At 36.4% G+C, this 144,179-nt stretch overlaps 1 protein-coding gene across 1 annotated transcript; it reads left to right on the forward strand.

Moving 5' to 3' along the window:
• The first annotated feature begins 29,714 nt into the window (after positions 1-29,714).
• LOC129402369 (uncharacterized) lies at positions 29,715-94,814 on the forward strand. The gene is given in 7 exon segments (XM_055128703.1): positions 29,715-30,000; positions 32,418-32,477; positions 46,397-46,400; positions 50,419-50,500; positions 70,297-70,776; positions 81,542-81,601; positions 94,233-94,814. Coding segments are annotated over 7 exon segments (1,554 nt in total).
• Positions 94,815-144,179: the final 49,365 nt, after the last annotated feature.

Here is a 144,179-nt window from a genome sequence, read left to right on the forward strand (position 1 = left end):
GGATAGTCAGCTGGAGCCATTCTCTCTTGAGCATTTCCTACTATTTTATACACAACAGGTAGGGCGATTGCCTTGCACGTAGCCAACCCGGGTTTGATTCCTCTGCCCCTCTTGGAGAGCCCAGCAAGCTACCGAGAGTATCTCTCCCGCGAGGCAGAGCCTGGCAAGCTACCCGTGGCATATTTGATATGCCCAAAACAGTAATGACGAGTCTCACGATGGAGATGTTACTGGTGCCCGCTCGAGCAAATCGATGAGCAAAGGGGTGACAGTGATAGTGACAGTGACCTGGAGATTATTCTACTAACTATTCTGAACACTAGTTAATGCACAAAAAGAACACTTCTTTGATATTTCATGAGGTCGTTTTAAAAAGCCACTATTATCTACATATATTTAATAGTTTACTTTTTTTTGAAAGAAGAGCAATTTGAAAGAGAATGCTCTCACAAATTTCCCTCATATTTTCTTGTCATTACTCTTACTAAGATAAGTATTCAAAAGGCATTTTATGAAGTTTTTATTTTTTCATCACTTCCCTTCATTTGTGATCCCATTGATCTTCGATTTGCTCGAGTGGGCGCCAGTAGCGTTGCTATTTGTCCCTGTTGCGTGCTAGTGCAGCCCAATGATATCTGCTTGCTCCATATTTTTTCATAGAAGTAGTAATTCAATATAACTAGATATTATAAATTCCTAGTTCCAAGAATATATTTGAGTTTCAGTTTCTTAAAACTTAAATGAATACATTTTATTAAAGTTTGTATTTTCCTATTATTTTTACTTACAAAAGTAAAAATATATAATAAGCACTATGGTTAGTTATTTATGTTGGAAATAGACCATCTAATACATATTTATATCTATCAACATTTTCAACAAATTTGAGAAACTTTTTTCTTGTATTCTCTGGCCTCCTACTTTCTAAGGGCATCAGATTGTCCTTTTTAAAATACTCTTTTCCTTGGGGCCGGAGAAATAGCATGGCGGGTAGGGCATTTGCCTTGCATGCGGCCGACCCAGGTTCGATCCCCGGCATCCCATATGGTCCCCCAAGCACTGCTAGGAGTAATTCCTGAGTGCAAATCCAGGAGTAACCCCTGAGCATCACTGGGTGTGATCCAAAAAGCAAAAAAAAATAAAAAATAAAAAAATAAAATAAAATACTCTTTTCCAGAGACATTCATTAGTGGTATCTGTGGAGCTAAGAGCCTATTCACCACAAATTCATTCCACAAACCCAACACAACTCAGACACCAAAAGCTCTTCTAAATTAATTTATTTGATGATTCATTTGCTCCTTACTCTTGTTCTCTTTTCTGTCTGTATCTAGTTTTATGCACTATAGATTTTTAATGAGTCCTTTATTTTGCTGGTTTTACTGATAAAATTGTAACTTCCTCGTTTCCTCACATATGCTTTCCATATGACAAGTCTGAGTGTGCTGTCCTTGAAATTGGGGTGAAAGTGTGCCTAGCCATTTAAAATGCATGATATGAGAAAATTAATATTTGGGGTGGCAGGTAGGGCCACACCTGGTGGTGCTCAGGGTCTGCTCCCATTTCTATACTCAGAGGACCATGTGGTGTTTGTCCATAAATAATAAATCTTGGCTATTTTCAAAGCAAATGCCTTAACGCTCTGGTCCTTATATCACTGTCACTGTCACTGTCATCCTGTTGCTCATCGATTTGTTTGAGCAGGCACCAGTAACGTCTCTCATTGTGAGACTTATTGTTACTGTTTTTGGCATATCGAATACGCCACGGGTAGCTTGCCAGGCTCTGCCCTGTGGGCGCGATACTCTCAGTAGCTTGCCAGGCTCTCAGAGAGGGACAGAGGAATCGAACACAGGTCAGCCGCGTGAAAGGCCATCGCTCTACCGCTGTGCTATCGCTCCAGCCCTTATAAGTGACTTTAAAACAAAAACTTAAATGAAACCTTTTCCTTTAGTTGTTTTTTCCCCCATAATTTTCCTGCCTTTTCTTCAAATTTTTCATTTTTGTTTCAGTTTTTCATTATATCATTATCTTATTTCTCTCTCCTTTCTTTCTTCTTTCTCCTGTTCTTTCTTTCCTGCTATTCTAAATTGCCTGCCATGGGATGACCAAAGATAAACCTAGAAGCTCAGAAAGCATTACATCCAGAAACCAGAATTTTGATTCTTTTCCATGTGGGGGGAAGGGTGGCACACTAAGCAATACGTGGGGCTTTCTCCTGGTTCTCTGCTCAGCAATCACTCCTGGTGGGGCTCTGGGGACCATTGGGATGATGGGGCCTCGGATCTAACTCAGGTCAGCAACATGCAAGGCAAACACCCATCTGCTGTACTACTTTTCTGGCCCCTATTTTTTCACTTTCATTCAGGTGCAATTTGTGAACCAGTTCATAGTAATATCTGAATTTTAATCATTGACACTAAACTTCAAGACATCTCCCAATAGTTATTATTGTTTCTTCATCAATAAACTGACAATACATATAGAATATTCTTTAAAGTTATATCTTTGGGAAAGATAAGTTTCTCAATGATTTCATGGCCTAGGTGAAAGAATCCCCCTCCATGGTTCACCGCATCATCGTGGTGAGGGGGTGGCAATGGTGCCAACTGGCAAAGAGTGAACCAACAGGAGCTGCCCAGAGATGTAGGCAGGCGCAGGGCTGGAATCCTTGCATCGACTGTGTCTGTACATGAGCAGCAGGTCCGTGCATAAGGCATGTGGCATGTTTTTCAGCATGCAGGTCATTGCAACATGTCATCTGCATGGCAGAGCCTGGCAAGCTACCTGTGGAGTATTCAATATGCCAAAAACAGTAACAAAAATCGGTCTCATTCCCTTGGCCCTGGAGGAGCCTCCAATATGGCTATGTGAAAAGGAGAGCAAGGAAAGGCTCATAAAATCTCAGGGCCAAACTAGGCTGCCAAAATGAAGGACTAAAATGACTGTCTGCATTTTTAACACATGTATGCTGGCATCGGAAGCATCCATCGAGGACCTGATGGTGCAAGCTCAAAAGATCAAGTACGATGTCATTGGATTAACTGAGATGAGAAGGCATCTATCACATCATGCCATTTTCGACACTGAAGAACTGTTCCTCAGAACATGTGACAGTAGAGGCATTTTTGGTATCCTCGACCTTGTCAAAGCAAACTTGGCCATGAACATTGATTCGTTCAAATACCAAACAATCCGAATCAGAATGTTTATGATTGAATAGATGTGGCTCATTGCCAGCAGTTTCTATCTTCGCTGTCTACGCATCAACATCCAACTGTGATGAAGAGAAAATTGAGAAAGTCTACATGGAACTGGAGAAGTTCTGTAAAGAAGATGATACCTTCTACAAGGTCATCGTTGGTAATTTTAACATCAAGATAGGACCAAGATGGTGACCAAACTCATTGGATTTTCGAGAGAGTTCAAGATGCTGCTCTTGCTAACATTCATAGATTTAAAGAAGGCCTTTGATTCTGTTGAGACTGAAGCAGTCATCAAAGCCCTAGCCAAACAGGGCATTCAAACTCAGTACATTAGGATCCTCCATGAGCTGTATTACAGATTCACCACCAGGATCTCATCATTCTACAAGGAAGTGATCATGGACATAAAGAGAGGGATTCGGCAGGGTGATACCATTTCACTGAAACTCTTCAGTTCCACCCTCAAGAACGTCATGCTACTACTGGAATGGAAAGGAATGGGAGTGATAGATGGTCGACAACTACACCACCTCCGCTTTGCTGATGACATCATTCTCATAACACCAAACATTAGCCAAACAGCACGAATGCTGGCCGACTTCGACCATGAGTGTAGAAAGGTTGGACTGCAGCTGAATCTCATGAAGACAATGTTCATGAGAAACAGAACGTTCCTGACATTCCATTTGCTCTCAACAGAAAAACGTCTCCAAATGCAGCAGTTATGTGTACCTAGGTTGAGAACTCAACATGACCAACGACCTGGCACTTGGGCTATGCAGGAGGAAGAGAGTGGTATGGCACGCCTTCAAGAACATCAAAGAAGTTGTTAAACGGACAAAGAACCTCCAGCTCCAGGCACATATTTTCGACTCCACTGTTCTTCCTGCACTATCAGACGCCTCAGAGACCTGGGTCCTACAAAACCAGGATGCGAACGTTATTCGGGTCTCCCAAGGAGGAATCGAAAGAATTATGTTTGGAGTATCACATTTCACTCAATTGAGAGAAGGAATCCAGAGTTCTGACATCCATTGACGATAATCAAATCGTCAAATAATCAGGATCAGGGACACTGCCTTGTTTGCCAAGGCATCAAAAATCAGATGGGCCGGAAATGTAATGCGATTTGCAGACGACTGCTGGACTAGGGTCTTACCGACTGAATTCTACAGAACGTCAAAAAAAAAAAAATACCTGGCTGCCTACCTACGAGATGGTAGACTTCTTCAGACTTCAGACTTCTTCATCAAGACCCTGAATGAATGGTTTGAGACTCTTTGTGTTCCTGGAGCAAGCAGAAGCCATTGGGCTACACCACTAGCATGTGACAGGGATGAATGGAGACGTTACTGGCACACGGTCGAGCAAATTGATGAGCAATGGGATGACAAGCGGCAAGTGACAAGGTTAAAGAATGTCCCAAAATTGTTTTACTTAGATAAGATACTTAATTTTTGTATGGAATCAACTTGTCAGTCAAATAAAATCATTATTGTATTCTCCTTTGTTTGGGGACATATTAAAAATTTAGTGTAGCATGCACATCTTTCAGGAATGTAGAACCAGAAATAATTAATTGTATACACTTCTTGTGACATAAGAAGACTTGTGCAATGTGCTATACCACTTTTATAAATTGAATGACCAAATTAGATTTTGAAGCAATGAAAATATTTTAATGCAGGCATAATTCAATTTTGATAATTTGAAACTGATTTTGTTTAGCAATTATACAAAACTGAAATTATTATTGTTATTGTATTGTTGTTCTATATGTTGTCTGATGTAGCAACCAACATGTTAGTCATGATAGCAATCTAGTAATTGGTCTACTCAAGTGTTGAGTGGAGTGCTGTGACCATCCCTATGTCAACTATCTATCCTTGTTATTGTGGTGATACTTAAAATAAGCATAACAGCATTGTCCATTCTAGTACACACTGTACTAGTGAAGAAAGTATTGATAAGGTAATATCTTGTATTCCTTTTTAAAAAATGTTTATTTATTATTTTTAATGGATCGATCCCCGTGAGGTACAGTACAGAATTACAAGCTTTCATGGTTACATTTCAGTCATACAATGATCGAGTACCCATCCTTCCACCAGTGCCCATTCTCCACCACCAATGATCCTAGTATGCTTCCCACCTACCCACCCCCACCCCTGCCCCCTTCTGTGATAGGGCATTCCCTTTTGCTCTCTCTCTCTCTCTCTCTCTCTCTCTCTCTCTCTCTCTCCCTCTCACCTATGGGTGTTGTGGTCTTCAATAGAGGTATTAAGTGTCCAACATGTTTGGTCTATAGTCTATTGTCTTCCTTTTAAGTCATTAGCTTACAAGAAGTATTTTGATTTTTTTTTTAATTTGATGGGACTGGGGTGATAGTACAATCAATCAGTAGGGTGTTTGCCTTGCATGCAGCCAACCCAGGCTAAATTCCTAGCACCCTGTATGGTCTCTCAAACCCTTTTATTTTATTCCTGAGTACTGAGCCAGGAATAAGTCCTGAGCACTACCAGCTGCGGCCCCAAAACAAAGCTAAATAATGTGAACACAATTACATTCACTTACTATATAGCTAACATAGTCTAAAATTATTTCAAATTATAAAAAAGCAAAGTTTTTAACCTTCTATCAAAAATTAAAATCAGTGCTTATTATTTCAAAGCTCACTGAATCTAGCCAAGGAGTAAGTATGCACACACAGATACATATATACATATGTGCATACTTATATATTTATAAACTAAACTAAATTTTCTCTTCTCCAGGAGGAAATTATTCATATTCATATGAAAACTATATAGTTATCATAATACATCACTGTCACTGTATCACTGTCATCCCATCACTCATTGATTTGCTCAAGCGGGCACCAGTAACGTCTCCATTGTGAGACTTGTTACTGTTTTGGCATATCAAATATGCCATGGGTAACTTGCCAGGCTCTGCTATGTGGGTGAGATACTCTCGGTAGCTTGCTGGGCTCTCTGAGAGGGGCACAGGAATCAAAATCATGATACATAATTATGTTATATATGTGTATACATCTAATTTTTGAAAAAAAGAGATTTTAATTTACTTGGGGTTGAGGGTATACAAAGATATCACGAGGATCACAAAGAAAAAGTGACACAAGTTATTTGAAAGGTAAAATATAAATTTACTTTAAAAACATTAAAGGCAAGAAAATTCCTGGTAAAGGAATATTGAAAGCATGGTGGCATTTTTTAAAAACATCATGTATTTCTTGACTAATAAGGGGTTCAGTGCTCCTTGCCAAATCGAAGGTTCAGAATACTCTCCTTCCTTCCTTCTCGTCTCCATGATCAGGGCCACACATGCACTTGACTGGTGCTTACACACTTGGTTGTAGCTTGCTAGAAGTAACAAACTTTTTGGTTTCCTTATATTTGTAAATGTTCTTGGCTCAGGTCACATTTTCATTGTGGTATCCACAATGAATGCTCATCAGAGAGCCAGTCACTTATTGAAGTTTTGCTTGCACATCTGTTTTAGTTGTGATGTTCTCCATAGGTCACAGCTTTTCAAGTGGCGTTCTCACTCGTCTGTCAATAGTATGCAGTGTGATTCGAGGCACTGGAGATCACAGACAGCAATATGTCCAGGTTGTGCTTCCTTTGTGGAGGTCAGAAGAGTCTGGGCACTTGGCACTGAACTCTTGGTACCACAATCACAAGGCAAGTCCTTTGCCTATTGAGTCATCTCTGGCCCCTAGTTCAGTGTTCTAATGGTATTATTGTTGGAGAAAAAATGAATAGTTACAAAGCTGTTTATGATCAGGTTTCAGTCATACAATGTTCCAACATCCATCCCTCTACCTGTGTGCATTTCCCACCACCAATGACCTCTCTCTCTCTCTCTCTCTCTCTCTCTCTCTCTCTCTCTCTCTCTCTCCTGGGTATTATGGTTTTCAATAAAGATACTGAGAGGTTATCATGTTTTTTTCCTTTACCTACCTTCAGCACTCAGTTTTTATACAGAATAATCATTTCTAACTATCATTGTCATAACAATCTCTTCTCTATCACAAGTGCCTTCTTTCCCAGCACTTGAGGCAAATTTCCAACTATGGGCCAATCCTCCTAACCCATATTTCTAATGTTTTTGACTATTAGTCTCATAGTACGTTTTTTTTCTGTCCCACAAATGGATGCAATCATTTTGTGTCTGTCCCTCTCCTTGTGACTCGTTTCACTCAGCATGATACTCTCCATGTCTGTCTATTTGTAGACAAATTTTATGACTTCATTTTTTCTGGTGATTTCAGAGTAATTCCATTGTGCAGATGTACCATTGTTTCTTTTGCCAGTCATTTGTTCTTGGGCACTTGAATTGCTTCCAGAGATGCAAAGAACATAGAAGTGCAGATGGCTTTTCTACTGTGTTTTTTTTGGGGGGTGTGGGGGGGTCCCAGGGTATAATCCCAGAAGTGGTGTTGCTGGATTATATGGAAGCTCAATTTCTAGTTTTATGAGGAATGCTCATATCGTTTTTCAAAAGGGCTGTACCAGTCAGTACTCCCATCAACAATGAATGAGAGTCTCTTTTTCCTGCATCTGCACAACACTGTTTGTTCTTGTTCTTTTTATGTGTGCCAGTTTCTGTGGTGTGAGATGATATCTCATTGTTGTTTTGATTTGCATCTCCCTGATGATTAGCGAAGTAGATAGACTTAGAACTTTGTCCCATACATTACATTTTGAAAAATTACATACATAAAAATTAAGGAATTTAAAACAAACACTTGGGCTAATTAAGATTTGGATTGTAATTAATCCAAATCTATAAGGTTAAGATTGTAAAATCATATATATTATAGATGATGAGTTCAAAGGTATTCATTTGCTCAATAGAAAATGTTTACCTAGATCATATGAACCCAACTCCATTTGGAGTAGTTTTACATGGCCACTGTTTAATGCCATATAATGGATTTTTTGCTAAAAACAATATTAGAAATACATGTTACTGTATAGACTTTCATATGTTTTTTCAAAACTGATACTTGTTTTTATTCTATAAGTTGAAAATAGCCTCAAGAACTCTGAACCAGAATTTATTTTGCTTTGGAACTATGTAATTTCCTAAATTAGATGAATTAGTTAAAAGGCTATAAAAATAAAAGCCAAGAAATGCAAAATTTGATAATTCTAAGGTGTGTACCTATATCAATAGGTAAAATTGGAATGCAGAATTGCTCTGGTTGACTTTGGGCTATAAAGCCTAGTTCCTGGCTGCAAGTTTTGAATCTTCCTTAGGTGGTACTAATTTGAGAGTCATTATTTAAAATAATGAAAGTAGAGTAACCATATTATTTCTCTTGTGCCTAGTGAAGTAGGAAGTTTGAAGCTAAAGTTTGTCTCTTTTCATATACACCTGCTTATAAGGAATATCTTGGTATAGTGTTTCTATTCTTCCCTGTTTTTTTCCCTGTAGTTATTTGCTAGTTAGCCTATCCTCATAATGAAAACAGACTTTGCCAAAAGTCTAATAAGCTGGCATTATATACTTCAGTCTATCTTTTGAGTTTTCAATTTCCTGCAAAGAAGCTCAGTTAGTTTTCCCATTAATTGGACGCAATCCCATCTCCACAGAAGTTTCCATAAGTTACACGTTCATGGCAAACAGACTTCTATATATCTCTGATATTCTCTATCCTCCAAACAGAAAATAAAATAATCTGATATATTAATTACATAATTACAATATGAAATTTCTTTTTAAATATAAATGTGTGGAACAAAAATGAATAGTAACTTATCTTTAAAGAACAGATTTTGAGAAAAGTCATTGTCCACAGCAGTTCCTATATCCCAAAATAGCAGATGACACATATAAACTAAAGCTAATTTAAAAATGATGACAAATATATCTATTTAAGACTATGGATTGTGACTTTTAGACAGCTGGAGAAAGATTTACTGGAACAGTTGCTAAATACAGTATCTGTCTTTTCCACATCAACATTACAACAACTGGCAATAACTATGTCCATAAGCAAGATGAACTTAGGAAACTGACAATGTCATATTGCAAAGCTAGATTTGTAAAGGGCTCATAAGTAATGTCATATCAAGTAGATGTCAACCTAAAAATTCATTTGTGTGACAACTAAACTTTGGAATGTTCTAATTCCCTAAAAAACTATAAAATTTTACAATTGGTAATGATCTGAAAGAAAAAAATGATTTTAATGTTTCCATTTGAAAAAATATTTAATATCTGTGTTGTTTAGAAGCTGACATTTGCTAGGTGCCATAATAAGAGGTTCAAGTTTTGCAAAGAGGAGCAGTACATTAAGGTAAAATGTAGATCTTCCATGGTAATAATAAAATAATTTTGTGGAGGGAAGCATCATAACAGAATTTAGGCATTTATTTTACCATTGTCCTTCATTCTATACATGCTGTGATGCTATTGTCCTTGGTGCAGACCCAACGTAACCTACCTAAGTCTTTCTCTCACCTTTATTCTCCTCTCTTAAAATAATTGGTGTATGAATTTAAATTTATACCGCTTTAAGGGAATAACAGGAAAGAACATATATACTTCTCAAGACTCATAGGACAAGTCAGTATTGTATACCAGCAGGTCAGGTATACTTAAAGGACAGTTTACTATTCTTGTATTTCTGCTTATGATATATGTAATATACCATTAATTAAATTTTAATAACTAAAATAAAAGAACTCATGTATCCTCAAATTATATGTATACCAGTCCTTGATGGATATAGCTTCACCCATGAAATGCAGCTATTTGAAAACATATTGTCATATCAATAGCATCTTTGAAATAAGGGTTCTTATCCCTGTGGTTTTGCACATATGTGAATTTAGACTGTAATCAACTGTCCCTATTTGACTGGGACTGACCCTTTGACATTGCAAGTTTTATGTGAGGCATGAAAAATTATCTAGCAAATCAAAAAAGCTGGTCACCTTAAATCATACCATAATGGTCTCAGTAAATTAATATTTATTTAAGCTTATCCAGAGTCCTTCTCTAATGTTTAGTTACTAGTATTACTGGCTTTTAATATATATCACCTTCTATTTTAATCATTTGGGAAAGACTTTATTATTAATGTGGTTCTACTAAATAAAGAAACTAGACATTTAGAATTTAGCTAACTGGCCTGGGTCTTAAAAGCAAGATATATTTCAGTCTCCACATCTCTAAGCACTTTGTACTAGGGCCTCAAAATAAATTGAACAATACATCAGTGTATTTCTTAATGTACCTAATTTTCTTCACTGTCAAAATGAATGAACAAGTATGCCATAGTTACATTGTTAGGATGCAGTACTGTATTTTAATGCTAATTTAGAGCATTTAGCATAAGGAACATTCTATAAGTCTGACCCATAATTAAAATGTTGATATTTGTTTAATACAACTCATTTCAAAATTGTAAGAAACAGTATTTTTTTCAGCTTTCTCCTGGAGAAAGATGGAAATTATTGCTAACACATGTTCTGGGTTTTAAGATAAAATTTAATTCTTTACTTGTTTTAAGATATGGAACTCTACAAGAAAGCATGACATTTCCATATTAGTATTAATTTGTTTTAATTTCAAGTTATTTTCTTTCGATTTTAAATGTTTTATACACATAAACACATAATGCAGTAGTTTTTAATCCTGTACTTCTTAATGTGTTGAATGTGCATTTGTCTGAGTAAACTATAGTTTCTCTCAAGGACAAGGAGTCCATTTTTGTGTTCAGTATCTTATTACCAATATTTGACACAGGAGCTAGTTTTAGTGGAGCACTCAATAAATATTTGTTGAATTAAAGGAAGTTTGAGGAATTGAATAAATGGCCAACTATTTAGAAGCCCTAAATTCACTGAAACAGAAGTAGAAGATATAGTATTCAAGCATTAATAAAAACATGTTTCAGCCATAGAAGAGAAAATTGCACAACTTGTGTTGGCGGGGATATCATTACAAAGGAAACTCATCCACTACTAGTTCCCTAAAGAAAATAGGATAGGTCTTCCATACAATCCAGTGATTCTACTTCTTGGCATTTACCCAAAGAACACAAAGGATTCATTCAAAAGGACATATGCATATTTTTTTTTCATTGCAGCACTTAGAACAATAGCTAGTATATGAAATCAACTCAGGCCTTCTATAACAGATGAGTAAATAATGAAGTTGTGGTATACTATGCAGCTGCAAGGAATGATGAAATCATGTTGCTTGGATGGAACTGGAGGATATCATGTTAAGTGAAGTAAGTCAAGGAAAAGACAAACACAGGATATTCTCACTAATCTATGGTATATTGAATAATATGAGAAAAGAATGGAAATACCCTTGGCCCTAGATTATAGAAATTAGTAAGTCAAGGAAGGAGAGAAATGAAGAGAAGAAGAGGTAGATGGGAGTTAGCAAGGGCAAATGTCAGGGACCTTGGACACATTGGTGGTGCAGAGCTGAGGTATATGTATATATAACTAAACCACAGAGCCAATATTTTGTAAGTATGGGAACCAAATTTTAATAATTAACATAATTGTGTCTGGAGGTGAGAGAGAATATGGGTACATTGGTGGAAGGAAGTTGTCACTTGTGGTAGGATTCGTATTGGAAATTGTATGGCTGAAATTTTAGAATGGACATTGTTGTAAATCATGGTGCCCAAGTATTTTTTTTTTAATGTTAAAAACTTCTTTTATGATTAAAGCTAAGGGCAAAAAACTTACTGAAGTTCTATTTCTATATCTTCCTCTCATTATCACTAAATATATATCATAAATCTTTCCTCTTATACTTGCAAATAGAGAAATAACACAAAATCATATTACATAAAACTAATGTTATTTTATTACTGTAGCAAATATTTTGAACTTTCTATGTGCCAAAAAATTTATTAACTGTACTCTTCAAAAGTTTTAGTTCTCATAACAAGTATATGAAATAGTATTTTGGTCATAGTTTTGTATATGAGGAAATAACCCTTTGAGAGGTTAAACAACTTTATTATAATCTTACTGCCAAGGGGTAATGGAACTAAAATGGTAATATTAATACCATATGCCTTCACACAACACTATACTTCCTTTATCATACTCTTCAAATGTTTTGTAATTGCTGAATTAGTACCTGTATTCTGCATGCTGTATTCCGCATGCTAATTGCTGAATTAGTACCTGTATTCCTCATACCTCCCCACCCCGAGCAGAGCTCCCAGCAGCCGAAGACCACCGGAACCTAGCTACAGCCATGCTGGAGGCCCCTCTCCACATGTTCGGACAGGCCTCATGCATGAACGTACCGGCAGAGGAACCAAGGTGTGTGTAATCCCATCAATGGCCAACATCCAGAGAGAGACTTAAAAGCAAGTTCTCAGAAGCGCGGGGCCCTCGAGATATCTTTAGCCTACTTCTCTCTCTAGGAGAAACTGCAATCTTCTGAGAGTTTCCTGCCCACATGGGACAGCCTTGCAAGCTTCCCATGGTGTATTCATATGCAAAATCCAGTAACAAGCTGGATCTCATTCCCCTGACCCTGAAGAGCCCCCAGTGCAACATTGTTAGGAAGGCCAAGTTGAGATAGACTTCTAAAATCTCAGGGAAAGGACGAAATGAGATGTTACTGAGCCCGCCCGAGAAATCGGTGATTAACGGAATATTGTGATTGTGATTCCGCATGCTATGATGGAAGGGTCTGTGTCTGTCATATTTAGTATTTTATTCTCAGAATCAAATTACATAGCATATTAGCCTGGCAATATTTACCAAATGATGAATTGCTAAATTAAATAAATGCATTTTAAAAACAAGAAAGAAGATTACAAGATTACAACACTTTTTACGAGTTATAACACAGATGTCTAATGCCTAAAATTATTACCCACAATTCACTTTTGTGTTGTTTTGCTTTGGTTTTAGGATCACACCCAGAACAGACCCCTGGCTCTGTCCTCAGGAGTCATTCCTTGCAGGGTTAGGGAGACCATATGGGATTCTGGGGATTTTTCCTGGGTTAACTACCAGACATCCCATATTGGATATGGGATGCTGGGAATCGAACTTGGGTTGGCCGCGTGCAAGGCAAACACCCAGCTGCTGTGCTATCTCTCCATCCCCCTGACCCTGATTTTATTTATTAATTTTGTGGGGTCTCTGTTGAGTATCTCAGAAGCCCAGATACTCGACTCAGCCATGCCGGGGTAGGCCATGGAGTACCGTGCTCGAGCCTGGACCTGGTATGTGCCAACTGGAGGCATTGTTATTAGCATTATTATTAGCATTAGTATTAATTGGATCTCCCTCATAGTGCTGCAGAGCCACACCAATCGTGGAAACCAGATGGTGTCGGGGATCGAACATGGACCCCTCTGCCTATCCAGCAGGTACTCCAGCCCCATGAGGGGTTTCCCAAGCTGTGGATTTTATTGGTTTATGTATTGATGTGAACCAATAAAAGAGCTGGAGCAATAGCATAGTGGGTAGGGCGCTTGCCTTGCATGCAGCAGCCGACCCGGATTCGGTTCCTCTGCCCCTCTCGGAGAGCCCAGCAAACTACCGAGAGTATCTCGCCCGCACGATAGAGCCTGGCAAGCTGCCCATGGCGTATTCGATATGCCAAAAACAGTAACAACAAGTCTCACCATGGAGATGTTACTGGTGCCCGCTCGATCATATCGATAAGCAACGGGAGGACAGTGAGAGTGACAGTAACTACCAGACAAATGCCTTACACTCTATTCTACCTCTCTGGTCCCAATACAACTGACTTTAAAAAGAACTTGCAGTTATACAGTAGACATAATTATACATACACTTGACACCTACATGACATATTTGGATTGCATATTTTGGAGACTAGTCAAGTATTCTTTGTTGTTGGATTTTTGCAAAATCTAGAAATGATAACTGAAATTATAAGTGAATTATTCTTGAGTGATGACTTTTGTATTGGGACATTATTAAATAAACTAGCTTTTTAGAGGATTGTTTTTCCTTATAATCTTTATATTTGTGGGATTCTCTAAAAGTAGATAAAAATAAATAATAGCTTGTATTTATAACCCCTTTTTGTAGCAGGAGTGTACATGATGCTTTATTTAGAGTGAAAAACTAGATGAGGATTAGTAATTCTATTTAGTGGAAATTGATATTCTCAGAAACGTAGTATATTTAATGCTATGAAAATTGACATTGAGCCACTTCGCCGCGCCCGCTGCCCCAGTATGACCGAGGAGGACAAGGGAGCTGCTTTGGACACCAGCAGCCCACTGGACAACTTGCAGTATGTGAACTGAGCGTTTCTGCCAGGCCGCCCGTGCAGGGGCCCGGTATTTCTCTAGGTTTTCCCATCTTATGAGCACCATAAAAGGGTAAAAGATTGTAGCGATAGAATTTCAGGCAGAATTTTCCCTGGACTTTATACAGAAACCCAAAACCGCGTGGCCGGGACCTAATGTCATCTAATCATCAGCAATATGAAATGGTTCCTTAGTAATGGGTTGGACTTTGGGGGGACCAAAAAAGGGTAAAAGTTTGTAGTGACGTGTAATTTCTGGCTATACTTTCCCTGGACTTTATACAGAAACCCAAAACCGCGCAACCGCTGCCGTGGCAGCATGACCTAATATCATCTAATCATCAGCAATATGAAATGGTTCCCTCTTAACGGGTCAGACTTTGGTGGGAAACCCTAACAAGAATAGTAAGTTTTTTGTTGAAATATTGAAGGCAACCAAAGTGGTGGCCATCTCTCTAGATTGAACTAAGCCATACACCCATGCCAGCTGAGAAGAAATATCCTTCTTTCTCGGGAAGAAACACGGCGTGGCGTTAACCATAGTATGATGTCCATTAAGTTGACACGGACCTGGTGGCATGGGAATGGGATACAAGGGAATAAAATATTATGTACATGGAACAGCGGGATGCTGGTGGAATCTTGAGCCGGGGCCGATACCAGCGCACTACTTTTGGTTCCAGAAACTGCAGACTTTCTACCAGACTATCGACTAAGTCAGAGCCCCACGCCAGCTGATGACGGGAAATAACCATCTTTTTCGTCTTTTTTTCCCTTGGTCAGGCAGCGTGGTGAATACTAAACAGGCGTGAACTCGGTGGCGTGGGACGAGGGGGAAAAAAAAAATAGAAAAGTTATGTAACAAACAGCGGGACTTAATATCTACATTCTCAGCAATGGAGAACTATCAAATGCTTCCTTGACAATAGGACTGTCTTTTTCTTTTTTGGGGGAAACTTCAGCAACAATAGCGAGTTATGTGTTGAAACATAGAATGTAACCAAGATAAAGTGTAAATGAAGTGAAACTTATCACTTACAAGGGCGGGGACAGGGTGGGGGGCGGGAGGGGGCGGGAGGTATGCTAGAGTGGTTGGTGATGGAATAGGGGCACTGGTGAAGGGAAGGGTGTTTGAATATTGTATAACTGACATAATCCTGAGAACTATGTAACCCTCTACATGGTGATTCAATAAAATTTATTAAAAAAAAGAAAAAACAAATAAAATTTTTTTTACAAAAACAAACAAACAAAAAAGAAAATTGACATTGAAGTATTATACTTAAAATAGTGGATATGGAAGATTACAGACCAACCAGAGAATTATGGTGGATAGATGAATTTATAGATAAAATAATATTTTATAGATAAATTATATATAATATTTTATTTATAGATAAAATAATATTTTTAAAAAATTTATTTTATTGAATCATCAAGTGGAAAGTTACAAAGTTCTCAGGCTTACATCTCAGTTATACAATGCTCAAACACCCATCCCTTCACCAGTGCCCATATTCCATCACCAATAAAAACAAAAACAAAAACAAAAAAAACAGTATACAGCCCACCCCTCACCCCCCAACCCCTCCCCGTGCGTGAGTGATAATTTCACTTCCTTTTCTCTTTACCTTGATTACATTCCGAATTTCAACACACAACTCACTATTGTTGTTGGAGTTTCAAAACCAACTCATTATTTTTGTTGGAATTTATCCCCCAAGAATACAGCTCTATTAACAAGGAAATATTTGATAATAAGTTTTCCACTGATGAGAATGAAGAGATAATATGTCGCACGGCCGTGGTAGCGGTCACATGGTTTACAATTTCTGTATTACAGTAATTAAGTCCGCGGAGATTTAAGTTGGAAAATGAATCATTTCCCTTCCTGGAGCAGCATGTAGCAAAAGCTTAGTTCACAGTCTCCATACATGGTAGCAAGCACTTGCTGGAACCCCAAATCCTAAAGCTGTCTCTGGTTCCTGCTCGTTCCACATCCACCAGCTAGGCAGAGGCATGGGCATCCAGGTCGAAACTCGGCCGGAGCCAAGCGCCGGCCCCGGCTGGGACTGCCCCAGTATCCCGCAGCTGTTTCAAGTTCAAAGCACATCTTTTTTTTCCAAGCCAAAAGTTCATACCTGCTCAAAGGACCCACAAAATGTCGGACACCACGCCTTCTCCCGGAGGGGAGAAAGACCAAGAAGGAAGGATATTTCCTCCGTTAGCCGGCGTGGGGCAAAAGCTTAGTTCACAGTCTCCATACATGGTTGCAAGCACTTGCTGGAACCCCAAATCCTAAAGCTGTCTCTGGTTCCTGCTCGTTCCACATCCACCGGCTAGGCAGAGGCATGGGCCGATAAAATAATATTTTCTTGATAGTATCAAGAAAATATACACTAAGAAAACACAATAAATAATAAAACTGATCTTATAACTGTTTAAATTTTTTTTAAAGCATAGGTGAAGGTGGCCATATATTTTAAGTGTAAAATAAATACAAATATGTGGTTTTTATTGGAAAGAATACAATTTAGTCAGTGTATTGACAACCTGAATTTTAGACATGTTAGGATCAGCATGAGAGTTAGGAGAACATCTGAAATTATAAGTTTAGGATGCTCATAAGAAATCATGACTAAAAACCAATAGTTGGGGACAATTGCCACCTGTGACATCACTGAGATCACCAACATAGGAAAGTTTGTCAAATGGAAAGAGCTAAAGGACCTTAAGAATATCCACAGAAATGGGAAAGAAAGATCAAGCATAATTAGGGTGTGGTGAGAAAGTTTATTTATTTGGGATTGTAGAAATAAAAGGATGAAAGAGTTTCAAGAAGGATAACAGTTAAACTTGTTTTATGTGACAAAGAAATGAAGAAGATTAAGAAAAGATATTTGAGCAGAAATAAAATAAAATATAATAGAAAATCTCAACAGTAGAACAGTAGAAGTCTAAGACCAAAGCTGTGAGCTCTAGAATAAGATAAACAAAAATTCATTATGAAAGTAGAAAATAGGAAAAATTGAATAAATGAAGGAAACATAAATGACTTATTGCAGAGCATCAAAAGGAATAACATTCCCATTATTAAGGGCTTCAGAGGAGATAAAAGAGAGAAAGGGACAGAATTTGTAATTTAAAACATAACAGAATTTTCTCAGAGGAAGGAAAAAGATACCTATAACTAAAAAGCTCAGAAGTTCAAAACAAAATGAGTACAAACACACCCAAGATACATTGCAGTTAAAAATGATGAAAATTGAAGATACAGATAGAATTTTAAAAGATAAAGACAAAATCACATAGAAGGGAAATGCTAAAGACTTTAACAGATTTAGCAACTAAAATTCTATAAGAAGGGAATGATATTTTATAACCTAAACATTTAGTAGAAGATAAGTCTATGTCAAGAAATGTTATATTTTAATCATTAGATAATGTATGTGTTTCTTATTAGATTTTTAATTTGAAATCTGTTTTGTCTGATATAAATTTGGTCAGACTGCTGCCTCTTTTAGGTTACCATTGTCTTGTCTGACTGTCTTCCAACCTTTTCTTTGAGTTTTTTTATTACTGAGTTCAAGTGTATCTCTATAAGCAGCAGAAAGTTAGGTTTTATTTCCTGATCCATGTGATTATTCTGTGCCTTGTGATTGGTAAGTCTAGGCCATTGACTTGAATAAAATTTCTAGATATAAAATAATTTATTGCCATTTTTCTATATGATTTTCATTGTTTTAGTAGTTCTGTTTATTCTCTAATTTGATCCTTTTTAATTTTACATTTGTATTTTTTGGTGATCAGTTTTTATTCACCTCTTCTTCATCTAGAGTTTTATAGCTTACATTTAATTTTAAATTTAGAGCATCAAGATCTCAAGTATACCCCAATTTTATCCTGTCTCTTCCCTCATTATTTTTTTTAAGTCTTAAAACTTTTGAGTGGGATTTCTTTTCCTTTACTGGAAAATCCTTGAGTAATTTTTATAGGGCCTGTTTAGCAACCATGTATTCCTTTACCTTTGTTCCTTGTCTGGAAACCTTTTCCTTACTGTTCTGAATGTGAATGGACAGCCTTGCTGGATAACACATTCTTATCTATGTCACCAAATATAAATACATAAAAATATATAAAGCAATTTCTAACATGCCTATAGGAGACAGTGACACTAATACAATAGCACATGAGACTTAACAAGTAAGCAAAATATCAAAAATAAAATAACCTCAAATAAGCAGTTAGAAGACCTGGATTCTTCAAAAGTCAAAGACGCATTTTTTTCTGATGCACATTTAACATTCTCAAGGATAAACCACATTCTGGGACACAAAGCAAATGTTATCAGTTATGAAGGTTAACATATTAAGTACCTTTTGGATCAAAATGGAATAATACAAGAACCCACCAAAAATGAATGTTAGAAGAAGTTCAAAGATGTGGAAACTAAACAATATGTCTTGAATAATTATTGGGCTCAGGTAAAACAAAAGATAATAAAGATAAGAGCTATCCAAAAATATGGAACACAGCAAAGCAATACTAAGAGGACAATTCATAGGAATATAGGCTTGTATCAGGAAACAGACAAATTGATGATCTAATCTCAAAATTTAGGTTGAAAAGAAAGCAGAACTTGAAAACCATTCTATACAAGGAAGTGAATCATAAAAATTGAGTGAAAAACAAATGAAGTAGAATTCACAAAGACAATACCAAAGATCAAAGAACTAGCTCTGTAGCTCTGTTTCTTTGATCTTTGGTATTGTCTCTGTGAATTCTATTTCATTTGTCTTTCACTCTATTTTGTTTAGTCTCAACATGTTTGAATACAGTGCTGACAAACCCTTCAGTGAAAGGGAGATAGAAAGACAGACAGACAAAATACATAGGACAAGAAATAGAAGGGGAGAAATTATAATGGATACCATGTAAATAGAAAGTATCATAACAGACTACTAAAAATAACAACAGTCCATTAAATTATAGAACCTAAAAGAAACGAACACATTCTTAGATCATAAACTTCTCAAGACTGAATCAAAAGAAAATAAAAATCCGAAAAAAAGAGCTTCAAGTTGGAAATGAAAAATATTAAACCATCACCATTTTCATAATATTATACTCAGAAAGCCCTAAAACTTCAATATAAAATATTTATAAATAGTAAATTAATATAGTAAAGTATCAGGCTACAAATCAAACACAAAACTGTGTTGCATTATTATATGCAAACAATATGTGAGAGAAAGAAGTCAGAAAAGACAATCCTAATTAAAATATGTTAAAAAATTAAGCACCTATGAATCAACATAGTAAAGGAAGTGAAAGACTTATTCATCAAAGCCACATTGCTATTAAAATAAGTAGAAGAAACAAGGAAGTAGAAAATATTCTGATTATGGATGGGAATAATAAATGTTATTAAAATTACTACTCTACTCAAAGCAGATTCAGTTCAATCTCTATCAAAATTCTAATGCCATTCTTCAAGAACATGAACAAATACTACTACAATGTGCATGGGACCAATGTATTATGGGGATAGGACATTGGCACTATGGTGGTGGGCATATTGTAGCCACTGTTTACCCTTAAAATATATAAATATTTATACTTTTATAAGCTAATATCACCTCAATAAAAAGTTAAAGGAAAGATATTTGAATTTAGACAAAGAAAAATCTTCACATAGACTACTGCTCTGTGGAAAGCAGCCATAAAACATAAAACAGCAGGTAGGTCATTTGCCATGAACCTGGGCTCCATTCCCAGCATCCCATATGGTCCCCTGGGCACCGCCAGGAGTAATTCCTGAGTGCAGAGCCATGAGTAACCCCTGAGCATTGCCAAGTGTGATCCAAAAAGAAAAAAAAAGAAAGAAAGAAAGAAAGAAAGAAGGAAGGAAGGAAGGAAGGAAGGAAGGAAGGAAGGAAAGAAAGAAAGAAAGAAAGAAAGAAAGAAAGAAAGAAAGAAAGAAAGAAAGAAAGAAAGAAAGAAAGAAAGAAAGAAAGAAAGAAAGAAAGAAAAAGGAAGAAAGAAAAGAAAGAAATATTAAGAGGTGAAGGTAAAATTAAGGGAGGTAGCAGTAGACTACATATTTATGGACATTTAAAATAAAAGGAAGGAAAGAAGTATAATGGAGGGAAATGTTGGGGCAATAGGTTAACAAAATGAAATCACTTGATATGGTAAAGAAGAATATAATCTTCCTGAATTCTAAACTACTCTGTCATTAGCAGTCTTGGAATGCTTATTAGCTCTGAGAGGGCATGAGTGTAGTGTTCCATGCATTGTAGTTTCAGTGACTGACAAAGCATAGAGGCTATTATTCATAACTTTAGAAAAAGCACTTCCTGTCACAATGAGAAACTCCCTAGGAAATAGAGATATCGTTATAAGAAATAGAAGTCACAGTGTCTGCTTTTTACAAAAAAAAAATTAACTTGATAACTCAAAACCTTTAATAAAGGTTAACATACAGGCTTTAAACCACCAGACCATTACTGCATTATAGTACATACTGTACTGTATCTTTTACACCATAGTTTCTTCATTTTAAAAACTAAGAGCTTAAAGTTTACGTATTTAAAAAATTAATTTTCAAAATCAATATTTTATGATTCCTTTTTTTCTCAGACTTCATCATCTGTTAAGAAAGGAGGGGTAACCATAAAACACGGCAATGATATAATTGAGAATGAAAGGCTCTCTCTCTCCTTTTTACTCTTTCCATTTACTTTTGCTATATTCTTTCAATTCAAAATTTGTATGTAAGAATTTTGTACATTTTAAATTTGTGAATGCTAAAGCAGTTCTTAACTTGTTATATATTTGAAGCTATCATGTAGTTTCTAGAAACTTTGTATCATTATCAGCCATAATGTCACTTGTGGTAATAATAAACTTAACATTGCAATGTTAATTTCTTTGATTAAAATATCAAAATCAAATATATATTATTAAAATATTTTTCTTGTGTTGGTTATTTTCAGACTTACTGGAAACTGTGCAACAATACTCTTGCCTTCTATAACTTTAAATTGCTAGCATTTAATGGTGCATTTTATAAAAGCTGGAGCACAAATTATAAAATGTTTCAATTCCATTTATCACATATATTTTGAGGGCCATTGCCAGATTTGGAACATATCAAATGAAGTCTTTGTAGTTATCAATAGGAAATATGTATTAACTGAGGAAGAAAAATTTTATATATACATATTTCATATATATGTATAACAGCTCTCATTGCCATGCTCACTATCACTCTTATTTGATCCTAACAACTTTTCTGTAAGGTAAGCAGACATCTTAGTTTCTTGTTTTATAGGTGATAAAATTAAGGATAATAGAGGGTAAGTTACTTGGCTCAGAGGTCAAAATTAGTAAATGAACGAAACCCAAAAGCATCCCTTTCAAAATCTCAAACTCTACAGTATATGCATAGCTGAGTACAAGAAATATTAGAAATTTCAATTAGAATAGGTATACTGGAAGTTAAATGCAGCTGGAATATTCTAGCAAGAAATATTACAAGAAAACAAGTTGGATGACTTACCTAGGAGAGTTGAAATCTTGAATGTAAGAATCTAGGTGTTTTATATGACTCAGAACTAATGGAAGAATTTTGAGCAACGAAAAGAGAAGGTGAGGTCTGTGTTTTAGGAAAAGAGCCTGATGGTTATATCAGGTTGATTAGAGTGAGAAATAGAAGCAAGGATATATACATATCACTGTATCACTGTCATCCTGTTGCTCATCGATTTGCTCGAGCAGGCACTAGTAATGTCTCCATTGTGAGACTTGTTACTGTTTTTGGCATATCAGATACACTGTGGGTAGCTTGTCAGGCTCTGCCATACGAGCAGGATACAGATGGTAGATTGCCGTGCTCTCCAAGAGGAACAGAGGAATCAAACCCGGGTCCGCCATGTGCAAGTCAAATACCCTACCCACTGCGCTAATACTCCAGTCACAATCAATGCAAAAATAAAATTATCTTCTCCCCTATAAAAGTTAAATACAATACTAGATGCATGATATTTTAGTCAAGTAGTCTGCATTGACTTTTCAGATGAAACCAAAATAAGAAATTAATTATACATATCTAACTTATTATAATATATAAGCTTAATTTTAGTGTAGTGAAACAAAGTTACCAAAATATAATTTTTGCCATTTTCATAAAATGTATTAACTTTTTCCCAGCACTTCACCAATGAGTCAAATAGCTATACTCTTGTTTCCATCTGTTTGAATAACAAGCAAAGCTTCAAATTTTCTCACTGACTTTGGCTTGAACTGTACAGGTGTGTTGATGTTTAATATATTAAATATTATCTAATATATACTTTAAATTAATATTTAATATCATTAAATAAATTTAGTGTTTAAGTTTTTGTATATTTATATGTTATATATATTAAGGAGTAATATATACATGTATATATTACTCCTTAATCCCAAAGAGATCAAGAGCAGCCTTGACCAGCAATGAGTTACTGTAATTAGAGAGGAAGGGAGTACTCCAGACCTTCAAGGCCTGTCAACTGTCTATTTACCAGGATACAATCAAGTCTACATGTAGGCCACATGTATTTTCATAGTACCCACTCCCAACTTTCTAAAAAATATCTAATTTGTTAGAACACTTACTGTATAAAGAGGTGACTTAAAGATGATTTCCTGTTCCTGGAATATACCTGATGATCTGAAGCAATTAACTTGCTCAGCAAGCTTTAGTAGAGCCACATTCCTGAGTTTTCCTTCCTGATAGTCTCCTAATCTCTCTCTATACCAGATCAGGATATGAAATAAGCCTGCAGGATGATTTTGTGAATTTCAATCTCATTACAGTTGACTGGTTCCTTCAAACAGTGGTATTTAAGAATCCACATCCTGCCACTCCTATGCAATATAGTACTGGAAGTCCTCACCATGGCAGTTAGACAAGAAAAAGATATCAAGGGCATACAGATAGATAGGAAGAGGTCAAGTTATCACTATTTGCAGATGATATGATACTATACTTGGAAAACCCTAAAGACTCTACCGAAAAGCTCCTAGAAACAGTTGGTCTGTATAGTAAAGTGGCAGGTTACAAAATCAACACCTCAAAGTCTATGGCTTTCTTATACAAATAATGAAAGAGAACAAAGAGACATTAAAAAAATCCCATTTATAATAGCACCTCAGAAAACCTTGATTAAGAATCAGCTTAACCAAAGAGATGAAGGACTTATACAAGGAAAATTACAAAACAATACTCCAAGAAATAAAAGAGGACACTAGGAAATGGATACACATCCCTGCTCATGGATAGGGAGAACTAACATTATCAAAATGGCAATACTGCCCAAAGCACTATACAAATTTAATGTGGTCTGTATCAGGATACCCAGGACATTTTTTCAAAGAAATAGACAAAAAATCTCCTGAAATTCATATGGAACAATAAACCCCCACGAATAGTTAAAGCAATCCTTGGGGAAAAAAAGATGGGTGGCATCACCTTCCCCAATTTCAAACTCTACTACAAAGCAGTAGTAATTAAAACAGCATGGTATTGGGCTAGAAACAGATCTGCAGATCAATGGAACAGAGTTTAATATCCTGTCACAAACACCCAAATATATGGCCACTTAATTTTTTGACAAAGGAGCAAGAAATGTGAAGTGGAACAAGGAATGCCTCTTCAACAAGTGGTTCTGGGAAAACTGCATAGCTACCTGCAAAAAAAATGAACTCTGACCTCTGTCTTATGCCAGGCACAAAAGTTAGATCAAAGTAGATTAAAGACCTCAATATGAGGCATGAATCTATAAGGTACATAGAAGAAAATGTAGGCACAACTCTCCATGACATTGAAGCTAAAAACATCTTTAAGAATGAAACAACACTGACCAAGCAAGTGGAAGCAAACATAAACAAATGGGACTACATCAAACTAAGAAACTTCTTTACTTCAAAAGAAACAGTGGCCAAATACAGAAAGAGCCCACAGAATGGGAAATAATATTTATCCAATACCCATCTGATAAGGGATTAATATCCAGGATATACAAGACACTAGTAGAATTGTATAAGAAAAAACCCTCCAACCCCATCAAAAAAAGAGGAGAAGAAATGGACAGCAGTTTCCTCCAAAAAGATATACAAATGGCCAAAAGGCACATGAAAAAATGCTCTACATCGCTATTCATCAGAGAGATGCAAATCAAAACAACAATGAGATATCATCTCACATCACAGAGACTGGCACATATTCAAAAGAACAAAAGTAACCAGTGCTGGCGTGGATGTGGGGAAAAAGGGACGCTCCTTCACTGTAGGTGGGAATACCAAATGGTCCAGCCTTTCTGGAAAACAATATAAACAGTCCTTCAAAAACTAGAAATTGAGTTTCCATATGACCCCACAATACCACTTCAGGGAATATATCCCGAGGATGCAAAAAAGCACAGTAGAAATGACATCTGTACCTATGTATTCATTGCAGCACTGTTCACAATAGCCAAAATCTGGAAACAACCCTAGTGCCCTAAAACAGATGACTCGTTAAAGAAACTTTGGTACAAATACACAATGGAATACTATGAAGCTGTTGGGAGAGATGAAGTCATGAAATTTGCTTATAAATGGATAGACATGGAGAGTATCATGCTAAGTGAAATGAGTCAGAAAGAGAGGGACAGACATAGGAGGTCTGCACTCATTTGTGGAGTATAGAATAACATCACATGAGGCTGACACCCAAGGTCAGTAGATACAAGGGCCAAAGGGATTGCCCCATAGCTGGAAGACTGCTTCATGAGCGGAGGAGAGAAGGCAGATGGAATAGAGAAGGGATCATTTGGAAAATGATGGCTCGACGAATCAGTCGATATGGAATATGCGTGCTAAAAGTAGATAATGGACCAAACATGATGACCTCTCAGTGTCTATGCTGCAATCCATAATGCCCAAAAGTAGAGAGAGAGTATGGGGAATATTGTCTGCCATGGAGACAGGGGGAGGGTGGGAAAGGGGGAGTATACCGGGGATATTGGTGGTGGGGAATGTGCACTGGTGGAGGAATGGATGTTTGATCATTGTGTGATTATAGCCCAAACATGAAAGCTTGCAACTATCTTCTGGTAATTCAATAAAATTAAAAATAAAAGAATCCACATCCAATTGATATTCTTCATGTAGGTCAATAAAATATCCCAAATAGCATTAAGTTTAATCTAGGGTTTGTAATAGGAATGCACCTCATACTAAGCATAATAATTCCATGTGCCTCCCATACTAAAATCATACTAAAATCTACATCTAAATAGATTATGAACCACAAAATACATTTAAAGTTCCCTTAAATATATGAATCACAATTGCTTAGACCTCCTTAACTGTTTAGATGTAGGAAATTAGCTTTCCAGATAACCCATTCCCAACTATCCTTCCAACTCCTAAGGGTGTACTAACAATGATAGCCTCTCTTCATCTTTTCCCACTATGATCACTTGGTGACCTACTGATGAACTTGTATTTAACTCAAAAGATATACTCACAGTTGGTGACCATCATAGTTACCATCATATGTTTTAAATGGTTCTCTTCTTTGCATTGTCTGAAAAGATGCCACAAAGAACTTTTCCTAATTCTTTACACTTGAGATTGAGCATAAGGTTGAATAAGAAAGAACAGAAATAATAGAAGAGAAATAGGAGAGAAAAAGGTTTAATTTCCCAATAGTTAAATATACCCATACTCAGATATGTGTGCTCCAGCCTTTCCCAGACATACCCTGGCTTCTCAGAAGGCCTCAGGTGAGTTTCAGTAGCTATGGGGCAAATCCATATTGCTACTGTTGAGAATGGAAACTGGGACTAAGAGCATGAATTTCTCTTTTAAGTAGGCGTCTCTCATGAGACATGTAGAACATCAAAGGGCTTCTGATTTTTCTATTGTATGCCACGTATGCCTAACCCTGACAGCTTTCTCAATATACTTACTTCAGAAGTATTTGTCAACCCAGGCTGAGTTTCAGAACTAAGCTAATGTGTTTCAAACTAAAAGGGAATTGAATAGAATTTTCTCCTTCCTTGGTTCCAAAAATAGGTATTAAAATATGTGTAGAACTGAGTATCATAAACTTTTATTTTAGTTTTCTTTTGAAAACAATGATAATCAAATCCTCTATAAGTCATGTTTCTCTCTCTGGTTCTTTCAATATCACGTTTCTTTTTCTGAAAATCTTGTCAACCGGGTTCTCTGCTAAGAACTTAGGTTGATCCACCCATTTAAAACTAGCTGAAAAGAGACCTTAATTCCCTTCTTTCATGGAACTAATAAATTCACAGTTTCCAGAAATGAGGACATAGAACTATTTGAAAGTTTGTTGCTCTTTCTGTGATGGGTGCTAATGGTATAGAACTGAGATCCAGGAAGCTATTAAAAATCAGTAGAGTAAAAGGCTGCTTCCCACCTATCCCCCAAAGGGCAAATGTTCTTTTCTAAAATTTATTTTACTTTCTTTTGGTCATTCCCTAGAAGTGCTTAGGACCCAGCCCTGTTTCTCAGCTCAAGGATCACTCTGAACAGCCTAAGATGGAGTGTGGGAATGGGATACATAGGGTGCTGAGGATGAGACCCAGGTCAGCCACGTAGAAGGCAAGCATCCACGGTACTATCTCTCAGCCCTGTGCAGTGCACTTTCAAGTCTTAAAAGAGATGAAGCTCTATGTCACCCTTATCCCTTGGTTTTGTGGCCAGAGTTGAGTCCCTTGTCCTGAAGGTTATTTTAACACTGATCTGAACACTCATCCAGGTTTGCCATGAGGGATACTCCACTGTATTATGGTTGGGAACCCAAAACTCAAAATGTCCCAGTCGACAGGAACCCTAAGGGCCCAGCTGAACCATAACTGAAGTTCTAATATTGGAGAAGGATTCTAGAGACCCCCAGATATTCCCCATTTGTACCTTGATTGTAAATAGGCCTGTTGTTTCCAAATGAGAAAAAGGGTAAATAAAGCAATATTTCGATTGATACAGAGATATTTATAACTTAACAACTGACAAGACTGTAAAAGTAGAACAGAAACCTTGATATTGATCTATCAATGCAGTGGCTGGTTTTTCTCTTTAAATATCAAAGCTTAAAGGTTTTATGTTTCTCCCCTAGGCAAATGGAACCTAATGATAATATCTGCACTTTCAAAGGATGTTAACCTTTATAAATGGGAAATTATAGAATATAATTCTTCCCTTATTCCATAATTAATTAGCTATTTTTGCTGGTTGAAAATGAATTTAAGTGTTTGGTAGTTGTGCCTTTGATGTATATTATTCTAAATCATTGTCATAAAATATTTTATGAGTGAAATATTGGACTCATAAAGTATCTAGAGGTTGATACCAAAATCTTAAAATTAGGGCCCAAAAGATTAGCACAGAATAAAATTTATATCAAGCTTTGTAAACTTCCATTTTAATCTCTGTGTTCATCATAGCAACTTTAAACAATGCTAAACTGGCTGATATTACCCAAAATATTCCCCAAACTAATACTTTATAACTAAACATAATTTTGCTATAAAACAAAATTTAATAAGTGTGACACTTATATGACAATTCATGTCATTGTCTCATTTGCTAGTTATTAAAAGAAAGCATTGTAAAATAGCATTGACAAATTTCTTGAAACTATAAGGAAAACATAGGAGATTAGGGAGGCAAATAAGAGTTTATATACAATTATTAGTGGTAATCTATAGTGGTTTTCCAGTCTCTTGAAATCTATTAAAATGTTTTTGATACATTCAAAAGATTTCTAGTGAACTACTAATGCAAGCATAATAGTCATGTTGGAAATAGAAATAGGACAGGTAGAGATGATTCTAAAGATATCAAGTTTGCAGATGAACCATTGTTGATATAAATGACAAAACATGGTGAGAAGGGAAAGATTCAGCAAAGGATATGACTAGTCAAGATTTTGTGGGTTTGAGTATGTAGTTTTTATATTTGCTCAAAATCACTTTATATCTATGTCCTCTTCTTAATACATACCCTAATGTCAAGGCTGGTTTATCAGTCATTTAGATTGAAATGTCTAGACTAGGTTGATATTCTCAAGATTCTTCACAGAATGACTCATTTGGGTACGAAACCACATTCATACTAAACAATCACACTTTGGAGTTCAAGGTGACAGTCTGGCATTTCTCGACATTTACTATCTTAAAAGTGAGTAACCACATCTATGGTTGCTATAAATGGTAAATCTGTTACAACAGTCAAGGGAGATGCACAGAATTAAAATGAGTTTGGAACGATATCTTTAGCTGAAACACCTTTCCCACTGATATGACTGGCACTTGTAGTCAAAATAGTGCTGTCTGCTTCTTAAATGATTACATCAAAGTTGAATTTTCGGATTACTTACTCTGAAGCTTTCCATGTAAGTCTTCAAATTTAAATATTTTCCTTTTCTAAAAATGTCTCTAGCATTCAAATATTTTAAAACAGCTAAAATGGAACTACTCTAAAAGGATATTTTAAAACTTAAAGTATTAATTACCTTAAAAATTAATAGAGCTTTTTTTCCTAGTCAAAGTGTCAGTGCATTTTAGAAGGCAAATACTTGGATTAATATCACCATTGTAAACAAGTCTAATATAGAAAATAAACATATATAAAGCTTAAAAAAGCATTTAAATGTTAGAATAGGTTCAATATTTTTACAAACTCAATTAGATCTTCTTTTTTGATGATTCAGAAATAACTTGAATAACTTAATACAGAAAAGTAACTATTATAGTTTCATAACATCAGAAACAAAGAAATATAAGAAGTTTCCAAGAAATTAATCTCATATATACACATATAAACATATGTAACATACATTATATACTATATGCAATTATATATAAAATACATATATACAAAATCACATAAGGGAGAGACATTTTAGTAAAATTAAAGTAGGTTTGTATAACTATATAACACCAGTAGTAAACTCTAAAATAAACCAAGGATCTTAGGTGATTAAAATGTGTCATTGTAGATATATTCTTGATTAAAATGTACCATTCTGGTGATACTGATAATGATGGTAACTATGTATGAGTGAAAAGAGGAGATATATAGGAAATTTCTGTACCTTCTCTTCAGTTATTTTATTTATCCAGTATTTATCCAGCAACCATGAAGACTTTAGTGGTATCTAAGGAATACATACTAAGGAGTTTAAGTGCAGCCCAGGGCCTCAGCACTGCTGACAAGGTACAGAGCTCGGCTGACTATAGAACAAGAAGAAACACAGCAGACTGCTCCCTGCTGGCTAATTTGCTTTGGGAGGAACTAAGCTTTCTTTCTCTGAATGACTGCAAAGCAGTCATACAAGGACTGTCAGAGGTCACATCTGTTTGCTTACAAGGAGAAAGTACTCTTAATGAACTGTCACCCCAAGATAACTCATCTATTGCTATGGGTGAGTGGAACAAACTCTCTTTAGGAATCTACCCTCAGAGTCTATTAATATGGAGAGTATCATTCAGTAAGATACTCACTAGCAAAGCTATCATCACGCTTACAAGAGATGGCAAGATGGCACCTTCCCTGCCAAGCAAACTGCAGCTCCTATTATACCTAATGGATTTCTTGTCCCTTATTATAGTGTTATAAGTATAGGATCATAGAATTGGGATATTTGATGCTCATGTAAACTTTATTTCCATCTCTCTCGAATAATGTTCCACACTTTGGAAGTCTCTCTCTTGGCAGAAGCGGTAATTCAATAGACTGATCACATGCTTTGTATGAAGGAAGCTGGGTTCTATCGCTGGCACAATATGGTCCCCAGAACACCACCATCATTAGCCCTGGGGTGGAAAAAAAGTATATTTGTTGATTTGTTTTTGGGTCACACTCAGCAGTGCTCAGGGCTTACTCCTCACTTTGCGCTCAGGGATTGCTCCATATAGGGCTTGGTGGAAATATATTAGGTGTTGGGGATTGAACCCAGGTTGAATATGGGTTGCCTATTTGCAAGGCAAGCACCCAACTTCCTGTACTCTCTCTAGCTCCCAAATGTCTCTTCTTGATTTCAACTTGTTGCCTCTGAAATTTTTCTCTCTAGGTGAGAGAATTTTCCCAGCCATATATTTTCATTAATACATATTTATCTCAAAGTTTACTTTAAATGTCTTTCAAAAACTTATTGAAAAATTAGTGCTTTGAGCATAAGTTTCTCAAAATGAAAGAAAAAATAAAAATATGTTGGTAGTTATGATTATGACAGTAATAAAATTTGTGCAAGGAATAATAGTGAGGAGAAGCTCTGTTGCCAGGGAATTTTACTTTGTGGAGTCCTGGCTTATTTATGAATTTCCTGGGCCCATCAAATGTGAGAAAGACGATATCAATGAAAAACTTCTAAGCTCTCTTCTACATCAATTCTGTCTTTCCAAATTAAACTTGTTAGAATTTCCTACTTTCAAATGAGATTATGTTCCTATCTTAGGAAGGGATTGTTGAGTGTATTTTTACATTTTTCTCTGCCTGAATGCCTTCTACGTTACTTAATAGAAAATTTATCAAAGAAAACCTAGGTTATTTACTTAGTGAGATGTGATTGTTTGCTGACAAGGTCAGAAATAAAAAATTATTACTTCCTTGTATTTGACTCTTTCTCATGGAATAGAATTGAGCTTTTTGTTGTTCCAAAGCAAGGTTGGTGATATGGGTGAACCAATTCCTTCTACCCCAAATTTGCCCCTGGTAAGTATGGCCTTTATTTCTATGCACAGTTGTACTAACTAAAGGCTATCTTTTATTGCTCATTGCCTAGTCACACTATTCTTTGGGATTTATTTGGGTGAATATGTGGGTGGAGGAGCATCAAATGGGGATCATCAAATCCAGGGGATCTGTGGGATCCCACTGGCCATTCTCAGTCCAAGGGTCTGATTTTGATGCTGCTCAGGCTGAGTGTTGGGGATATTCGGGTCACATGGGTGATGCTGGAGGTCTCCAGGTCCAAACCTAGAAGTGCTCGGGGTCTTTCATGGATGTTCTCAGCATGCTGGAGGACTATGTGAGTTAGTAATCAAATTCAGGTTGGGTTCATAGTACCCTAACTGCTGTACTGTCTTTGGTCCCAACTTTGAGACTCTTTATTGTTTGTTTTGGGGCCTTCCCTTGGCAGTACAAAGGGCTTACTCAAGCCTTGTGCTCAGGATTCACTCCTGGTGCAGTGCAGGGGACCATACGGGTGCTAGGTATCAAACCTAGATAGGATGGCATTCAAAGGTAAGCACCTCACAACTGTACTATTTTTTAACCTCTGGAATTCTCTTTTTTTTTTTCAGATGTCTCAGCATTCTCTGGTGGTGATGTGGGCAAATATTTATTTCTTGAACTCTCTGCTCCATGACTTCCCTGATAGTCGATCCTATTTTCCCAGGGCTCTTGTCCTTTGGCTTGAAGACTTCTCTTTTACCCAGCCTAGACATGTTTATATACCTAAACTTGCTTCTTGCGTCATTTTTCTTTACTTTTCCATTTACTGTTAACTTTTCCCAGGTACCCAGTGTTGTTTTTTAAGTGCTAATATGCTTTTGACATAAGTGTACCTCTTTAGCCCAGTTTTTTGTTGTTGTTGTTCTTTAAATTCCAGGTTGCTACATCACAGACTCTGCTGTCTTCCAGGTTTCTCTACTTCAGCTCACACATACTCACACTCTAAATCTGAGCAGTTCTTTTCTCACTTATTTTTCCCTACATTATACCCTAATCAGGAATTAGGGTACTTCCCAAATAAAAGCATTTTAAAAATGCATAAAAAATCACTTTTATAATTAACAAATATGCTCTTGATTAATTCCTATTTCTGGTTATCAATTTCAGAGACAGCTAAAATGGTCTTACAATTTCATTTGGTATTCTTCCTGCAAGTTCCTGATTACGGTAATTGATTTACATGTTTTTCTAAGCACCAAGCATTTTGCATCTCAATGAGGCTATGATAGAAAATGATTCAATAAATATGGTCTATGGATGAGTTTTGTCTATCTGTGTGTTGACAGTAAACAAAGATCATGGTTGGGTGCTGACACATAAACATTAGTAGGAAGTTTAGATACAAACCAGAGTGTGTGGGAGGGGAAGCTGGTGTGGGGGTTGGTGGTGGAGGGGGTAAATTTTAAGTAACAGACTTTATGTTCGGGATTATTTTACTTAATAGGAATAACTCCAAATTAAACTAGAATAAAAGATAATTGTTGACTACATTGACAGTATTCAACATTTATAAAGACTATCTTGGGTTTTAGGTGTCTTGTGGCTCAGAGGTAAATAACACACCAGCAGATAATGTGACCTACAGGAAGCTTGACTTGGTTCTGTAAATAAGACCTTAAGTGAAAGTTTCAAAGCACAGTTGATCTTTGGTCCATGGAGCATTATAAATTGTTGAGAATCACAGCCCCATCTTTTTCATTTTGTAGATTTTATGTTTTTGTTTTGAGGCCACACCCTACTCTGCTCAAGACTTGCTCTTGGCTCTGCAATCAAGAATCACTTCTGGAAATGTTTCCAAGACCATATGTCATGCCAGGGCTCAAACCCAGGTTGACTGTGTGCAGGGCAAGAGTTTTACCCACTGTATGACAAGAATTTTACTTCTGACTGATCACTGGCAAATGAATACTAAGATCTCACATAGTATTTCTATTTTTTGTTTTACATCTGTGCTTTGAAAACTGCCTTTAGGCTCTGAGTTTATGTGCTTGACTTATGGAAAGTGAGAATGTTAAGCATAAAATGCTAAGAAAATTCTCACCGAACTAGTGCAGCAGTCTTATTTGAAGTTAGCTAAAGGGCATAACACTATAAAAAAGAAAATGAATCACTCATTGACTGTCACCAAAAATGAGGAAATAACTGTAGGCAATAGCTGAAGAGAACGGTCTTTTTGAACTTGAGAAAGTCACTGATTTGGCAATTAGGAAGATCCTGTTTGTCCTGCTAGTTCTGTAGAGCTGTTTACTCTCAAATAATTCCAGTATGTAATGCACAAAGAGAAAATTTTCAATCCATTTGTTCTGAAGATCTAAAATATGATCTTGGTTTGTTGTATAGATCTTGTTATATTATTATTTATGTTTCTATTTGAAATAGATAATATCTCTTTAACATAGTTCTGCAAATAAAATAAATGTATAAGTTAAAGTTTCAAAAATTGTATTTGTTGTTATAATAAAAAGCAAGAAATTTTATCATGATCTATATATTTTTATCTTTAATGTCTTTCTATCAGCAATGTATACAGGCTGGCCTCCAACTTCACTTGTCTTTATTATTATAGTTATTATCTTAGCTATTTAACTTTTATTTGTTGGTAACTCATGGTTTTAGTTTCCATTTCCTCAATGACTAATGATACTTATGATTTTTTCATGTGCTTCTTTATCTTCCAAATATCTCTTTGCAGGCACTTTTTCAAACATGTTGTGATTGTATCATTTTTTTACTCTTAGGCTTTGAAAGCTCCTTATACAAGTTCCTTGTCAAATATGTGATTTTCAAATACTTTATCTCACTACGTAGCTTGCCTATTTATCATCTTAATTATTTTTGATGAATACAAAGACCACATAGTGGCAAGAGGAAAAAGTTTCATGAAAAATTTTGGGATAAATTGATATATGCAAGAAAAAAACCAAATTTGATTCATAACTTACCCTACACATAGAAGTTAACTCAGAATATATCATAGACCTGTTAAATTGAAAACTATAAAATTTCATTATTGATGAGGTAGGGTTGGATGGATTAAGGAGTTATCCTAAGCAGTGCTCAGTGGAGCCTGTGGCCACTACCAGTGGTAACTGGCTAATCAGGCCAGCGGCTAAATGGTGTCCCTTCCTTTGACTAAGAAGTACTGGGGTCCCCAGGACACACCCAGTGCTATACTTGGTGGCGTGCAGCCCCCAAACCTGTAGAAATTGTTGAAAACAACATTTGACAAAGTTCTTTTGACCTGGCATTAGGTAAGGATTTCTTGTTTTAAATTTATTTTAAAATTATTATTAAAACAACATCATTTGCAATAGGTGCTAATATTTGCACTCTTGGCATACATAAGGTATCCCAAACATTCTTCCACTATACTTGTGTCACTTCAAGCCAGTCCCATCCCTCACCACCCACCACCCTGATCTATTGTAACCTCTGATCTATTGTCAGAGTCCAAGGATTTGTTTTCACTGGATGAGATACCAAAAGAATACTCCTTAACAGAAACAAACAAACAAGAAAAAAGTGATGAACTTGACTTCAAGCTAAGTTCTTAAAGGTTTCTCATATATAGACACTCACTAAAAAAATAGAACAAATAAAAATTTGAGAATAGAAGGAATGGGCAAAAGAGCTTATGAACAAGGACTAGGGCAATCTTAGAACAAAATGTCCTGGAAGCCAAATAAATAACTGTGTCAAAGAGGAAAGAGTTATCTGCTGGGTCTCATTATCTGTATTGAAAACCATAATACCTATAAGTAGAGAGAGAGTAAAAGGGAAATTGACTGCCAGCAGGAGTGAAACGGGGTCGGTGGAGGTATACTGGGGACATTGATGGTGGAAAATGTACACTGATGGAGGAATAAGTGTCCAATCATTGTATGTCTGAAACTCAAATATAAAAGTTTTGTAACTGTAGCTAATGGCGATTCAATAAAATTTTTTAAATTAAAAAATTAAAAAAGTTAAGAGTAAAAAATTGTAGTAGTTTCTAATGTCATTATAATGAAGGAAATAATAAAGAGCAAAACTGTGACAAACAACAACAACAATAAACTGGTGGTGCATAACAGGAATAAATGTGTCCAGATTCTAGCAGCATCTATTACAGTTTTCTTCCTAGTCATGAGTCACCATACCACCAACGTGGCAGGAACAGTAGCTGCATTGGCCTATGTTCTGATGAGATGGAATTGGTATCATAGGTTCATAACAGTTACAAGGGACTGAATCTAAGCTTAAGCACTTAAATTTCAGTTACTCTTATGGACATATTTATTCATTTACTCAGACCTTTTCTGTGCCCACGTTGAATATATGCCAACATTGGATATGTACTAGTGATTTAGAATAGGCTTTGTACCTCAACTTTCAGAATGGAATAGATGACAAGCATTAAAACAAAGTGATACTGGGTGGATCCATGATAGTTCATTCCATTTCCTAATAACAATGTGAAGTTAAGTATTGAACTTATAGAATTATGAGGATAAATTTCCCTATTTGGCATATTTGTATTAGTTAGCATCTTGGATGATTATGATGTGGATAAAACTGTTTCCATTCATTCTTCTGTTCTAACTGATATTTGTTCATTCTTCCTCAATTGGAGTTGCTATTCACCTTGATTCCATTACTAGTGCCCATGTATCTCTTCTTTTATAATTTGATTTCTGTTTGGTATGGCAAGCCAAATGTAAATATAAAAATTGTAAATATACAAAGCATGATTAACTGAGATGAATCTGAAACATATGTAGAATGTATGTAATAAAAGTGAATCACATATTTTTCCAGACCCTATCAATTTAAAATCCTATCAATTTGACAATAAAGTTGAGAAATAAAAATACAATTGATCAAAAATGATATATATAATACTTATGCTAATATATCTTCAAATAGATTTGTATTAACTAAAGTTGTATGTTTTTATGCTATGAGTATTTATCACTGATGAAAGATAGTATCACTTAGGGGTTAAAACATAGTCTAGAATGAAAGTGCTTGGTCAACAAGTTTATCCACCTACCAATTGTGTTAACATGAGCAAATAACAGCATTTGGGGGGGCCCTTAAGTTTATTATATCCTCAGAACAACTATTTATACTTATTTTATTATAAAGATCAAATTAATTTATATATTTAGAACATTAGTTTCTTTATTTTTTTGTTTTTTGTTTTTTTTGGTCACACCTGGCAATGCACAGGGGTTACTCCTGGCTCTGCACTCAGGAATCACCCCTGGCGGTGCTCAGAGGACCTTATGGGATGCTGGGAATCGAACCCGGGTCAGCTGCGTGCAAGGAAAACGCCCTACCCGCTGTGCTATCGCTCCAGCCCCAGAACATTAGTTTCTAACACATAGTAAATTTATTCTATCTGGCCTTTTGGAAATGAATTTCAGGTAAACTTTAGAGCATCAGAGCTAGCTCCAATCTTTAAGAACTCACTAAGGAACAAATCAACTGTCTCCAATTGATAACACCCACCAATGGACCCTAAGGTGGAAACTTAGAAAATGTTCTGAAAAAATGCTTTGAAGAAGTGTATAATCAGCACTCTCCATTTTGTCTAGGAATCCCCTAGGACCCCAGACTCTGGACATGCTACCTTTTTCCTTTAACTTTATGGGGTACAACCAGTTATTCTGAGTTACCTCATCCACAGCATTTGGGTTGTATAGAAAACTCTAACAGCTACCTTATCCCCACTGATAGCGCACTCACTTATCTCTACCAGGAAAAAGTGTGCAAACAAGTTCCCAAGCTCTGAGGTTCAAATCCTAGTTAACTACTACCTGTCAAAACTTGACTAGTTTAATTAACCTCTTCATGCCAACTTGTGAAACTACTCAGAATAATAGTATTTGTTCCTCATAAAGTTACCACAGAATAATGCACATAAGGCACTCAGCATGCACAACTAACATCAGCTCTGTTTTTATAACTGATGATTATGTGTTTTCAAAAAGTTTAGATGGAATTATATCAATGGGAATAATCAAATAATCGACTCTGCATTTATAAAGTTAAATAATAAAAAGAAAAAGGGGGAAATTATATCCTAATGGCATTATGCAGTGATGTAATAGGCAGTTTTTCTTTGCTTTTTACATGCCTATATTTTCCTTTGATTGTTGTTATGTGATTTTCACAGACCCTATAACTTTTAGGACCTCATTAGTTATTTGCTGTAACACCTATGTGCATAGATAATATTCAATTTCAATAGTACCAGCTTTGCAACTTTGTAAAACTACCTTTATAGAAATACCTACACAAACATTTAAAAACTAAATGTGCAATGTATATTAGGTAAATTCATTGTTATTCAAGGGAAGTAATTCTACTATTTTTGCACATTTTATCTTCTATGGCTGTATTAAAAATAAATATTAAAATATACTATAAAATTTTTGAGTTGGAAAATGTGAGACAAACTGACATTTCATTTTAATTATAATTATTTGAAAACACACTTTCTCTCTGTTTCTACTCTATATTTAATCTATTTACTCTATTAGAAAGTTGATGAGAGGTAACAGGAGGAAGGCTGTAAACTAAAAAAGACTTCATAATAATCTAGCCCTAAAATTTTCTTAAAACAGCAAATTTTCTCCTCAGAATTTAATTTATCATAACGAGAAGATGTGATTATGTCTAAGGCAAATTTATTTCATAATAAAAATGGCATGAAGATAAAATGATCATGTATTTTTATGTGGTGCAAGTGATGGTAGACACTATTTGAATTTGTTGTCTACAATTTAAAGAAGCAAAATGTTTTATATTAAGTGAGAATAAAGTCCATAATATTTACTTATTAAGAATCAAAGGTCAGGGTTTCTGGTTTGTTTCCTCTACAAGAGTAAAAATAGACTAAGTATGCAAATATTTACAAAAACTCATATAGATTTTTTCCTTAAAGTTTTTTGTGTTTTACTGTCAGGGTTTCTCATTGTAATTTAATCTTAAAAGGAAAAAAATTAAAAACAACCAGTATAGCTTGCACATTAAACCTAGTTCATGATTTTATGGTTCATGTGTAAGCTAGCACAGAGCTCTATAGTGAAGGAGTATGAAAAAAGCTGGAATTTTATAGGTAAAATCAGTAACTATAATCACTATCTTTGCTAGTCAAGACAAAAAATTCTTTTTAGATATTTACAAAGTATTTGTTTTTCACTTATAAATAATGTTGCATCAACAACTTTGTCACATTTACAAATTCTTTTAATATACAATGACTGGAATTCTAAGTGGGAAATAATCAGGTCAGTATAGCTTTCTAGCTAAGGTTAAAAAGAGAGTGTCCAGTTGAAACAAAAGGTAAAAGTCTCTGGACTTTCATAGAGTAGAACTCCCTATATCTTGCCAAATTTGGTTAAATTTTAATTGAAGTATAAATATTGTTTTTCAAGAAAAGTAGAATTAGAACAAAGATTTAAATCAGATGGAAAGTATTATATATAGTTGTGTATATATGGATTATATACATATATATTCATCTCATGCATTCTTTATCCTAATGGTACTATGCAGTGATGTACAGGTAGTTGAAAAGATATCTGTGCTAACAAGATTAGATTCATACCCAATCTTCTGAAAGGTGGGTGAAAGTATGAAGAAATATGAAATAGAAAGTCTGAACACTGCAAAAACTAGAGTTTCTAGCCCATCAAACCTTGTGAACCAAAAGGTGATTATTAGAACATCGAAAACAGAATATCTGCAAAACTAGTTTTTATATGAAACATCTTAGTTACTTTAGCAGAATTGTGTTGAGGTAGTACAAGAAAGGATATGAGTGTGCATAAATGTATTTTTGTTAGAAACAGCAAAATTTGCTAGAGATATGAGATGAACAGTTGAATTTCACACCATCTGACCAATTCTTCCTTTCCCAGACAATAAGACACATTTCCTATCAGTTCCCTCAACTCTCTTACCAATTAGTGGCTTTCTATTAAGTCTAAAGTATAGAGTAAGTTTATTTTATTCTATAAAATAAATCATTTTTTTGAAAAGAATATGTAAAATGGATTTTAGTAAAATTTAAAATAACCATTTTTTCAAAGTCTAAAAATAAAAACTTTATGAATATGAGTCTGCTTGTTGGTATCACTCATTTTACTTCAAAGCCATTGTCAGGTAGTAGCTTTCATTCCTTCTCAAAGGAGCATTAAGTCTTCATAATACTAGATGTCATTAAATAAGAGCATTAGCAGGGTAAGGATCCATGTTCCAAGGAATGAAATACTGGTCACTATTCAACCTCTAAGCATATATATATGAATACTTAGACTGTTATATTTAGGAAACATTTTATTTCTCTTAGTATCTAAGGATATAAAAGATAATGCATTTTTGCATATTAAGTAGCTGGAAAAATGATTTATACAAAATAAAAAATTAAAAAATCTGAAAATACCCCAAATAAAAATGATATATATCAAATTTTGATAAATTGCCAGATATGGTTGATAAAACTTTTTCATCTTAAATGTATTTACTAGAAAATTAGAAAAAATTCAAATAAAGAACAAAATAATCAATCCAGTGTTTGAGAGAAAAATTAGGCCAAAAAAGTGAAGATAAATATAACCATATGGTCCAAAAATAAAGACCAGTTTCTTGAAATATTATATAAAATAGCTAACTTTTGAAAACTTTTAAAACATTAAACATTATACAGAAGATAAAAAAATCACTGAAATTGGCAAAAGAAAACTTAAAAAGAGAAAATGTGATTAGACACCAAATGGCCAGAAAATCAGATTTTCCACATCTTTCCCTTGCAGAGGATTTAGGACTGGATTACTAATGAAACTTCTCAAAGCAGGAAGTTTCTTATTTGAACAAGCTGAGTAGGGACATAAAATATTTAAATTAAATAATACCACATTGTATCCAGCATTTACTATAAAAATAATACAGGGATGATATAATAGGGATTTTTCTTGAGAGTGCAAAAGCGACTCAGCAGTAGAAATCTTTCAAAACAATATACTATATATATATTTCAAGAGAATATATATTAAGAGTAAAAATGAAAAATTCCTCTTAATAAGACTTTACTAGTTAATTTAAAAGAAAATTTAAATAAATGAGGAAAGTATGTTTTACACAATTAAGACTATTTCATACTTTAAAGATGTCTACTCTCATCAAAATACAAATTTAGTATAACACTAATAATAAAAATATTTTTAAAATAGTGTAAAATAATAAGAATGTTTCACAGAAATTTAAAACTTATTTTTAGATCTACAAAGAGAAAAAATTTTAAAATAACCAAGGTGGATCTATAAAAGAAAAACAGGAAGAGGTGACTTTTTCTATTAAACACATTACAGAATTATAGTAATAAAAGTAGTAAGCATTGCGACAGGAACTGATAACTAGGTCAACAAAATAGGCATGTAAAACTAACTGAAAGCATAAATACTTTTTTAATACATGAGAAAAGTGGTATTTTAGATAAACAGAGGCTATACTTCAAATACTATTTATATCAAGATTAGTATACTTATTTAGAAATATATAGATAGTTAATACCTCATATTCATAAGAACAAATTCCAGATAATTATTAATTTTATTATATAGTTAAATGTTATTATAGTAGCGTAAATGCATTATACTAGATTTGATGTTGGAATTAAGACAGTGTTCCTAAATTTAAAAACATTTTAGCAGCAAAACCCTGGAAGTGATTTCAATATTTGTATAGTGGGAACTGGTAGATAATATGGCATAAAAAATAATGCTGCCATCTAAAGAATCATAAAATAAGGTAAAATTTTTTTATAACATGGTAGGTATCTTAGGATACATTTTTATAAAATAGATAAATATAAATTTTATTAAACATTTATTAAATATTTAAATTAAATATTTTATCAAATATTAAACATTATCAATTTAAAAACAAATATACATTTATAAAATAGATAAATTATAAATTTTTATAAAATAGATAAATTTATTTATCTATTCTGTATTTATTGTTACCAATGTATATAATGAAGTCCAGAGCTTTTCACATTAACTTGATACTGGTCTGTGAAAGGAGATGCGAACTCAGAATTATTGGTAAAGATACATTGTCTTATTTATATTTTAGCTTTAATCTGTGCATAGCTAGGTGTGACCCAAAAAGAAAAAAATGTAAAAATAATTGATAGTAATATAATAAGTATTACTTTAAATTTTACAATCTATCTTATAACTTCTTAAGAGAAAAATGCAAATATGAAATGATTAAAATATTATTGAAAATAAAACATCTGATTTACATCTGTTTGAGAAAATGGTTTGTTTGCTAGTTATCACACAATCCTATCCCACGGAGTAAAATGTTTTCATTTGTTCTGCATTTTTCAAAGCAAAATGTTTCTCGCATGTTCTTCTCTCTCAGAAGAGAATATAACATGAAGCTCACTCTAACCATGACACTGGACCCCTTGCCAGGCCATTTTACTCGAGGCGCCTTGGATGAGAGCCCTCCCTGACCCAAGGGATCCAGTCCCCACAACTGAACCGCCACCATGCTCCCGGCCTCCCTCCACATGCTCGGGCTAAGCCTCACCCACAATTGAAGCTATTACTGGACACTTGATAGGATACACCCTACCCATACTCCAAGAGTACTGCATGGGGTTCAAAGTAGGAGGCAACTAATATTAGAGGGAAATATTTCCTTTTACTATATATATATATATATATATATATATACATATATATATATATAAATCCCACTTGGTTTGAAAAATGAATTCTAAAGGATTTCATATTTATAGCAATTTTTAAAAGTCTTTTGTAAAGTAAGCGATACATAAAGTAACTTCTTTAACTTAATGGGAACATCTACCAAAATTCTGCAGATGAGATGTAACTAGAGGTATGTCCACAATACTCAAGAAAAAAAAAACAATTGTTAACTTTGACTAGAGGTCCTAGCTTTTAAAATTAAACAGAAAATACTCAAAATATAAGAAGGCAATCAAAAAACTGTCACAATTGGCAGGCAATACTTAGCAATTATCTGAAAACTACAGTGAGAAAAATGTTAAATACAATAAAGATGTTTAATAAATCTCAGAATGACATCCTATAGCTTTTATTTATATTGGTAAATCAATTCAAAATTAGAATTGAACTAGACTTCAATTTATAGTAGTAATAATAATCACATTTTATAGATATCTAATACCTCATATTAATAAGTATAAATTTCAGATTATTATTATTATTATTTGGTTTTTGGGTCACACCAGTAATGCACAGGGGTGACTCCTGGCTCTGCACTCAGGAATTACCCCTGGCGGTGCTCAGGGGACCATATGGGATGCTGGGAATCGAACCCAGGTCGGTCGCGTGCACTCCAGCTCCATAAATTTCAGATAATTATTAATTTTATTGGACTGGAGCGATAGCACAGTCATAGGATATTTGCCTTGCATGCCGCCGACCCAGGTTTGATTCCTCAGTCCCTCTCGAAGAGCCTGGCAAGCTACTGAGAGTATCCTGCCCACACTGCAGAGCCTGGCAAACTCCCCGTGGCGTATTCGGTATGCCAAAAACAGTAACAACAAGTCTCACAATGGAGACATTACTGGTGCCTGCTGCTTGAGCAAATTGATTAATTAGTTTTATTACAGGCAATCAATCTTAGAATAAAATATTTCATATATACATATATATATATAAAAGCATGCAAGGCTCAACCTTTAACAGCTTCTTAGTGATCTCTTATAGAAGGGTTTGATGGCCCTGCGTGAAATACAACAATCTTCATACTCTTTCCTCTAAGGATACTTTTTTGTAGCATTTTTAGTGGTTTTTCATAACAAACAATACAAAATATATTATTTGGTTCAGTTTTGGGGCAGGGATTGGGGTTCGGAATGAAAAAACCCAAAATATGGTGGTGGGAAGGTGTAATGGTGCTGGGGTTGGTGTTCGAGTATTAAATGTAATCAAATATTATGAACTTTTTTATAAAATAAAAAAATTAAAAAATAAAGTAAACATTCTTATATTTCTCAAAAAAGAAAAATACCAAAATGTTTCTGAAAGATCCTACAAGATGAATTATCTAGAAATAAGTGGAATAGGCAGACAGTCTCTTGCCTGCACGCCTGGCTATCTTCCCCGGGGCCCCTCGGAGGGGATGGACTCTAGCTTCCCTCCCCACCCTGAGCACAGCTCCCGGTGGCCGAAGACCACTGGAACCTAGCTACAGCCATGCCTGAGGTCCCTCTCCACACGTTCGGACAGGCCTCATGCATGAAGGTATCAGCAGAGGAACCCAGGTGTGTATAATCCCATCAATGGCCAACATCCAGAGAGACTTAAAAGCAAGCTCCCAGAAGCGCACGGCCGCTTTACAACATTGTTAGGAGGGACAAGTTGAGAGAAACTTCTAAGATCTCAGGGAAAGGACAGATGGAGAGGTTACTGAGCCTGCTCGAGAAATGACGATTAACGGGGATTTTGTGATTCGTGAAGTGGAATAAGCATACTTACTATTGAAATCAGTGTTTTTGGATGAAATGTCAGCCTCAGGAAATAGCAGAAAATTTTTTATTTCTATTGTTTATACTCATGGTCTTTATATTTTTGTTCTTTGGAGAAAATTCTTTGGAACTTAAATGATGTATGTTTATGTTTCATATTATTTTAAGTATATCAATGTCTATAAGCTCTAGTAATTTCTCTGTTCAAAAATGACCAGAGCTAAGTATATGGGACTCAAAAGCAATATATTAACGCAGGGCCACCAAAAGACACTAAGAAAAATGTTGCTAAAAATAAACATGAAAATCAATATTGTACCCATTTTTAGAACTACATATCTCTTAAACAAAAGACAGTAAAAACTAGAACTGAAGCAAATCAATTCTTGCTATACTAGAAATCTTATTTTGATATCCCCAACTCCCTCAATAGATAAAATAAGATTAAAAAGAAAGGTAGCCATTTTATTAATGGCTTTTGTAAAGATGATTACCACTGCTGGAGTTAGTGAGAAGGGTTATAAACATTATTACTGGGAGAGTATTTTTTAGATCAAGAACCTTAACAAATATTTGAAAGATTGTTCATATTAAATTTATTTTTACAGATTTTACCTTAAGAAGTTAGCAAATGGGGACTGATAGGATGGGGGTAATAGAGTAGAATGTTTTCCTTGCACACAACTGACCCTGGTAAAATTCTTGGGACTCCATATGGTCTTCCTAGCATGCCAGGAGTGGTTTCTGAATGCAGAGCCAGAAAAACCCCTGAGCACCATAGCGTGTGATCAAAAACCTAAAACTAAAAAAAAAAATTAACAAAAGTGTAAATATGAATGCCTTAAGATGTTTACTATAGCATCATCTATTCTATTAGAGACAAATGACAAGTTTGGAACTATTGTACTTTTGGTTAAAGACACATTTATATAACTATTCATTCAACACAATGCTTTGAATTTAGTCTTTTATATTATCTGGTATTTTATATTACTATAATAATGAAGGCACAGGCTCTTAGTGACACACATATATACAATTAAAATAGAAGAAATAACTGCCTGGTGACTCCTAAGACAAAATTTAACTTTCTCTAGACTATGCTAATTCTTCAACCTAATACTTTAGGCATGGCAAAAGTCAAAATAAGAGAACAATTAGCAATGGTCTGATCATTTCCCTATATTTCCCCATCTCTATTTTCCAATGGAAGATTATTTTTATTCTTTATCTTTTGTTACTATTATTGCGAGGTCACATCTGATGGTGTTGGTGGGGGTGGCATGTGGTACAAGGCAAGTGTCCTTCACTTTTGCAATAGGCCCAGTACCTCCCCATTAAATTCTTTAAATTTTCAATTTCTTTTTTTGATTGGATATGGATGGGCTGCTCTAGTTTAAAGACTAAGTTATTGCTGAACCTTTACTTTCAATGTTTGTGCTTACTTTTATGATTGAACTGGATGAGTGCTATGAACGTCTTTAGCAAAACTTTGCAGTGTTCCCTAGAAGATGGTGCCAAGACCTATAAATTCATTACTTCCTGGAAAACACAGATTACCTATGAGCTCTGGAATGGAAGAGTTAGATAAGGATTAGGAGGAAGATAGTTGGCTATTATCAAAGTTGAATTTTGAATTATGTGAGTGAGCAAGATATTTGCTGCTATGATCTTGTCATAGACTGGGGTTCTGCTGGGATCCAACCAAAGCCAGAGACATCACCATTAATTCTCCTCTAATAACAATCACCACCAACTCCCGTTTATCAGAACAGAACATATTTTCCGTGATTATTTTCCCTCCAGACTATTACTTCAAAAACTGGTAGAGTGAGAGCTCATTGGTACTATTGATTAGAGAGAAAGGCTTTGGGAATTGAACCAGAAATGTTTCCCTGGTCATACTGTCACTTTCTTTCTTTAACAAATTGTAACTTTAAAACCAAGATCTGCTTCTTCATGTGAATTGTGAATATTGTCAAGAACCCTCCTTTGGACTTATTTTTTTTCAAAGTTGAGTTAGTTACTTATTTTCTGAAAAATATAACTTTTAATAATAATCATATTACATAATACTACATTGGCAATGCACCAAAAATTAGCAACATTTATATTTAAGCTGTTGATTCTAGTTTTATTTAGACATTTTTATTTTGCAAAAATTTTTGAGTATGATTTTTAAACTCAAAAGAGAGAAAGGTACAAGAACCCTGGATTATGTTTGACCTTCAACTAAGCTTAAAATTCATTTGCATTGAATTCATTCTGTCAGGAATGAAAAAGATATATAAGGTAAAATATATTGTTGGCCATTAACCAAATCCATGGTTGATATTTCTTTGCCTTTTCATAACAAAGTTTCACTAAGAAACTATGATGTTTCTGTCCTCTTTCAATTCAAATATTCCCAGATTTGAGTAGAAGTGCTCAAGCCTTCTTTTCTAATTTTGCACATTCATAGTAATCTAGTAGGTTACAAAACTGTCATTTCTTCTATAAGTCCCACCACAAAATCTGTGATTTTTAGTTTATCTGTTTACATATTTTCTCTTTCTGTAAACAGGAAGGTGAGATTTATGTGATAGACATTCATGTGGAGATTCATGTGTTTTCTAGAACACTGTCTGACACATAAGAATTAAATTGATATCTATAGGCTCAACTGAATTGACATAGGATATTGTTTTCACAGCTTTAAATTTTCCACAATCAGAAATCACACTTTTTTGAAGTGATTTATTCATACTCTAGAGATAATAACTAACATTTTTAAATTTTATGTGTTAATCAGCAATTTTCCTTAAAACAAACAATAATTTTGTAGTGCTTCACAAAATTTTTAATTTCTGCATGCAGCAATATTTCAGATTACATCTGGAATGAAACTGAAAGTACTAAAATGCGAGAAAGGTTATTTCTGTACCTTTTGCTTTTTTTTCTGGATTTTGCAAACTAAGTGGGTTTGTAAAGGTTATAAAGAATATAAAGTGTTCTAGCTGCTAATTCCCTTAGAAGTCACTGCATATATCTTTTGAACCATAAATACATATTGCACCAACTTAAGTGCTCGAAATAACAACAACAAGAAAGTCATTAAATTAAGCCATTACAATGGCAGGCACTGCTTTAAGTGCTCTTTGTAACCCATCTAATCCTTTGCACAATTCAATGAAATAAGAAATATCATCACCTTTACTTTACTGATGACGAAAGTGAGGCACATAATAAACACAACAGAAAACAAGAAAGCCTCCACTGCAGCCTATCTGAAGTTCCTTCATCCAAACTTGATGTTTTATAATCTCAAGCTCAAAAATATTTAAAAGCTAGTTTACAATGTTAAATGTTATAGGTATGCTGTATTGTCCTATTTTTTTTAAGGCACCATGCTTTACAAAGTCATTCACAGTTGAGTTTCAGTCATACATTGCACCAATCCCATCATCAGTGCCAACATCCCTTCACTATGGTCCTCAGTTTTCCCATCCAAGGCTGCCCCCTACATATTTGGGGTGTGTATGTGTGTGTGGGAGGGGTAGGTGGTTGTGTTGTTACACTAGGTGTTGCTCATGGATTACTCTTGACGATGTTCAGGAATTACTCTTGTCAGGACTCGGGGACCATACACAATGTTGAGATAGAACCTGGGTGGAGTGTACGCAGGGCAAGTTCCTTACCCATTATACTTTCTCTTAGTACCCAGTAGATAAATTTTCAGTTTAGTTGTTGCAGTTTGGATTTTATGCTTTCAGTTTTGTTGGTTTTGTGTTCATATATATAGAGATGCCACCAATCTGTCTGAGACCATTGGTCCCTTGTTCCCTGTCCTATTAACTCCCACCCATCTTTTTTTACCTCCTCAATTTCTTTCCTTCTCTATCCTTCTCAGTACTGTATAGTTTTTTAAATAATCAGTTCTTTTAGACTTAAAGGACAATTCACACTGCCTTATGTTAGAAAGCATACACTTTCCTGTCCACTGTAGTTGTCAACTACGTAAAGATCATGTGGCCAGGGAGAAACAGGATTCAAACATTACCTGACTCAAGTTTTCTCTTACCCCTCTATTCTTTACTAAGGCCCCATAGGTATTAGATGAGAAAAAGAGTATCATTTCCACACAGGCAGCTACGGTATAGGAGAGAAGGACAATGGTACTGAGTGCATAAATTCTTAGCTGTTCTTGAATCTGTTCCTAAAGCAGCTTGCCTTTCCATGATTATAAAATGGAGATATGTCAGGGTGTAGCTTCATGGAAAAGCACTTGCCTTGCATGTATAAGGCCTTTAATTCAATCCCTGGCACCATGGGATGAAACTAAGTAGAGATACAAATCCGCCCCTTTTTTGGTAATTAGTCATTAATTAGATCAGTGCAATTATACTTGAAACCTTAGATAACTAGTTTGCATTCAACCTGTGAACTATGGTGCTGTGGTGCTGTGTTTATATTTCCTATTCACACTATGGATTATTATTCATCTCAATTAAATTTTCAAAAGTTATCAGGAACTCAAATCCTGGGCAGGTTGTTATCAGAGTAGCAGGAGGAAAATGTATGTTCATATCTTTTATGAATTTTAGCAAAATAGATAAGATACTAAAACTAAATTATGGTATGTCTTATGAAAGTAGAAACAAGGATGATGAAGAATGGTAAATTTGGGTTCATCCAAATAAGAAAAGAAGATATTCAAGTAAATAAGTTTACAAAAAATGAGCAGAAAATATTGAAAAATATATTCCATTCAATTTGTTTCATGCTTTCATTGAATGCCTACCTATTAAATATGCATTCTATTAAATGTAGAATCTAGGGTAGGAAGCCATTCCCTGAACTCAGATTTTAGAGGTTGGGTGAGATGTTCTAAGTCAGTTCTTTCTCTACAGTAGCATTACAAAAGAAATTAATGACTATGTATTAAAAAATACATAGTACTATGCATGTATTTTAAAAATAAATATGTATTTAAAAATACATATTTGTCTTATGTATTTAAAAAAGTAATTGAAAAAGAAATAATGATAATATGAGCATGTATTGATATTGGCAAGGAAATGTTTAATTCAGACTATAGAGGTACAAATAGTAACCAGGAAGTGCTACAATAAAGGACAGGTTAAGCAGTACCAAATGACACCTAATATATACTTTCTATGTAGACAAGAGAAAGAGGGAAAGTTAATTTAAGCAAAGAAAACAAAATAACCATAGATTTGGTTTTTGTCTTCTGTTTTCACTGAATCACAAAATTTGGGACCTAGTAGGGTAGAAATTTAATTCTCAGTATTTCCATTTTTTCTCCGAGAATGTGGTTATCTCTCCTGTTGCTTAATTTAAAAAAAACACCAGGATTCTACTTGACGGTGATCTCATGGGTTATTACATTGACTCTGCTTGTATGTCAGCCTTTGCTTCCCTCTACAAAGTGTGCTAGACGATTGAGGTTTGGGGAAGTGATGATCTTATGCAAAATTGGAGCAGTTTGAAATAGATAACACTTATGATAGAGGAAAATGAAGAATTTAAATTTTTTAAAAAGTATTGTAAAGAATTATAAATACAAAAGCAACGGAGCTTGGGAACTGGTTTACAGAACTAACTTTACCATGTTGGAGGACAGGAAGTTGATGTGGGACACACTGTTAGAGGTTGTAGTGTTGGGCATTGTGTGTATGCAGCCCTGTCATTACAGTGTTGTACATCATGATGCCTAAAATAAAAACTAATTAAAAATTGTTGAATCCCACAATACACCAAAATTATAGAGTTCAGACATCATAACTCTTTCCTTTTATTTCCTCCCATATTATTTGAAATAAATTTAAAACAATATTTTATTTTATTTATGAATAATCAATATGAACCTCTAGATATAAGTAATTATAACAATATATTGTTATACTATATATGTACATACATACATGTATGGACTGGAGTGATAGCACAGCGGGTAGGTCGTTTGCCTTGCATGCGGCAGACCCGAGTTTGATTCCTCCATCCCTCTCAGAGAGCCAGGCAAGCTACCGAGAGTATCTCGCCCGCATGGCAGAGCCTGGCAGCTACCCATGGCGTATTCAATATGCCAAAAATGGTAACAACAAGTCTCACAATGGAGATGTTACTGGTGCCTGCTTGAGCAAATCGATAAGCAACGGGACAACAGTGCTACAGTGCTACATACAAGTATATATGTAGTATGACAATATTTTGTTATGGTGTACATAATGTCAATTATGTTATTATATATGTATATATATAAATTTAGCAATTTTAACTAATTTTAGACTATTTGGTTAGCCCTCTCCAGTCATTCTCATGAGGCCCTGAGTTCCACTTGCCATTCTAGCCAATAGGCCAGTGGTCCAATGCAAGGACACAAGAATATGATGCTGCCTGGGTCATGCAGTGTCAGGGATCACCAGGACCACCTGGCAGTGCTGGGGTCCTCTAGGACACACCTAACAGTGCTCATAGGACCATGTGGTGCTTGTGTTGAGCACACGGCTAGAATGCACCCAAGCCACTATCCTAATTCTCGACCCCACTTTTGAACTTTTTTTTTCACCCAACTATTGTATAAAGTACTGAAGTTTACTGCTCTGAGGAGATTTTAAGGTTTGAGATGAAGGAGCTTGGTGCCGTCAATATATGGAAGAAGTTGAAGGTAAGAAATTAAATGGCACCAAGAGGAGCCAGAGAGGAGGCAACAGATCAAAGAATGTATGAGGAAGAACCAAGACCTCTGTGAAAATGGGAGAGAGGCTTATCCTCAAAGGACAATTGAGTTTAAGTAGGCAGGGAGAATGATGAAAGTATTCCATCTGAGTGAAAACATGATTATATGAAGCTTAACTAGCACAAAGACTCACCACTTAGGAAAGAAGGTAGTAGGCAATCAGATTCCCTTCTAAGAGGAGATACATTATGCATGCAAGAGTCCAGGATTAGATTTTGTTCATTGTTTTAATAAATTCTGGCAGAATAAGTACAATATATCAGCCACCATGTAAGGAGTCGAAGATAGAAAACAAAAAAAAAACAGTAGTGGGGTCAGAGTGAACATATACCATGTATGATTATTGCCTTGCATATGACCAATCTGAATTCGATCCTGGCATCCGATATGGTCCCCCGAGCACTACCAGGGGTGATTCCTGAGTGCAGAGGCAGGAGTAACTCCTGAGCATTGTCTGGTGTGGTTCAAAACTAACCAACCAAACAAAAAGAGTAGAGTAGATATTTGTTTATAAGTAGATGTTCTACAAGCAGGAGGTGATTTGGGGGTCACATTCGGTGGTACTACGGAGGTATTCCAGGTATTTCCGGCTCATTTTTCAGGAATACCATCAAGTGGTACTCAAGGGACCATCTGTGGTGCTGGGAATTCTGCATCCACAAGTCTAGTGCCTAATCTCCTGCTCTATCTATCTGAACTTATGTAAGCTTTAAATATAACAGGAGGTATCTGAACAAAAATAGCACAACTGTTATCAATCACTCAAACACTTGGGTTAGATAGTCTATGGGCAAGGCACCGTTATGCTTACTTCAAATAAAATGATAAATAAGTCATGGTACTCAACAAGGCATTGCCCCATTACAAATTTTCCTTGGGCTAATGATGTGAGAAAAAAAGTATTTTGAGGAAGTTAGTTTTTCTCTGCATAAGGAATGCAGTTAAGGACAGTCTGAGTCAGGCAGACAAAATGCCAAAACCTGAAGTACAGCAATGAGAGTGGAGAAAGGGTATTATGTAAGAAAGATACTAGCAGCAAAAACATAAAGAGAAACAATAAATGAAAGCTGTGTTTTAACTGTGTCTTTGTATCAATTCCACCTTTTTAATTTCATTTTATTTGTTTTGTTTAGTTTTATTTTTCCCCTCATGCATTTTTTATGTATTTATTTTTACTTTACTTAAACATCCTGATTTACAAAGTTGTTCATAATACAGCTGCTTCAGGCATTCATTGCTCCAACACCAATCCCACCCTTTTTGTGCCCTTTTTGGGCATCTGAAAAATTTTCTCTGTGTCCCACACTGAGCTGTATGAACATCGCTTTTCTTTGTTGCCAAGAAAGATTCACAGCTCTTTTCTGCACTTTTTGTGGGCAATGTTAGGTTTCTTCGTTGTAAGGAAACTTCCCTATTATGGAAGCTTTGATGCGACGCCCTGTCCGTCTCAGATGAAAGAATTGTCGTAACAAAGAAAGCACAGTATTTCTGGATATCAGTATCAACATGCTCCAGCACTGAGAGTGTTTCTGACCAAAGTAAACAATTATGCTCTCTAAAGTATTCACTTAGAGTCAGCAAACATTGCACAGATAGGAAACAATCAGTAAATTATTTCCAAGGATTGGTAACAGAAATCTTCAGATGATTCACCGGTGATTCAGATCTCTGTGTATCACTTCTACTCCACTTGTTACCAAGGGAACTTGGGGCCTACTTCCTACCACACCACAACTATAAAAATACCAGCAAAAGCCACAGAAGAGTAACTTCTCTAGTCTTTTATTACAAATGGCTAACGGACTAAATGTCAGTTATAAAAGAGATTTAAGCTATACCTGTGAAGGTCAGAGACAGGAGGCACTGGGATGCACATTGTCATTATATTTATCAACTGTTTTGTTATTGATGCACTCTTCATAGAGGGCATTTTCTAACAAGAATTCAAGATGCCTGCAGAAATAGTATTTTCTCCATGTAACCTAGATAGATGTGCCTTTGAAGTGCTATTCATGACCTAAGATACCTGACAACTGAGTGTCAAGATCAGAGTCAGGACAAGAACCAATATTAGTGATACTGGCCTACCTGCTTCTCTGGGCCATTTTGGCAGGAGGAGAGCATGAGACAGGGAGGAGATATGGCTGAAGACCATCAATGGCTCCTCCACACCTTCCCTTTTGTAGCCAGAGTCTGTCAATCTATCTTTGACGATCACCTTTATTAAACCACATAAAATATCAATGTAGTCAAATATTAATATTACAACATCAATAATGGATGTTTTCCATTGCCACTACAACCTAATGTTTCTTTAATACACGCTTGATTTTAATTCTCCTCTGGAAATTAGGATGAAAGTTACTTTTATGTATTAAATTGTCAAAAAATCTCATTTAACAGCACAGAATGGCCTACTCCTTGCTACAAATATGAGTAACTCCCATCTGTTAAGTAAACCTGGTAGAATAAAACTAAAAATTCTATAACAATAATTTGGGGGTTTTATGCTTTCTAGAAAATATTCAAGATCATTTTCCCTCTTAACCTGAACATATTTTTCTTATGGTTTATAAGTCCAAAGAGGCACAACCATCCGTTTTTACCTAAAGTTCAACCTAAGAGGAAAATAGAGAATATGATACTTTGTTTTTATTTATAAAATACTGGAGTCTTTCCACTCTGATGGTGCAATATAAAAAAATATAAGGTTATACATTTAGGCTTATTAAGTGCATGTTATCTATTAGTGGATTTTATAAAATATAAATATAATCTTATTATTTCTTTTGACCTTAAAATATGCCATCACTGTATCACTGTCACCCGATTTGTCACTGTCACTCGAGCTTATCGATTTGCTCGAGCGGGCACCAGAAACGTCTTCATTGTGAGACTTGTTGTCAATGTTTTTGGCATATTGAATACGCCATGGGGAGCTTGCCAGGCTCTGCCGTGCAGGTGGGATACTCTCGGTAGTTTTTTAGGATCTCCCACAGGGATGAATGAATTGAACCCAGCTCAGCCGCATGCAGGGCAAGCGCCCTACCCACTGTGCTATCCCTCCATCCCATATACCATAAGTTTCCTCTTTGAAAATGAAATCCAGGCTCTTTTGGAGGGGAGTTTGTGTGGGGAACACATCCATTAGTGTTCAGGGGCTACTCCTGTCTCTGTGCTCAGGAGCCAGTGCCGAAGGTGCTCACATAGCCATTTAATTCTGGAAATCAAACCAGGACTCCAGCATGCAAAACATGTACTCCAGCACACTGAGCTACCACTGTACCCCAACATTATTTCATGGAATTAAAAAAAACTTTATAGCCTCATGTAACATCACTTTATATCTGAACAATGCAGTTGCTCCCAATTCCAAAAGTGCTGGAATTGGCACATGGATTTTTCTAAGTATAATGAGGATACATGAATGGACAACAGATACATGAAAAGTTGTGCAACATCACTAATATAAGGGACATGCAAATAGAAACCACAATGAGATACATTCTTAAGATTCTTAGAGTGGCCATTACTGAATAGACAAGAGATGATAAATGCTGGTAAGGATGTAGGGAGACAGGAACCACTCTATCCGCGGATTATAAATTAGCACAGCCAGCTTCCATACACAGAGGGTATTGTAGTTGCTCAAAAAAGGCCGGGGTGGGGAGCAGAATTACCTTATGATGTAGTGATTATAACTCTGGGGACATTTCTAAAGGAAATGAAAACATGATGCTGAAAAGATATATGTACTCTCAGGTTCATAGTAATACTATTTACTGTAACCAAGAAATGGACACAATATGAGTGTCCAGTGATGGATGAATGAATAAAGAAGTTTTGAGATGCACATATGCTGGCATGTTTGCATGTATACATACAAACACATATTGAAATATATATAATCATTGAAAACTTAAAAAAAACATCATTTGCAATACTGGCATACCTTGAAGGCAATATACTAAGTGAAATTAGTCAGAAAAGAGAAAATTATGATCTCATGTATATGTTTTATCTAAAAAAAAGAGAATAAATCAAACTCATAGCAAAATGACTCAGATTTGTGATCAATATAGATCGGGTATGCATAGGGGAAATTGACTTGGTATGAACAATTATAACATAAAAAATACCTGGTCAAGATATATAGCATCATTTCCAGGCCAAATTTCATGACTGGTTGGATTGTAACTTGCCACAATTATTATGCAAGGTATTAACAGTTTGGGATTGGATTCACCCCTGGAATAGGCACTTGAGTTTGTTTTTGTTGTTAAAGAAATATTAGCCATACACTTGGATGAGCCTCACCCAAGTGGGAACCGGCAGAAAAACCCAGGTATGCAGGACCAGTGACTGAGATCTCTAAGCCCGCTAAGGTCAGGACTGGGCCTCCTATTCTCAGATCCCCAGTTTTCCAGTAGCTTGGCAGTCATGCCCACAAACTGTCCCTGGCACCATGTAATTTCATCAATGGCCAAGATCCGGAAACCACAAACTAAAGCTCCTGGAAGAGAGATATGCAAAGTTTCCTGCAGCACTAAGGCTGCAATTACAGGCATGCAACCTCTTATACTCTAGCCCACTTATGTACCAAAAGTAGCACACATTTCTTTGGCTTTAACATACTTGCTTTTATTCTCTTATATACGGTCTTAAGTGGCTCCAGAATAAAATATAACAACCTTCACATCACTTCCCTCTTATTGTGGTGGGAAGGTGCTTGGTGGTGGGATTGATGTTTGAATATTATCTGCAATGAACTATTGTGAACTATTTTATAAAAATAAAATACATAAAAATTGAAAAACATCAGCACTTAAGTTTTCTTTGTTAAAAGGAACTCTCTTACCCATTCTCTAAGAGTGCCGCACCACATTTGATGGGGCTCAAATAGTAGGCAACCAATCATAGAGGGAAATATATATATATGAATATATATTTTTTCATATATCTATATGAAAGTTTATATCATTCAACCTTTAACAACATGTTAGTGATATCCTAAAGAAGGTCTTATGGCCCCTTCTAAAATAGAACAATCTTCACACTCTTTCCTCTATTGATACTTTTTTGTAGCATTTTCAGTGGTTTTACATAAAAATACAGAATATATTATTTCAGTTGTGATTTGGGACAGGGATTGGGGTTTGAGACGGAAACATCCCAAATTTGGTGGTGGGAAGGTGAAATGGTTGTGGGATTGGTGTTTGAATATTAAATGTAATCAAATATTGTGAACTACCTTATAAAATAAAAATTAATTTAAAAAAGGAGCTATCTTATACTTACATTTTCCAAATTTGTCATAGTGAAGTTACCAAGAAAAATAAAATTTCATATTCTCAGAAATAAAAATTAACATTTATTCTGCTCTCTTTTGGGTTTTACCAGTCTGACAATTAAATTAGCATTCTAATACCAGGGAATAGATCAACCTTTTATGTGAAGATCCATTTTTATCGATCTCCAAGCTTACTTCTAGTTTCATAACATGACTTTACTGGGGTCATCTATAGGAAATGGACTCAGATTGCCGTGAGTCATCAAAATGACCTTCAGAAGGTAAAGCCTTTAAGAAGGCTACCTCGACTCAATGACAAATCTCTCAGAAGAGAGCACAGAACAATATGCTATAGCCATACCTTCAGACCCTGAGCCAGGTTGTTTCATTTGGGGCAACCCTGAGGTGTGGGGAGTGAGGCCTCTCCCTGCCCCAACAAAACCAGCCCTGGCAGCCGAAAACCTCCAGAACTCAACTACTGCCATGCTCACGGCCGCTGTCCTCACGCTTGGACAGGCCTCACCCAGGAGTGAATCTATTCCTAGACATCTCATACTTCACACCACCAATTCTCCAAGAGTAGCACGCCATATTTAATAAGGCTTAAAGTAGAAGCTTCCAATCTTAGGGGGAAATATATTTATACACACACTCACACACACACACACACACACACACACACACACAAGCACGTAAGGCCCAATCTTTAACAACTTGTTACTAATCTCTTATAGAAGCATTTAATGGCTCCTGGGTGAAATACAACAATCTTCACACACTTTCCTCTAAGAAATCTTTTTTGGATCATATTTAGCAAATTACTCATAACAAGCAATACAAAATGAATGATTTTGGTTCTTCTTTGAGGGCTTGGGGTTCAGGATGAAAATATAGTTGTGGGAAGGTGTAATGGTGGTGGGATTGTTGTTTGAATATTAAATGAAATCAAATATTGTGATTTGTGAACAACTTTATAAAAATAAAATATTTTTAAAATAAAAAAATAAAAAGCTATCTTGAATAAGCCCATTATAAACCTCAAATTTATATTATATTTATAGAAGTTGATTTTATTGTTAAAATATTAGAAATTTACATTTCTTATGGCAAGCAATCAAAATGTATAGGCAGACACTCAGTAACGTTAGATTTCCAAACACTGTCAAATCTTGCCCCAAAAGGTTGCTGAAATAAAAAATAATCAGATAAAGCTATCAAGATAAAACAAAGAAATTATAGTGTCCACTTTCTAGACTTGTATGAACATTGAAAGGCATAGGATCAAGTTCTGATGGTGACGATTAGGGTGATGGAATTTGAGAAAAATGTACTTGCCAGAAATCAGAGAAAGGGTATTATTCCATAGAATTTAGGAGCAGAGGAACAAAAGCTTTAAAAAAAAATGAGAGAAAGTAAGACTCCCATTTTGAATTAATTTAGAATTCATGTAGCACCCAAGTATCAGAAATATGAATATAATATTATATCTGTGAAGGAGAGAGAAGTCAGGGTGAGGAATGTGTATGTGTGTGCGTGTGTGTGTGTGTGTGTGTGTGTGTGTGTGTGTGTGTGTGTGTGTGTGTAGTCAAGAAAGCAGAACAAAAGGGCTAAATTAGTTTTAGATTAAATGGAGTAGTAAGTAGATGGAAGGCCTAGCATAGTGGTCTTAAATACTGTTTTTATTTTAAGTTTATTTGTGGCCTGACTAGAGTCAAACACGGAAGACAAACACGAGGGCAAAATGAATAAAACATATTCAAAATAAATTTTTTAATCACAGCTCCAGTGGAAAATACTGAAAATGTTTATATATAGAGTTTTTACTGTCATTTCATGTCACTGGAAGAGATACTTCTATTGTATTTTAACTTTATCCAGAAATAATGTGTTATGACATAAAATTCACAATCAACTGTACCAAAGGTCAAGCTTGCTCAATTTGCCCAAAGGTAGAGACTAATGAAAATTCCTAGAGAGGTTTAATATGTCAGATATAATCATATCTCAGTTGCTCAGCATTTCTGAATATATTCTTTGTACAAAGTTCAGTATATAGTGCTTTAATCTATATTTTCCTTCAAGATATTTGATGGGTATGTTTATTTCTTTGAAAAAAAAAGGAGAGTCATTATAACATGTTCTTTTCAAACATAGTTTCAGTTTTCATCTCTTGTCAGAAATATTGGATATATTATAAAGGATAAAGATGATCAATAATATAATAACAAATAAAATTAGCATACAGTTACTAAAATATGTTAGGAAAATAAAATCTGTGAAACAGTGTTTTAAACTATTCCAAGATTAAATGGATCAAAATATTTAATAACTATTAGTTAGATGAGTTAATATGCCGTTCCAACATTATATAGAAACAAAAGTTAAGTAAAAATTCATATTTTTGAACCAGAAAAATACCTAATTATTTTTAAAAGATTTAAATAATTTATAAATTTTTAAATAAAGTTTTTTCAATAAAAATCTTTAAGTTTTATTTTATTTGGAACACTTTACATATATGCTATTTTATGCAATTTAAGGTCATTAAATTCAGAGTGAAAAAATATAAATTTAGAGTGATATTTATTTCCTCTACTCAAAAAAACTAGTATTTGATAAGTAATTTTGTGTTATTCTAGCCTATAAACATAGGTGTTTACTGGTAGTAGTAAAGTTTTTGAGGTCTTCAGCTAGAGACGATTTTTAAAGAGTATAAATTGTACCCTGACTAGAATATTATATCAAGAAAAGGTAGAAGGGTAGAAGAACAGTGTTCTTTGATGGTTTCAAATAAAGCCTTATCCCACCTTTATTCTCTCTGATTTTTTTATCTTAATTTTTCTGATATGCCATGGATTATCAAAATACCAATAACCAAATACTGCCTTCAGAGGATTTTCTAATTTTAAAGGAAACTTGCATTTTGGCATAATTTCTAAATGATTCCTAGGTAGATATTGAAGATATTTAAATTATTCCTACTTATATTTGAAGGCATATATTAGGGGAATTTAAAATCTCAACTATTTCAAATTATTTTTATCTATAGGACGCAGAGTCTCTTGCCCCTGCACCTAGCTGTGTTCACCGAGGACCCTCAGAGCAGGGTGGGTTGAGTTTCCCTCCCGCCTTGAGCAGAGCTCTGGCAGCTGAAGACCTCCAGAACCCAGCCACAGCCATGCTCAAGGCCCCTTTCCAAACGTTTGGATGAGCCTCATGCATGAAGGAACCGGCAAAGGTACCAGGTGTGTGGGACCCAGGCTGGGGCTGAAATCTCCAAGCCTGCTCGGATTGGGATTGGCCTCCTCCACTCAGACACCCCATTTTTCCAGTAGCTTACCCACAAACTGCCCACAGTGCCGGAGCCTGGCAAGCTCTCTTGGCATATTTGATATGCCAAATACAGTAATAATGATGGGTCTCATTCCCCTTACCCTGAAAGAGCTTCAAATGAGGTACCACTGGGAAGAACGAGTAAAGAGAGGCTGCTAAAATCTCAGGGCTAGGATGAATGGAGACATTACTGGTGCCCACTTAAGCAAACCGATGATCAACGGGATGACAGTGATACAGTGATATAGTAATAGATTAAAAACTTAGGTCTTTTGGCCAAATTCAATCAAAACAGTTTAATGAGTAAATGAGCCATGTAGTCATAAATGAATTTTATTAAAGTTTTTAAAAGTATTTTCATAACATGCTCATTTCTTTTAGACATCTATTATGATCTTGTGTGGTCAGTGCTATCTTTAGTGACAACAGAGAGAATTTTGGTTTTTTGTAGAATTGACTTTGTCTCTATTAATTATGTGACCCTGAGGTAAAAATTAAAAAATTTGACCTCTCTGACTTTAGGTGTTTGTTTTAAGAATTAGATACACATGTATAAAAGCTACCTTAATTGATCATTTATCAATATAATGGTTGATGATTATCAATTAATGATAGCCATTCTTGTTATATAATATCTATAATTATTAAGACTATTAAAATTTTGGAAAGAATTTACTTGACTACTGCTTTATGTATATTTTAATACCAAATAAAATGAATATTTGTACAGAGGAAATTTTATTAATTCCAATATAAAGAATTTTACTTCTAAAATTTGTATGGAACAATAACCTTTCGCACCCCATCCCCAAAGAGCTAAAGCAATCTTTGGGGAAAAGAAGGTGGGTGGTGTCACTTTCCCCAACATCAAACTTTACTATAAAATGGTAGTAATTAAAACAGCATAGTACTGGAATAAGGACAGACTCTCAGATCAATGGGATGGAATAGAAAACCCAGAACCAGATCCTCACATATGTCCTTGTGGTCACTTAATATTTGGTAAAGGAGAAGAATAATATGAAATGGAGCAAGGAAAGCCCCTTCAACTAATGGGTTGGAAAAGCTGGTCAGCCACATGCAAAAAAAAAAGAAAAAGAAAAAATAAGAAAGAACTTGGAACTCTTTCTAACACCATGCACAAAGGTACAATCGTACAATCAAAACGGATTCAAGACCTAGATAGTAGGCCTAAATCCATACAAAAACTTGAGGAAAATAGAGGCAGAACTCTCCATGACATAGAAGCTATAGGCATCTTTAAGGATGAAACGACACTGACCAAGCAAGTAGAAGCAGAGATGATAAATGGAACTATATTTAACTAGGAAGCTTCTGTATCTCAAAGGAAATGATTGCTAGAATACAAAGAGCCCACAGACTGGGAAAAATTATTTGTTTATCACTCATTTGAGCTGGAGCAATAGCACAGAGGTAGGGCGTTCGCCTTTCACATGGCTGACCCGTGTTCGATTCCTCCGCCCCTCTAGGAGAGCCCGGCAAGCTACCTAGAGTATCCCGCCCACAAGGCAGAGCCTGGCAAGCTACCCCTGGTGTATTCGATATGCCAAAAACCAGTAACAATAAGTCTCACAATGAGAGACGTTACTGGTGCCCGTTCGAACAAATCAATGAGCAAGGGGATGACAGTGACAGTGACTCATTTGACAAGAGGGTTAAGAATCAAGATATATAAACCAATGGTAGAACTTTACAAGAAAAAAAACAGCTAACCCTGTTAAAAAAACAAAACTGGGAGAAGAGATGAATAGGAATTTCTTCAAAAAGAAATGCACATAGCCAAAAATCATATGAAAAAGTGCTCTATATCACTAATCATCAGTGAAATGCAAATCAGTACAAGAATGAGATATCATCTCACACCACAGAGACTGACACTCATCAAAAAAAAAAAACTAGTGTTGGGAGGATGTGGGGGAAAAGGGGACCCATATTCACTGCTGGTGAGAATGTGGACAAGTCTTGACATTTTGGAAGACAATACGGACATTCCTCAAAAACCAAGGAATTTAGCTTTCATATAACCCAGCAATTCCACTGCTGGTAATATACCCCAAGGGCCCAAAAGCACAAATCAAAAAGACATCTGCACTCCTATGTTTATTGCAGGACTATATATAATACCCGAAATATGGAAACAACCCAAATGCCCACGAACAGATGACTGGATAAAGAAACTATGGTACATATACACAGTGGCATACTATGCAGCCTTAAGAAGAAGTAATGTCATGCAGTTTGCTGAAACTTTGACACTGGGGCAGGGGTGAGAGTGATGTTAGGATATGGAACACTAGGATAATGGAGGTAGGGGAAAATTGCCCACCATAGATGCAGGCTGGGGAGTGGGAGGGAAACCGAGGACATTGGTGGAGAGTAATGGGCACTGAGAGAAAAGGGTTGGTGTTGTAATAATATGTGCCTGAAAGTCAATCATAAATATCTTTGTAACTTTACAACTCAAGGTGATTCAATTTTTAAAAAATAAAAATATATACCAAGAGTTTATGTATATGCATATAGATATATATTTGTATTGTTAAATTTTCGTGGACTGGAGCAATAGCACAGAACATAGGCGTTTACCTTGCACATGGCAGACCTGGCTTCAATTCTTCCGTCCCTCTCAGAGAGCCTGGCAAGCTACCGAGAGTATCCTGCCCACATTGCAGAGCCTGGCAAGCTACCTGTGGCATATTTGATATGCCAAAAACAGTAACAAGTCTCTGAGCAACGGGATGACAATGCTCCGACAGTGCATTACAGTCAAAAATTTTGGGGGGCCTGAGAGCTAGTGTAGTGGGCAAGGTGCTTGCCTTCAATGCAATCAATTTGGGTTTGATCCCCGGAATACAATATGGTCCCCTAAGCACATCTAGAAGATCTCTGTACACAGAGCCAAGAGTCAGCACTGAGCATGGCAGGGTGTGGGAACAAATAAATATAGTCTATTTGATATGCTTTTTGAAATAAATTTTTATCTCTTTATACAGTTTTTGTGAGTGTCTCATGCATGCTATTACATGCTTTCTAAAAATATATTACTCAGGAATTATTATGAAACTCATTGGAAAACTTTTAAAAATACATTATAGGATAGTTCTTTTTATTAAAAACTACTTGAGAAGTTTCTTGGGAAATTGTTGGGAAGAAGAGAAGTTATGACGGTGCAGTTTTCTTAGTCTATTGTTTATACTAGTTCATTAATTTCTTTGAGCATGGTACCAATGTTAACCCTTGGGACTTTGTTTTTGTTTTTTGCTTTTTGGGGTCACATATGGCAATGCTCAGGGGTTACTCCTGACTCTGCACTCAGGAATTTCTCCTGGCTGTGTTTGGGGTAGCATATAGGTTGCTGGGGGTTGAGCCGGGACTGGTCATGTACAAGGCAAACACCCTACCCCTGTACTATGGCTCACGCCCCAACTCTTAGGACTTTGAAGGATGCTGTATTCCTTCTCACAGAGAGACAAATGAGATCAAGCAAATATCCTTGGAACCCTCTCTCCCACTATGCCCCCTGATCCACACTAGAATAGGATGCCTGTTATTTTCACATCAAGCCAATTTGTCAAACACTTTCTATAAAATGCTCTACTAAGAATTACCGTGATGTGGGGTTGTGGGATAGAAAGAGTAGATAGGATGAGGGTTATATTCAGAGGAACAGCTACTTGATGGTGGAATTCAGACACAGTTCATTCAATGGGCATCACTGACCATTCCCACTGTTTGATGGCGCAAGAACATGGCTGGAGCGATAGCACAGCAGGTAGGGTGTTTGCCTTGCACGTGGCTGACCAAGGTTCGATTCCCAGCAACCCAGCATCCCATATGGTCCCCCAAACACCGCCAGGAGTAATTCCTGAGTGCATGAGCCAGGAGTGACCCCTGTGCATGGCCGGGTGTGACCCCCCCAAAAAAAATTAATTTCCTCTCAGACTAAAAAGATCTGCCAGTAGGCTAAAAAACATGCAATTTGAGTGGAAGATCTCACAAGCAGTGCTCAGGTTTCCTTAAGGGCACACTTTGGAATACCCAGCAAAAGGGGAAGACAATAATAAAGCCTAATGAAACAGCGCTGATCAAGTCCTGCGGTGCTGAGGTGACCATAGCCACAGTAGGTAATATTTCTTTGGCCATTTGATACTCCAGGAATCAAAGTTGGAGACCTGAACTAAATCTTAATTGTTTTTAATCTTCTTTCTATTTCTTAGCACTAATTCTTTTCACATTATCCATGTATTATACATCCATATATAAGTTCACCCTTGTTTTAGAGGAAGAATGGGATGGATAAAATGATTAGACCCAAAGAAGTATATTTTTCTTCCTTCCTTTCTTTCATTTTTGCTAATATGAAATACGTTAACCCCTAAGCATAGGAGACTACCTAAAATAAAAGGCTATTCAAAGAAAATGAGGTGTGAGACTTTCAGAGCAAGTCCCTGTCATATTCACTATCCATTTTGTCTATACATCTCATAGAGTTTACAGACATAGAAACAGTGCAAAGTCAAACCACCAGAGGAGCCATTAACTCTTCTGGTACGAGTAGGGAAACATAATTTAGAAATAATATTGAAGACTGATGAATCTCTTTTAAATATACCATAGTGTATCAGGAAGAAAAACTTTTCTGACTAGTTTATTTTAGAATAGCTTTGCAATTCTTAGACAAAATATAAGTAGGTCAGAGAGATATTACAGCAGATCAGACACGTGTGTTGTATATAACTGACCCAGTTTCAATTCCTGGCACCACATACGGTCGTATCACCATCCCAGAAGTGATCCCTACACATAGAGTCAGAAGTAAGGCCTGAGAACTGCTGGGTGTGGCCTCAAAAGTAAATGATGAAAAAGAAAAAAGTAGATAATACTGAGAATTAAAGCTTTCACATAAACTTTATGTACTCTATAGTTCAGAGTCTAAAGACTGAGGTAATTTCACAAAACTCTATGGCAACTTAATAGGCCGTGAAATAACTATGCAAAATCCCTTACATTTGTCTGCTAAGTATATATTCTAATAAGAGTAATTTACAAAGAAACACATTGAGCAGAAAAGCCCACAGAAATGCAAATTTCAATAGTTATAAAAAATCACTTGGCCTGATGGGCAAATTCCTGACATTATACATGCTAGGTTAATTTGTGACTTGAAATATTCAGCAAAAATTCCACCCCAGAATGTATGTGTCAAAAAAATTCTCAACTGCAGTACATAAGAATGCATTTATAAAAAGTTCCTTGTGAATAGTGTAATGTTTTATATTACAAGCTAGATAGTTTCATACAATATCTTTGTAAAAAGGAAGTTCTTTTTGTAATCAAGTGCTACTATGATGCATCTTCAAGGGCCAAAAATTGAATTAAACATGTAACCTCCGAAAAATATGAAAGAAGAGCCTATTCTTGTTAATGTAAATGTAAATATAATACAAATATATAAGAATAGCTTGCAGTTATTTTTCTTTATTTCTCTTCGAGGATAAATTCTTAATAAGGATGGGAAATTAACTACTTTATAAAACCGTTTGCAGATTTGATTACATAATACATGAAAATGTAATGAGTAATTATAGCATATTGATTCATGTCACATTTAAAACTTCAGGCAAGAGTGAGAATTTAGAGGAAATAAAAATGGTACCCAAGGGTTAATATAAAGCCAAATATATTTTGGCACAATTCCATGTCTTATTGGTGCACATATAAGAATTTTAAAACCTTTTGAGCAGGTTAACTCTAGATGCAGACTATCAAAATCACTGGAAAGTAATTACTCTTCAAGTGATTTGGCTTCAGAGATACTCAGATTTTACTTATCAATAGTACTAGAGTGATAGCACAGCGGTAGGGTGTTTGCCTTGCACTCGGCCAACCCAGGTTCAATTCCTCCTTCCCTCTCGGAGAGCTGGCAAGTTACCTGTATCCTGCCCGCACAGCAGAGCCTGGCAAGCTACCAGTGGTGTATTTGATATGCCAAAAACAGTAACATCAAGTCTCACAATGGAGATGTTACTGGTGCCCACTCCAGCAAATCGGTGAACAAGGGGATGACAGACAGTGCGACAGACAGACTTATCAATAATCAATTTCTTCACTATTAGAGTAATGGAAAGAGCTGTAGACATGATGCCAGAAAACCAGAAGTTTTTAATGTTCTGCCTTATTATATACCTGATGGTATCTTTGGGGGAGATGGGACACTTTTCTAACAGGAGTTAACTTTCACTGAGGACTCTTTTTCTATTTCAGGTTTTGTGCTAGCTTATCTGTGTGCTATGTGTATTCACATTGAATCCTAAAAGTCATATCATTCATTGTACACTATTAATCCCTTTCTTTTTTTGTAAATGTTTATTCTGAGCTGGAAAGTTCATAGGTATGATGAAGGTATTGAATTATGGGCACTTACTATCTAACTACTTCCAGAATTCAGGCTGGATTATTTCTTATTTAAGTTGACCATATGAAAAAATGGAACATTTAGAAAATTAAACTGCCTATTTTCTAAATTTCCAAAACCAAAATTCTCTTTACTATTATTTCTCACATAGAAGGTCATTATTTCTATTTTTTACAATCAATAATACTTTGAATTCAATTAAATTTACTATTATATTAATATTTACAAAGACAGCATTATTGACATATAATTCATATGCAGCATTTGACACAATGCTTTTTATTGTAACTATTATGAAGTTATTCAGCCATCATGACTTATAACATTTTATCATCTCAAGAAAGCCATTAATAATACCTATTACTTGCTCATTTTGCCGGAGGTCCCAATATGAAACAGTCCTCTGCCATCGTTTCCATGGAATTTTTATTTTAGAAATTTTTATAGACTTGAAGTCACTTAATCTATGGTTTTTTGTAATTTCTTTATTTCACATAGAAAAATATTTTTAATATTCATTCACATTATAGACTATAATGATACACATTGCTTTTTATGACTGAATATAGTATATTTATATTGTTTTATTTATCCATTCACCAGTTGAGTGGATAATCATATTGTTTTCACATGGTAACTTTTATAAATACTGCTGCTAAAAAATTAGTTACTTTTTTATGTGAACATGTCTTTTCATATCTTTTTGGTATAAATCTAAGAATGAAATGTGGAGTGATGGTAACTGTTTAATGCTGAGGAATTATCAGGCCTTTTCTATAACATGTGCACCACTTTATAAAATCAGATCCATAATTCTCACTGTTCATAAGATTCACTAATTCTCCATGTCTTCTTCAAAGCAATCTATATTTAAGTTGCTTACCTTTATATCTTTGGTTATTTCTAGCTCTAGCTCTTTATGTAAGATAAGCTAAAGTCCAAATTTATTTCTTTGTATCTGTATATTCAGTTATGCTATCACAATTTCCTTTAAAGAATATTAATTGGAAATCTTGGCATCCTTGTTATCTACCATGTTTTATATATAATTTATCAAGAGCACTTGTTTTCTATAGCACTTAAAATCTTGTTGTCACTGTCACTGTCATCCCGTTGCTCATAGATTTGTTCGAGCGGGCACCAGTAACGTCTCTCATTGTGAGACTTATTGTTACTGTTTTTGGCATATCCAATAAGCCACAGGTAGCTTGCCAGGCTCTGCCATGTGGTCGAGATACTCTCAGTAGCTTGCCGGGCTCTCCGAGAGGGGCAGAGGAATCGAACACGTTCCGGCCGTGTGAAAGGCGGAAGCCCAACCGCTGTGCTATCGCTCCAGCCAGAAAATCTTGTTGTATATTACTTAAATTTAAGACCAATTGTTGCGTGTTTGTGTTTGTGTGCTTGTAAACATGTCCCTTCCTTAATATCTGACAGAGTACTAACTCTATAGTAGATTCTTAAGAAATACTTCATTGATTTATTGGTTTGCCAAATGATTCGAAGGTATTAATATACCAGGAATTACAAAACTTAATTTTATTTTATGCCTGTACATATCTAAATCACTCAGAAAATCCCCAAATAATTTATACTTTGAAAAAACTCAAATTTAGTTGAGCCAGTTCTAAATATATTCAAAAGCATTTCAATGTAATATTTGCTGTTGTGAGATTTCTTTTATAAATGTATTCTCCAAAATAATTTTGATATAGAATTAATGTATTTCACATACATTCTTATTTTAGCATATCCTATATATTTTCCTATTTTATTATCTCCTGTAGATCCACTGAATATACAGCTAATAAAATTTTCTATTATCCAGTGTAATTGGCTTGTGCTGAGAAACAAAGCATCAATGAGTGCAAACTAACTAGGGATTAGATGGAAAACATTGGGTCTCATTGTTCATTGCAGATACATTTCTCTCTTGAAATATATACTATAGATACTATTTTCAACCATGTAGGTTGCCAAATTCTATAGAATTTCAGAACTAGTTAGAGAAGGAATAAAAGGATTCTGACTGACCAGCTAACATGAAATCTTAAAAGTTCTGGTTTTACTCCACCAAATGAGTCTTAAGTTTAATCTAATTTACGACTCATTTTTCAGTTATGATTTGAAAGCTAGTCTCTAAAAAATGCAAATTGCATAATAGACTCTTAAGTTTTTCCTGCCCTTTCCTTTATCTTATTAATCTTGTAAGAAATATCATATATGTCTGTCAGAACATTGCATTTTAGCAGAGATGTTCTTGAATAAATAAAACAAAACCCTATAAAACATTTAGCAAAATACTATAACAAATTTGGAAAGAAGTTTGAGCAATTAAAACTCCTGTTTCATTTTTTGAACTGAAAACTGTTAATTTAAAAAAATTTTCCTATAGTATTTTTAACATTTGAAAGGATGCAAAAATAGTTAAATTTGAAACATGAAGTTTGATATGATATTTTTAAAATTTTAAAAGATACAAATAATTTAACAAAATAGCTGGAATAATGCTTCATAAGCGGAGGGGAGAAGGCAGATGGAATAGAGAAGGGATCACTAAGAAAATGATGGCTGGAGGAACCAGTTGGGATGGGAGATGCATGCTGAAATTAGATAATGGACCAAACATGATGACCTCTCAGTGACTGTGTTGCAAGTCATAACACCCAAAAGTAGAGAGAGAGTGTGAGAAATATTGTCTGCCATGGAGGCAGGGGTGGGTGGGAAAAGGGGCTATACCTGGGATATTGGTGGTGGAGAATGTGCACTGGTGGAGGGATGGGTGTTTGATCATTGTGAGGTTGTAACCCAAATATGAAAGCTTGGAACTATCTCACGGTGATTCAATAAAATTAATTTTTTAAAAGTGAAGAAACAACAACAACAACAACAAAAATTCTCTATGTGAAAAAGCATAGAGGCCGGAGAGATAGCATACCTGGTAAGATGCTTGCATTGCACAGATTATCCTGGGCTCTATCCTGGGCTTCCCATATGGCACTGGAGCCAGCCAGGAGTGTTCTGTGAGTGCAGAGCAAGGAGAAAACCCTAAGCACTGTCAGCTATGATTGATGGACATATATTTCATGTTTCATAGACATATGTTCAAAAAAGTAAGAGAAAAACAGGAATATCATAAACAGCTGAAGTTCAAATCATCCTACGTCTGCTTGGTTACATTTTGCTTTTATAAAAATTTTATTTTCAGAGGCTGAGTGAGGAATTTATGGTACATCTTATCTACACCCAAAAAAATACAATAAAATCAGGTCAAATGTCTTGAGATTTGGACTTTTATTTAGCTCATATTTCTTGAACTACGAATTTCATAACTTTTCTAACTAGCTCAACATATAAGTAACAGTGGCATCAGTGCATAAGTAGTTGCTGAAGATCTTGTACAGAGCAACTATTTTAGACAGCAAACATTACAGAGATATTTAGAAAAGATTATTATTTGGACCCTGCCAAAATCAATGATTAAAATGAATGGAATCTGGTAACAAAAACAACTTTGATTTCTTCTGCAACAAGTATTTTTTTCATTTACCAGTATCAATCATAAAGACAAATCTCTTTAGAGACAATTGAGTTTTTACTATTTCTTTCTCTTTTTTTTTCAAATTTTGTCCATGAGAAACTTCTTAAGGAAAAATTACAAGATACTTTCACTCTGAACAAGTATTCTGGCAGTTCCAGTTTATTCTAGTCACTGCCTAAATTCATGGCAACATCAGAAAGAAAGAACTTGTATCACTTGTAGTCCTGTCGATCTTCGATTTGCTCGAGCAGGTGCCAGTAACATCTCCATTTGTCCCTGTCGCAAGCTAGTGTAGCCCAATGATACCTGCTCACTCCAGGAGCAGAAAGAGCCTCAAATCATTCATTCAGAGATTTGACGAAGAAATCTGCCCATCTAGTTGGTGGGTGGCCACAAGTTCTTCTGACATCCTGTGGAATCCAGTCTGTAACAGCTCTAGTCCAACGGTCATCTCTGAATCGCATTACATGACCGGCCCATCTGATTTTTGATGCCTTGGCAAACAAGACAGCATCCCTAATTTTTGACTGTTGATGGAGGTCAGAACTCCAGATTCCTTCTCTCACATGAGTGAGACATGATATTCCCAACATAGCTCTTTTGATTCCTCCTTGAGATACCCTAATAGCATTCTCATCCTGCTTGCATAGGGAACAGGTCTCTGAGGCATATGTTAGTGCAGGAAGAACGGTGGAATCGAAAAGATGTGCACAGAGTCGGAGGTTCTTCGTTCTCTTAACGACCTCGACGCTCTTGACACACCATAAAACACTTAATACCTATTATTCCCATACATATTTGATAGGGTTCAGATTTAGTGTGAACCACTACTTAGAGGTAACACCTCTAAGGACAATTGGAGGCTGCCCTAAAAGCCTCCGACACTCTCGGAGAGCTCGGCAAGCTACCAAGAGTATTGAGCCCGCACGTCAGAGCCTAGCAAGCTACCTGTCGCGTATTTGATATGCCAACAACAGTAACAACAATTGGTCTCATTCACCTGTCACCAAAAGAGCCCCCAGTACAGCAGTGTTAAGAAAGATGAGCAAAGAGAGGCTGAAAAAATCTTGGGGATGAACTAGACTGCCAAAACGAAGAAAGACTAAGATGATTGTCTGTACTTTCAGGCACGGTCACTGGCATTAGAAGCATTCATCGAGGACCTGATGGTGCAAGCGCAGAAAATCAAGTACGACATCATTGGTCTGACCGAAACGAGGAGACATCAATCACATCACGCCATTTTCGACACTGGAGAAGAATTGTTCCTCGGAACATGTGACAACAGAGGCGTTGATGGCATTGGTGTCCGTGTCAACACAAACTTGGCCATGAGCATTGATTCATTTGAAGGCCTAACAACCTGAATTGGACGATTACGCTTGAATAGATGTGGCTCACTGCCTGCAGTTTCTATCTTCATTGCCTACGCACCAACTTCCAACTACGATGAAGAAGAAATTGAGAGGTTCTACATGGAACTAGAGAAGTTCTATAAAGAAGACCACACCTTCTACAAGATCATTTTTGGTGATTTTAATGCCAAGATAGGTCCGAGAAGGTCACCCGAAGAACCCCACATTGGGACACATGGCCTAGAATGGAACGATCAGGGTGAGAGACTGTCTGAATTCATCATGTTGACCAAGACCATCCATGGAAACTCAGTTCCAAAAGGCCTAATCTAAATGCTGGACATGAGAGTCTCCCGGTGGACAGACAGTTCCACAATGAAATTGACCACATCATATTCCATCGAAGGTTTTGCCTGACCAATGTCGCTTTCGTCCCAAAATTCCAAACGGGATCAGACCACTGTCATTGGCAGCTAGTCCCCAAACTGGCATGAAGCCATTGAGAAACTGCAGCCACAGTCCAAGGGACATCCCCCAAGACAAAAGATAAAGGGTAGAAAGACACTGCACTTGTTTCTTCTCCCTGTTCTCCAGTGTCCCCTCACCAGTGTCTTTGTGATTGGTACTGGAACCCACAATTGAGGAGAGGAAAGCTATGGAACATATTTGGGGATAAACAGTCTCGTGAATAGCACAGAGCTGATATTATTTGAAAATGCTAGAAATCAATATATTCAGTGAGCTGGGAGGGAAACCATATTTAAAAATCAAAGATGTTATATAAATTATTACATTGTTAATTTCTAATTCAGAATAATCTATATAAACTCATGAATTAACCCATTCTCCTGCATGGGTGAAAGCCCTGGTTCAATTCCCAACACTGCAAATATTAAAAAATAATACAAAGAACCACATACACATTTACAGAGACAAGAAAAAAATTAACCTAGGCTGGTTGCCCAAATGGTCTTGGGATCTCCTGAGCACTGCTTAAGAGAGATTTTATTTGATTCTTCACAACAACTCAAATTATTTCTCTAGCTTTATTCAGCAATACAGTGATATCATAAATATTAAGTATACTTTTATTTTAAAAAATTGCTCCCTTTCAATTTTTCAGGGTACAGTTTAACTGATGGCAAAATTCTTCTTTCATAATGAGAATTTACCTTGAAATAGGTCTTGAAAAGTATGAATGTGCAAGCACGTGTGTGCTTTGGCAACTTATTTTGATAAGTTTTGTGGTTCTCATCAGCTTTCATTATACAACTCAAAAATACTAGAAATATCAAGTAGTTAATTTTAATTGTTTAATTTAGTCTACATTGTCACTGTCATCCCATTGCTCATCGATTTGCTCGAGTGGGCACCAGTAATGTCTCTATTGCGAGACTTGTTACTGTTTTTGGCATATCGAATATGCCACTGCTAACTTGCCAGGTTCTGCCATGCTGGCAGGATACTCTCAGAGAGGGGCAGAGGAATCAAACCCGGGTAGGTTGCGTGCGAGGTAAATGCCCTACCCGCTGTGCATTTAGCCTTTAAATAAAAACAAACTATTCTAGGGTCTTTAATTTAATGAATTAAAATATGATGGGAAGCTTAGTGTTCCCTTGATCTATTGGTCTCTTCATACATAGTATTTCCATTGATATTTTTTCATTGTTTGCTTATTCTCATATATATTCAAATACAAAGTAAATTTAATTTTTACTAAGGGTATGAGAGACTTGTCTGACACTTTAGAAAGCAAGAATTATTTTCTTTCAGTTTATTTTTATTGTTGAGGCAACATTGATCCACAAAACTATTTTTTTGAAGTCTGGTTTCATGCCTTTTAAAATGTAAGTCACCCCAACTGCCTTTTCCCTCAGCGCTTGAGTCAGACTTCCAACCATGGACCAATTCTCCTGGCCCTTGTTTCTATTGTCCTTGGGTATTAGTCTCATATTGTTTTTTTCATATCTCACAAGTGAGCACAATCATTCCATGTCTATCCCTCTGCATCTAACTAATTTCACTCAGCATGATATAGTACATGTCCATCTATTTACCACTTCATTTTTTTTTTGACTAACAGCTGCATAGTATACCATATGACAAAGATAGTGGAAATCATCATTCTGGATAAGAACTGCATGCTGAAAGTTGTGAACAAACATGATAACCTCTCAGTATCTGTATTGCAAACCATATAATGCTAAAAGTAGAGAAAGGAGAGAGGGAGAGGGAAGAAGGGAGAGGGAGAGAGAGAGAGAGACAGACACAGAGACAGAGATGAAAAATGCCTGCAATAGAGACAGGCTGGTGGGAGGTGACAGGAGGGGAGGGAACCTGGGGACACTGGTGCTGGGAAACATACATTGGTGGAGGGATGGGTGTTGGAACACTGTATGACTGAAATCCAACCATTAACAGCTTTGTAACCGTGTATCTCATGGTGACTCAATTAAAAAAGAAAAGTATGTCACCATACTCCTCCCATGACCATAAACACCTGTGTCCCTCCACCACAGTCCTTTGCACCCACTTTGCCGTTTCAGATTTGCTTCCTTTTTGGTAACTGCATTTCTGCAGTCTAAAGAAAAGGAGGATAATGTAATCCTAAATGACTAACTGGATAATACACTTGGTATTAGTTTCTGAGTATCTGATTAAGTTTCCCTTAAGGTAAGGTAAGGTAGCAGAAATCCCCAAACTTAATTGGCCTTCCAACTCCCACCTTTTTGGGAGTAAAACAATCAATCAGCAACTGCCCCCTCTCTCACCCCTAGAAAAAATATCTTAGGTGAGCAAACAGAAAAAGCTTCCCCAAATGCACCTGAGGCTACTTACACCCCACACACCATTGTTCCAGTTGAGTTGGGCCAATAGAGATGGTTCCTAAAGGGGTAGGGCTAGTACAAAGGCAGTAATGAAAAGCTGTTTAGTCCCACAGGCACAGGTGGAAAATGTGGGAAGTGGCACAGGGTTCCTCCAAATTTAACAGAGTCTGGGCCTGTTATCCTCACTTTGAAACTTTTAACCCTTTTTGATCAAGGGACCTCCCTGTTTTCACTGGCACTGGATCCCCAAAATCATGTATGTGATCCTGCATGTGGCTTGGTTCTAAGTTTAGGCTTATCTGGGCAGCTGGCTATAACTCTGTTTAACTTGTGTCTTGCTTAGCAATTCCTACTTCAGCTTCCTTCCTGCAGATAAAAGTTGGGGCTGTGCTGCTCCAGTTACTGCAACAGTACAAATCAGCAGGTATGTATCAGGATTGAGGAGTATGGGTAAGGAATGGAGGAAGATCTATATTGGGCTTTTTTTTGGGGGGGGGGACATCAGCTCTTTTTTCTGTTAGAGGAAAGTAATGCTTTAACATTCCTCTAAAAGGTAGATCTAAAGGCCCCTCCCAAAGAAAGGGAAAAAAAGGAAGTCCATCTAAACGTTAAATCATTTTTAGGAATGTTATTAACTTTATCTTTCAGTGGCAGTGTTTAACTATTCAGTACTTAGTTTTTGTGTGCATTGTCTCTGACATTCCTGTGTTGAAAAGGGACCCCTCACCTATTAATGAAAATTGTTCCAGTGTTCCTCTATACATTAAAATTAAAATGATACTGGGGGATATTCAACCTGGCTATTTTGATATTTTCTTTGTAAAAGTGGAAAAGCACTATTTTAAAAAAACACAGTTGAAGATCAATAGAGGTAACATTTTGATAAGGCAACATTAAAGTTCTTTTCTGTTCCAACTATGTTATGTGCCACTCCAAAGTTTCCATAACCAGAACAGCTTTGTAGAAGTATGCTATGTTAAGCTTTTTTAATGGTGCTCAGAGGCATCCAAAGACATAAAAATATCTGTGGACACTGATTCACTGGCTTCTTATCTGATCCTAATCCCATTATAATAAATTCTACTGAGTTTTTCAGCAGAGGAAGTGCTTGTGATAAGTAGGATTGGCTCATTTAAAATTAATTTTCATGGTAGCCAAATAGCAACAATTAATTAAATGCTAATTACATATATATTAATCATAATTTTATTCTACCTACTGTAATTATATGAATAATTACATGAGGCATCATGCTAAGCACTTGATAAGCTTCAGTTCATTCCTTGCCCCAGAAACCTGAGAAGCATCTGCTGAATTATCCATGCTGGAAAGCAATTAGGTGCCCTTGTTCCAGGACAGTTCATTTGAGATCCACTGTCTGCAGGAGTAGGCAATAGAGAGGGTTGGAGTGACAGTATGGCAGATAGGATGCTGGCCTTGCACATAGCCAACGTGGAGTTGTGGAGTTCAATTCCCCCAACCCCAGTATCCCAAATGCTTCCCACTCCCTTCAGGAGTGCCAGGACTTATTCTTGAGTTCAGAGCCAGCCATAACCCCAGAGCATCACAGAGTGTGGCCCCCAAACAAAAACAAAACAAAACAAAACAATACCAAGAATCCATGACTAGAGAATAGAGTGTTTGGGTCCTTGAAGTAGAATTACTGAGTCATGCAGAAACTCAAATTCCTGGTTCTTTGAGAAGTGTTCTTGCAGAGTGTAGTCAGAAGAAGAGAGACAGATACAGAATGATCTCTCTCAGAAATGGGATATAAAGAAAATAGTATATGAATAACAAATAGCCGGAGGCATTAGAATCTGACAACTAGTTTACTGAATTGTGGTTACCATGGCTGGGAGGATTAGAACTGGGTGCAAAGGAAGCTGGGCACTAAGGCAACTATGGAGGGAAGTAGGCATTCTGGTTGAGGGTGTCTGTGGGAACTGTATGCCTGAAACCCTATCACTAATAGTCCTTTAAGTCATGGTGACTAAAATAGTTTTAAACAACTTTAAAAATTAAAAATAAAATTAAAACCATAGCTGAGTGACTTTAGAAAAAAAGGGAAATAGAAAGATTTGGAAGATTGCATTTCTATTGGGTAGGCGAAACAAAAAAATTCAGTATTGAAAATTATTCTACTTTTTAAAAATGTATTAACTGTTGAACCCAAAATGCAACTCTTGCTTTATGTACATGATTTAAACTTTGGTTATATCAAGGTCAGTAAATCCGTTGACAGGATTTTAGAGGACAGTAAATTGTGAACCCTTGTTGGTTCCCATGAAGGGGAGAGGAATTGAGGAAGTAGAGGCAGATAAGGTTAGGAAACCTGTTCTCTCTCTGAGAAAATAGTCTACTGTCTCTTGGTTAACTTAGATATTATCAGACTGATCTAAACTGTTCACACGTATATGAAATTTATAATATGATAATTTTAAAAAGTCAATTTTACAATCTAGTAGTTTCACATATTATGGCTGATTGAAAAATACACTAAACATGACAATATCACATATCACACAAACACCTTAAGTAAAATCAAAAGATTAAAATACTATGCATTGGAAAAAAATTTCTAATCATTAGTCAAATGCATTTTGAAATTTTCTGGTACAGGCTTTTCTTCCTAGGAACTGACTCCATTGATTCAAGAATGAGAGCAAATTTTAATGAAATTTTCAGGATAAAATTCTGATTTTACCATTTTTCTGTAATTTCATTAAAAACTGGCTAACAAAAGTTGACATGGACATAATTGTCACTTCTTATCCTTTCTTTCTATTAGTTAGTTAACTATCAGCTCTACTGAAAAATAAATCTAGAAAACCATGTAATCAATGATAGAATTGCTTTTGCTTGTTTTATTTCCAGAAACGTGCTGCAAAACTTGTTCCAAAATTCACTGGAGCAAAACAAGAGGGATTTACAGGCAGGTATTAGCAGAGAGAAAAATCTTCATACCTTTTGATTTTATGAAGGTGTATAAGATTCTCAATCAGCAATAGTAATAGTAACTTCTGAAATGTCACTGTTGAATTAAAAAAATAATGAAAATGAATTGACTCTCATTGTCTCATAAAAATAAAGGTGTACAATTGATAGAATTTTCAAAACTTAAATTTTTTATCTTAAAAATTCATGTTTGTATGAAGGTGGTAGGAATTGGGGATTAAACCCATGGTCTCACACATGCAAGTCAAGTGTTCTATCACTGAGCTATATCTCTGCTCCTTATTAAATTATTTTTTTTAAAAAAAATACTTGGCATATTAAAGGAAGAATAGTAGAATAATCAACTAATATCTTATTCATTTTTACAATATATTAGTGATTGGAGATCTGTGATAGGCTTAACATTTCTTTTTGTACACATTTTAAAATCATTTTATAATGCTTCCTCTTCAATCATGTTCTTCTTTGAACACATATTTTGTTTGCTTATCTCAATGTCTCATTGCTTGCCTATCTCTACTCTGTTCTCTCATAAACACATCTACCTTTCTCTCTCCTCACATTTTTCTAAATAAGTTTCAATAAAAATTACCTAGCTTCATAATAAAAAAATAAAATCATTTCATGATTTTTTGAGATTTTCCAGGGATACTTGCCATATTGCTTAATTTTCAATAAAAATTTCTTTTCTTATTTTATGGGCCACACCTAGCAGTTATCAGGCTTTACTCCTGACTTTGTGCTCAAAGATCACTCCTGGTAGGACTCAGGACCCACCTGTGATAATGGGAATTAAACCTGGATTTTCCCATGCAAGGCTACCCTTATAAGTCCTACCCACAATACTATCTCTCTCTCTTTCTCTAATTTTTGAAATAAGTAAATTTCTTGAAATTCACATTAAATTTCCAAATGCTATAAACCAATAGCAGGGTTTGGCTCATGCTAACCTGGTTGATCTTTCTGAACCTTAAACCTGTCTTATCCCTGACTTGTTAGTGACTGCTGTTTTGGGGATTTTGTTGTTTTATTCTTGATCACCATTAATCTTCTAAGCTTAAGAGCACCAATTTTATCCAATCATGCTTAAGCCAGAAATATTTCTTATGTCTTACCTACCACACACCTTTCACTGGATTCCATACATAAATGCTCCTAAATATTTCTATCAGTCCTTTCATCTTTATCCCATGACTAACACTCTAGTTTCTAAACCTTGTAAATTCTTGTCTGAGCTATTTCAAAACCCATCATGACTTTCCCAACTTTCATCATTTTTACTCTCTAGTTCATTCTCATTTTCTATTTTTTAAAGTATCTTTTTAAGAGTATACATTTTAATATGTACCTTCAGTCTTTCCTGTTTACTTTCAAAACTTTTGCAAGCAAATAACATCAGTAAGTGTGTTTCACCTCAAGCAGCTATAAGATCGCCATGTTCTCAATGTCACATGTCTCCTATCAAGCTTGATTCCCTCCAGGCCGTGCAGAGAAAGGAAACACCCTTATAGTCACCATTCTATATTATCTTCTCATTTCCATTTTCCTCAAGTTCAGTTCAAGTATCATCCTATATGATGTCTGTTCATGAGTGAGGTGTTACTTTATCTCTACCTTTTATTTTTATTATTTCTTTTTCCCTTATCTCTGTCGACTTCTAGAAGAAATTAGACATTCCTTGGCTATGTCCTGCTGTATTACACACCAGAACTTACACAGGGTGATTATTTAGATTACCCAAAAAATACAACACCGTTTGCTTAATAAAGCCACAAAGGTACAGCTTCAACTATTGGTTCCTGCTTTAGATTCCCAAGTTCTAAGAGAAGAAGGCATAGCAATAGAGGAAAAAGAAAAACACATTGAGTGGTGATCACTCAACAGGTATCATTCATAAATTCTCTCTGCTCCTTATAACACCCTGTGAGATATGTTTTGTGATTCTGAGCTACAAGTAGAAGAGGCAAATTCAGAGACACTATTTGCCCCAGGTCACTGAGCTAAGACTCAATTTCTGATTTTACATCCCAAAGTCTACATTATTTCCACACATTAAACTGCCTTAATAATTTTCCGTTAACATACAAAAGGATGTGTTTTGCAACTAAGGGTGAAACTATTTTGTAACAGTATTTTCTAAGTAATGTGTGTTAGAGTTTCTTTGCCAGATTGTTTGGATGATGGTTGCCACGAGATAATCAGAGAAGCCCGGAAAATGATGTAATCAAGATGACATTTGTAGTTAGACCCAGTTAGATTAGATCAGCTAGTGAATTACTTTGAAATTATGTTTTATAATTTTAGAGACCTATTTTACATAATTAATAATGCGTATGTGGTATTTTAAAGGTATTTTCTAGTTTATTAGATTTGAAGGAAATGTGCTTTTTTTTTTTCCGCCAATGGTCAACTCTCTTTTTGTGACCTTGATTTTGTAACATTGCTCTAAGAACCCAGTCACTTCAAAGAAACACTATATTGAAGTAAATTCTTAAGAATCTAGGGCAGCTTTTTGTCTTATCCTTTCATTATTGTATATCTATGTCCTAGTAAGTAGATAAGAGTAGAACTTTTCACTACTAAATGAGATCAAAGATTGGTTCAGACCAGAATTCTGATGACAAGAGGAATCCCAAGCAATGCAGCTTAGAGTATTGGGTAGGGTTCAGGGGGTGGTGGGGGAGAACACTATAGCCCATTCTAAAAAATTCCTAATAAACTACAAAATCTCAGAGTAATTTAGACCAAGGTCATTAATAAATTGTCCAACTCCTTTGGAGCATTATGCATATTGATCATATTTCTATTATTCATAACAAAATTTCTGGAAAACAGAGAAACACAAAGTCTAAATTACGTGCTCTTATTTAAAGCAAATATCTTCTGTAACTTTTATCCCTCCAAGTTTTTCTTTCCATGTAGTTTTCTAAAATATGCCTTTCATAAAAATATAATACTCTCCCCTCTAGGTGAGTTGACTTATTTTTATTTTATTTTTTTTATTGAATCACCATGAGATACAGCTATAAAGCTTTAATGTTTGAGTTTCAATCATACAATGATCGAACACCCATCCCTCCACCAGTGCACATTTTCCACCACCAATGTCCCCAGTATCCCTCTCCAGTCCACCTTTCCACCTGCCTCTATGGCAGACAATTTCCCCCATACTCAAATGAGTTGATTTTCATGTGACAATATATTTGTGATTGTGACCATAGCATTCAGAGAATCATCCTCTAACACTTTTAATGGGCTTATTTAACTATATGCATCTATCACTATTTAACCAGTTCAGAATTACTAAATATTTATATTATGTCCAACTATTTTGTACTTTAAATTTTGAGAAAATTAGCCTAGTGCATTTCTCAGAATATTTTCAACATTTTCATAGCACAACTACTAGAAGTTCTATGTTCTGTTTACTACTTCTGGCTTATATTTAATCTAGTACTATCTCCTAAGTGTGTGCAACCTGACTTAATTACACAGTATCTGATGTAGACATGTGTATATATGTATTTAGTAGTGCTTTTTATCCTAGTATTGTAGGGCTCTAGTCCCTGAAATAGTTCCAACATAGATATTTGCCTTGAAAGTTTTAAGTTCTAAGCTGTATAATTAGAGCAATGCCTGGACAACGTAGATAACTTATTATTTGCTGATGTGTTAGTTATATTAAGAGAAGTAGCAACTAATCATTGGTCAATTCATTATTTAATTTATCACTTATTTTGTGAGAGTAAACACTTCATCATGAATTCTTTCACAAAAACTAACAAACAGTTGAGGGAGTTGGCAGTGGAGGTTAGAAAAATGGTATAACTCAGCTAGCATAATTCAATGTGATGAATTTTAGAAAGAAAACCTTATAAAAACTTGTTATTAGAAAAACAATAAAAAAGCAATAATTAGATACTAATGCACATGCAAAAGAATGCCTAAAATAAAAATAAAAAACCAGACAATCCAAAGAGATATGTTGGAGAAGCACTCTCTGACATTGCTGTCTCCTACTGTTGGAAAGAGTACACATTTGTACAAATTTTGAAAATCAATTTGCCTATACTCATGTTGAACATTTGCATGTAATTTGAACAACTTTCCCAAAAATATACATGATTAATACATATATATATATATATGTATGACCAAAAGACAATAAACACAAAAATGTTTTCCTGAATATTATTCATAACTAAAACCTGGAAAAATAATATCTATCTCATAATAGGAATATAAATTACATGTATTTCACCATAAAGTATTAGATAACATAGGAATAAATGCTCTAAAGGAATAAATGACTACTATTTGCTAGAATTGGCATGACAATTAAAACACATTTTCAAGGCCAGAGTGACAGTACAGTACTAAGGTACATGGCATGCATGAGATTAGCCCTAGTTCTATCCCTAGCACAATATGGTTTCAGAACATCAATGGCTGCATCCCTGGGTGCCCCTAGGACATCATTAAGTGTATCCTAGAAGCACTGAGCACTTCCAGTGTAACTCATGTAATCCCTAGTACCACAGGATCAAAGGGACCCTTGGGCCATTGCACTGAGCTGCTGACTAGTTTGATGTAGAATTACTGGGAGGTGCCAGAGCCTTCTGAGCACTGCTTGGGAGTCCCTAGCCCCCAAATAAAATATAATCACTTTTGTTTGATTTTAGGGTACATCTGACTGTGCTTACTTCTGGCTCTGTGCTCAGGATCACTCTGGGTGGCACTAAGGGGACCATGTATGGTACAGGGGATCAAACCAGGGTGAAACACATGTTAAGCAAGTGCCTTACCCACTGTGCTCTATCTGGCTCCTAAAATGCTTTTCTTAAAAAAGAAATGCCAGATAAAATATAAATGTCATTTAAGTATAGGTGTTATTAAGCATAACTAACAAAATATACAGTTAAATATTGCATGGGGACATACCTATAATAAAGTTTATCAGAAATTCAAATTTAACTGGGCATAGTGAATCTTTATTTTCTAAATCTGGCATTTCTTCTAATAAAAAGTATTGGTTTAAAGAAGTCATACCACCTCTCAAATCAACTAATTACACAAAGTTTAAAACTAAGCAACCACAGTCATGAGGCTAAGTCTATTACTAGTGCATTTTGTAGAAAGAGCAATTTGGAGGGAGCAGTAGGGATAATTGGGAATAGTTAATGTTCTATATCTTCTGTGAACTCTTTTTTTCCCTTTTTTTTCTTTTTTTCTAGCTTCTGCAGCAGCAGTGGGTTTCCCAGGAATATTCTTTTAGTAGTTTCTTTAGATGTGATGTATGTTATGTGTGTTTTGACTTATTTCCTGATGTAAGCCTGTACCACTGTGAAATTTTTTTGTGCTGCTTTTGCTATATCCTTTACATTCTGATACTTTATGTCTTCCTTCGTGTTCATTCTTAGAATTTTTAAATTTCTTCTTTAATTTTCTATTTGACCCAATGTTTGTTCACTAATATGTTCTTTAGTCTCCAAATGCTTGAGTTTTCCCAAACTTTTTTCCATTGTTCATTTCTAACCTCATAGCACTGTGTTCTGGAAAGAAAGTGATTTCCACGTTCGTGATTTTGTGGACAATTGTTTAGTGTCCCAGAATGCATTACATCTAAAAGAATGTTTCATGTACACTGGAGAATAATATGTATTGAACTTTTTGGAGTATGAAAAAACTCAATATGTGTGTTTACAAAATGTGTGTGTTCTCAACACATGTGTTTGGTGGCCATGAGCCGTTTTCCCACCCCTGCTTGTAGTCGCAGTCAACAGATGCATGAAGGAGAGAGCAGGGCCACCAAGCTAGTTGGTGATCAGTTGCAGTTTATTCCAATCTAGTCTTCTTCCTCCTTCCAATCTCATTCACTGCCCATATTCCTTCTTCCCCAGCTCTCAACATATTAAAGTCCTTCCTTCTGGGGAAGCTCTTCTAAGACAAAGATCTCCTCCTGCTAGGAGATTAACTCAAGGGGGGAATTTCTCCTAAGGCCATAAGTATTTCTCCTTTCTTTACTTCATAACCATTTAAGCAGTCACCTTCAGTTTACTTCTTAATAATCTTAATAATAAGCTTAATATATCTCTTACTGTGTCCATACAAAATGACTCCGGCCCCTTAATTCTACTTCTTAATATCAGTTATTTTGTATGGACACAGTAAGAGATATATTAAGCTTAAAGGGTGGCTCTTCCTGGGAACATCTCACTATAGATCCCAGACTACAGTCTTCAGGCCAGATTAGTCCTTCCCAACCCTAAAAGGGTACTTGTCCAGTCACTTTTCTTTGGGTCATGACAGAATTTGTCCACTATGGTGCTCTTAACTTATCATGAGTTTTATGGCACTTGGCCTATCCTGTTTTGATGCCAGGGTAGCTTACAGTTTTCCCTGGGTCCATCCAGTCCATTTGTCAGGACCCTGCTTTTGGGGTGCTAGGAACTAAGGGCAACTGAGTTTTAAGTCGAGTAAATATGACAGATGCCCAAGAGTAAATATCATTTAGAGTCAATTAACTCCCAAGTTACAAAAGCATAGCATTAACTGTCTTGTCTCTATACAAAAAGAACATTGCTCTAAAGTCAAGTATGTAAAGGACATAAGGGAAAGAGAAAAGCAATATGTCACTTATAAATACAAAATTCAGAGTCCTTAGAAGGATCTGAACCTTACAAGTCACAGGATCTGATTTGGGGATTTAGGTGATTAACAGATAGAAGAAACAGGGCACAGAGACGTTAAAGATAAACACAGAGGAATGAGAGTGCCTCGAGCACTGTGATGGGTGTAACCCAATAAACCTAAGCTCCCTGCAGCAAGGGAGAAACCACAAACCAATGTTATCCCACACCATATTTATCTGTTAAACTCAGTTTTTCCAACTCATTTAAGGTTTTCCTATTGAAAAAATGTTAAGTACAGAATATATATTAAATAAAAAGACCAATTAGGAAATAAGACAATTCATGTTCTGAGATTGGATTTGACAGATAAGTGTAATAATATAAAAGTGTGTAAGGGGAGTTGGAATAGTTCATTCCTAAAACTTTATGTTGTCTTTTAGAGTAAGTGGAAGGTCATGTGCTAAAAGTGAGAAAGAGAACTGAAAATGGCTTGGTTGTGAATTTAAAAAGTATGGTAAAAAATTAGAGTAGTTATGAAAGGAAGCAAGAGACTAAACTGAACATGCAAGTTAGTAACAATTGTTACAAGGACAAAGGACGTGGATGAACGTCTGAGTTCAGAGGTCACAACGTCACCTGCTTACTACTGTTATTTTTTTCAGGAATGCTTAGTAGCTCTAAAGATTAGAAAGTGAAATCTAAAGATTAAAAAGTGTGGGCTGAGGGTATGGAGGGCTAGACATGGTAATCAGGGGGATTGCAGACAGGGAGTTGAGGTGGTTTTTAACAGAGTGGTTAAACGGAGTGCAGATGGAAGTGAAGCCACGAAGACCTATTGGCCATAGGAAGGGATGTTGTGGAGAGGGTCTGGAGATAAAAATGTCATCAGATAGAGGAAGCTTTGTGGGAGTCGGCTGTGTGAGAGCACAGGAAGCAAAGGATGCTGTGGTCAAATTGTCAGTTCTTGCAGTCAGATTTTGGAGATGGAGCTGTTCCAGTTTATTATATGTTCCAACACAGGGCCCTGAGAACTTCTTCTGAAATTGAGAAATGTTTTGTGCAATGTATCACAGTAGGAACTATGAAGTTACATGAAGTCAAGTCCTCAGAGACATCTAAGACTCTGCAAATGATGTCTATGGCTCTGGTACAGGGGGAAATTCTGATCTATGTATCAGAATCTTTAAATAATTTCATAATTATGAGGAAATCAGCAGGAGCCAGTGAAAAATCTCATTGAACCATTTAACTAGCAGAGAAGTTGAACAGTGTATGAAAGAAGGTAGTTCAGGAGTACCTGAGTCTGAAACCAATAGTAGGCATGTGTGTTTCTTGACTATTTTAGAACAGCTTCATCTCAGAGTATAACCAAAAAAAAAAAAAAACTGACATCTTGGGAATAACTACCTTAGAAAACACAATTAGTTGGAACAAACACCAAATCGAGGAATTATGGGAATGGGAATATAAATTCAAGAGGAGCATAGAACAAAATATCAGAACATAATCCATGGCAAATTGCAGGGAGCAACTTCTTCCAAGAGTCTATTGGCTTCAGGTAATCATATATAGCTGATATCTGGTGTCAGTATAGGTATTAGGACATATATACAGTAGTGATACAGGTCCCAGTATATGTAGAGCATATGATGGCCAGTTTGGCTTGTTAACTTATATTAAGATGCTCACAAATAAAACAGTATGGTCACAGCAGGGTGGGATTCTCTCAGATGTCTTTTACCTTCATTATCCATGAAAAATTAGGATTAATATTGAGAGTGATTAGTCTAAACCTAGAGATCATTCTCAATAATGAAAGATTCAGGAACATTCTTTCACTGCAGACATTAATATTTCTTATGCAATGTTTGTTAAGCCAGAAAAGTGTTTTTAAAAATTAGACTAAAAAAAAATTTGGGTTACGCCCATTGGCTATCTACAAAAGTTTGTTACCAAGAAGACAATTTATGTTTAGAACATTCAAGCAGAGATGATATTTCTTTGTGGTAAATTAAAAATATAAAAGATGAAAGCTCTATAAACTTTTCTCTGGATATGCCAATGAATTGATGTTCTCTACTATAATGATTCTGAATTGTTAGTGTGGACTGAGTTTGTTCTGACACCACTGAACAATACTGATGAAAAATTTTACATGAGCACTAGAAAAGTATGAAGTTGGAAGTGGAAGATTTGGGAAATTTCCCATTGAGACTTTCACAGTTAAGAGAGAGAATTTTATAATTGGTTCACTTACATATCATAAAATGTCTGTTGTTAAGATACTAAGAATGAAACTGTAATCTATAGGTGCCTACACAAGGGATTTATGTCCTCTGGTATACTCACACTCAGACTGAAGAATTACTTCTTCAAACACACCTGATTAAAATCAGCTCGACCATGTGTAACATAAATGGAAAACTTGTGGTTATGAATAGAGGGGAATAACAATGGACTTTACCAAAAATTGAAGCTCATTTAAGGTCAACAGAGCATCCTTAATTCTGAGCAGAATTGTTTCCACTCGAGGATATCCCTATCTTCAAGATGCCTACTCTATGCCTATAAACTATACATCAAAAAAAAAAATCCTAAACTATTAGTTTAGACGAAAGTTTGGAAACATCTTTCTTTGTCTCTCTGTCTCCCTCTTTATCCATCATTCCCTTTCTCCCCTATTCTCTTCCCTCTCGCCATATTAGTAACGTGAATTACAGAGCTGGAGAGATAGTTCAAGGCTCTTACCTTGCACTTAGCTCACCCCAGTTCAATCTCCAGTGTCACATAGGGTTCCCCAGGAACCACTGGGAGTGATCCCTGAGTATAGAGCCAAAAGTCAAATTTGAGAACAACTATGTGAGGCCACAAAATAAAACAATAAATTCTAGGAGTGACACTACATTGCTTAAGGTCACAAAATGAGTAGCATTGAATAGAGAAGATTTTAATGTAGGAATATGTAGCTCTTTGTCAGAAATAAACATAGAAAATATATTGTGCCTTGAAAAGATAAATAAAACTAGGTATTTGGTTATGCAATTTCACATTTGAACCACGAAATCATAATTTGAATCCTGTGAAAGTAGAGTGTCTTGGTTAAGTATGTGACCATAAACATCTTTTACTTCAACTCATCATGGTTAAAATAATTTGCTTTCAGAATCTAGGGTATTTGGGGGAACTTCAGAAGACTATATTATATGCAAACACATCATTTCCTTTATGTCGGAAGACGGAAGATGAATCTGTGTGCCCTGCCATGCACTTTTATGTTCTCCTTTTAAAGGCACCTTCTCATGCCATGACCTCAGTGCACTGAAAATGCTGTGGACGCTCCAATTAACATGTAACTTGGCCACATGTCTCTATGCTTGGTCTATAGCTCCCAAATCTAACAGCTAGAGACAGAAATGAGTTTATTAATAACTAAGCATCTAAACATGGAAATTTATGTTTAAAATGTCTGCTTAGGTCATTTTAGTGTAGTCAAGTTTTGACTGTAGCAATTAGAACCCATTTTGGGATTAATCTTACATCACGAAAAATACTGGGTCTGTATTAGGTGATCTTTTAATTAATCTTATTCATTTATATTTTCAATTTATAATCAATGCTAAGTTTTTAATAGAAATCCAATATTTCAAAATTTACTTATAACCTGTAAATTGCCATTCTGAAAAATTTAATTTTAACTTTATATTTTAGATTACAACATATCCTTCATGCATCAGTCAATGCAAGCTTTGGTGGTGAAGGTGAGTAAAAACCTGAGCAAAACCACATCAGGCCAGGGGTTTGGTGGGGCAACCAAAGTGGGAGGGAACTAGAAACACATCAGCTCATACACCCAAGCTTATAGATATCCTCAACTTATATGCAGAGAAGTAGTTTCAATATTAGAGTAAGCAAAAGTTAATTAGAAACAAATATAATTCAAAGAAAAGTACCCCAAATTCAGAAAATCTGTAGCAAAATAATTTTAACAGATGTTCTTATCTATCTTTTCTTTATATAGGTCTTTTGTTGTTCAGGCAAATATCTTGTTGTTTTTTAATTTTTTTACTTTTCTGCAAACAACGGGATGACAGTGATACAGTGATACAGTGATACTTTTCTGCAATTGTTAAAATGTTATATGTTATAAATATTTGTTAAAATATCCTTTGTTAAATGTATCTCCTAAGGCAGCATCACTCATTTAAATAATGAAGCTTAATAAACACTTTATCTCACCGTGAAAAAAAATTTAAAAACCTGGATTCGACTTGAAGTTGTCCCCAGACAGCTGAGGCAAGAGTGTGGTTGCTGTGAATTCTCTAGAGTTTAATCAGGGCTGAGCATTCTGCCTGACTCCTGACTCCACCTTCAGGAATTTGCTCCATGAGGCCACTCTAATGTTAAATCAGTGCTGTTCTTTGCCTGCAGACTCCTTGCATTTACAGCATAGATTCTCAGAGCAGATTCTCTTATGATTGTTGAGAGCAAACTTCCAGGAGAAGGCTTGCCCCCCTCAGAACACTGACAAGGTTTCTCTGCTGAGTGGATTCTGTGGTGATGATTGAAACCTGTCTTCAGATGCCTCCTTTACACTGAAAGGCTTCCACCTTTCTCTGAATCCTCTGGTGTTCAATAAGCAGGTTTCCTATGAAGGCCTCCCCACTCTCAGGAATCGGTAGGTTCTGACATACCTACAGTGGCTCCTCAGTCCACCTGACTGACCAAAGATCATCCCACCCTCCTTACAGTTGCCTTCTCTTGACTCAAGGGGGTTTCTGTGCTTCCGTCCATGTTGTGTTTGTCAAGGCCCGAGCTTTAACTGATGGCTTCACCACAGTTGACACATTAGTAAGATTCTCCCCACTGCACATGTCTGAGGTATAATCAGGGCTGAGCTTAACCCAAAGTTGTTTCACACTCAACACATTCATAGGGTTTTCCATGTCTGTATTATATAATAATTTCTGAGCTCTTGTTACAGATTTGGTCACATATAGCACAGTCAAAGTTTGCCTTTTCTCTCTCCCTCCCCACCCCTCTTTACTTCTCTCTCTCCCACTCCTCTCACACACACAACCACACAGATTTTCTCTCCTTGGTTAAGTCCTGCATACTGAGTGAAGGCTTCTCTAAAGGGAACCTTTAATTCTAACAAACGACTCTCTTACATAAAATAGTAGGCAGTCAAAATTATCAGAAAGATTGATACGTGGGGAAAGAATTATAGTCCATTGCTTGTAACAGTCATTCAGAATTATAGTCAATATTCACTAACAATTACACATACTAATTTATTTCCACTTTGTTACAGATGGATTCAAGTCCCTCTTTGAGGATAAGTCACAAATATTATAAAATTCATAATTTGCTAAGTGAGGGAGAAAAAGAACAAAAACTGGAGTCAAATATGAAGGTGTCTCAAGGCAAAAACATCAAGTGCTATAATTTCTGGAAGTCATTCATTTATTTATAAGTAATATGTTTGCATCATTGGTCTAACATCTGGCTGGGCAGCTAGGCAATGACAGTACTTCTGGTTGTTTACTTTGAATGTCTATTCTGACTGACTGGTACTTATGCTTTCTATTATTTTAGCATCATGGACATTTCCCCCTACTAGCTGGAGTATAACAGAGAGTAAACATATTTTTCTCAATTTTTCAGCCTTTTAAACAGACCTGTATATATAAGCAACTACAGTGAAGTCTGACAAAGTCAAATATAATGAACCAACAAAACAAACAAAAAAATTAAATAATGGCAAAGTAATTAAAACAACAGAATAATAGAAAAAGGCATAAAGAAGTTTACTATACACAACGAGGAAATGTGGGTTTGGCCCTTTACTGAGTTTTAAGCCAAAGGTGAAAATAGGTAGAGTTGCAGATGAGAAAGATTGTTCAGGCTCTAGCATGGAACATCTCCTGCTGCCCCCATCTGGTCAATCCCACCATTCAAAACTTTGTCCAGAATTCTGTTAGGTTAATGACAGTGGCCTTGGGTCTTAGTTTAATAACAACTAATTACCAGAGTGGTGAATGCTATGGTCTCTGGAGCTAGAATGTTCAAATTCAAATACTGATCTACATAAAGTCTTGTCTTATTATGGGAAAGACATTTAAACTTTCCTTTGCTTCTAATTCCTCATCTGTAAAATGGGATCATTGTAAAGAATAAAAGATAAAATAAGTAAATAACACAAACAAAATATTTATAACTTTGTTTACATATGTGACTATCCATAGGTACTTTACTTGCTATTTTTCTCATCCTTATGACAGTATTTTAACAAACATCATTATCATTTTTCCTGTATTTATGAATATAGAATGATTTTTAGATTTAACTAATTTTTATTGTTTTCTGCTATTTTGATCACATTTGATAACCAATAATAAATTTTACCTCCTGCTTTTTCCCCCCATCAGCATGAGTTTGAAAGTTTCAGTTACTAATACTTTGTGGATTGTGTTAACTTCCTTGATTAAATCTCAATATGTTATTTGTTAAGAGATGTAATCAATGGAGTCTCTCCCTTTAGATAAAACAATTAAGTTATGTTATTAGTGCTTCCCATATGTCTAAAGCAATGGAAAGAAGAGGATCTCTGTGCACCCTGCTATGAAGTATTTTAGTTAAGAAAGTAGAAGGGACCACTACATTGGGATTCTCTGATCTAAAATTTTATGCAACTTTTGCAGAAAAGAAGGGAAAACTTGACCTGATTCAGCTAAGATCTACCAAATTTAGAGTGACATTGCAATAAATATTTCAGCAGACAAGATATAGAGGTTATATATCTAAAAACTTGGAAAACATCTATGGGAAAGGGTTTTGTGAAGCACTCACATTTTCCTGTATTTGTTTGAGGTGAAAACAGTGCTGTACCCAGGTGTCACATACTTTATAAAGGATTTCATTAGAACTGACATACTGTATATCATTAAAGAATTTGTGGACTGGGTATATAGCTAAATGTTAGAAAGCATGTCTTACATGTAAGGAGACCAAAGATTTGCTCACTGACACTGAAAATAGTTTCTAAAAGCATTTTAGTAGGAAACAAAACACTAAATTTTTGGCTCTTTTTTCCCCCATGACAAGAAACACATATATAGTTACTAAACAAGGAAAGGCACTTTGCTTGCTGCCTTAGCATAGCCCAAACCAACTTGCAGATTATATAGTATTTTTCTCTACCATAGATAAAAAACATAGCAAAAGTCAGAGAAGTCTTGGGACCAGAGAGATAGCATAGCAGGTAGGGCATTCACCTTGTACATAGTCGACCCAGGTTTTATTCCCGGCACCCCATAGGGTCCCCCAGGCACTGCCTGGAGTAATTCTTGAGTGCAGATCCAGGAGTAACCCCTGAGCATCTCTGGGTGTGACCCAGAAAGAAAAAAATTCAGAGAAGTCTTTCCAAAATGTCTTGGTTAAAAATCCAGAGCCTTTACATTTTGTTTTGAATGATGTAGTTTCAAGTCTACTGTACTGAATAGGTTTGTTTGGTTTTGTTTTTCTGTGCCATGTCTGGCAGTGAGTGTTTAGGGCATATTCCTGGCTCTGCATTCAAGACAAGGTTACTCCACCTCCAGCACTCTCCAGATACCAAGCCCTCCAGCCACAATCTTATCAAATTAACATATTCTCAACCTCAAACAACTGATGATGATGATGATGATGATGATGATGATGATGATGATGATGATGATGATTTTACTTTTTGGATCACACCTGGCACTGCACAGAGGTTACTCCTGGCTCTGCACTCAGGAATTACTCCTGGCAGTGCTCAGGGGACCATTTGGGTTGCTGGGAATTGATCCCGGGTCGGGCACGTGCAAGGCAAATGCCATACCTGCTGTGCTATCACTCCAGCCCCACAAAATCACAACTGATTCTTTGACCTGTACTTAAACTTCCAAAGTCTCTGGGGTTTTATTTGCAAAATCGGGAAAATAAGTACAGTAGTTTCAAATAGTTTCAAAGAATAAAAGTTCAATATGAAAATCCATGTAAAGTACTTTGCACAGGATAAGATATTTAGTAAGATCTTATATCATTGTTTCTGTAATTTAGTTTTATTATCCTTTCTTCCCCTTGTTTTAGGTGATCTTGCCACCCATTAGGGGGCAGAGAGTGAAAATTTTCCTTTACCAGAGATGGAAAAATAGATCTACCTATCTATATATCTGGTAGTACCAGGAATTGAATCTGGGACATACCACTGTGACAGGGCCTGCCTTTTGAAAGCAATCAACTGAATCAGTTAAATTAGAAAAAGAGCTTTCTTAGTAAAAAGTCAGCAGCTTGGAAGATGGCTGACTCATGTCCTCAAACCAACTTTCTTATTTGCAAGGACACAAGAAGGGGATTTTACAGAGAAAGAGCAGGGCAGAAAGGGTCGGTTGCAGACTAGTGGGTGTGAGAATGAACAATAAAATCTCCTGTGGGCTGCCCGCCTGAGGCCCACTCATTGATGAACCCAAAGTAAAAGTTAGATTTTGAGGGGAAAGAAAGTGCAACCTGAGGAGAAACTGGACGTTTCTTAGGCTTTCGGGAAAGGATGGTTGTCTTTGTCTAACACTTATCTATGGCCTGGCTTTAGCCTCACTTGTGCTCTACAGCTGAGCTACATTGCTGGCTTGAGCTATTATTAATTTATTTAGCAACCTTTCAAGTTTTGCATTTTGACAGGGGAGAGAGGGTTTCCACGGCCCATAGAGAGGAGAAAACAAATGAGCACATGCCATATTTTAACAAACAGAGTCCACTTAGAGAAAGATCAGGATTTGTCAAAGTACACTTGGCAGAAGAGTGAGAAAGAATGGTGAGGCGAGAAGGGAGATTTATAGAAGAGAGAAGAGGAAGGTTTGCTTTCTTAAAACCAGACATTAAATCCAACTTAAGGCAGCTATAATAACTATCTCTGTGAGAAGTTATATTTGGTTTGATTGGTTCTTCGATTTGGGGGCCACACCAATAGATGCACGGGATTTACTCCTGCCTTTGTGCTCAGTGATCACTGCTGGTGGGACTCTGGAAACCAGATCAGGTGCTGGGTATTGAACCCGGGTCAGAGGCATGCCAGGCAAGCAATTGGCTATGCTCTCTCTCTCTCTCTCTCTCTCTGTCTCTGTCTCTGTCTCTCTCTCTCTCTCTCTCTCTCTCTCTGAAAAGTCTGAAACTTTTCAACCATGAAAAGTTCTAACACTGCACGCTGCTGGGAACTCTGGGCACTGAGACTCTGGCTTAGAATGTCTGTTGAGATTTATTTTCTTGATTCTTTGAATTTTTATACACCAGCAATTGGAAACCACTAGATCAAATTTTATAATTAGTCTTTCAAGTGACTGCTATTACTTACTGCAAGTATACAGATGAGGGAACAAAGTAACTCAAAATCCTAAAAGAATAGTGTGGCACGACCTTTAAACTCAAAAGTTTGACTGGAGAGACTAAGATTTTAGCCATATTGCTACTTGCCATGCTGCTCTTCAACTTTATTTATAAAATCAATTTTAGAGCTTGTTCATTATATCTATAACATATGTATGTAGGTATATGACAAATTTTAATATACAATATATTAATACATGTTATACATAACAAAGTATATAATATATTTTAATATAGTATATACATGTAGTATATATACTGACCACATCATATTCAACCGAAGGTTTTGCCTGACCAATGTCGCTTTCGTCCCAAAATTCCAAAGGGGATCGGACCACTGTCTCCTTCATACAAAATTCTACTTCACAGAGCAGGAAGAAAAGTCTGCAAAATTTAATCTAAGAAGGCAACTCCCAGAATGACCACCAAGTGGGAGCTCTTTGGCACTATTGCAGTAACGTGGTAAGATGGCATCCTTGACAACATCGATGAGGAATACGATCGACTGGTTCAGCACCTCCATGTCTGTGAAGAATGCCGAGAGTGAGAAAGCCACAAACAGACACCTGTCTTCGGAAACTCTCGAGCTCATTTGTCAACGTGGTTTGGCGTGAGCCTCTGGCAACCACAAGCTAATGTCCGAGCTCACAAAGCTCTGCAGAGATGCGATAAAGGAAGACCTCAAAGAGAGATGAGCAGCAGTGTTGGCCAGTGCAGCAGAAGACGGGAAAAGTATTTGCAATGCTTGCCTGTCCTTCACCAACTACAAGACCAAGAAGACTGCCCTCTGACGTCCCGATGGATCTATCACATCCTCCAGAAAGGCAATGGAGAGGATTATTCACGACTTCTACTCAGATGTCTTTGACAGGCATGTCCACCTGCCCACATACCAAATTCAGCAGGATGGATATGTCATTCCCAATGTTCTCCCTTCTGAAATACGACAGGCCATTTCGCCGGTAAAGAAGCAAACAGCACCTGGTCTGGACAAGGTCAGACCCAACACCTGAAGAATCTGCCACCAGTACTCATCAATACACTGGCCCGACTCTTCACATGCTACCTGTCTGAATGCAAGGTTCCATCTCAGTGGAAAACCAGTAGGACCGGTCTGTTGTACAAGAAGGGAGACATCCATGACATTGGCAACTATCACCCAATCTGCCTGCTGTCTGTCATCTACAAGTTGTTCACTCATGTCATCCTGAATAGAATAGGCAGAACACTAGACGAAGGACAACCATGTGAGCAAGCCGGGTTCTGAAGAGGATTCAGCGTGATAGACCATATCCACACAGTGACCAAACTCATTGAAGTTTTGCGAGAGTTTAAGATGCCGCTCTGTCTAATGTTCATCGACTTAAAGAAGGCCTTCAATTCTGTTGAGACTGAGGCAGTCATTGAAGCCCCGGCCAAACAGGGCATTCAAACTCAGTATATCAAAATCCTCTGCAAGCTGTATTGTGGAGTCACCACTAGGATCTCACCATTCTACAAGGAAGTGATCATTGATGTAAAGAGAGGGGTGCAGCAGGGTGATACCATTTCACCGAAACTCTTCAGTGCCGCCCTCAAGAACATCATGCAACGACTGGAATGGGAAGGAATGGGAGTGAAGATAGACAGTCGGCAATTATACCACCTCCACTTCGCTGATGACATCATTCTCATAACATCAGACATTAACCAAGCGGCACAAATGCTGACCGACTTCAACCACAAATGTTGAAAGGTCGGATTGCAGGTGAATCTCAACAAGAAGATGCTCATGAAAAACAAACTGGTCCCTGAAGCTCCATTTGCTCTCAATGGAATGAACATCTCTGAATGCAGCAGCTATGCGTACCTGGGTCGAGAAATCAACATAAAGAATGACTTGGTGCCAGAACTGCACAGAAGGAAGAGAGCAGCGTGGAATGCATTCAAGAGCGTCAAAGACGTGGTTAAGAGAACGAAGAACCTCAGACTCTGGGCACATCTTTTTGATTCCACTGTTCTTCCTGCACTAACATATGCCTCAGAGACATGGGCCCTATGCAAACAGGATGAGAATGCTATTAGGGTATCCCAAAGAGGAATCGAAAGAGCTATGCTAGGAATATCATGTCTCACTCAAGTGAGAGATGGAATCCGGAGTTCTGACCTCTGTTGACAGTCAAAAATCCAGGATGCTGTCTCGTTTGCCAAGGCATCAAAAATCAAATGTGCTGGTCATGTAATGCGATTCAGAGATGACCGCTGGACTAGAGCTGTTACCAACTGGATTCCACGGGACGTCAGAAGACCTCATGGCTGCCCACCAACTAGATGGTCAGATTTTTTCGTCAAATCTCTGAATGAACGATTTGAGGCTCTTCCTGTCCCTGGAGCAAGCAGATATCATTGGGCTGCACTAGCACGTGACCAAGACAAATGGCGATGTTACTGGTGCCCGCTCAAGCAAATTGAAGATCAACAGGACTACAAGTGATACAAGTGATAGTATATACATGTGTACTTACAATGTGCTTTGGTTTAAGGTTTTGAATCTGGAACGCTTACCAAAAGTATGTATGAATTTGATACGTGAGAAGAGTAACATTGTGGCATTGTCGTCCCATTCTTCATCCATTTGCTCAAGTGGGCACCAGTAACGTCTCCATTGTGAGACTTGTTGTTCCTGTTTTTGGCATATTGAATACACCTGAGTAGCTTGCCAGACTCTGCCATGGGGGCGGGATCCTCTCAGTAGCTTGCCCAGCACTCCAAGAGAGACAGAGGAATTGAACCTAGTTCAGCTGTGTGCAAGGCATATGCCCTACCCACTGTGAACTTGGGGTTAAATGCTGTGCATTTAATTTTATATTTTAATAAAATAACATTCACATTCTTGTGAGTTGCAAAGAATAACTGATTTGATTTTTATTTTATTTTTTGTTTTTTTGGGTCACACCTGGCGACACACAGGGGGTTACTCCTGACTCATACACTCTGATTACTCCTGGAAGTGCTTGGGGGGACGATATAGGATGCTGGGAATTGAACCCGGGTTGGTCACATGCAAGATAAACGCCCTACCCACTGTGCTATTGCTCCAGCCCCACAAAGGATACTGATTTTAAACATCTTCCAAATACCATTACTCCTTTAGTGTAATTTCACAACAAATAGAAGCTAAGAATTGTTTCTCATAGAAGTCACATTATAGGATCAAATTTACAGTGTTTGAGAAAATTGTTAAAGTTCATGGAGACCAAATCAGGACTATTTAGAACTATAGTGTACAATCCTTACAAGCCAATACCAAAAACTATTTCTAGTACTTTTTACTTAAGATTGAGCTCCAGAGAGATAAAATGTCCTAAAATGTCCATTTTCCATTAGATATTCAGAAGTAACACATTTCTTATTAGATATTCAGACATTATAACTGCCATTAGTGTAAGATCTTCCATTTGCTTATTATACAGTCTCATCTCTCTTAACCCCCTTATAGCAAAGGTTAGTAGTCACTTTTTTTTTAATATAGTATAAATGCAACTGTCTTCATAAATTCCTATATCGCTGATAATTCGTTTTTTTCAAGTAATAATTATCTTAACTTTATTTTGAGATAATTTGATTATGAGATTCAAATTAAACAACTTGCCAAGTAAATATTATAATTATAAATATGCATATTAAGTATTAAAGATGATAGGACAGAGATGGAAAACCGACTCTAATTATATTTAAATATAAATATTTTTGTTGTCTTGTGATAGTACTTTCTCGAGTTTATTTCTGGAAAGTTTCCATAGCATGACATGCTTTCAAGAAGATTGATAATCATCATCATCATCATCATCATCATCACTTGTATCACTTGTCACTTGTCATCCTGTTGCTCATTGGTTTGCTCAAGCGGGCACCAGTAATGTCTCCATTCGTCACTGTTGTGTGCTAGTGGCATCTGCTCGCTCCAGGAATACAAAGAGCCTCAAACTGTTCATTCAGGGTCTTGACAAAGAAGTCTGACCATCTCGTAGGTGGGCGGCTAGGCCTTCTTTAGACATCCTGTAGAATCCAGCCAGTAATAGCTCTAGTCTAGTGGTGATCTACAAATTGCAATATTATCCTGGCTTATCTGATTTTTGACGCCTTGGCAAACAAGACAGTGTCCTTGATTTTCAATCGTTGATAGAGGTTGGAACTCTGATTCCTTCTATCACTTGAGTGAACCGTGATACTCCAAGCATAGCTCTTTTGATTCCTCTTTGGGAGATACAAATAGTGTTCTCATCCTGTTTTCGTAAGCCCAGGTCTCTGAAGCATATGTAAGTGCAGGAAGAATGGTGGAGTCAAAAAGATGTGCCCAGAGCTGGAGGTTCTTGGTCCTCTTAACCACTTCTTCAACACTTTTGAAGGTATTCCACGCTACTCTCTTCCTCCTGCACAGCTCAAGTGCCAGGTTGTTTGTTATGTTAAGTTCTCCACCTAGGTACACATAACTGCTGCATTCAGAGATATTTGTTCCATTGAAAACAAATGGAGCATCAGGAACTAGTTCATTTTTCATTGTCTCTGTGAGATTCAGCTACAGTCCCAACTTTCCACACTTACAGTTGAAGTCGGCCAGTATTCATATTGTTTGGATAATGTTTGGTGTTATTATAACGATGTCATCAGTGAAGTGGAGGTGATGCAGTTGTTGACCACCTATCTTCATTCCCATTCCTTCCCATTCTAGTCGTCACTTGATGGTCTTGAGGATGGCACTGAAGGGTTTTGGTGAAATGGTATCACCCTGCGGGATCCCTCTCTTTACATCGATGATAACTTCCTTATAGAATGGTGAGATACTATCTCACACTACTGACAAGTATCTCCTTTTTGTTGCTAGTGTTGCAGAGGTCATGTGGCATTGGGGACATGATCTAAGAGTCACACAAGTGGGGCATGTGCTCTTCAATTTGAATCACACTCCCAGCCCTAGTATGTACTCATTTATTTTCCTTTCTATTAACCTCTGTGATCTTTAACTCTTTGTTCTATTTATACTTGTTGAAATACCGATGGGTGTCAGGTGCTCTGTTAGCTCTGGGAAATGAACAAGCAAACAAAAAAATTATTTTGTCCCTTCCCTCAAGATCTGTACAAATTAGCATTCATATGTAAAAGCATATGGTACAGGAGCTGCAGCGATAGCATAGCGAGTAGGGCATTTGCCTTGCACGTGGCTGACCCGGGTTCGATTCCCAGCATCCCAGATGGTGCCCTGAGCACCACCAGGAGTAATTCTTGAGTGCAAAGCAAGGAGTAACTCCTGTGCATTGCCAGTTGTGACCCAAAAAGCCAAAAAAAAAAGCAGTAACATCATAAAGTCATGCTTAAAGTCAAACATGGAATAGATAAGCATTGGATAACTATGAAGAAAATTGCAGTGAGCGTTCTCAAAAGAGTTGAATTCTGAGCTGCTCATGAATGGATGTGCAGAACCCTTTCTGCCAGGTACACCTAGGGAAGAAACGCCTTCTAGGCAGAAATAATAGCACAAATATTCATGAAGGCACAACTTCAAGTGCCATGTATAGCAACACAGCAGCTTCTTATTACTGAGGATACAACAAGGTAGATCTTTTGAATTTCAGGGTAGAAAGATACAATTTAGGAAAGAATTTTGATACTATTTGAAAGATTATCAAATTAGTCACTCGTTTGTTCATTAGTCATGCGTTCATTCAGTCAAATGCAATATTCTTGAATTTCCTATGTGTCAGTCTCTGAAACACATCTGGCAGAGATTATTCTGAGAAAATGAGTCAGAGTGATAGGACTGAACTTGGGTTTGACACAGACCAACCTGGGTTTGATCCCCCGCACCATATATAGTTCTCTGAGCACCACTAGGAGTGATCCCTACAGAGGCAGGAGTAAGTCCTGAACACTGCTGGCTGTGTGTGGCCTTCAAAACAAAAAATTAATAAAGATAGGTGAGACCTAATGGGTGAAGATAAACAATAAAACAATGTTATATGAATGTGTGCTGAATCCAGGCTACAGCGTCAAGGTAGGTTGCCTATATAATATTCAATAGAGGCTGGTGATTATGAGTTGAACAGGTGGTGGCTACAGGGTATGGTGAGGTGAAAAATAGAGTCAAAGGAAACTCCTTCTAAAAGACATAGAAGCGACAGGGTGTATGGCACTTCTGAGTATTAGAATTTCAGTGTGACTGGAATAGACAATATAGGTATGAAGAGCTTAGAGCTTGATGGCAAAGGGTAAAGCTTTAAAATTATGTTTGGGAATTATACTTTATTTTGAGGGCAAAGGTGTATCTAGAGAGTGTATTTCCCAGAGATTCTCTGGCCACTTTATAGGGAATTAGAAGGGAGCAAAACTAAGATGTTTGACATAGGTTTAGTTGTTAGCAGTAGTCATCATCATCGTCATCATCATCATCATCATCATCATCATCATTATCATCATCATCATCATCATTATCATGATGTTTCTAGTACTATTACACTATTGTAGTACTATGAATAAAAATCATTTTGGTACTACATAGAGGCTTACTATGGACCACACTCAGTTTTAGAGACTTTTTTATTTTTTAATGCACTTAGTTGTCACACACAAAAAAACTATGAGCTACATAAGCCAAAAATGGTATTAGAATCATTTGTTCATTGTCATACAGCTAATAGAAAATTAAACGAGAATTAAAACACAAGCCATCTTAATTTAACACAATTTCTGGGTTTTTTTTTTTGGTTAGATGTGATATTGAATTAGAGAGTTGGCGAAGGTGAAAAAAAAAAACCCTTGGAATTCTGAAGACAAATTTTAAATTAGATAAGGTAATAAGAAATAGAAGAAATTTTACATATTTTTTTCTCTAGGATGTCACTTTACATAATATGCAATTTTTAGTATGAGGAGACTATTATATTAAAACTCACCAGATATATTTGCTAATGTCCAAAATATCAAATTCATGCTGTTACTTAAAATGCTATACTAAATAAAGTTCCTGCTCATCATCCATTCCTTAAGTCAGTAAATATTTAATTACCTGCTCTATGCCAAGTTCTGTACACTGTAACACTGTAGCACTGTCGTCCTGTTGTTCATCGATTTGCTAGAGCAGGCACCAGTAATGTCTCCATTGTGAGACTTGTTGTTACTATTTTTGGCATATTGAATACGCCACAGGTAGCTTGCCAGGCTCTGCTGTGAGGGTGGGATATTCTCGGTAGTTTACCAGGCTCTCTGAGAGAGACAGAAATATTGAATTCAGGTCAGCCATGTGCAAGGTAAACCCACTGTGCTATCGCTCCAATCCTAGTTCTGTACAAAGTCATGGAAATTGTACAATATACTTCTTGACTCATGGCTATATCAGTTCAATATTTGTACAATGTCCCATATATTTTCTACAATAGTGATATAACTTCAAGGACAAGGACTGAATCACTGAATCATACATTTACTGAATTCAATACATATGTGAAAATTCCTTTTTTCCTAATTTATAAGAATTTCCTAATTTATAAAAATTCCTTTTTTATAAATTAATCCTTCCAAGATATATACTTATGATACAGTAAATTACTGAGATGACTCAAATATTTAAATTTCAGAAATTAAAAAAATAATTTATATTAAACCATATATATGTATCTATATATTGCTGACATGGAATTTATTTGAAAATGAAAGAACTGAGACCAGGATATATCAAAGAGGATCTCCTCCCTAACTGAATTTGCTCCCTGAAGCCCTGAAATGACTCAGGTAATCTCTATCACTGATGTCGGGTGTGGATAAGACTAAAAAATGGTTGTCTTTAAAAATGAAAAGATGTATATAACGTATTTACTCTATTTCTTGGTTCATTAACTAAAATGTAATTCAAGGGGCTGAAGCGATAGTACAGCAGGTAGGACATTTGCCTTGCACGCAGCTGAGCCAGGTTCAACTCCCAGCATCCCATATTCCAGATTCCCAGCATCTGGTCCCCTGAGCTCTGCCCAGAGTAATTCCTGAGTGCAAAGCCAGGAGTAACCCCTGTGCATCACCAGCAAAAATAAAAATGTAATTCAAATTTTAAAGTAATTTGTAATTTATTTTTTGATAGTCCATCAACAAAAATGCAATTCAAGATTTAAAGTAGAGGCTTCTAAATTATATATTATGGGGAAATTATGTTATAATTTTCCCAACTTTTCCTTGTAATAAGTTTTAAAGATTAATGCTAAGGAAGTCAATTTTTTAAAAATTAGCTAGACAACAAATAAATGACATTTCAATTTAGCATTTTAATTTGTATTCTAGTCTTTTGATGTTAGTAAATAATAAGTTTTCTTGGATCACCTATTAGAATAAATGGCTAAATGAAAATAATATCCTAATTAATTTCTTCATTATGTCACTAAATTTATTTTACTGAAAGTCAACATAATTATTAATTTTCAAAAAACAAAAAATAATAATCTATCTTCATGTTTGAGAATATTTCAGAAGCACAGAAACATTCTTACCAAATTATGAAACACTTGCTCTTAATCAGACATTTAATAAATGAAGAAATTGGTGCAAATATTTGAAAAATTCTTGGTCATTATGAATTTGACTTATTATAATTGATGGGTTTATTTAACTTTGGGAATTTGTTTTGAAGATGTATAAATCCACAATGGCTTCATAATAGGATGATTAATATTGTTGCATCAGATGATTCTCCAGCTCACTATCAAATTTCTGAGAAGAATATATGAGTAATTTAGAACCAAAACTTATTTTATGACAAACACTATTTGTAAATTTCCCTAGAATCACAAGTAAAACTCTCATATATATGTACATATACATATATATCCACTTAAAAAACAAAAGCCACTAGTTTCATGGTCCCTAGAATTTTTCCATATAGCAATAAACTATCCTTTTTTAAATCTGTCTGTCTATATCTTCTCTAATAAAAATGTTAAATACACATGCAGTGTTGTTAGTTCCTGTCATTCTCTTGACATCGATGCAGGGACAGTGCTCCTAGTAAGACCTTATAAATTATGCAGAGAGCCATTCAGAAAAATAAGAGACAACATACATACATATATTCACACATGCAATATGTGGAGATTCTTTCCTCTCACTAGAAAACATGGACAAGCTGAAACTCAGCTGAAAGCATATTAAATATATATAAATCTGTTCAGTTCAAACTCTGTACTATGATATTATATCATTATGATGATTTTTCTGTCATCTTGTTCAAGACCTATTATTTACTAACTTAAGATTATCTATTCTGGGTGAATGGAACATTCTAAGTTCAACCATCAACTGTAAGGAAATTCAATGACATTTTTTCCTAAATAAAACAAAGTGTTAAAAATTCCCAAATGAGGAGCAGAGATATGATGACTCAACAAACAACTCATGCTTTGCATGCAGGAGGCCCCGGTTCAATTCCTGGAGCAACAATAGTTCCCCGAGTACCGTCAGTAGTGACTCTCAAGAACAGAGATACCCAAAGCCTTGAAAACTGCCAGGGGCTCTGAGAAAATGCTTGAGTCTAATAGAACTTGGGAAATGGGAGTTAAGGATGGTAAGATAAAGGAAAAACTAAATAGTGGGACATTTGAAGTCAAGTATCTAGAAAGCAGGTGAGATTAGGGGATTCTCAAAAGGATAACTGAGTCTCAGAATGTCAAGTCATACATGATTAGAACATGAGATTTTAACGTTTTAATAAGCAGGCACAGGAGTCTGACAGACATGTCAGCAGTTGTCTGGGAACTGTTGCAGAGGCTCTGGGCACAGGAGTAAGAATCAATAACAAAGAGAACCCACGCCTGGGGCCTGAGAGTCAGCAGAACCAAGCATCAACACACAAGAATGTTTGAAGATTGTGTGAGGATTTTTGGATACATCCCCAATATTCCTTTAAGCTCCCAATGCTGAGACAGAACACATAGACTAGAGATGAGCAGAGACATTAGGGCTTGGTAGGAATATATGGGCCATATATTCCCAGATCTAGATTTTAAAATATAGGCAAGCCAAATGAAAAAGACCTTGAATACAACATATGACAATGTAGTCCCTAAATACCCAATCTTTAAAAATATAAATCTTTAATTTAAATATTTTAAATATAGTTGTAGTACTGTAGCACTGTCATTCCGTTGTTCATCGATTTGCTTGAGTGGGCACCAGTAACATCTCCATTGTGAGACTTGTTGTTACTGTTTTTGGCATATCAAATACGCCATGGGTAGCTTGCCAGGCTCTGCCATGAGGGCAGGATACTCTCAGTAGCTTGCCGGGCTCTCTGAGAGGGATAGAGGAATCGAACCCAGGTTGGCTGCATGCAAGGCAAATGCCCTACCCACTGTGCTATTGCTCCAGTCCTTAAATATAGTTGTGTATATAAAACCTTATAAGGTTATCTAGCATCAAGACAGAAATATGCCATTAATATTTTCTAGTTTTCCACATATAGTTAAAGGATCATCAAAGCCAAAACACAGCAAAGCTATGAAATCTGTATAATTTGTCTTGTTAGTCTCCCATTTTCGTAGAAATTTATCCTTTCTGCTGTAGTTTCTTATAATTCCCTTGTTGTTTCATTGTTTTCTAAGGCCAGGTTACTTTAAATGCCGGTTAACCTTCTTTTTATTGAGCAACTGATTGCATATAAAGTTTAGTTTTAATGTCTTACTCCTAAATATACAACAATTTGAAGTAAGTTGTTTGTTTTCAAATATTCAGGTATGTATTTCACCTGGAAGAAGGTAGATTTAGAAATACCTCCAGAGTCAGTATCAGATGAAAATAGATTAAAGTAGGGGATGAAGGAATAAGAAATTGGAAGAAACAATAAAAAATAAATTGAAAGCAGAATATATTGTTCATGAAAAATCGCAGCAGTCCTGCTCTGACAGTGAACTTGGCTGTTTAAAAGGAGACTTGAATATTATGAAAAAGTGCATTAGAAGATATCCTTTCTCAAATATTAGCTCATAAGTGACCAGGGAAGCTATGTATGTTGCTAGAAAGACATTATTTATAGAAGTTTAAGGCTTTTATTTTCAACCTCCCCCGCCCCGAAGAAAAGTACTAGAGAACTCAAAAAAATATGCCTATGATAAAATTTTAATATATCTTCGAGCTTCATTAAAAATAATTATGCTAGACAAAAGGACATCATTAGTGTTGTAAGAATAATAATCTTTTTATAAATAAATGGTTAGTTCCTGCAACATTAAACAATTGTAGTTTTAAAATGAGTAATTCACTGGTCATGGCAGAGGTTCAGTTCTTTGAAAAGTACAGTCATTTTTAACCTTCTCATTGTTTATTGTTATGCATCTGACAATGGGATTTAATTTTTAGATATTTGGGCCTTCTCCTTACATATCAGTACACAAACAACAAGTCATTTCCGATGGAGTTTGGAATACCAAATCTGAATTCTTTTCCAACCACAATGGAAATAAACAACCCATTTTAGGTATTTCCCTGTTTCCTTCCTAAATAAAGACTTTTCACTTATCCAGACCCATGGCCTCACAGAGAATGCAGGTTTTGTTCCCTTTAGCTGTTCATCTCACTTTAAAAAGCATGAAGTGGTCGTAAAGGAAGTCTTTAATGTTTAATAGCTACATTACTTTAGTTTGAAAGTTCTTTTAGGGCACCAAAAAGTATAGGTGTTTATTACAGCTGCTTATGGGGACAATTTGATATTGTTAAAGAGTGAAATATTTGATATTGCTACAAACTTTTTTTGAAGCAACTATTATGAACATTGTAAATTAATAAAAAATTAACTTTGTATCTTAAAGATAAATAAATAAAAACAACTTCGGGAAAAAAGACACTTTTATCATTTGGAAAAATGATGTCATCTAGTGTCATTATTATTTTTATTCCCTAAACAATTGTCTAATATTCATTACATCTTTTGTAAAATTTATAAAATTAGAGATACAGATATAGCTAAGTTGACTTTGGGATAACTTTCAAATTGAATCTAGGATTGTGTAAATTAAAATTTTTTTTAATGTTTTAATGTAAGTTAAAAATGTATTTAACTTCCAAGTCTACTTTTAGAAACTCTCTAGTGTTTGGCTGACATTCTATCTTTGAAGACTATTTTTAAGACTGTATTAAATAATAAACAGTAAATTTTATTTTAGTATGATGGATTTCCTCTTTAATGCTTTTGATTAATTTATGATACTTGTGACTTATTCTCTTGCAGGGATATTTATTAAATGATACTGGGTGGGGGGCTGGAGCAATCGCACAGCGGGTAGGGCATTTGCCTTGCGCGCGTCCGACCTGGGTTCGATTCCCAGCATCCCATATGGTCCCCTGAGTTACTGCCAGGAGTAACTCCTGAGTGTAGAGCCAGGAGTAACCCCTGTGCATCACGGGATGTGACCCAAAAAGCAAAAGAAAAAAAAAGAAAATTCCATTTCACATACTCATCCATTTCTTTCCACGTATATCCATCCTATTTATACCTATTTTATTGTTCTCAAGAACTATTTTTGTTCAGCTCTGCTAGAGTATTGCATATCATATGCCAATTTAGGTTGTCTCTTGAAAAGGATATTGTGAATACCACAATTAAATTAACAAAGTTTGCCAGCCCAGAAAGAAATAACAGTTCTAAGAGCAAACAGATGTTTGCATTGGTTCGAGTTTTCTTTGCAAAGACAAATAAAATTGACAACTCCAAGTTGCTAGAGATTGGCACAGGGAGCCAAAATTTATCAGCAGAAGTGAAGTACATTTATAGAAGTCAGAAAATTAACTCTGAACTTTTGAATGTGTGCTGCATGCTTTAGTTCTAACTTCCAGTGATTGTTTAAATGCCTGTTACAAATCACTTTCAGATTGTATCTGGTAATCTTTCGAGGTAGAAATGGTTCCAATAGATCATACTGTTAGCAGTTAGGTTAAACACACCAAATCATTCATCTGTGGTGAAATGTCTTTGTTCATCTAGTTTGTCACACGAATTATCTTTGATTTACAAAGAATTTTTATGAAAAATTGTATGGCTTATTAGAGGTAATATATTGTCCCTCAAGAGTTACACTTTATGTGCAATAGTTCAGGCTCCCATTATTATGACTTTGGTATATAAATGAATTGTATTTTGTTGTATCTATTTTCTCACCAGGTCATTGTGACTTCTCAAAGTCTGATACAAACATATAAGTTCAGAAGCATCTCTCATAATTTTACAGCTGGGATCATCTGTCCCAGTCTAGCTGGTCTGTCTGCTCCCTAACATTCCAGTACATCTCTGAGTTTGGGCAAATCATCAGAATAAAGGTTCTGCTAACCACAGATTTAAGCCTACACCTACTTTTAGGTGTAATTGAGCTCACCAATACTAAATTTGCCAAAATTTCTAGGCTTGATCTTTAGAAAACAACTCAAAACTTACCCACCCTAAACTTTTATTAACCTATTTTTCTTTTTCTTTTTTTATTGAATCACTGTGAGCTACAGTTACAAAACTTTCATGTTTGAGTTTCAGTCATACAATGATCAAACACCCATCCCTCCACCAATGTATGTTACCTGCCACCAATGTCTCCAGTATCCTTCTCGCCCTATCCTGCCCCTCCCCCTGCCCCTATGGCAGACAATTTCCCTCTTATTCTCTCTGTACTTATATGGTCATTATAGTTTGAAATAAAGATAATGAAAGGCCATCATATTTGGTCCTTTACTTTCAGCACAATCTCCAATCCCCAGTGATCCTTCCAACCATCATTGACTTAGTGATCCCTTCTCCATCTCAGCTGCCTTCTTTCCCAGCTCATAAGGCAGGCTTCTAACTGTGGAGCAATCTTCCTGACCCTTGTCTCTATTGTCCTTGGGTGTTAGTCTTATGTTATGATATTTTTATATTTCACAAATGGGCTGGAGCAATAGCACAGCAGGTAGGGCATTTGCCTTGCACATGGCCAACCCAGGTTCAATTCCTCTGTCCCTCTCGGAGAGCCCGGCAAGCTACCAAGAGTATACCACCTACATGGCAGAGCCTGGCAAGCTACCTGTGATGTATCCAATATGCCAAAAACAGTAACAACAAGGCTCACAATAGAGACATTACTGGTGCCCGCTCAAGCAAATTGATGAACAACGGGATGACAGTGATACAGATATTTCACAAATTAGTGCAATAATTCTATGTCTGTCCCTCTCTTTCTGACTCATTTCACTAAGCATGATACTTTCCATGATCATCCACTTACAAGCAAATTTCATGACTTCATCTTTCCTAACAGCTGCATAGTATTCCATTGTGTAGATGTACCAAAATTTCTTTAACCAGTTATCTGTTCTCGGGCACTCGGGTTGTCTTCATATTCTGGCTATTGTGAACAGTGCTGCAATGAACATATAGGTGCAGATGTAATTTGTATTGTGCTTTTTTACACTGATGTATTAATCCATTTTCAAACATATTTATTGAGGATTAATGGTTTACAACAGTATCATTTCTTATACCTACAGTGATAGTGCACCACCCATTACAAATGCCACATTGGCTCTAGATCACTTCTCATCTTTCTTCTTCTTGGCAGACATAGCTCTGATGTCATAATCCCAGGGTTTGCTTCCACTATGTATTCATTCTTTTTATTTGTTTATACTTCACATATGATCAAGATCATCTGATATTTGCCTTTCTTCTTATGACTCACTTCACTTAACATAAGACCCTCCAGTCCCATCCAAACTGCAGTAAGATCTCATCTTTTCTCATGGCTGAGTAGTTTCCACTGTGTACTGATGCCATGATTTCTCTTGGGGGGTGGGGGCGGCAGTGGAAATACACCCAGCAGTGCTCCAGGCTTACTCCTGGCTCTGCAATCAGGGATCATCACTCCTTGTGTGTTGGATAACATTGTTTTGTCCTTACTCCTCCCACAGGAATCTTAGGTTAATTGAGTTGTACCCATCACAGTGCTCCCTAGGGCACACCCAATTCCACCAGGCACTCCTAATTCTATATTGCTTTTCTCTTCCCATTATATCCTTCACATGATTTAGCAATGTCCTTTTTATGTATAGACACAGAAAGACAGTTAATGCTATGCTTTTGTAACATGAGAGTTAACTGACTCCAAATAATATTTTTTCCTGGGCATTTATCATATTTACTTGATTTAAGTCTCAGTTCCCCTCACTTCCTAATACCCCAAAATACCCAGGGCAAGTGGAAGCTATCCAGGCATTGAAAAGGGACAGGCTAACCACCTTAAGAAGTATATATTAAGAACATGGTCATGGAACAAACTCTCTCATGACCCAAAAAAAAAATAACTAAATAAGGACCCTGCTAGGGGTAGGAGAAACTAACCTGGCCTGAGGACTGTAGTCTAGGATATATAAGTGAGATGTTCCCAGAAAAAGCCATCCTTTAAGCTTAGTATATCTCTTACTGTTTTTGTACAAAATGATTAGAAATATTAGTAAGGAGTAAATTTAATATTATTACTTAAATGAATTACTAGCTAAGAAAAGAGGAAAGCAATATGCCTAATCATGCCCTTAAGCTGATATCCTAGTATTAAAGAATGTTGAACTGCCAGATGAGATTTTGTCCTTGAGCTAACCTAGAAGAACTTCCCCTTAAGGAAGGGCTTTGCATCTGTTTATTGTTATGATAATGTTCAACCACACCTATGTGTATCTCACCCTTCATGGTTTCTACATAACCAATGCTATGAGACTTGAATAAAAGGTCACTGTTTACCAACCAGCCTGTGGCACCATTTCTTTACTTGTCCATAGCTGTTGGCCTACCAGGGGAACAATTCTTGACCAGTGAATGCACTCACACATGAACTCACACTTGTGAGCTTGGGGGACTACATGAGATGCTACGGATTAAAACCAGGATGACCACATGCAAAGCACATACCCTGATTACTGTTCTAACATTGCTCCAGTTCTAACACCATCATTTGTTTATCCACTTACCTATCATTGGCTCTTGGATATTATAGATAGATCTTTCATTCAACAAGTGTAACGTGAATGTACCTTTACTAATTAATGTTTTTTGTTTTTGGGTAGGTATCATATAGAAGTTCTATTATTTTTACTTTGGAAAATTCTCTGAACAATTCTCCATAAACACTGAACTAAACAATAGTCCTATAATAGCGAGTGAAGGTTCACCTCCACCAATTATGGCTGTTTCCTGACTCTTTTTGCTATAGCTCATTCTCACTACTGTGAGATGATCTTTCCTTATTATTTGATGATATTTTCTTATTATTTTATTTGCATTTCCCTGATAATTAAGATGTTGAACTCTTCTTCATATTCCTACTGCCCATCTACATATCTTTTTTAAGGAAGTGACTATTCAATTTTTCCCCTATTTTTGATGAGGTTCTATGTTATTAAACTTACTGATGGTTATGATGTCTTTTTCCTGTTCTGTTATACCCACTAATACACTGTAACAAATGTAAATTTATAAACACTATGGTGTTTAAATAAGATATTTTAATACTGAAAAAAAATTTGAGTGGCAATATGAGTAGTTTTGATCAGTAAATATTTGGATCAGTAAAATGTTCTGAGTACCCCCTCAAAGTTTAGAATGCTGCACTTTTAGTACATGCAACATGTTACATAGGAAACAATGTGTCTTTCAAAGCTTGTTACAGGAATCGCACATGGCTAATATAAAACATATTGTGTTTAATAAGAAGGAAAAGCAACTATGTAACAATTAATCCTACTGTTTTATTTTTGTTGTTGTTCTTTTGTTATTTTATTAATACTCCAATGTGGTTACAGTAATAGTTTTTGTTTGGCATCTCTAGGATCATTAAAGTGGAATTTCCTTTCAAAGACAGGGGGCTGGAGCGATAGCACAGCGGGTAGGGTATTTGCCTTGCATGTGGCCGGCCTGGGTTCAATTCCCAGCATCCCATATGGTCCCCCGAGCACCGTCAGGAGTGATTCATGAGTGCAGAGCCAGGAGTAACCCCTGAGCATCGCCTGGTGTGACCCAAAAAGCCAAAACAAAAAGAGACATGAACAAAATTGAAATTTAAAATTTTTATATTAACATATACAATTTTCAGATTTTTGTCATAAGTATATATGTATATAAACGAGTGCACATGTGTATGTTAACTTTATATTAAACTCTTCACCTCTCAAAGAAGTACCTGACTATCTAAACTAGAATATCATACACTTCCTTGGAACACTAGCCATGAAGTCATTAAAAAAGAAAGAAGTCCTGTGGTCACATATGGTTAGAAGAAGACAAGAGAAATTATCAAAAAAAGAACATGGCATTTCTAGCAGAAACTTGTTCAGGCAGATAACATATAACTAACTAAATGTATTTCTGTCAAATTCTGCTAAGTTTATTATAGATCTGTCAGGTCAAGAAGAAAAGCATAAGTCTATTTTAAGCATCTTAATTCTATGACCTCTTATCAACTGGGGCTGCCACAACCTTAAATCTTCTACAACTGACCAATTGAAAGGTTTTAATCTTAGTACCACAATGTTAAACAAACAAAAATTACCCTAAAGTAAAATTTTCTGAAAAATTAAATCATTATGAAAAGCAATTTTATGCAGGACAAAGAGATAGTACAGAGGGCAAGGAACTTGCTTTGCACATGGCTGAACTGGGATTTGATCCTTAGCACCCCACACAACCTCCCAAGCCCACCAGGAGTGATTCCTAAGTGCAGTGCCAGGAGGAGTAAGCCCTGAACAGCACAGGTATGGCTCAAACCCAGCAAAAATAACCCAAAAATTATTATATGGAGATATATTTGGGGGAGTTGGGGTCAACATCCAGCAATACTCAAGACTTGATTCTGCCTCTAGGCTCAGGAATCACTCCTGACAGTGCTCAGTACGTATTCTCAGTGCCTTAACCCTTAAACTATTTCACATACTGAGAAGTTATTTAACAATGTAAAATAACCTCCAACCTCACTGTCCTTTGGAAAGCCCCTTCAGCCATACTCACATCCCATCCCACCACCATGTAATCTCATCTGCCAGACCTGTTCTAAAGTAACGTAAATCTCAAAAGAGGTCAACTAGCCGCAAAAATTCCTCAAGTACCTGTTCCTGGCTGATCCCTCTAGGGAAACCTTAGAAGGGGATGGGCAACTCCTGACCTGCTAAAGCCTCAACAGCTGCATACACACCCCCAAACTGCTTCCATCCTCTGGCTTAACTGCCCAGTTAAATATTTTGGATTTTCTGGGGTGACATCTCCAAACTCTACAACACTGACATTACAGCAGTAGCACATCTCAGATTGGATGGGATGTAATGTAGAAACCAACCAATCTTGACTCACAAAAACATCAATACAAAAGTCTTAACTAGAAACAGCAGCTTAGACTAGGACATTATGTCTCCAGAGAGAGATACAATAGTCTTCACAAATTTTCTTCTGTGAAATATTTTTTTATCTTTCCATTTATTGGTAACAAGCAATATAAAATAAATTATTGTGTGCCTGCTTGGGGGAAGGCTTGAGGAGAAGCTGGGAAAAATGAGGCAATGGTGGAGGAAACAGATTAGTTTGAGAATCGTTATGCAATGAAACAAGAAAACTTTGAGGAAATGGATTACTTCCTGGATTCCTATAGCCTCCTTGAGGCTGAACCAAGAAGACCCAGAATATCTGAACGGACCTATTACCAACAAGAAAATTGAAATGGTAATAAAAACTCTCCCCATAAATAAAAGTCCTGGCCCAGATGGATTCACTAGTGAATTCTTCCAAATCTCTAAAGAAGACTTATTCCCAATACTTTTTAAGCTTTTTCAGGAAATTGAAGAATCAGAAACACTTCCAAATAGTTTTTTAAAATTTTTTTAATAGTGAGTCACTGTGAGGGTACCGTTACAGACTTACAAACTTGCGTTTCAGTCATACAATGATTGAGTACCCATCTCTCCACCAGTGCCCATCTTCTACCACCAATGGTCCCTGCATCCCCCCCACCATCCCCATCCCATTATCCCACCACTACCACACCCCACCTCTGTGTCAGGGCATTCCCTTTTGCTCTCTCTCTTCTTTTGGGGGATGAAAGAGGCAGGCTGAAAGTAGACTATAGACCGAAAATGATGGCCACTTAATACCTCTACTGCAATCCAAATAGTTTTTGTGAAACAAACATCACCCTGATACCAAAAGCAGACAGAGATACCACAAAGAAAGAGAATTATAGGCCAATATCCCTTATGAACACAGAAGCAAAGATCCTCAACAAAATCCTAGCAAACAGAATTTAATGACTCATCAAAAAGATCATACATGATGACCAAGTAGGATTCAACCCAGAGATGCAAGGATGCTTTAACATTCACAAGTAAATCAACATAAGCCATCATATCAATAAAAGAAAAGATAAAAACCATATGTTCATATCCATAGATGCAGAGAAAGCATTTGATAAGATCCAAGACCTGTTTATGATGAAAACTCTCAGAAAAATGGGCTTTGATGGAACTTTCCTCAATGCCATATACCACAAACCCATAGCAAGCTTCATTCTCAATGGGGAGAAACTAAAAGCCTTCCCTCTAAGATTGGGAACAAGACAAGGTTGCCCATTCTCAACACTTCTATTCAATATAATACTGGTAATTCTGGCCATAGCAGTTAGGCAAGCAAAAGATATCAGGACATACAGATAGGAAAGGAAGAGGTCAAGTTATCACTATTTGCAGATGATGTGATACTATACTTAGGAAACCCTAAGCACTCTATAAAAAGCTCCTAGAAACAATTGGTTTACATAGTAAAATGGGAGGTGACAAAATCAACACCCAAAAGTCCATGGCTTTCCTATATACAAATAATGAAAGAGAAGAAAGAGATATTAAAATAACAATCCCTTTCACAACAGTACTTCAGAAAATCAAGTACCTTGGAGTCTGCTTAACTAAAGAGGTGAAGGACCAATACTAAGAAAACTACAAAACACTCATCATCATCCCGTTGATCATCAATTTTCCTGAGCAGTCTCAGTAACATCTCCATTCATCCTAGCCCTGAGATTTTAGAAGCCTCTCTTTACTCGTCCTTCCGAACGGTGCCTCATTTGAGGCTCTTTCAGGGTCAGAGGAATGAGACCCATCATTGTTACTGGCTTTGGCATATGAATACGCCACGGGGAGTTTGCCAAGCTCTCCCATGTGGGCAGGAAATTCTCAATAGCTTGCCAGTTTCTCTGAGAGGGAGAACTAGGCTATACAATGTTATATGGCCACTTTGTGGCCTGGCGCTTCTGGGAGCTTGGTTTATAGTCTCTGGATGTTGGGCGTTGATGGGATTACATGGGGCTGGGGCAGTTTCTGGGTGTGACTGCCTAACTACTGCAAAATGGGGGGGTCTAGGTGGAAAAGGCCCAGTCCTGATCTGAGCAGGCTTGAGATCTCAGCCCCGGGTCCCACACATCTGGGTTCCTCTGCCAGTTCCTTCATGCGTGAGGCCCTACCAAACATGTGTAGAGGGCCTTGAGCATGGCTGTGGGTGGGTTCTGGAGATCTTCGGCTGTGGGGGCTCTGCTTGGGGCGGGGAGGGAAACTCAACTCATCCCTTTTGAGGGGCCCCGGTGAAGACAGCCAGGTGCAGGGGCAAGAGACTCTGCCTACAAAACACTACTTCAAGAAATAAGAGAGGAAACTAGGAAATGGAGACACATCCTCTGCTCATGGGTAGGATAGGGAAGATTAATATTATCAAAATGGCAATACCTCCCAAAGCACTATACAGATTTAATATGGTCCCTATCAGGATACCCATGACATTCTTCAAAGAAATAGACAAAACACTCCTGAAATTCATATGGAACAATAAACCTCCACAAATAGCTAAAGCAATCCTGGGGGAAAAGAAGATGGATGGCATCACCTTCCCCAACTTCAAACTATACTACAAAGCAGTTGTAATTAATACAGCATGGTATTAGACTAGAAACGGACTCATAGACCAATGGAACAGAGTTGAATATTCTGTCATGAACTCTCAAATATAGATCACTTAATCTTTGATAAAGGAGCAAGACATGTGAAGTGGAATAAGGAAAGCCTCTTTAACCAGAGGTGCTGGGAAAACTGGAAAGCTACCTGCAAAAAAAAAAAAAAGAACTCTGACCTCTGTCTAATGCCAGGCACAAAAATCACATCAAAGTGTATTAAGACCTCAATATCAGACGTGAATCCATAAGGTTACTGGAGGAAAATGTAGGCAGAACCCTCCATGACATTGAAGCTAAAAGCATCTTTAAGGATGAAATACCACTGACCAAGCAAGTGGAAACAAACATAAACAAATAGGACTACATTAAACTAAGAAGCTTCTACACCTCAAAAGAAACAGTGACCAACATACAAAGAGATCCCACGGAATGGGAAAGAATATTTATCCAATAATCATCTGATAAGGGGTTAATATCCAGGATATACAAGACACTAGTAGAATTGTATTAGGAAAAAACCTCCAATCCCATCGAAAAATGAGGAGAAGACATGAACAGAAGCTTCCTCAAAAGAGAAATACAAATGGCCAGAAGGCACATGAAAAAATGCTCCACACTGCTAATCATCAGGGAGATGCAAATCAAAACAACAGTGAGATAACATCTTGCACCGCAGAGACTTACACATATCAAAAAGAATAAGAACAATCAGTGCTGGTGTGGATGTGGGGAGAAAGAGACTCTGATTGTTGGTGGGAATGCCAACTGGTCCAGCCTTTTTGGAAAACAATACAGGAATTCCTTCAAGAACTAGAAATTGAGCTTCCATATGACCCCACAATATCACTTCTGGAAATATATCCCGAGGATGCAAAAAAGCACAGTGGAAATGAAATCTGCACCTGTATGTTCATTGCAACACTATTCCTAACAGCCAGAATCTGGAAACAACCCGAGTGCCTGAGAACAGACAACTGGTTAAAGAAACTTTGGTACACCTACACAATGGAATACTATGCAGCTATTAGGAAAGATAGAGTCATGAACTTTGCTTATAAGTGGATGGTCATGGAGAGTACTGTGCTAAGTGAAATGAGTCAGAAAGAGAAGGGAAGATATAGAATGACTGCACTCATCTGTGGAAAATAAAATAACATGAGACTGACACTAAAGGACAGTAGACACAAGGGCCAGGAATATTGCTCTACAGTTGGAAGCCTGCCTCATTAGCTGGGGGAAAAGGCATGTGGGATATAGAATAGATCACGAGTCAATGATAGTTGGAGGGATCATTCAGGATGGGAGATCTGTGCTGGAAGTAGATAAAGGACCACACGTGATAGTTTCTCAATATCTATATTGCAAATAATAATGCCCAAAAGGAGAGGAAAGAGAGACAGACAGAGAGAGAGAGAGAAAGAGAGAGAAAGAGAGAGAGAAAGAGAGAGAATAGGAGAAATTGTCTGCCATAAGAGATAGGGGGAGGGCAGGGATGGGGTGGGGTGGGGGACCAATACTGAGGACATTGGTGGTGGAAAATATGCCCTGGTGGAGAAATGGGTGTTTGATCATTGTATGACTGAAACTCAAAGCATGAAAGTTTTGTAACTGTATCTCATGATGATTCAGTAAAAAAAAAAAATCATTTTATGTATGGTGGAGGGAAGAACAGTAGTGTTGATATTGGTGTTGGAATATAAATGCTTGTAAAAAATCATCATAAACAACTCTATAAACCATGGTGTTTAAATAAAGTGGGAAAAATGTAAAATAGTAACAAATGCACTAAAAATGTGTCATATTTGCATTCCAGGCTTAAGTTCTTCCTTAAAGGAACAGCTTAAAGTTTTCTCTGGAACATAAAGTTCCAGAAATATTTTACAGGTATATTTCATTAAAAATACAAATTATTTCACAAAACTGTGGAACATATGTATCACATAATTGTGTACATAAAACATACATACAAGAATTATGTACTTTTCCCATTTTTGCCAAAATGTAGGGAAGTAATATTTCCAGGTAGATAAATCAGAATTCATTGATTTTTTTAAATCAAATTCTGTGTTGTTTAATATCTAACTCACTCTTTCTAGTATAGTACTATTATGATGAATCTTCATTTATCTGTATATTTAACATTTATATATAAATGACTTTGTATCATAAATTCCTAGAAGTAGAATAAATACCTCAAATTTATTTTTCATAGGTCTAATTGTCTCCCCATAGTGTGTCACCACTTAAATTCCTCCCAACCAAATGACAAAATATAATTTCCACACACTCCAAAAAAAAAACAGATTACTCTTCACTTTTCTTTATGTCTGGGAACCAGTAGAATGCTCTGTTTATTTATCCTTTTATAACCACTGTAATTAATGATAACACTCTGAGGAAAAAGTAGCTACTGCAGTGCAAAGACTTTCCCCTCATATAATATTAACTTATCCTTATTTCTAGAAAGTAAATAATTTTATACAACTGTAGAAACAATTGCAAGCAATTCTTCTGCATGTCAACCTCAGTTATAAGAAACAGAGGAAATGAATGTGACATAGACCTCAGTCTAGGGCATAGATCAGCGATTTATCTGAACATTATCCAACATCCCAATCAAAACAGGAAAAGACTTCTTAAATGAACCTTTTGCCTTTTAGAATTAATTAGTTCTCCTGGCACAAGTACAAAATTGAGGAAGGCCTGCATATCACTATATTCAAGAAATTTTAGTTTTGTGTTTCATATCAGACATCAGGAGGGAGAACTGAAACCTCCGATTTCAAATGGCAAAATATTACATACTTTTTAATTTCAAAGAGCATCTGTCATCACACAAAAGCAAATATATTTCTCATAAAAAAAAACATCTGGTACATTTCTAAACATGCCTCAAGCCAATTCTCTGCAATGAATGAAAAATATGCTACAGATAGTTATTTCATGTTGCTTTTTCATTTAACCAGCAATTGTGGAACATTTGCAAAAAATTAGTAATCTTAAAGTTTCAGGTCCCTTCAAAGTCCTGGGAAAATTTAATCTAAATTCCTTTTTTATAGACACTTTAATATATGCTGTATTTAATACATTTTCCATATTGCAATAAATAATACTGAAATAACTTTATATTGTGTTTGTTCTCTGTAGAATAAATTATTTGGGGATAACGCTTGTTATGAGGAGGGTTAATTCTTGGGTAACATATTTTTCTTCTGCGATGATTTGTGCTAACTGACTAAATCTGTTTTTATGAAAAATTTCCTAATCCAACAGTTAATAATGACCTAGATAAATATTTAACATTAAAAAATACACTTTTAAAATAATCAAATGGCACAGAGAAACAATTAAACAAATGTCAATTTGTGAGTGAGAGTAGAGAGGGTCACGACTTACTCCTAACTCTTCTTTCTGAATTACTCCTGGTGATGCTCTGGAAACATGAGGTCAAACCCTGTTCAACTGTATGCAAGACAAGTACTCTACCTGCTGAACTATCTCTCCACCCCAATAAATGAAAGTTCGAAGAAATGTTTTTTACTACTCAAGGCACAAGCCAAACATTAGCCAAATGGCACAAATGCTGGCCGACTTGGACCACAAGTGTGGAAAGGTCTGACTGCAGCAGAATCTCAACAAGATGATGCTCATGAAAAACGAACTAGTCCCAGACGCTCCATTTGCTCTCAATGGAATGAACATCTCCGAATTCAGTAGCTATGTGTACCTGGTTTGAGAAATCAACATGAGGAACAACTTGGTGCCAGAACTGCCCAGGAGGAAGAGAGCAGCGTGGAATGCCTTCAAGAATGTCGAAGAAGTGGTTAAGAGGACAAAGAACCTCCAACTCCGGGCACATGTTTTCGATTCCACTGTTCTTCCTGCACTAACATATGTCTCAGAGACCTGGGCCCTACACAAACAGAATGCTATTAGTGTATCCCAAAGAGGAATAGAAAGAGCTATGCTAGGAGTATCACGTCTCACTCAAGTGAGAGACGGAATACCGAGTTCTGACCTCCGTCGATAGTCAAGAATCAGGGATGCTGTCTCATTTGCCAAGGCATCAAAAATCAGGTGTGCCAGTCATGTAATATGATTCAGAGAGGACCGCTGGACTAGAGCTGTTACCGACTGGATTCCACGGGATGTCAGAAGACCTCGTGGCTGCCCACCAACTAGATGGTCAGATTTTTTCGTCAAATCCTTGAATGAACAATTTGAGGCTCTTCCTGTTCCTGGAGCAAGCAGATATCATTGGGTTGCACTAGCACATGACCGGGACTGGCACCTGTTAGAGCAAATCGAAGATCAACGGGACGACAAGTGATACAAGTGAAGGCACAAGCAAGGATTCTACTTTTTTGACAGGTTTTTGTTCTTTTCAGCACAGCTCTATGAATATTTAGCAGGAAAGAAAATATTTAAGCATTCAACACGTAGTTCTAGCTCATTTATTATTAAAAATACGGAATAATGCCTATTATTTGATATAAGAGACATAGCTAAAAAGCAGCAAAATGAATACTCCTTCCAAACTGAAGATAGGAATGATGCTACCCCTTTCTCTGGCAGTTTACTGATACTTCAGATCAGTGAACTGCCAGAGAAAGAAGCTAAAGAGAGGAAGAAAATGCTTGGTGTGTGTTGTAAATCTCAGAGTACAAGGCATGAAATGGCAGATTTAGCATTATTTGGGAAATATTATAAAAAAAAAACCTCCTGATTGGTAGAATATGATCCTTTTTATGAAATTGTCTGTAATGTCTTTTCACACAGCACAGAAAATATGGAAAATAAAATGTGTGTTTACATATATGCATTACTAACATTAAAAATCATTAGAAATAACAAAATGGAGCCTCACTGGAATATGAAAATAAAGCTTATAACTTACTTTGAGGAGTTACAATTCTTTGCTGTAGAGATAGTCAATTAGACTTCACATGATTAAAAAAAAATCCCTTTTAGAGATTCTGAATGCTCCCAATCACCATCCCTCTATCTTTAGATGTTTTGCACCTGTCCTTTCCCCATTGGTCGTATAACAGTGCTTCTTGAACTGGAGGCCGTGCATTCCAAGACTCCAGCAGATTCCTGGAATGAATATAGTACCAAATGCTATAGGGATATCTTATAGCCTACTTCTCCCTCTGGGAGAACCTGGAAAACTACTGGGAGTATCCTGCCCACATGGGAGAGCCTTGCAAACTCCCCATGGTGTATCAATATGCCAAAACTAGTAACAATCTGGGTCTCATTCCCCTGACCCTGAAAGAGCCTCCAATGTGGCATCATTGGGAAGGATGAGTAGAAAGAGGCTTCTAAAATCTCAGGGCTAGGACGAATGGAGAAATTACTGAGACCACTCGAGAAATTCGATGATTAACGGGATGATGACAATGATGATGATGATGATTTTTTTTCTACTTATTTATACTGATGATAAAATTTAATTTATAAGTACAGTAAGCTACAGTAAGAGGATTACAATAGTAAATATTCAAATATTTTAAGAAATTGGAAGGAGGGTTTGGGGTCCGGAGACCCCAGGCCCGACTCGCGCCTCTCACTCTCCCTGCGGCGGCCCTCAACTTTCCCTCCCCACCAGGGTGTTAGTGGCATGGCCACACGTCAGGAGGCGTGGCCTCAAAAGGGGGCATGGCCTCCTTCTGGAGCGGCAGCTGCTCATGCGGCCGAAGATATTTTTCCCACTCATTGCATTGTGCTTTGACCATAATTGATAGAATCTATTCCTCTGAAGAATATCCGGGTCATCTTAGTCACTATATGTTAACAGTCAACTGACCTAGCCTATCCTATTTTTTCAAAAACTGTCAGTGAACACATCAAGCTGCACATAAAGTCCTTTGTAAAAAGATCATAGCCCCATGCTTTCTCTTGAGACTCCTCTCAAGCTAAGGAGAGCGCCTAACTGTAAAACCCATAACAACATGAAGAAACAGCGAAAATCCCCACCACCAGCAGAGATGGAAGGGAGGATCTCAGCAAAACCAGCAATGACTCCCCAGAAATACAGTCTCCTCTCAGATAAAGAATTCAGAGAGGAAATCGTGAAGATGGTTAAAGAACTCAAAGCAACTATGAAGCGAACATCCAATAAATTAAGGGAGGATATGGATGCAGCATTGGAACGATTCACCAAGATAATTCAGGAAGAAATGAGAGCAGAAATTTCAAAGCTACGATCAGAAGTGACACAATTAAAAGAATCGGTAGATGAAATAAAAAAACTCAGTAGGAGCCCTTAGCAGTAGACTACTGCTGAAGAAAGAATCAGTGATCTTGAAGACAAGCTGCAGAAAGCATATAGGCAAAAAGAAATAATGGCAAAATACCTCAAAACAGCTCTAGAGCGAATTAGAGTCCTAGGGGATGACCTCAAGAGAAACAACATAAGAATCATTGGAGTAATAGAACCACAGGGGACCAATCCTAATGAAAAAAAAAAACACAATTAAAGACATCCTTGCTAAGAAATTCCCAGAGCTAGAAAATATGGACATACAGATCCAAGGAGTCCGAAGGGTACCAGCTAAAAGGGACCCAAATAAAAAATCCCCAAGGCATATCATAGTCAGAATGATGGATGCTATGGATAGAGACACAATATTGCAAGCAGCAAGAGCAAAGAAGGAGATCATATACAAAGGAGCACCCCTTAGACTCACAGCAGACCTATCAGAAGAAACCTTCCAAGCCCGAAGACAATGGTGGGATATAGTGAAAAAAATCAATGAAATGAATACCTCACCAAGAATACTTTACCCGGCTAAACTCTCAATTAAACTTGAAGGAACCATACACTATTTCACGGAGAAACAACAGCTCAGGAACTTCATAGACTCAAGACCAAGTTTAAAAGAAGGACTCAAAGGGCTACTATAAGACAAGGAAAAAAACCTATAAGAACAACAAACCCTACAGAAAAATGGCACAAAATCCCATGACAATAATTTATCTTAATGTTAATAGTCTAAATGCACCAATCAAGAGACACAGAGTGGCAAAATGGATTCGGAAACTAAACCCAACTTTCTGCTGCCTACAAGAAACACATCTGAATAGTCAGAACAAACACAGACTCAAAATCAAAGGATGGAAAACAATGCTGCAAGCAAACAGCTCCCTCAAAAAAAAAGCGGGGGTGGCCATACTAGTATCCGATAGCATAGATTTCAGGCTGAAAAAGATTAGAAGGGACAGCGAAGGTCATTTCCTATTCATCAAGGGATATGTACAACAGGAAGAAATCACACTATTAAACGTATATGCACCTAATGAATGACCAGCTAAATACTTAAAAGAACTCCTAACAGAATTTAAGGAGAACATAACTAGCACCATGATAGTAGTAGGAGACTTCAACACTGCTTTATCACCTCTGGATAGATCGACAAGAACAACACTCAGCAAGGAAACAATGGCTCTGAAGGAAGAAATGGAAGAGACAGGGCTAATAGACCTATACAGGGCTATACACCCCCAAAAGAAAGAATACACATTATTTTCCAGCGCACATGGATCATTTTCCAAAATAGACCACGTTCTGGGTCACAAATTATACCTTAATAGAATTGGGAAGATAGAAATTGTATCAACTATCTTCTCAGACCATGATGCACTGAAGATGGAACTTAATCACGCTCAGACGCGGAGAACCAAATCAAACACTTGGATATTAAACAACTCACTATTGAACAATGAGTGGGTCACGAAGGAAATCAAGGAAGAAATCAAGAGATACCTCGAAACAAATGAGAATGAAGACACAAGCTACCAGAACCTATGGGACGCAGCTAAAGCTGTGTTAAGGGGAAAATTTATAGCTCTGCAAGCTTTTCTCAGAAAGGAAGAAAGGGCCTATATAGATAGCTTGACTTCACAGCTCAAGATCTTAGAAGAGGACCAGCAAAAGGATCCCAAACCAGATCGAAGGAAAGAAATAATAAAACTTAGAGCAGAAATTAATGATATGGAAACCCAAAAAACAATCCAAAAGATCAATGAAACAAAGAGCTGGTTCTTTGAGAAAATAAATAAGATTGATAAACCACTAGCAAGACTCACAAAGAAAGAAAGAGAGAAAACCCTAATAAACCGAATCAGAAATGAAAAGGGAGACATCACAACAGAAAGCAAGGAGATTCAAAAAATCATCAGAGACTACTATGAAAATCTGTATGCCACGAAACAAGAGACCCTAAAAGAAATGGACAAATTCCTTGATTCCTACAATCTCCCAAGACTGAACCAAGAAGACCTGAAATAACTGAATAGGCCCATAAATATTAAGAAAATCGAAACTGTAATCAAAAGTCTTCCCAAAACCAAAAGCCCAGGTCCAGACGGATTCACTGGCAAATTCTTCCAAACATTTAAAGAAGACTTGTTGCCAGTTCTCCTCAAGTTCTTCCAGGAAATTAAAAAGACAGGAACCCTTCCGAACAGTTTCTACGAGGCACATATCTCCCTAATACCAAAAGCAAACAAAGACATCACTATCAAAGAAAACTATAGACCAAAATCCTTGATGAACACCGATGTGAAGATCCTCAACAAAATACTAGCAAATAGAATCCAACAACTCATCAAAAAGATAATACACCATGACCAAGTGGGATTCATCCCAGGGATGCAAGGATGGTTTAACATTCGGAAATCAGTCAACATAATCCATCATATCTACAAAAGTAAAGATAAAAACCATATGATCATATCAATAGATGCAGAGAAAGCATTTGACAAGATCCAACACCCATTCATGATAAAAACTCTCACCAAAATGGGTTTTGGAGGAACTTTCCTCAAGATAGTCAAAGCCATCTACCACGAACCTATGGCAAGCATTATCATCAATGGAGAAAAACTAAGGGCCTTCCCTCTAAGATCAGGGACAAGACAAGGATGTCCACTCTTACCACTTCTCTTTAATATAGTACTGGAAGTATTAGCAATAGCCATCAGGCAAGAAAAAGATATTAAGGGGATTCAGATCGGAAAGGAAGAAATCAAGCTCTCAGTATTCGCAGACGATATGATACTATACCTAGAGCAACCTAAAAGCTCTAGTAAGAAACTCTTAGAAACAATTGACCTGTACAGTAAAGTCGCAGGCTATAAAATCAATAGCCAAAAATCCATGGCCTTCCTATATGCAAACAATGAGACAGAGGAAAGGGACATGAAAAAAGCAATCCCGTTCACAATCGTGCCCCAGAAAATCAAATACCTCAGAATCAGCTTAACTAAAGAAGTAAAGGACCTCTACAAAGAAACTATAAAATGCTACTCCATGAAATAAAAGAGGACATGAGGAAATGGAAGCATATCCCCTGTTCATGGATAGGGAGAATAAAAATTGTCAAAATGGCAATACTCCCCAAAGCGCTATACAGATTCAACGCGATCTCTATAAGGATACCCATGTCATTCTTCAAAGAAACGGATCAAGCAATCCTGAAATTTATATGGAACAATAAACGCCCACGGATAGTTAAGACAATTCTTGGGAAAAAGATGATGGGAGGCATCACCCTCCCCAACCTCAAACTCTACTACAAAGCGGTAACAATTAAAACAGCATGGTACTGGAACAAAGGCAGAGCCAAAGACCAATGGAACAGAGTGGAATATCCCTACACACAACCTCAAATGTATGATCATCTAATCTTTGATAAGGGAGCAAGAGATGTGAAGTGGAGCAAGGAAAGCCTTTTTAGCAAATGGTGCAGGCACAACTGGACAACCACATGCAAAAGAATGGGCTTAGACCTCGACCTGACACCATGCACAAAAGTCAGATCAAAATGGATTAAAGACCTCAACATCAGACCACAAACCATAAGGTACATTGAAGACAAGGTCGGCAAAACCTTCCACGATATTGAAGATAAAGGTATCTTCAAAAATGACACGGAACTTAGCAATCTAGTAGAAACAGAGATCAACAAATGGGACTGCATTAAACTAAAAAGCTTCTGCACCGCAAAAGACACAGTGACCAGAATCCAAAGACTATCTACAGAATGGGAAAGGATATTTACAAAATACCCATCAGATAAGGGATTGATATCAATGGTATATAAAGCACTGGTTGAACTCTACAAGAAGAAAACATCCAACCCCATAAAAAAATGGGGCGAAGAAATGAACAGAAACTTCCCCAAGGAAGAGATACGAATGGCCAAAAGTCACATGAAAAAGTGCTCTACATCACTAAACATCAGAGATATGCAGATCAAAACAACGATGAGATACCACCTCACACCACAGAGGCTAGCACACATCCAAAAGAACAAAAGCAACCGCTGTTGGAGAGGATGTGGGGAGAAAGGGACCCTTCTACACTGCTGGTGGGAATTCTGACTGGTTCAGCCCTTTTGGAAAACAATATGGACGATTCTCAAAAAACTAGAGGTTGAGCTCCCATTTGACCCAGCAATACCACTGCTGGGAATATATCCCAAAGGAGCCAAAAATATAGTTGAAATGACATCTGCACTTATATGTTCATCGCAGCACTGTTTACAATAGCCAGAATCTGGAAAAAACCCGAGTGCCCTAGAACAGATGACTGGCTGAAGAAACTCTGGTATATCTATACAATGGAATACTATGCAGCTGTTAGAAAAAATGAGGTCATGAAGTTTGCATATAAGTGGATCAGCATGGAAAGTATCATGTAAGTGAAATGAGTCAGAATGAGAGAGACAGACATAAAAATATTGCACTCATCTGTGGAATATAGAATAATAGACTAGGAAACTAACACTCAAGAATAGTAGAAATAAGTACCAGGAGGTTGGCTCCATGGCTTGGAGGCTGGTCTCTCATTCTGGGCAACTCAGAGAAGGGAACACCATGTAAAATGTGGTAGGAGGTCATGCAGGGGAAGGTTGATGCGTGCCGAATGTAGGCTAGAGAATGAACACAATGGCCACTCAACACCTTTATTGCAAACCACAATACCTAATCAGAGATAGAGAACAAAAGGGAATACCCTGCCATAGTGGCAGTGTGGGGTGGGGGCAGAAGGGACTGGGGAGGGGGGAGAGATCCTGGGTTTACTGGTGATAGAGAATGGGCACTGGTGAAGGGATGGGCTATCGAAATCTGTATGGGGGAAACATGAGCACAAAAATGTATAAATCTGTAACTGTACCCTCATGCTGACTCACTAATTAAAAATAAATAAAGTATAAAAAATAAAAAAAATAAAAGAGAATTAGTAATTTTTATAAAAAAAAAGAAATTGGAAAGATAGTACAAGAGGTAAAGCATGTGGCCACAATGGTTGCAAACCTGGCTAAAATCTCTGGCACAAAATTATGGTGCCCTGAGCACTGTCAGGGATCACCCCTGTGCTTAGAGCTAAGAATAGTTCCTGAGTCCCTGAGCAACACAAGGTGTAGTCCAAAACTAAAAAAAGAAATTTAATTTTAATAATACATATTATATCACCCCTGGTGGGACTCCAGGGACCATATGTAGTGCCCTGGATTGAACCCAGGTTGGCTGTGTGTAAGGCAGATGCCTTAACTGCTATACTATCTCTCCTGCACTGGGATTTTAAAATAATAAAAATTGGGCTGGAACGATAGCACAGCAGGTGGGGTGGGTAGGGCATTTGCCTTGCATGTAGCCGAACTGGCTTAGATTCCTCCGTCCCTCTCCGAGAACCCAGAAAGCTACCGAGAGTATCCTGCCCACACAGCAGAACCTGGCAAGCTACCTGTGGTGTATTTGATATGTCAAAAACAGTAACAACAAGTCTCACAATGGAGACATTACTGGTGCCCACTTGAGCAAACTGATGAGCAACGGGATGACAGACAGACAGTGCTACAAATTATATATATATATATATATATATATATATGTAGGTGAGATGTACTCTGTCTCTCTGTCTCTCTGATGCTTGCTCTCTTTTTGCATTTCTTCTATTTCTTGTACCTGATGTTTTAAGTTGACGATTGATTTGGGATAACTGAATTTACTAAACCAAAAGCAGAGAATAGGGGAATGATGCCTATATTTTCTGGTCAGTAGCTTATGTTTACATTATGTTGTGAGATACAAATTTTGCTTTTACATTTATCTAAAACAGTATTTTTTCAATATTCTTATATATATACAGACCAATGAAAGCTACTTCAGGCTCCACTAAAGCAAAAATTAAATTAATTATTTATAATAGTTTTTTGCATATTTATTTCCAGATCAAATCCCTTAAAATTCTAGTTACTTAAATTAAATACAACCAGAGAAAGTAAATAAAATGTTAATAACAGAAGATCCTGACCTATCTTATCTATCAACAAGGAAATACTTAATTCAAATAATTTATCTATCCAAAAATGCACACACACACACACACACACGGAGAAGGTGAGAGAGAGAGAGAGAGAGAGAGGGAGAGAGGGAGAGGGAGAGGGAAAAAGAGAGGAATAAAGAGAGGGAGAAAGAGAGGGAGAGAGAGAATGGAGTGCTATGCAGCCACAAAAAATGATGAAATCATAAGTGCAACTTTGATGACACTGGAGGATCTCTTATTAAGTCAATCAGAAGGAAAAAGGACAAATACCATGTGTTCTCATGAGTGGTATACAAAATATGTTCTCATGTGTTCTCATGAGTGGTATACAAAATAACACATAAAGGAAATGGGAGTATCCAAGATGGACAAAACATTGGTTCTAGATTAGCACTGCAGTACTGTCGCCCGGTTGTTTCATAGATTTGCTCGAGTGGGCACCAGTTATGTCTCCAATGTGAGACTTGTTGTTACTGTTTTTAGCATATCAAATACACCACGGGTAGCTTGCCAGGTTCTGCTGTGTGGGCAGGATACTCTCGGTAGCTTTCTGGGCTCTTGGAGAGGGACGGAGGAATCGAATCCAGGTCGGCTGCATGCAAAGCAAATGCCCTACCTGCTGCACTATTGTTCCAGTCTAGATTACAGAAATGAAAATGCTAAAGAGATAAAAGACGAAAGAAGAGGGCATCTGGAAGTAACATGGGGTAAAGGTCAGGGTCTGAGATCCATCTGTGGTATAAAAATGTGATGTATTTTGTTCATCTAATCACTAGACCTGACACACTTCTTTAAGGATAGGACCCAAAGTAAAATAATTAAACTTAAAGATGCATCTATCAAGGGTCAGGTTGGGGGGTGGGTTGGGAGGGATCCTAGGGCTAGTGGTGTAGGAGTAGGGTCATGGGGTGAAGGTACTGGAGATGGGAAATTCTGAGCCTGAAACCCTATTATAAACAACTTAGTAAATTACGGTGTCTAAATTTAAAAAAAAATCGTTTCAGTGATCCCTAACGGAATTATTCTCCCCTTCTAACATCTGTCTTAAGCACCCATCACCACATTGCAAGCAGTGTTTCTGTTCCAACCACACAGCAGTATAACACCCTGAAGGTTTTTCAAAGAAAATAATTCTTGCAGGTACAACTGCATTTTTCTCTATTTTTTTTCCATTCTGGTGCTTTAAAGGATTTTCTTTAAACTGTTTTCACTTATTTTTCCTCCCCAGTGTCCTTCATAAATTTTAGAGCATAGCATGTACTGAGGAAACTTTCTAAACCAGAGGCTCATCTTTCCATTGCTTCAGGCACAAACAGATGCCTGGTTTGTTTTCAATTACATTATAGTTTAGATCCTCAGAGCACAAGCTATAAAATAGAAACCTAAGAAACAGCTTAAATAGCTATAAACTCAATTGTGAACTAAAATTCACACCAGCTAAGAGCAAACTAACTTGCTGTGGAAACACAGAGTCCCTTGATAATAGGCCCACTGAGAATTCATAATTTAATGACATAGATGCAGCTTCTGGCTCATTATAAAATGCTAATATTTTTTATATAATCTCTGCTTACATGTCACTGTCACTGTCACTGTCATCCCGTTGCTCATCGATTTGCTTGAGTAGGCACCAGTCACACCTTCATTGTGAGACTTATTATTACTGTTTTTGGCATGTCGGATATGCCACGGGTAGCTTGCCAGGCTCTGCCGTGTGGGCAGGATACTCTCAGTAGCTTGCCGGGCTCTCCAAGAGGGACGGAGGAATTGAACCTGGGTTGGCCACATGCAAGCTGTTCACATATAACAGGAAAAGTTATACAGAAGAATTATGAAAAATTATTTGTTGAAAAGGACACAATTTTTTTAAGATCTAGGGTTGACACAAGATGGAAGGGCAAATCTTAACTCTTATAAAGCTGTCAGCCTTATCTATACTGACACATGCTGACAGACTCACATGACCAAAATAGCCTCAAAGCAAACATAAAATTAGTATCTTTCTGCCTAAAGGGCTGACATACAGGCCAAATCCTGGTTTTATTTGAAATTTAGCTATAGAAAAAACAAACATGCAAGGAAATGACTAGTTATTCAGCATTATGATAAGGGGAAGGGACAAAAAGATGAATGTCCCTTCAAACAAGTGGCACAATGACTCAAGAACAAACACAACAATCAAAGTTAATTCTCTCAACTGAAAAATAAATGTGACAACAATATCAGAATCATCAGTGTTTTGGGGAGCTCTTAAGTTTGCAAGGAAGAAAGAAGGTATTATATAGAGACGATGTTTCAGAGAACTTTGATGGGTCAGTAGAATTTCTTCTGAGAGAAGGATAAAGTTTTCAAAGTAGAGTATCACCCTCACAGAGGGATATAACAAATATATATTCTTGAATAAATAATTTTCCATTTCCATAAAAGTCTACTGTATATGGGTGAGGGGGTTTTGCCACATTAATATGTAATTTAAGATGCCTTTTTTCTTCTGAAAAATAGTAATAGAGGTTTGGGACTCCCTTCTCTGGGACCCACCAACCACTCAGGTGAGACTCAAGAAGGCCTAAGTTCAAGGAGAAAAGGCAAATTAAAGTTCTAATAAAACTAAACCTTCGCTCCAATAAAATTCAGTACTTGTTAAATCAAAATAACCTCTTCTGCACTTGGAATATGTTCCAGAAATAACAAATAACTGACAAACTCTAGAACTGCACTGACAAAATGAGCATCCACACGTGTCTATTTAATTTCATTTAAAATGAGTATAATTAGGCAATTCCAGGTCTCATTTAAACTAATGCATTTTAAGTACTCATGAACCAAGTGAGGCAAGTCACTAGCATATTGGAAAATACTGATAGAGAATTTTGTGACCATTGCAGAAAGTTCTACTGGATTCTCTGAAGTTTGTGGAGGAAATGCAAATAATTTGAGAGAAGATATAAACTGTGGGATAGGAGACCTATAAATGTTTGGGAAGAAGATTATTTTTTTTTTTGCAGATTTAAAATGAATTGTGGTTTTCAACTTCTTGAAGTATAGCTGACATAACAAACAACACTCTTTGAAAAGTACCCAGGATTATGTTCTCTATTCAAACATGATGAAGTCTTTAGATAAGGAGATGACTGTCAGTGAGACAGTTACTCAGAGTTCCAAAGAGTAGGGTATATGCCATATCATACAGAACCATATGGGGAAGCACCTAGGTCAGACAGGAGAAGGAGCAAGAGCAAAGCATGAGCAATAGCCTTTGTTGTGGTTTATGTGAGAAAAGCAAAGTAAGATAGAATCAGCAGACTTAGGAATGGCTAGTTTGAATATTTCAGTGAGCTCTGAGACTGTCCTTTGTTGCTCACTACAGGTTCCAGGAGTGATGAAAACTCAAGGTTATTTAATTTGCATATAAAAGCTACACTCCTGGAAAGTCTTATTATTTCTAATAAGCAGTGTGTCTTGGAAGAAGCTATCTCCGCTGAACAAGCAAAACCCTAGATTTAGGGGAAAGAATATAGAAAATAAGAAAATATTATAATGCAGGAGCATTATCATCGCCACAATGCAAAATTATCACAATCAAGTTAGTTAGTATAACCATTTATGTAAATGTACCATTGAACTTAGTTAACTAGCATTTTATCAAAAATTTTGTCTCATAATCATCATGGTCTGAAGTTTTTCTAGTAGTTTCCATTTCTTACTTTCAGATCAAGATTAAGTTGGCCTAGAAAAATAATCTTGAGACTTTTACCTTCTTTTTTGACATTTAGGAATAGTTTGAAAATTGAGTTCTTTAAAGTTTTGGTAAAATTTGCTGTTAGGGGCCAGAGCAATAGTATAGTGGGTTAAATGCTTGTCTGGCAGATAGCTGATCAGGGTTTGTTCCCTGGACCCCTGAATGAATCTCTGTGACCCACCAAGAGTGATCTCTGAGCAAGGAGTATGCCCTGAGCACCCCTGGGTGTGACACTAAAACAAAAACAAAATTCACTTGTGAATCCATGTAGTCCAGAGTTTTTCAGTGAAATACAAGATACTTCTTATTACTGAATTGTTTCTTTATTAGTCATTCCTTTGTTCATACCCATTCATTCTTGATAGTTAGCATGTTGCAAAGAATTATCTCCATGTCTTTCAGATTGTTATGTTTATACATAGGACTGTTGAACGTTGCTTTCTAAGGTTCTCTTATTCTACGTAGTAAAAGTTATAATTGCTCCTCTTTTATTTGCAATTTTATTAATTATGATCACTCTGTTTTCTTTGGCTAGTGTGGCTAGAAATTTGAATTTCTTTAAAAAAAAAAATCTTTACAGAGAACCAGCTCAGTTTGGTTCGTGTTTTCTTTTGTTTTGCAGCTCTGCTCTGATCTGTTATTTCCCTTCCTCTGCAAATTATGTGCTTAGTTTATTCTTTATCTGGCTCATCAGAACATAGAGTCAGGTTGCTTCTTCGGAACCTTTTTTGCATCTTAACATAGTCATTGCTCTGTTCTCTCAGAACTACTTTTACTGCATTCCATAAATTTTGACATGCGTTTCCATTTTTATCTCAATATTTTACTTCTCATCAAATTTCTTCTCTTGTAATTGTAATATAACAAATTAGGAAATAACTGAAATTTAATATTTGCTTTGTTCTCTCTTTGAAATTTTGTGTGAATATTAGACTGGCAACACATCTCAATTTGTACCTGCCACACTTCATATACTCAACAACCACAGGTAGTTGGTAGATATTCTCACATATAATATAGTCCTTATATGCAGATAACCTCCATTACCTATCAAACATTATTTTACATATATATAACAAGAGTCTCTTGCCCGCATGCCTGGCTGTCTTCCCTGGGGCCCCTCGGAGGTGATAGGCTCCAGCTTCCCTCCCTGCCACAAGCAGAGCTCCCGGCAGCCAAAGACCACTGGATCCTAGCTACAGCCATGCTCAAGGCCCCTCTCCACACGTTCGGACGGGCCTCATGCATGAAGGTACTGGCAGAGGAACCCAGGTGTGGGTAATCACATCAACAGCCAATATCCAGAGACTTAAAAGCGAGCTCCCCGATAGATATCTTGTAGCCTGCTTTTCCCTCTGGGAGAAACTGGCAAGCTTCTGAAAGTTTCCTGCCCACATGGGACAGCCTCACAAGCTTCCCATGGTGTATTCATATGCTAAATCCAGTAACAAGCTGGATCTCATTCCCCTGATCCTGAGAGAGTCTCCAGTGCAACATCGACATCGTTGGGAGGGCCGATTGGAGAGACACTTCTAAGATCTCAGGGAAAGGACGAATGGAGAGGTTACTGAGCCCGCTCGAGAAATCAACGATTAACAGGATTTTGTAATTCATGACATATAACAAAAGCAATTGTCATGTGACTGTGCTTCTTATTTTCTTAGTGAGAACTGACTCAGTAGATGCTCTATTTCCCTTGCTTATTCTGTGGTGTCATTTGATATAGCTTATTCAAAGAGATGCATTCTTGTGTGATTTTCAGAAAGATTTAAAAACGGAATCTCGGGGCTGGAGCAATAGTACAGCGAGTAGGGCGCTTGCCTTGCACGCGGCCAACCCAGGTTCAATTCCCAGCATCCCATATGGTCCTATGAGCACCACCAGGGGTGATTCCTGAGTACAGAGACAGGAGTAACCCCTGCGCATTGCCAGGTGTGACCCAAAAATAAATAAATAAACAAATAAATAAATGGAATCTCAATAACACGATTACTACTTGAGGAGAGAGTTACCCAAGTAGTGGTCAGGAAGCTCAGAGGCCCCTTATAATAAATCTCAGTCAACCTGATGAGTGAGTTCATGTGAGAGCCCAAAGACATAGTGTTACTCAGGCCCTGTAGTTCTGGGCATCATCTAGATCATCCTGGAGGAACTCAAGAGCCTCAAGGACTGCACCCAACGCTGCTTGAGAGACCATGAAGTTCAGGCTTCACTTCATGTAGGGAATGCACCTTAAGCCCTACACTATCTTTTCAGCCCCCTGTTCACAATTTTAAAGTCCTTTACTAAATACAAGTAATAACTTAATCACAGATCACAGACAAGAGCTCCACATAACTCATTGCTGTTCTAAACAGCCATGAAAATATGCTAAGAAAGACCTGTTGAAGTATTCTGCTGAAATCATGTAGTTTTATGAATAGAATAATCAGAAACAATAAGCGTTATTTTATGATGTAAATTAACAGTCAAGAAAAGTCAAATCAATGTTAGTCCTTGAGAAAATTGCAAATCACAGGCAAAAATTTTAGGTAAATTATGATATGCTGTCTATTCCCTTTAACTGATTTTTCAATGCTGATGAATGCAAAATATTTTGGAAGAGCACCCTTTGAAGTTTAAGCCAGTGCCACTCATCCCTTGATACTTTGTTAGTTAAAGAAACAGTTTTATTAATTCCAAGGAAACCCTGAATAAAGCAAACCTCGTAAGAGAATTTCTAAGCTTGTAGATAATTAGCATCCTCTCACATTCATATGAAACACTTTTCATAGCAAATTTGTTATTTATCTTCTGTAAGTAAGTTTAAATTCAGGTTCAGATGTAGTGCAGGCAAATCAAATTATGTAAACAAGCTACAAAATAATTTAATTTCCTCATGTCATCTCCATAATATAAACTTATCAAAATGAGACTAGCTCAAGGTTGAAGAGCATAAACTAATCAAATTGATTTTAAAATGTTTTCCAGATATATTCAAACAATGGAATAAAATATTCTCATAGAAGAATCAATATGCTCACTTTTATTTATATTATTAAGGATTAAAGGATTTAAGTTTCAAGACTAAAAATGATCTAAGGTAGAAATATGTGTAAAAATCAAATAAAAAAGTCAAGGGTAAGGAAGTAAAATAGATTCAAAACTAAAGAAAACAATAATTTATAACCCATTACTCTCTATACTAGTACACTTGGCCACACAGTTGCTCCTAGCTTCCTAGCAGTCAATTTTTAAAATGAAAATTTGGCTCTGTTTCATTTGTTTTTGCTATACCTAACAGTTCTTAGGGACTTTTTTCTCCTCAGGATTCTTTCCTGGGGGTGGGTGCATCTTGCTACGCTGGGGATCAAACCCAGAACTTCCACAGGCAAAGCGTATGTTGTCGCCTATTGAACTACCTCCATAGGACAGAAAATAAAGTCTAGATTTTATTTTATGCATTACAGAATTCCGTTTTTCTAAGAAAGGTGCCACTTAGAATAAAGTACACATGATACTGACCCCCCAAAAAAGGTGAACCCTATGTAATACAATAACAACATGACCTGCATAATAAATATAACAGAGAACATTTCAGAGTTCATCCAAACCAAAAAATTAGTTCATTGGAGTTTCCTTCTTTGCTATGAATTAAACACTTACTTTGGCATTGGCATCACTGTATTACTGTTATCCCATTCATCATCGATTTGCTCGAGCAGGCCCAGTAATGTCTCCATTCATCCTACCATAAAATTTTAGCAGCCTCTCTTTACTCGTCCTTCCAAATGGTGCCACATTAGAGGCTTTTCAGAGTCAGGGGAATGAGACCCATCATTGTTACTGTATTTGGCATATGAATATAACACAGGGAGCTTGCCAGGCTCTCCCCTGTGCAGGCAGTAAACTCTCGGTAGCTTGCCACGTTCTCCACGAGGTAGAACGAGGCTACCTGTGGCCTGTTGGCATTATCATGGTAGAAACAAATAAGAATGTGTAGTAGAAAAAAATATTGAGGGTGGAATAAGTAAAGCACAGACTCTCGTTCTGGCTCAGCACTTACTAAACCCATTACCCTGGAAAGTCACTTAATTTTTCTGTCTTATAGTTTTCTCACCTGTGAGATAACAGTATTGATTTCTAAGGTTCTTTCCAGTTCATAATTTCTCTATTCTCTATTTCTAAGAAAGAAACCATGTGATTTACTTCAAATTTGACAGTCTATAATAAGAAAACACCTTTCACTCTCACTGTCTGAAAAGTCATTTTGAAACAAAAGGAAAAAAAGCGCTCTCTCTGTAGTAAAACAAAAACTGTCTCCATAACTCACTTGGCAAAACGCAATCATATTGGAGACACCTTTAAAAACACAATTATTGAATAGGTATACACATATCACTAACAATGATATATGGATTTTTCTTGACCTCAAAACATTAAGTACCAAATAACTTTTCAGTTAAAAGTGGAATTTCCTGAGCCATACCTGACTGCTGATGCAATCTACAAGACTGTGACTTTTGACTTCCCAGGTTAGAAGCCCAGGGGGCATTGTCTCCCAATCAGTGGCCACTTAGCTGCCAGTTAATTTCCCCCATCACTAGAACCACAAATTAACCTCTTCTCCGAAACCCACTAATATAGCTGGACCACCTAAACACATTAGGTCAATAATCCAGTAGCTCTGACATCATTCTACATTACTTCAACACCACAAAAGCAACTTTGAGCAGAAGAATCCAAACTGCAAGGGTCACTATGGTAAAGCAACGCAAAAATCCACCAGTCTTTGTGAGTGAAGAAGCTAGCCCAGATGGCCCAACGAGTAATAATGAGCTATATAACCTTTCTGGTAAGGAATTCAGAATGAAATTGTTAAACATGCATAAGTAGCTCAAAGAAACAATGGAACACAATGCCAGGAAAATACAGGAGAATATGAAAGCAGAAATTATGAGAAGGCAAATGAAAATACAAGCAGAAATGACAAATCTGAAAACCTAGTAGGTGAAATAAAAAACTCATTGGAAGACATCAGCATCAGAGTAACAGCTGCTCACAGAATCAGTGAGCTCCAAGATGAGTTGCAGAGAAACTTCAGACTACAGCATAAGATGAAAAAGACCTTAAAATAAACCAACAGATGATGAGAGAAAATCGGGATGAAGCCAAGAGAAACAACAGAAGAATCACTGAAGTAATGAGCAGGAAGAAAAGCCTGATGAAAAGCAGCCTTCAAAGCTATCATTTCTGAGAAGTTCCTGGAGCTGAAGTGCGCATGCACACAAATCAAGAAGGCCCAAAGGGTACCAAAACTAAAATCAAAATAAAAATACCCCAGGAAACATTCTAAGTCGAATGACAAAAACTACTGATAGAGATAGAATACTAAAAGCAGCAAGATCAAAGAAGAAAATTGCTTGTAACGGAGCTTTCCTGAGATTCACAGCAGATTTATCAGATGAAACCCTCAAGACTTGAAGATGGTGGCAGGATATAGTGAACAAATTCAATGAATGAATGCCTCACCAAGAACACTTTACCCATCAGACTCTCATTCATATTTGAAGTAACAGTACACAACTTCACAGATAAAGAACAACCCAGGAACTTCATAGGCCCAAAACCATTGTTACAAGAGCTAAGTGGGCTACTTTAAGTCAAGACAAGCCACACAAGTACATGAAACTTCTACATAAAGGTGGTACAAATTCCCGTCACAATAATCTCCCTCAATGTCAATGAATTAAATGCACCAATCAAGAGGCACAGAGTTACAGGATGGATCAGAAAATTGAACCCAATATTCTGCTGCTTGCAAGAAATACATCTGAAAAATCAAAGAAAACACAGGCTCAAAGTCAAAAACAATTCTCCAAGGAGATTGATAACCTCCTTTAAAAAGCAGGGGTGGCCATACTAGTATCAGACCACATAAACTTTATTTTTTTATTTTATTTTGTTTATTTAATTTTAATTTTTTTAATTTTATTGAATCACCATGAGATAGTTACAAGCTTTAATGTTTGGGTTACAATCTCACAATGATCAAACACCCATCCCTCCACCCGTGCACATTCCCCACCATGTTTTATTTTGTTATTTTTTATTTATTTATTTTTTCCTCTGTCCCTCTCGGAGAGCCCAGCAAGCTACCGAGAGTATCCTGCCCACAAGGCACTGCCTGGCAAGCTCCTCGTGGCATGTTCAATATGCCAAAAAACAGTAACAACAAGTCTCACAATGGAGACGTTACTGGTGCCCGCTTGAGCAAATCGATGAACAAAGGAACACAGTGCTACAGTGTTTGTTTTGTTTGCTCATCTGCTGGTGGGCATGGGAGTTATTTCCTTAGATTGGCTGTTGTAAATAGTGCTGCAGTGAACACATGCCTATTATCCTGTTCCCTGTTCCATGCTGGTTGGAGGCCACTTCAGTATGGCTGTCAGAAACCTAGAAATTATACAGCACACTGGGACCACATTGCAGAGGGAAGGAGGATTGTGGGAAAGAAAGAGTCAAATCAATCCAGATCTGTTAAACAAAACAACAGACCACATAGACTTTAGGCTGAGGAAGGTTATAAGAGACAGTGAGGTTCATTTCTTTTTTTGTCTTTTTAAAATTTAATTAATTAATTAATTAATTAATTTTTTAATTTTTATTTTATTAAATCACCATGTGGAAGATTACAACGCTTTCAGGCTGAGGTCTCAGTTATACAATGCTGAAACAACCATCCCTTCACCAGTGCCCATATACCACCACCCAAAAAAAAAAAAAAAACAGTACACCACCCATCCCGCACCCCCACCCCCCGCCTTGTAACTGATAAGTTTCATTTTACTTTCTGTTTACTTTGGTTACATTCAATATTTCAACACAAACCCAGTGAGGTTCATTTCTTAATGATCAAAGGATTGGTATATCAGGAAGAACTTACACCCGAAACGTATATGCAACTAAATGATAGGCACTAGCAAAATACTAAAAACAACTGCTAATAGACTTGAAGAAAGATATTGATACCAACATAATAGTAGTTGGAGATGTCAACATTGCTTTGTAACCTCTCGATAAATCAATTAGATTAAAGTTCAGCAAGGAAATACTTAATTTGAGAGAAGAAATGGAAGAAAGAGGGTTAGGAGTTATATATGTAGGACTTTCCATCCCCCAAAAGCTGAATACACATTCTTTTCCAGTGCACATGTGACATTCTCCAAGATAGACCACATGCTGGGTCACAAAACATACCTCAATAAAATCGAGACGATCAATATTGTATCAACTATATTTTCAGACCATGATGTACTGAAAATAGAAGTTAATAACACATGAAAATGGATAATTAAATCATACACCTAGAAATTAAAAAGCTCATTACTGAAGAGCCAGTGGGGTAGAGAGGAAATCAAGTAGGAAATCAAAAGATTCCTAAAAACAAAGGAGAGTGTGGACACGAGCTACCAGAACTTGTAGGACACAACAAAAGCAGTGTTAAAAGGAAAGTTTATAGCTCTGCAAGCGTTCATCAGGAAAGGAGAAAGGCCCATATCAATGATTTAACTGTACAGTTCAAGATCCTGGAAAGTGAACAACAAAAGTAGCCCAAACCAGACAGGAGGAAGGAAATAATAAAACTCAGAGCAGAAATCAATGAACTGGAATCCAAAAAAAAACAAAGTCCAAAAGATGAACAAAATGAAGATCTGACTCTTTAAGAAAATAAACAAGATCAATAAACCACTAATGAGACTCACAAAGAAACAGAGGGCGAGAAACTAATAAACTGAATCAGAAATATAAAAGGGAATATCACAACAGAAACTACAGAAATCCACAGAATCATCAGAGACTACTTTGTAAATCTTTTTGGCACAAAACAAGAGAACTTTGAAAAAATTGTTAGATTTTCAGATCCCTATAACCCCGCCCCCAAGGCTGAACCATGAAGATTTCAAACACCTAAACATATCCATCACCACTGAGGAAATTAAAATGGTAATCAAAAGTCTCACCAAAAACAAAAGCCCTGACCCAGATGAATTCACAAGTAAATTCTTTCAAACCTTTAAAGAGGACCTACTGCTAATCGTTTTCAAAGTTTTCCAGGAAATTGAAGAAACAGAAACACCCCTGAAAAGGTTTTATGAGGCACATATCACCCTAATGCCAAAAGCATTAGGGTGAAAAAGACAGAGACATCAGAAAAAAGAAAATTATAGACCAATATCCCTAATGAACCTAGAAATTATACAGCACAAAAATCTTCAACAAAATGCTATCAAATAGAATTCAATAACTCATCAAAAAGATCATACAGCATGACCAGGTAGGATTCATCCTGCGGATGCTAGGATGGTGTAACTTGAGAATGTTAATACAACACACCACATCAATGAAAGAAAGGCTAAAAACCATATGATAATATCCATAGATGCATAAAAGGCATTTGACAAGGTTCAGCACCCATTCATGATTAAAAACTCTCAACACAATGGGAGTTGAAGGGACATTTCTCAATATAGTCAAAGTCATTTATCACAAACCCAAAGCAAGCATTATCCTCAATAGGCAAATCTAAAATCCTTCCTCTAAGAGCAGACAAAAGACAATGTTTCCCACTTTTTACCACTTCTATTTAATATAGTGCTGAAAGTACTTGCCATAGAAATTAGGCAATAAAAAGACATTAAAAGCACCCAGATAGGAAAGGAAGAAGTCAAGCTCTCACTATTTGCAGATGACATGATACTATACTTAAGAATCCTAAAGACTCCATGAAAAAGCTCCTAGAAATAATAGATTTGTATAGTAGAGTGTCAGGTTACAAAATCAACACCCAGAAGTCCATGGCTTTTCTACATACAAAAAAATGAAAGTGGAGAGAGAGATGTTAGAAAAATATTACCATTTACAATCATACCTGAGAAAATCAAGTACATTGGAATCAGTTTGACTTAAGACATGAAGGCCCTATACAAAGAAAACTACAAGATACTATTCCAAGAGATAAAAGAGGACACAAGAAAATGGAAACATATCACCTTCTCATGAATTGGGAGGATTAATATTGTCAAAATGGCAATACTCTCCAAAGCATTATACAGATTCAATGCAATCCTGGGTATAAAGATACCCAGGACTTTTTTCACATAACTAGATCAAACACTCCTGAAATTCATATGTAACAATAAACCCCCACAAATAGCTAAAGCAATCCTTGGGGAAAAGAAGACAGGAGGCACAACCTTCCCCAACCTCAAAATGTAATATAAATTGGTACTAATTAAAACAGCATTATATTGGAAAAAAGGTGGACCCAGAAATCAATGGGATAGAGTCAAATAATATCCATAAATATATGGTCATTTAGGGGCTGGAGCAATAGCACAGCGGGTAGGGCGTTTGCCTTGCACGCGGCCAACCCGGGTTCGATTCCCAGCATCCCATATGGTCCCCCGAACCCCGCCAGGATTAATTCCTGAGTGCATGAGCCAGGAGTAACCCCTGTGCATCGCTGGGTGTGACCCAAAAAAACCAAAACAAACAAACAAAAAACCCAAAATATATGGTCATTTATTCTTTGATAAAAAGAGAAAGAAACATGAAGTGGAGCAAGAAAACCCTCTTCATCAAGTGGTACAGGGAAAACTGCCAACTACATGTAAAATAAATGAACTCAGACCTCTTTTCTAATGTCAGGCACAACAGTCAGATCGAAATAGATTAAAGACCACAATATCAGACTTGAACCCATAAGGTTCATGGAGGAAAATGTGGGCAGATCTCTCCATGACATTGAATCTAATGACATCATTAAAGATAAAACAAACAATACTGACCAAGCAATTGGAAGCAAAGATAAACAAATGGGACAACACTAAACTCAGAAGCTTCTGCACCTCAAAAGAAACAGTGACCAAGATACAAAGACAGCCCACAGGTTGAGAAAAAATAATTTACCCAATATTCATCAGATAAGGGGTTAATATCCAAGATATATATATATATATATATATGTATATATAAGGCACTATTAGAACTTTCCAAGAAGAAAACATCCAACTCCACCAAAAGTGGGGAGAAGAAATGAACATAAACTTCCTCAAAAATGAAATACAAATGTCCAAAAGACACATGAAACAATTCTCTACATTGTTAATCATCAGAGAGATGCAAAGAATAATATATTATCTCACACTACATAGACTGGCATACATCAAAAAAGACCCAAGAGAATCCTGTGCTGATGTGGATCTGTGGAGGCAGGGACTCTCCTTCATTACTAGCAGGAATACTGACTGGCCCAACCTTTCTGAAGAACAATATGAGCATTCTGCAAAATGCTAGAAATTGAGCTTCCATAGGACCCTGAAATACCACTTCTGGGAATATGCTCCAGGGGCTGAAAAACACACTATAGAAATTCTATCTGCACTTCTATGTTTATCGCAGCACTATTCACAATAGCCAGAACCTGGAAACAATCCATATGCCTGAGAACAGGCAACTGGTTAAAGAAATATGGTACATCTACACAATGGAATACTATGCAGCAGTTAGGAAAATGAAGTCATAAAATTTGCTAATAAATGAATGGACATGAATAGTATTATGAAATGATTCAGAAAGAGAAGGACAGACATAGAATGATTGCACTCATTTTTTGGCATATAAGAAAACAATATGAGGCTAAAACCTAGGGACAGTAGAAACAAGGGCAAAAAGGTTTAGTTCATGGTTGGAAGTCTGCCTCAGGTGCTGGGGGAGAAGTCAATTGGGATAAATAAAGGACCATTATGACAAGGATATTGGAAATGATCACTCTGGATAGGAACTGTTTGCTGATCGTAAGTAAAGGAAAAAGTATGATAACCTGTCAGTATTTGTGTTGCTATAGAGGCGTGCTGGGGGAAATTTGGATCATAGGTGTTCGGAAATAAATACTGGTGGAGGGATGGGTGTTGGATCATTGTATGACTAAAACCCGATCATGAACAGTTTTATAACTGTGTATATCATGATAATTTAAAAAAATTTTAAGCAGAATCTCCACCTCTAAAAGAGAGACTAAGCTTAAGTTAATCTTGGTTTGTGAAGCAACTTGAAATCAGTAACTAAATACAAATAGTGTAGCACTGTAAGCACTGTTGTCCTGTTGTTCATCGATTTGCTCATGCAGGCACCAGTAACATCTCCATTGTGAGACTTGTTGTTACTGTTTTTGGCGTATTGAATATGCCACGGGTAGCTTGCCAGCTTCTGCAGTGCAGGTGGGATCCTCTCGGTAGCTTGCCGAGATCTCCGAGAGGGGCGGAGGAACCCGGGTTGGCCACGTACAAGGCAAATGCCCTACCCACTGAGCTATCTTGCTCCAGCGCATATTGGGCTATATCTTAAAAAATTACCTGCTCCAGTCCAAATGTAAATAATAATACAAATATAAATTTCAATAAATAATCAACCAATAAACAATAAACTTTATGACAATAAACCATGTAAGTACCTAGTTCTGGGGATTATGGAAAATATCAGTGAATGCATACATAGCAATAGTAAGAACTTCAATATCTCTTTTACGACCTGCCGCTTTCTGTTCCACCATTCCAGGTGAGGCTTGCTGATATAATTGGGCCTATTCCAGGATGGGAGGCAGGTGGGTCCCAATAGCCTCTGCACACATCCTGTGCCATAGTTAGGGCTCACACCACAACACCTGAAGCATCCGGCCACTTAAGAGGCTGAATAACAGGTCTACTTAACAAGTTATATGTGCTTACATTACTTTTCCTGTCATTCTGTAAGAACTGGCAGAGAAGACAGAGAGCAATCTTCAGCTTAATCTATCAGTGTCTTCTAGGGGGTGGTTAACTACAAAGACTCACCACAGCACAACAAGAGCACTAGAAAACCAATGGGGAAAACACGTAGACACCCACCAGGCTCAATGAACAAAAACAATAGTACTGAAGACATAAACACCAGCAAACCCTCACACAGTGTCTTTAGTTATGCTATGATGAGGATGTTCAATGAGTTTAAAGAACTGATACACAGGTAGTCAGCAACACATATGGAAGTTTGAGAATCAAAATTTAAAAAGAACTACCACAGTCAGAAATGACAAAGTACTTGACCTTTAGCTTGTGGGAATTTGAAGAGATAGAGGCAGGAAGTATCTGAATACAAATGAGATTAAAATTGATCAATTTACTCTAAATAGGAAGTTTATCCTAGTATAGTTCTGATCAGTGCTCAATCTTAGAGCCAAACTTTAAATATTCCCTTTCCTCTACCTTAGCTTTTTAAAAGAGTGCATAATTTTGTCTTTTAAAGCAACAATCTTCTACTTCTGATTGGTTTTGCTGGCTTTTACTAAAATACACTCATTTGAAAAGTTTCTCCTAATTCTGCCTCTCAACACCATAACAGAAACTGAGTTATTACAGCAAATATGTTAATTATAAAATTTTATATGCATCTTGGTCATAGTCACATCTTCAAAGAAATCTAATAAAATTCAATCAAATGTTGATCTGTAGTTTAGTTAATTGAAATGAAAGTAGGTATGTAAGCCTAAAATTTAAAAAAAATAATAAGGTACAGAAGAAAATGTAGACAAAAATTTTATTTTGTCAAAGAAGGAACATTTCTGCCATGGGTAGCCATCCACCAACCTTGGAGTCATAATAATGGATGTGGCTGTAAAGATGTATTCTGCTGGTATTATCCTGTTCTCTCCATGTTTTATTTACTATTGGTGAAAAATCAGATAAAATTACTTGAATTCTCCGAGGCTCAATTTTTTCAATAAAATAAAATTATACCTTTCACATGCTGGGTTACATAAATGATATTATAATTTTACTAATAGCTTGACTAAACCTTATTAAACATAATTTATTGGATATAGCCTTCCCCCACCCCAAGAAAAATACTCTCCTTTATGCCCTTTAAGTATTTTACTCCTTTCATATGCCATCCCTTAGTAAAAATGAGTTCAGAATCTTGGTACTGGTACTCAGATTATACCAGTACAATAGTACTTGCTTGGAACTAGCTTCTCACTATTCACATACTATAGGTATTGGAAAGATAAGCTTTCAACTTCCTTGGGGCTAATACTGCAAATAATTTACATTGATTGGAATTGTGTTATTTTGTCATTAAAATTATTCATTTCTATTCCATAAAGTTTTAGGTATTCCCAGTAATTATCATACAGCCAACATTTTAAAAAATTCTGCAATGGAGCATTCAATTATTAAAGTACATTTGCCTAAATTTAATATTAATGTCTATATTTATGCTATTCTATTTTATATACCTTATTTCCCATCTTTATCTATTCCTCTTTTATTTATGCCATATTAATTGAATTTTTTGTTTCCACTTCTAGTTATAAGCGGTTATGTATAGTTATGTATTAATTATTTGGGTTTTTCTATTATTATCCTTTTTTCATTACAGTTTTATTGAGATATGCTTCATATAACATAAATCACCCATACTGATTCGTATGAAATCAAAATAACTAAAATTTTTAAAGAAAATAGTATAAAACTAAATGATATCTAGTACAAAAAACTGTGTAACTATTACAACATTCAAAACTTAGCAGTTTAGCATTTGTATGATTATAATAATAAATCCTATATCCATTAGCAATAAGACCCTAATCCTAACATTTCTTAATCTTAGGTAACCACTAGTCTACATGTCTCATTGGATTTATTGGCATTTTACATAAATGCTATAAAACGGGGTTTTTTGACTGGCATTTTTTTCACTTATTTTTCACATCTTACTTGGGATAATGCATAAAGTTCATCCATTTGTAGCAGGTATCATTTCTTCATTAATTTTTAAGCCCAAATAATATATTGCTGTTTAGATATGATATATATTAAGATGTTCTTGGACCATAATGTTTTCAGTTTAGGACTAACTATTATGAATAGCAATGATATGTTTATATATCAGTTTTTGTGTGAATGTATATTTGTATTCCCCTCAGGAAGTTATAACTGTTTATTGACATTAAATCAACATTTAATATTTTAACGAATTATTTTTCAAAACAGCAATGCTATTTTACAATTTTATAGCATTGCATGAGGACACCAATTTCTCCATATTCCTCCCAACATTAAATACTGTCATCATGATTTAGGTAATTCAAGTGGGCTAAATTGATCTCATGGTAGTTTTGAATTCCATATTGCTTTAATAGATAATGATGCTGAGTATCTTCTTATGTATTTACTAACATTGTGGCATATTTCTAAACTGTTTGAGCATATACAATATTTCAATTGTCAGTGATAAAAATGTTATAGAGATATATTTTAGATGGGAAAAAGAATTAAAGGGCAGAAAAGAAAATATAGATAAGCTTAAGAAATATGAATAAGTGTAACACTCATCAAGATGCATTTGTCATACCTTCCAATAGTCCACAGTAACCCAGGAGCAGAAACAAATAGATTATACATTAGAGATTCTTTTCTGAGTGATAAATTTCCCAGAAAAGGTAGTCCTGGACTGGCTTCCTTGTGATAATAAAATAATAAACCTCAAATGGGAGTTGATGTAAAAAGAGCCACAGGCTAGAAATCAGAAACAGAGCTAAAAGTATCTATTGGAAAGAAGAAAGTTGACTACTGAGAAGGTAGCATCCAGTGAGTTGAGAACTTGGAGAGCAAACTAAAATTCAGAGAATGTATTTCTTGGAGAAGGTTTAAATTGGGTAAATCTGATATGACTGGATTTATG

This window comes from Sorex araneus, chromosome 1, assembly GCF_027595985.1.
Source record: "Sorex araneus isolate mSorAra2 chromosome 1, mSorAra2.pri, whole genome shotgun sequence".
In the NCBI taxonomy this organism is placed as follows: Eukaryota; Metazoa; Chordata; class Mammalia; order Eulipotyphla; family Soricidae; genus Sorex; species Sorex araneus.